We start from the raw sequence: 143764 nt of genomic DNA, 5'->3' as shown, positions 1-143764 counted from the left end.
CAAGGAGAGAAAAGCAAAACCTCCACCTCCTCTTCAAGGAGAGAAAGCAAAACTTCTCCAGCTGCTCTTTCTCTCAGTGTGGAGGCTGAGCCTGTTTTCACAGCAGCTGTTCCAGATGTTTGCACCTACTCCAGTAGCTGTGTCAGTCCTGGAGCAGGGAAAGGCAAGAACAGGACTCCTATGGGATACTTGTCCCATGAGTCAGGGTTCTGGGGAGCAAGGAGGAAAGGTGTTAGCTTCTTCTGGGAGTGCATGTGAGGGTGGACATGCCAGTGGCAACCTGGGATTGCTGCCCTGAGGTGCTTGGTGCTGGAAAGGTAGAATGAAACCTCAGGAAAAGGCAGGGGAATGGAGTGAAGTGTAGCAGTTGAAATGAGGGATGCAGGACTCTAGGCGGCTCTCTAAAATGCAATTTATTTTATCTAAGATGTTACAGCAGCCCAGGGTTGTGGGTGACAGAGCCTGTGCCTACAGCTGTCAGCTCCAGCTGCAGGCAGGCCTGGAGACCCTGAGTTTAGGTTACAATGCATTATAGACTTTTCTTTGCTGAGCATCTTAATACAGTAGAACCAATCTATACCTTAACTTTTGTCTATAGCCTATCATAACTACTGTAATTACCATATTCATGCTACTATTCTCCAATCACTAAAAGTTAGCACATTACAGTTTAAGCTGGAAGTTGTTTTTCAGTTTTCTTGCAGTGGAAAATTCTGAGACCTTTTTTCTACTTGCAACATTTGCTGACTTGTTTGCCTGTGCTCTCTTTCTGCTTGGTGAAAACATTTTCTTGTTTGAGGTGGGTTTATCCTTTGCTCTAAGCCATAAAACCTCCTTCTAACTAACACACCCTTTGCTTCTTTGGTTATCCAGTAAGACTGGCTCTGCAATTCTTTTTTTCTATATCAAAACTTGCTTCCATCTCTATTCTTTCATCAGACTCTACATTTAAAAATCTTTCTGCCAAGCAGACATATCTGTGAGACTTTCTTGTCAAACTTTCATCCATCCCAACAGTAAAGGAGATCAAAGTTACAAGCCCTTGACGAAGCCATCTTTGTCCAGAATTTGTTCCAGCAGCTGTTCCCAGCAGTGGTTTGGCTGCAAAGGGCCTTGTGTCAGCTGTCAACATTGCTGCACTGCTCTCTTTGCCTTCAGTGAGATCTGAGTGTGGCAGGCAGCTCAGGAAGGAGAGAAGAGCCTGTGGTTTATTTGTCCCACACTTGCCAGCCCCATGGCTGCAGCCCTCCCTGAGCAACAAGATGAGCAGTTTCAGCTCACTGAAATCACAAGCATCTGCTCTGACTAATGGCATAATGCTCTGGCCCTTCTGGCTGTGCTTTTGCTCGAGGCTGCAACACTTTCTGTATTCAGTCTGTCACCATTCCTATCATTTGCAGCATCTCTCAGAGGAAATGATGCTGAGACATTCCCCTCCCCAGCCTGTGGGCTGGAGCATGCTCAGCCTGCAGAGCCAGAGCCCTTGGGCACCTCTGGGCACCCAGGACTGGACTGACAAGCACAGCAGGGATGCAGAGAGAACTCTGACTCCTGCTGCTCCCCCTCCCTCACTGTGCTTTGCTTGCAGCTCAGCTCAGCTCTGCAGATTCCCACGTGCTGGGCTGGCATTTCACACTCAGATTCCCTCAGCAGCAGAGGTGCACCAGCAGCGTGCCCAGGATGGAGAGCTGGGTGTCTCTCCAGTTCTGCCATCCCATCCCACACCAGTTCTGCCATCCCATCCCACACCAGTTCTGCCATCTCATCCCATCCCATCCCATCCCATCCCATCCCATCCTATCCCATCCCATCCCATCCCATCCCAGTTCTGCTATCCCATCCCACACCAGTTCTGCCATCCCATCCTACACCAGTTCTGCCATCCCATCCCACACCATTTGTGTTATCCCATCCCACACCAGGTCTGTTATGCCATCCTACACCATTCCTGCCATCCCATCCTACAGCAGGTTTGCCATCCCATCCCACACCAGTTCTGCCATCCCATCCCACACCCGTTCTGCCATTCCATCCCACACTATTTGTGTTATCCCATCCCACACCAGTTCTGCCATTGCATCCCATCCTATCCCATCCCATACCATCCCATCCCATCCCACACTATTTGTGTTATCCCATCCCACACCAGTTCTGCCATTGCATCCCATCCTATCCCATCCCATCCCATCCCATCCCATCCCATCCCATCCCATCCCATCCCATCCCATCCCATCCCATCCCATCCCAGTTCTGCTATCCCATACCATTTCTGCCATCCACCCCACAACAGTTCTCCTATCCCATCCCACCCCAGTTCTGCCATCCCACCCCAGTTCTGCCATCCCATCCCACACCATTTGCTGTGGCAGTATGAGGAGCAGGCCAGGCATGGCACAGACTTTGTGTCCTGCCCTGGTGAGTGTACATGACAAAACCCAGTGTTGACTCAGCTCCCTTTAAATGCCTTTTATGTGAGGCACAATCTCCACCCAGTGTGGAGGCTTGGTTGCTGAGGAACCTTTCTGAAACCTTGCTGGGGAGCTGGATTCCTCAGCTGGACCACTTGGCAAAGACCAGATTAGTATTTCCCCATCTCCCCAAGAGGCAAGAAAAAAATAGAAACTGTGGGGCGTTCACATCTCTGTCTCCCAGTTGTGCCTCTTGAAAGGACTTAAAAAAAAGAGCTGCCTCTCTGAAAACACTGCCAAAGCCACAGAAGGAACTTGCCATAAGATAAGCCACCTCAGAGGCACCTTGAGCTAAGTACAGATGGCAGAAATTCACAGCAGGAAGGTGCTAATTCCAGGCCTAGCTGAGCTGGGCTCTGGTGAGCACATCCTGGCTCATGCATGCAGACAAAAGCTACCACTGTGTCAAACTGTGGGAAAGGAGGCACACTGCTGATGCACATGCCACCTCAAGGTTTTGGGAACATTTGTGACCACCTTGTGGATATCCTGAACTAAGGCTGTAAAAAGGGGGCACTTCCAGAAAGGCTCCAGGATCCCCATATCCCCATCCATCTTATCCTTTCTTTCTTTCTTTTCTTTCTTTCTTTCTTTCTTTCTTTCTTTCTTTCTTTCTTTCTTTCTTTCTTTCTTTCTTTCTTTCTTTCTTTCTTTCTTTCTTTCTTTCTTTCTTTCTTTCTTTCTTTCTTTCTTTCTTTCTTTCTTTCTTTCTTTTTCTTTTCCTTCCTTCCTTCCTTCCTTCCTTCCTTCCTTCCTTCCTTCCTTCCTTCCTTCCTTCCTTCCTTCCTTCCTTCCTTCCTTCCTTCCTTCCTTCCTTCCTTCCTTCCTTCCTTCCTTCCTTCCTTTTCTTTCTCTCTCTCTGTCTTTCTCTCTCTTTCTCTCTTTCTTTCTCTCCCTCTCTCTTTCTTTTCTTTCTTTTCTTTCTTGTCTTTCTTGTCTTTCTTTTCTTTTTCTTTCTTTCCTTTTCTCTCCCTCTCATTTTCCCTCTCTTTTCTACCTCTCTAGCTCACATTTAGTGCCAAATAAAATCCATGCAACTGAGTTTGGCCCATGGTCTGATTTACACCTGAATTTGGGCAGAGGCATCTTCCATGGATCCCAACAGCCTCACAGCTGGGCTGCTCTGCACCTGGCCACTGTTGTTCACCCAGTGCAGCATTACTTTGGAAAAAGAGGCCTCTTTCTCAGGTTGTTTGTGCAGATTAATCTTGCAGTAGCAAACACCAGGCCAAGCCAAGCCCACTTCCCCCTAGATTTACGTCTCAAATCAGATTTGTGCACTAGAAAACTTCAAGCGTTTTTTGCTGTAGCTGCACTATAAAGTGTCTCTCCTACTTGCCTCATTTCCCAAATGAATTTTTTATTTATTTACTTAGGATTTCAAGACTTGTACAGCCATCTCAGGCACTTTGCTCTGCATGGTTTCCCATTTGCACAAAGCTCAGGAGGAGCACAGTGACCTCAGAGATATCTGCTGCTCTGTTGCTTGGGCTGCAAGGTGGTGGGGAGTAGAGACTCACTTAAATCGTGGCAATCCAATAAAATATTCTTCTTTTATCAGGAAAGCAGGCTGAAAGGAGGTGTTATAAATTGGATCTTTTAGCCACCCAACTGAGATATCCTGAGGAAACCTGATTTATAAGAAAAGCTGAAAATCTGATGCCTGAAAATCAGAACCTTTAAAGCACATGAAAATTCAAAACCCCAAGACTGTTATGTGGATCATGAAACATTCTGGAAATTCTCAGCTGAGGACCTTCTTCATAGGACCTCCTGCAGGAGCTGGGGCAGCCCTTGGCATTCTGCAGAAGGCTGAGGAGCAAAGGATAATTTCAAACACAAGAGCCTGATGGATTTCTCTACTGGCAGCAGTGAGAAATACTTGTTAAACTAATAGCCCACCTAGTTTCTTGTCATGCAAGTTCAGTCTAACTTATTAATTGCGATTTTATTCGTTTGCTGCATGACTCTGGCTGGTCACTAGATGTCACTAATAAAGAATAAGAAAGAAGAACCTCGGGGGAACTTTTTGGGGAGGCAAAATTTAATGGGCAATAGTACCTGAGAGTGCCTCAGCCCAAACTTCTGTTAACAAAAGGGTGACACTCAAGCATCAGGATGGTTTGAGCAATTGCCACTGAAGGATTTGCAAAATGCCACACTTCTCACTTATCCTTTTTTTTTTTTTTTTCCAGTGCATGGAAACCTTCCTACCCTGTTTCCCACCACTGGAAGTAAAAGAGTGGACTTGAGCAGGCCAGTGTAAAATGCTGCCACATCAGCAGTCCTGCAGCTTATGGGGTCTCCTGAGGAGCAAGGAGCCATCACATCTGAGACTTTGGCATGGATTTACTCAGGCATGGCCAGCATTAGTAAACTTGTGATCTGGCTTGTTTAAGATATGTTAAAAAGTCTTTATTACACTCTATGGTGCATCTTCCGACACAGTTTTGCTTTTGGAAAGCAAAGCTGCTCCTCCCATTGCTTTTGGAGGAGCAACCAGCACACATCACACACTTCAAGGACTTTGAGGAGCTTGCTGTTTGTTAGCATAAGCCTGTGGCTCAGTGGGGATTTAATCCAATAAGGACAACTACCATCACACCATTAGTCTGATGAATAGACACAGCCAGAGCCTTAGATGTGTTCAGCTCAGGAGTGAATCCATCAGGGAGTGAAGGTCATCCAGCTCCCCTCATCCACAAGTTAATTGCATCCAGCTCTCCTGGATGTTCAAGGCACTTTCAAGTTACATTTCTTTTGGGTTGTGTCTTCACTGGGCATTTCTAAGAGAGTGGTGCCAGAAGGACAGACAACACAGGAATTAACTTTCTCTGGGAGGTAACTTGTCAAGAGCAGCCTTAGGTCAGACAGCCTTGGGTTATTTCCAGGACTCCATGAAGCACCTCAGGCCTGCTCAGTTCCAGCCTGGAGTCTCAGTCCTGCATGCCCAGTGAGTTTGGCTGTTTATGGGGACACAAGGATAGGCTGGACAAGCCTGTCCTTCACCTCGACCTGCTCAGCAGTGTGCAAGATGTTGGAGAGCCCTGGAGCAAGCGTGAAGGAGAGGACATTCTCCCAGTCTCTGTCTCTTGGGACAGCAAGAAGAACTCAAGCGATGCCATCAGCACAGGGAGGGACAAAAGAAATGGCAATGAGATGCTGAGAGAGAAGCTGGGACATTTAATTTGTAGAGCTGAGTACCTTTGTTTTCTGACATTCTACAGCAGCTCTGCTTCATCTGTTGACCTGCAAGGAAACCTCAGCAGCCCCCAGACAGGGCCATCAGCAACCACCATTTCTTTGCTCATTTTGTGCCTAATTTTGTCAGCTTCTTTGTTTCTTGGCAGAAATGTCTGCCAGATACCAGCAGTTTTAGGCAGTGATAAAATCCCAACATTTCAAAAGTAATTTTTGTTTTAAATCAAATTTCAAAATAAAATGCTCTTCCCTATCCCTCCTCCAGAAATGACTAATGAGAATAATCAAATTAAATGGTCTTGAAAACATAGACTATTTTGTTTCAACAATATCTAAATGTTCCATTTCCATAAGGTACACACATTGTTACTCTATAATAGCAAAACATTATACCAGCAAATATTAATAAAACAACTGAAATATAATATTAAAAATAGTGTTTGATATTATCCTAAAAGTTCAAGTGAAATCAAGGGAAATGAATGAATTGAAATAGGAATTTATTTACTTCACCAGGATGAGACCATTTGGTATCAACAGAAACTTACCAAGAGCTTCTTCCAGGGCTTTCCTTGTTCCATAACCTCCATTGAGGAGAATAATATTGAATTTCAGTAATTATGAAGTTATTGAAGAGAAAAAAACCCCATGAATCCAAAACATAAAAAGATACTCACTAGTCTTCTCAATAATCTGTGGGCCAGTGAGGGGCTGGCAAGCAATGCATCACTCTTCCTACCCAGAATGAATTGTTTCTGTCACCAGCAAAATAAATGCAATCAAGCTCTTGACTTGAATCATAAATCCTGTGTAAGTCACAGTTAGCAGTAAAGTGAACTGAAGCAGATGAAAGAGTCTGACAACAGGCTGGTGCAGCAAACAGTCTCCAATAAGGAAGGGGAATGTAAATATTTTATTTTGATATCTGGGATATTTTATTTTGATATCTTCTAGTTTTCAGAAGTTCATGTAGTAGGAATGTAGAGAGTTGTTGCATGTCAATATGATAGATCCTATCACCCTGGGCTTTTCCCATAAAAGCAGAGTGCCTGACCAGGTGATTATCAGGGTGTTTAGGTCCTGGGGGCCTGTTAGGCTCAATCTGCTGAGAAATTGGTTTACAGGGTTTTTTTTAGTGCTGAGTAGACAGAGGAAGCCAATGGATGTGAGTTTTTGGATTTCAGTAATGCTTTCCATACTGTCTCTCACAGGATCCTTCTGGACAAACTGTCCATCCCCCAGATGAATAAACACATCCTGTGATGGGTGTCAGAGGAGGTTTAGGCTGGATATCAGGAAAAGGATTTTCACCCAGAGGGTGCCTGGGCACTGAACAGGCTCCCCAGGGCAGTGCTCACAGCACCAAGCCATGAAGTGTTTGCACTCTCAGGTACATGGGGTGACCCTTGGGCATGGTCTTGTGCAGGGCCAGGATTTGGGGTCACTGTTCCTTGGGGCTCCCTTCTGTGGTTCTGTGACAAGGCCTTGCAAAAACCCCTCCACATGGGGAAACTCTGCAGAGTGAGGATCCTTCTGTGCAGGAAGCAGCTCACCCAACTTCATATAGCAGCTCACCTAACACTGATCTATTTGTCCCTTTTCCTGAGGACTGGGTCTGAGGAGATGTGACCAGGGACCTTGTCCTACAAGGCTGTGCAGAGGAGCTTCATTGTGCTAAAGGATCCCCTCCACAGCAGCAGCAGCAGCCAGCCTGCCATGCCATCCTCCAGCTGCAAGCTCTGTGTCTCTGTCAAATGGCATTGATGAAAATGGTGTTTGCAATGGGCCAAAAGGATGGGGAACCCTGGGTCACAGCACGAGGAGCTGGGAAAGAGAGACAGACAGAGAGACAGACACACATCCTCTGAAAAACTTGGGCAAGGTCTCCTCTGCTGGGGAGAGAGGCAGAAGGGTGGACCTTCCCCACTCTGCCTGCTATGGGTGTGTGTGCACTGACACTGAGCCTGCTCCTCAGGGCTTGGCAGGGGCAGCCCCGGTGCTTTGGTGCTGCAAAAATGGGCAGGGTAAGAAACAATTGTTATAAGAAATGACACAGCCATGGAGTATGGGCAGGCAAAACCTTCCCTGAAGGTTGATCACCCAGAGATCACCAGCACAAGAGCTGAGATGGCAAACACCAGGCAGATATGTTGGACAACACAACCTGAGCGTTGACCCAAAGGCTGCCATTTAACAAGGACTTTTTACATTAAACATCTTAGGCCCAGCCCTTGGAAGGAGGTGGCACAGCTGAGGCTTTCTGTGCTGATCATGTATTCAGATTTTATCACCAAGTACTGAAAGGCTCTTGATTCACTTGATTTGTGACAAGTTCAAACATTTTCTAGTCTAACTGCTCTCAGCAGAGACAATGATGAAATCATCCCTGTGTTTAGCTCTACCCAAGATCAGTTAAGGTTCCCATGTTTAGTGTTTTAAGATGTATTGAGACCAAACTCCTTCACAGACAGAGAGCAGAACTTCATCAGCAAACCAGACAGCATAATTAGAGGAAATACAAGCAATCTTCTTCACCTCAGCTTTACCAAACAACTCAAAATGAAAAACATTGCATTATTCCTCAAATGAGCTAGGGAGAGAGCTGATTAAAAAGTGTGGGACAGAACGTATTTCTCCTTGAAGAGAGTATTTCATCTTAATAGGCTAATTCTGAATGCAGTAATATAAAAGAAAGTTTCTTTTTTGAAATGAGGCTGCAAGAAAAAAAAAAGTTCAAATGTTCCTTTCTAAGCTTGTTATCTCTGAGATCTCCTGGGGCATGGCTGCAAGCCCACAGCACAGGAGATGGTGCTTTTTTATTTGAGAGGAAGGAGGTGGACATTCATAAACTCATCAGTCTAGTTGTGATGCCCAGAATGACACTGACATCCACTCATTTCTTTCCCAAGTCCTTAAGGAAGACTAATTAGAGGGTTAAAAGCAGTCGACTCACATTTATCACAGAACAATGGCAGTGCCAGTGATGGCATTTGTTTTCCTGGGTACCTGCCTGAAGGGGAAGGGGAAAGTGGTGGATATCAGTCAGTGTATCAGCCAACATGAGTGAGGTCTTCTGATGCTGCCTCCAGCAAAGCAAGTTAATACACAGCGTGGGTGAAGTCCCCAGGAGGTGCAAACAACACCTGATTCGAATAAATAGATTTATTAAATACAGAAATGTTTAACTGGCATGTCCCAGATAAAGTCTGAGAGGTTTGGGGTGACTCTGAGGGACAGGATTTGGTCAGACTAGCCTGGGTGAAGTAGGAAAATAGTCTGCAGCCTCTCAGGTGGCATTGGCTAAAGACACACAGGGCAGGAGAATCCAGCAGTCTGAGATGAGGGCATGGATTATGACACTGAGAAGAAGCAAGATGCAAAGGACAGACATTCTTGGGGATGCAGGATGCTCCAGCAAAAAGGCAGAGCTGCTTTGGAGCAGTGAAAATGGGAGTGCAGCTTGACAGACAGTGCTTTTGCTCTGGTGACCTCAGGGATGGGAGGGTCTTGCATCAAGTGTCCTGCCTGATGGTGAAGGTGTGGTCCAAGAACGATGCAGGGGCACTGCCAAAATGCCAGTGCAGAGAAAGGAGCAAGAGCAAGACAGAGGGGCCATCTGTAACACAGAGTCTGGGAGGAAAGAACTGGTTATCTGAGAAAATAAGAGACTGAGCAGAGACTTCCAATTATTTTTTAGTAGGTAAAAGGCAGTAGGGAAGAGATAAGAGGCTAATTGCTCTCTTTGTTGGGCCTAGGAGAGGTAAAATGGAAAAACCAGCAGGAGCTTCTAATTTTCACAAGAACTTCTTGTACTTTCTCTCATCTTAACCAGCTGACCTCAAAGAGGGGTGCTGATCCCAGCAGAGTGGGTTACCCTTATTGATCTGCAGCAATGGAGTTCTGGTTGCTGCCCAGCTCACATTCCTGTCGGGATGCTGTCAGAGCTGAGTGTGTTTCAGGGTGCCAGATCACCTGGAGGTGACAAGTGTGGCCTGTAAAGGTGGGCACCAGCCCTCTCCTGAGCCAGGGAGCTGCTGCCATGTCTGAGGGTGCCGAGGACACCTCAGAGGTTCTCAGTCTTTGTGGAACTCTGTGTTTGCTGTCGCAAGAAGTGGTGGAACAGCCTTGAAGAGGAGCTGCCTACACAGCTCCCAGAGTGGGCACTCTTCTCTCAATGCCAGAGGCAGATACATCTCACTGTACAACACTGTGGGGAGCCTTAATTTGAGCTGTGTAACTCTGGGGAACCCTAATTTGTCCTTGGTGCTTGAGAAAGGGAATGATCTGAACAGGCACCGTCTTTGGTTGGCATTTCTCGGTATAACACCAATTGGTTTTCAATTAGAGGATTTATTCCAACTTCCATGGCAGGCTTTGGTGGGAACAGGGCTTTGATTGTCACTTCCTAATGCATCCATGCTAACTCATCTGTGTGGAGCTCAGATCCACCATGATTCAGACAAGCTGACAATTCCCCACAGTCAAAGGCAAATTTTCCAAGATCCATAACTGTGAGAGGTATTTTTAACACGGAACATTGCATCAATTCCAGGTATTCAGAAGCATATCAGATTCTCTTGTCTGACACATTTCCCTTTGAGATGAGCATCTAATGAATTGTCCACAGCTTCAATCCTCCCTCAAATTGCCTGCTTTTTTTGAGAGGCATAATGAATACAAATTGCATTATAGCTCTGATGCCTCTAACCAGTCACTTAACTAACACATGGTGGCAGTCCAGGTAGAGCCTGCCAGTCCTTGTTCTGCAAGATGAAATAGAGAAATGATAAAGTGAGAAAAAAAACCCCAAAAGTGGGAAGAAGAGGACAATTCACTGTTGTTGGAAGGTTACTTTGAATTGCAGCAGGACCACTGGTGCACCAGGACAGCGGAAGAAAGGGAGAGTTTCTGGCTTCCAGCTGGAGTTCAACACCTGAGAGCTTTTTCCATTTCAAAAGATGCTTTTTGGGTGGGGAGACAAAAAGGGGACACCAAGAAATCCTGCTTCTGCTGCCTTCTCACAGAGCATGTGGCTGCACTGTGGAGCTCTGCGCCACTGTCAGTTGTGGGACGGAAAACATCAGGGCATTACAGAGAGAAAGTTCTCCTTTAGAAAGCTGTTAATTAGAAAGTTGACAATTTGAGCATTTGCCTTAAGATTGTAATCCATATTACAAGAAGGAAGGTTGGTGTGCTCACATTAGACACTGCTTCTTTTCAGCTAAAATTACTATTTCCCTTCAAGTTAAAACACTTTATTTTCTGCCAGACATAATGTGTGATGTACAGCCCTGTGAATTAATAAAGAACTGCCTCCCTTCAGCTTAGCTTTTCCTGCTGAGTCTGATAATGAAATTTAGTCTTCTTTTATATACTCAATTAAAGTAAGTTAAGAACTGAGAGTGTGACTTCATTTATTCTTTGGACAGCATGGATTTTCTTTGGGCTACATCAGTGGTGAAGTGCACAACCCTTTTTCACCCTGATCTTTTGAACCTCTCTTGTTTTCTGAGAATAGGGAAGAGAAATGGATCGGCACAAGCCAAAGCTTGCTGGAAACAGCAAGGACCTTCCCACAGGAGTCAACATGTTTAATTCCACTCTTTTCATAGCAGATTTTCTGCAAGAGCTGAGTTGCCCTGCAGGGGCCAGAGTTACAAAAGAGCTGAGCAGGTGGGACACCACCTGGGAAAGTCTGCTGGTAAACGTGGAGCAGAGGCAGCAGGAAGCAGAGGTCTCTGGAGGGGCCGAGAGGAGATTTTCCTGAGATTCCCTTTCAGGGATCCCACCTGTTTTCCTGCTGCCAGGTTGCAGTGGCCCCAAGAGATGCCCTGCAGACTTATTTTGGAGGAGGAGTCCAGCACAGATTTGTCTACCCTCAGCTCTGCCGAAAGAGCGCAGCTGCAATCGTACTTTATGAATTACCTCGTCTCAAAACAAGGTCTACATTTATCTTCTGGCTTTACTTATTGCTCATGCCTAGTCCAAAGTTCAGGGTAAAAGTCCAAAACTGTTGGATGTTGAGGGTGACTGACACAAAACTCCTTTTCTGTTCTTCACCACTGCAGTGATGATGTGGTCCTGACCTTCTCCAGGCTGATTTATGCCCAGCTCCAAGTAGGTGCAAGGCCCTGAGACACAGGAGTTATGGTGCACCTTCCTCCAGGGCAGGGTCAGTCCATCACCTGCGCATCCCAGAGCAATTACAACAGCCTGGTTCACTCCTCACCACGGCTGTACTGAGCAAGGCTGAAAAACTCATCAGCCTGAAGATTTGTTGCTAATTGCCTGCTTGGAGGATATGTATTTCATCGCTTGTCCAGGCTCCCCTCCAGGCTTTTTTTCCTCTGCCCTTCTCTAGGATCCTTTACTCCTATCCATTTCCACACCTCTCCCTGCTCTCTGGTTGCCCTTTTTCCCCCTTTCCCAGCCCCTTCTGAGGGCAGTGACCTGGTGGCACCTGACCTATGCCTGTGGTTTAGGATGTGACCTGTCTCATACAGGTCACCACTCCTTCTCTCCCAGCAGAAGGAAAAGCACATTTATCAGCACTGCCCTGCTTGCAGACACCAAGTTTGGACCCACCTGCTCCTGCTCTAGGTGCAGCAGCTCTTGGGACCAATTTGTGCAGACCTGCACATGGAAAGGGCTGCTTTCCCTGACTTTTGGGGGCTACTAACCACCCATCTCTGCAGGAGTCCAGCCCAACACTGTAATTATCAAAGTTATCAATAATTAGAGAGTATCCCAGAAGATAGGAAACCACACATACTGTTGCTGGGAAATTCACCTTCTGTGGAAAAAGCTGGAGTGTTTTGAGGAAGGAGGCAGTTATCTGTTTTTAATAATGGAATTCTTTGTCTGCAGCAGCATCTTGGATCTCTCCTGGCCCGTGAAAATTCCCAAACCAGTTAATTTAAGGAAAAAAAACCAAAAAAAACCAACCCAGGCTGAAAACCAACAAGGCTTATAATTGAATGGAAAGAATTAGCAATAGTACCAGTGCTGCTGCCAGTGACAGCAGAGTAGGGAAGGTTCAGCAGCTCAGGGCTTGCTCTAGTGCCCTTCACTGGTCTTTCCTGCTGGCTCATTAGGTAGAACTCTCACAAAACAGTCAAAAATGGTTTCCCCTTAGAAAATCCATTCAGCAGAATTATCCATCCACGAATAAATGTCAAGACAAATCTTTTCACCTTGCCCAGGTCGTTCTGATAATGTCAAGCCAGCGTGTTTCAGTCCTCCTGATGATTTGTTCCAGTGACAAAATATCCTGCTTCACAGCTTTCTCTGTTAAATTCCATTCTGGCTTTACACAAACACATTAACATTCATTCCATTTAAATGGACCTTGCAATTTGCAGCATTAATGTTTTGGCTTCAACATTTTTAGAGCCAAATGTGTGCTGCCTACTTTGCTGCGGGTTACTTTGGCATTGTTGGTTGCAAACAACCATCAGTATTATCAGCAAGTTTGTGAAATGTGTTTGTCCAGCACTGGGCTGTACTGAGAGTTTGTAAAAGAGGGATTTTGCAATAAAATCTCAGCCTTTTAGACTGCTTGTTCCATTTATGAATTAAAGAGAGCTTGGAAACAACAGAACCTGCAGTGTGATGGAAGATCCTTCTTTCATGCATGACAAATGGTTTGGCACTCAAAAGTCTTCAACAAATTAGCATACTGGTGCTAATTTAGCAAAGATTTTTAGCATGTCCCACTTCTGCTGTCCAAGTCTTCCTTTGCCTCCTTCTGATCCCCTCCTGAGCTCAGTGCTGAGGTGAGTACTGCTCCCATTAGAGCCATGTTTCATTCCTCAGCTCCTTCAGCCTGGTGAGGTCACCTCCTTTCTTCACAGCTCCCTGGACCCTGCCTTTCTTCATATCTGTCTCCTGCCCAGCTGGAAAGTGGCACGTGGGAGATACATGGCCCATTTTGCTCCATGACCAGGTATCCAGCTCAGTGAGTAATTTAGTGAAGAGCATTTTCCCTTTCTTCCTTTTCTGCCCTTTGCCAAGCCCTGAGCTGAGTCTCCAGCCCAACACTGTAAGAAAGGCCCTCACAACCACAGCATCAGATGCAAAACTCTTCTGAAACACCACCCAGGGAGGTGTCACACAGTGGCTACAGAAGGAAATCTGCAATCCCACCCTCGGCCTCTTTAAGTCTCCACACAGGAAAGCATCTCTGCTCCTTGTGGACTAGCTGGATGAGAGGATTTCATCCCATGTAGGCATTAGTTAAATGGAAAAATGGTCTTGGAAAAAGACCCCTATCTTCCCTTTCCAGCACTCCCATAAAATCCCCACTCTCAGATGGGGAGGGGGGGCACAAGTCTGAATGCCTACAAATAACACCACTGGAGGGGTATTCCTCCAAAAATGACATCTACAGAGGCACAGCCCTTCACACTAATAAAGGGCCCTTTCCTCCAAACCAATGCTCTGGGGAAGCAGAAGAAGTTAATGCCTGTGCTTCAGACAGGCTGAGACATCCATTTCTGGTAAATACATGAGGGAAATATTAGATATCAATGCAAATTCTGTCTAGAAAGCAGCCATGTGGTCTTAATTAGCAAGATTTAACTCTGTAAAAATGAAGAAATTTATCTTCCCTGCTCAGTGCTTACTGCACAGCTGGCTGTGATAAGTTGCCTGCATTTTAAGACCAGCAAATTAACTTTTTTATGCAAGCCCCTCTTGTAAAATGCCTGTGCTGATGGCAGTGAGACACTTATTTCTCATAAAAGCACCTGCTCTGCTCCTTCGAAGGGATGGGTGCAGAGATCCAAATAATTAAGTTATTTCTCCACTTTTCTGTGAAAAAAAAATGGTATTTTTGAACTTGAAGAGGTTCCCAGAAGGCAAAACCATCTTTTGCCAACCCAAACCCCAGAGGCAAGTGCTAAAAATGTAACCTGAACTATCTGTACTCTTGATCAGCCCATTGGACTGGATTTGCCTCCCTTCTGGCCAGAGCAGGGACCATTTCTTCTGCTTCTTGGCCAGCTGGCACAGTAATAGATGGAGCTGGAAATATTTTGGCCATCACCCAGGTGCAAGGTGTGGGGTGAGGAGGGGAGCCACGTGAATCACATCCTTCCAGGAGCAGCAAATTTCCTCCTGGCCCCTTAAAAAACAAGGGAAAGTAGGGATTTCATTTCTATCAAAACTTAACCCTGTGACTCGCAGCTCTGTGGGGAGAGCCTTGGAGGTGAGTCAATCCCTGATTTGCTCCAGGCTATGATGAAAATTGCTTTGCAAGCCCCAGGGCTTCCAGCTATTGCATGGTCCTCCCTGGAGAGGGCTGCTGGGTTTCTCTCTGGAGCACTCAGGGTTTGTCTTACACAAACCTTTCCTGCAGAGGTTAATGCAGAGTGGGGCTGACTTAGTAATGCTGCTGCTGATCTGATGCTTTGGTGAGGCTTTCCTGAAGGTAAAAGGTTAGGTTAGGGGATGTTTGAATATGTAAGGTTTTAATTGAGAAACAATTTTCTACTGCTTTCACATAAATAAATATGTTTTCCCACATGGGTTCCTATTCATGTACCAATGCAATTCCCCATGGGAAAAGCCAGTTTTGGCTTTATGAGACATGTCCTTTTGCTGAGCAAGCTAATTTTCCTCAATATTTAACTGGGTGGGCTTTTTAATGCAGATACCCACTTAGAGTTTTCAGCCTGTTCTGTATGTTTGTTTTAAGAAATCTCAAATGAACAAATTTGTTGTGACATTCCCTACGCTCACAACAAGCAGCACACCCACTGAACCAGAACTAAGTGAGCTGGCAGAGGAGCTTTTGTTTTGTTTTCCAAAAAAAAAAAAAAAGAAAAGTTTGAACAAAAATATGGAGCTTTGAGGGGATGAAAAATATCTGCTTATGAATTTACTTCAGCAGAAAATGTGGGAAAATATTTTAAGACATGAAATCACTTTCATTTCACAGTATCATTTCAGCTGTATCAAATGCTGATCATTTCTGAATTGCATTTGTAGTTTAGAATTGTCTTTGAGGATGGAAGAAAAAAGAACAGAGGAGAAATGAGCTGGGCTGAAAAGCTGTTAAGTAAGCCCCTCCATCTGAGATCAAGCAAAATAAATTCAAGATAAGCTTAATTATTTTGTGCATCTTTTGTTTCAGCCACTGAGCTGAATGTATCTTATTCATACAGGACAGCTTCTTTCTTCAATTATCCATAAGAAATAGGTCTGTACACAAGTTAGGGAATTTTTGCTTGCCTTTCATCTGGATGCTCCCTGCAGGTGTGTGTTGGAGTTGGACAGCAAGACCGAGACTCAAAGGTACAGGAATCCTAAAAGTCAGCTCTGGGCAAGGGGACAAGTGTCTCCTGTGGCCCTCAGGCAGGATGAGCTCTGTGCTGTGTCCAGCTGAGTACAGAGGGGCTTCAGGCCATCTGCTGATGCTGCCCTGCTCTATCTCTGCAGGCCTGGTGCAGCTGCTGGTGGAAGCACTGAGCCCTACATCCCAAATCCTCCCCAAACAATCCACGTGTGCCATCCTGCATGGGGCTGGCAGTGCCAGAAGCAGGAGGGCTGCAACAGTGTTGTATTGCACTAAATAGTTTATTTAGCTGTTGCTTTGCACTGGGTTTGGTATTTTGCACTGGGTTTGGTATTTTGCACTGAGTAGTACCTTTGTATCCTCATGGGATTCCTCTCCCTTATCACACAGTCTTCCCCTCTCCCCCAAAGCCCCGTGGTGGTGGTCTCTCCCCATTTTACTCCTCCCCTCAACCCTCCCCTCACTTGTATCCCATTGTCTATGAGGGGAAGGAATAACATGGGGAGAGCCCCCCTTCCCCTGGGCTTAAAATCTCCCGGGAGGAGACCGCCCAACCTCTTCTTTGGGAGGAGATCCCCAGCTTCTACTTCTCCTTTCCTCCTGCTCTCTTGGACCCCCTGGAGTGGTTTCACAGTCCCCGACATCTTCTTCTCCTTTCCTCCTGCTCTCTCAGACCGTCTGGAGTGGTTCCACAGTAAAGTGGGACAATCATCCCAAGGAGAAGGGCTTCTCCAGTCTTTTACTTTTGTCCTTGTAAGACTGAGAAAGAGGCCAGAGGTCCAGAGCTAGCTGGATCAGACCTCAAAGGCCCCAGAGATCAGTCTTACTACTGGCGCCCAATGTGGGGCTCAAACCCATTACCCAGGCATGAAGAGTCTCATGCTCTACCAGCTGAGCTAGGATGTGTTGGATGCACATTGAGGGATGGGACACAAAGGGCTCTGACTCCCTCGGGCCATCCCTGGAGCCATATCCCAGAAATGCTGAGAGGCTCAGGCAGGGGGAAAAAGCAGCAGGAAGAGGCCACACGGTGTGCCAAGCCTGCCCTGTGCATTATGGCTCTGGGGGCTTCTGCTGCTCCAGCTCTGGCAGCTCTTGGTGAGCTCAAGGACAGGGTAGATCCATGGGATGCAGAATGGCACCTCTCAGAAGGTTCTGGACATGCAGAGAGAGCTTAGGGCTGGACCCAGGAGGTGAAGGAAGGGTTTCCACAGAGCCAGGGCTGTCTTACTGCATGGGCATGGAGGTGAGGGAAGACTCACAGTGAAAATTACACAGAGGGATGCAGGGTACAGAGCTCTGTCAAGACCTGTCCATCTCCTTGTCTCCATATGTAACCCTGATTTTTTAAGTTTTTCTAAGCCTTCTGATGTTTACATTCTTGTAACCAACTTTCTCACACACTTTATGTAAATAACTTATTGTTTTGCATTCTTTTATAGAGGAAGAGAAATTTAATAGACTGTTGGTTTGTCCAGTGTCATTGGAGAGGTGGCACTGTCACCCTCCAATACACTGTCACTTTTAGAAATCTATAAATGCTAGAGTCAGAAATTCAAAATTCTCTTTCCACCTTAGAAGAGCTGCGTGTCCACATTGTGTTATTTCATGTCCTATAGTGACATCCATATTCACACCTTCCAGAAGAAAGCTTTTCCTGATGGATGCAACCCCATTTGGGAATAAACCCTTGGGTTTTCCAGTAAGGTTTCCTCAAGTGAGGCCCCCCTCAGAGCAGGGATTTTTCCCTGAGCAGGTGTGTCCCTCAGGTACAATACCTTTGATCCCACACCTTGTGGCCTCTGCTTTGTCTCTCTCTGATTATTGCTTCCCTCGTGTACCTATTCCATGTAAGACACATTGGGGGGACAGTGGCAGCAGGATACACAGGGATTTGAAGAATCCATTAACACTGATAACATTAATTACACTGCAAAACAAAGCATCCATGAAAACATATCCCACGGGATCTAAAGCAAAGATTCATTAGTTCAAGCCAAATAACTCTTCTCCAAGCTGCCTGCCAGGGAGAGCGCTCTGTGAATGGCAGCTGAAGAAAAATGAATTTATTCTGGCCATGAGGAGCTACTGCTCCTCTCAGAGTTTGTCACCAAAGAGGGACAGAGAGACTGGAACTGCTCAAGTCACCAGCAGCACTGAAAGAATTAAGAAAGGTCCTGGAAACAGAAATGATTTTTGGTATTGTATAAGGTACCTGCTTGATCAAATAAGGCCTTTAGCATAATGCCAAGTGATTAAGCAGCATGAGTCCCCAGGACACAGGTGATTGCAGCTGGAAATCAGTGCAGAGCATGAAATGCTAATGAAAGCAGAATTGCTAGACAGGATTGAATAACTGCTCATAACTGTTTTGCTACTGGGAAGGCATAAACCCCCCTAGGAAACAGCAATCTGTCCAAAACAAAATTATGTCCCAACTTTCACCAACAAGTAGATGCTGCAAGGCTGGGAGCTGTGGATTTCTAACCCTTACAAAGAGTTGTTATCTAAATTTTCTTTGCTGAAAGTCAGCACTTTCTCCTTAGCAATAAAAACAGCTAATGTGGGCTTCTCTCCTAATTACATTCTTGGCATTATTGGTATCTGCAAATGGCCAGTTTCAAAGGCTTTTGTGATGTGGAAGGGAGAGGGATAAGGATAAAATTTCTAGTTTTTGTAAATTTGGGGCTGTTCTGCTTTGTCTCAGATTGTCCAGTGAGCAAAAAGTTGAAAGTCTGGCTTGAGCTTTTATAAAAAGGTCTCCTAGAGCTCCAGAAAAGAACGGGCTCTGAACTCTCCTGGCATTGAGGAGGTGTCTGCAGAAATCTATCCCCAGACAGGAGAAGCATCTCTGGGCCATACCCCAGTAACACGTGGGTCACAATTCAGCTGCAGGGGGAGCATGCAGGTTCTCTCAGCGAAAACACCAGGCTGCAGCTGTTTTCCCTGAGAGAAAAGCAAAAATCTCTGTTGCAAAGTCCAGAGACGTCAAAGACAGGGATCAGCCAGGGGTTCGAGTGAACAATTCTGGACATCTTTCTCTACAGTGCTCAGGATTAGGTGTTTGGTTGCAGAAATTAGCTTCCTTTCCATGGCTCTGTGGGTGACAGAACCAATGCAGGAACTTTATTTTTCCAAGGAAAGGAAGAACTTTTTTCTTCCCAAAGAAGCTTGGCATTAGATAATGCAGATTTTCTTTGACCCAGATACAGAAGGGAGCAAAGCTGAAGGTGAAAAATGAAGTAAAGCTCGGGTGGTGTGGAGAGGGCAGGAAGAGCTCTTCCAAGGCTATTTTTACCCTTTTGGCACCCACCTTTTTCTTGCTGTGAGTGTGGTTCTCTGTTCTTCTTCCTTAGGGAAGGAAGCAGCATGAGGATGCTGGACATCATTCACAAAGGGCTTGGAACAGCATCTCATACCTAAAATATCCAAGAAGGGCCAGTTGGACAGCAGCCAGAGTGACAAATTCCTTGGAAAGTGAGGTAATGGGGAGGAAAATTGTTTGGTAATGCTATTTCTTTTTAAACAATTCCGTCTATTTTCCAGTCACCTGCTGGGATGGCTGGGGCTGAAGATCCTCAGATATGTGAAAAATAGAACAGAAAGAGAGGATAAGTGAGCAGGTGGATGGATAGGGGATGGGCAAAGCCATGCTAGTCTCAAACAAGTGCAGGTGTTTTATCCATGGAAACTTGTCCTCAGAGTGCCCAAAAGCACAGGGTGGGAGTGTTAATGCAAAGTGCATAAATAGACATGAGCCATGGAAAAAGGCATGGGCAGATTGGAAACATTTCTTCATCACAACTGAGTGGGTTTAGTGGAAAAGAAATAACTTTAATCTACAACCCCAAACAGCAGCAGCAAACCCAGGGTGTGCTGTACCTCTGGCTGGGTGAAGCAGGAGGTGGGAATTTCCTGTTCTAGCAGGGAGAGGGGTGCCAGGCTGAGGATGCAGAGGATCTGCCAACCCCTGGATTTCATCTTGCTGTTGAAACGGAGGGCAGCTGGCCATCTTCCATCTGGGTATCAGTCCAATTCCTTGCTCTTCCACTTGTGCAAAGCAGGCTCAGAGGTCACCAGGCAGCCTGGACGTGAAGGGTATAAACCCTGGGCATGAGATGGGCCATGATTAAGGGCTGAAGGGACCAGAAAACCTAAAATCCACCCAAGCCCTTGTGCTTCTCATTACCTTGTGGTGTCCTGCAAACAGCCAGGAGGAAGCAAAACACCTGGCATACTGATGGAAATTTGATAGCCTGAGTCTGGGCCATCCATAAGTGAAAGCTGCTTGTGCTACTCCTTGAAAGGATTTCTGAGAGGAGATTTGTAGGAAATTGGGAGCTTCTCTGGCACTTGGGGAAGATGTATAAATGCATGAGATTGCCAAAAATAGCCCAGAGGCTTTCCAAAACATAAACAAGCAGACTTCACTCAAGCTCACCAGGAAAGCAGAATGGATTTTTCTGCAGATGGGTTTGCAGTTTATGAACTCCTTGGGAAGACAATGACTGCTGGCCCATCCATCCAGGTTAGACCCCCTCAAAACAGCTGAAAACACAGGGAAACTGGCTTATTTCCAGAGGCATTCACAGGGAAAAGAGGGCCTGCCTTCTCTCAGACAAGAGTCAATTGCCTTCAGTTTGGGTCTTAAGACTTGTGGAAATTTGCCAAGATGCTGGGAACCATCCCATAGGAGAAGTGCTGATGGGATTGGCAGATGATCTGGGGAAACACTCAGCAAACTGAGCCTCAGTTTCCCTACTCTGAAGAGTTTCAAGCCTCACTGGAGGCAAAGTTGCATCCGTCCTTTGTGTCAGCAATTTAGCACGTCTGAATAAAGGTGCAGGGAAACTTGTCTGTGCAGGAAGCCCGAGCTGCTGTGACAACAACTCACACAAATCAAGTTCTCTGACACAATTCTGAACAAGCACTTGGGGTAGATTATTCCAGCTTCCCTTACTCTGCAACAATGACTAATGCAAGGTTTAGGTCATCTTTAAAACAAGGCTTTCATAGTGCTGTCCGTGGCACTGAAACCACTGAGATTGATTGCAGATGCAGCAAGCAGCCTTGACAAATGAATGTTCCAAGTATAAACATTTGGAAAGTCAACAAAGGTAATAAATCTGTGCAGCGTATGGGGAAAAAATAGCTGAATAAAGGTTTTTGGGGATGTTTGGCCTGGAGACTGCAGAGCTCTGACAGTTCTGGAAACAGCTATCATTATTATACATTGCTTTTGATTGCTTTATTTCATCACACAGACCCACAGGCAAAGCACGATGTGCTGCAGTGGGCATTTAACCAGGAGATGGAAAAAAAAATGTCTGGGACTTTTTTGCTCTTCTCCTGCCTGGTTTGCCTAGGAGAGCAAGATTTTTGAAAGGGGATATTCGTGTCCAAGTCCCATTTTTGAACTGATCTATGAACAAAGCTGAAAAGATTTTGTGAATACCTAAAGGTGCATCCTTAGGCTTTTGGGGAGCCCAGAAGGATCAGGTGAACCAATTGGTATCTAATCTATGGGTGCCTTTTGGATATCTCAAAAGCTTTCCTGCATCTTCCAGGATTCTTAATGATTCAAACTCCAGCTGACCAGAGCCTTAGCTAATTCCTGAAATAGAAGTTTGGCTATCTTCAGATCTGATGATAAAGCTGCTCTGCAAACCAGGATTTCTACACAAGATGCAGAGGTTCAAAAATGCATATTTTCAATTCCAGAGCCTTGCATCATTTCTCAGAAGGGCTCAGCCACAAAGATCTCCCCAGCAGAGCCAAGGAAAAGTGAAGTTGCACTTGGTAGCAGACTCCATCCCAGAAATTTAATAACATTTATTCTTATGGGCATGTCAGAAATTATAGGCTCCAATCTGGTGCTCCTGAAGTCACTGGAGAGAGGACAATTAGCACGGAGCTGTCTCTGCGAGTCCAGTATTGCATTATTAAAATCTTCTCTGCCTGTGGATTTAGGGACACTGCCTTGCAGCCATCCCAGTGATACAAAAATCTTCAATGACAAATGTCAACAAAGGGCACAGAATTAAGAATTACTTTGTTAGCGACTTGTTCTAGTTTTTATTTTGCTTCTCCCCGTTCCTCCCCTGCCGTCCCGCAGCCCCCACCCCCAGCAGGAGTTTCCATAGAAACAGGAGGAACGGGCTCCTCTGCATCCTCCACTGGGATTCAGGCAGCAGCACAGATCCTCAGAGCCATTGTTGCAAACAAAAAAGAACACCTTTGTCAAAATCAGCGTTTCACCTGAAGAAAAACACGAGCAAGCCGCCGCCCTGGCCGTGAAGGAGTTGGTGTTTTCTGCCCCGGCTCAAGAGGTGCTTTCTGCTGCAGAAGCTCAGCAGGGAATTACAGAAACACAGCTACTGACCCACAGCCCCACGCACCAGGATGCACAGAGCAGCGTGAAACTGCTGTGCCTGGCACTGAGCACAGCCATTCCCTGCAGAGGCCAGGAGCCAGGCTGGACAAGACAAACTCTGGCAGGGCTGTTCTGTGAAAACTCAGCAGAGCGGGAGATGGAGCGGCCCCGTTTCCCTGCAAATCCAGGCAGGGACACAACGGGCATTTCAGTGCCTCCAAGATTTCACCTCCCATCTCTTCATGCAGCTCTTAACTGGCACATCTCTGGGTATTTTGAGACAAAGCCACCACTTATATTTTTATTAAATCACAATAATCGCATTTGAGCCGGTGTCTTGACCGAGGAACTTGTATTAAGTTTTTGTGTAGCATTTAAAGAAATAATTTAGTTGTAAGACTTTTTTTATATATGGATGACTCTTGTCAAGAAACAAGCTTTACTTTTAATGTCCACATGGTCAAAGATTTGAGGTCAATGGCTACTCTTACAAAATCTTTGCTGCCACTTTTCAAAGCCAACAGGACCTACACAGTGATTTTTAAAAGGAGTCTTGACCAAGTTCAGTTAATTCTGCTGCTTTATGATAAGTATTCTAAGTAGCACACACTTCCACTTTTTCCACCTCCACTTCCACTTTATTTAAATGGAAGTTCCTTCCTTTTAAAAACATCAGTTAATTGCAGTGCACTATGACATCAGCCTCTGCAGACTGGAAGGCACCAGTTCATACACTGCAATACCTACAAAGCACAAAGGATTCCACTAAACAAAATTAATCATGACATTCTGCCAATTATAGTCCCTTCAAAGCTAAAAACTCCAGTTTTCTGAGCAATGCCAGGAACGCTTACAGGGATTGGACTCTTCACAACTTATTAGCTGCTACAATTTTCATATTTTTCAATGGGTGTAGAAATAAACCTTGTCTCTTTACAGAAGATTTACATACATGATAAATGGAAAGGAGGAAACAAATTAATTCTGATTTGTGACTGTACGTGGAGGTCATGAGCTTACCAAAGACATCTAACAGCATCACAAAAAATAACCAACTCTTAAAATGCAGTCTGCCCAGAGTCCTGACCCCACCTTTTGATTTTATTTTCTGAAATCCAATATATCCATTTGCTACTGTCAGTCATTCCCTCAGAGAATGACCCTGTTATTTCAGGGAAGCCCCATACATAGGAAATTCAAGCAGACAGAGCCAGGTTACCCACTAGAACTCTATGGTTTCCTTGCAGAAGGATGAATAGTTTTCTCCCAGAGCTGCATTTCCTACTCTCTCTCTCTCTGCTGGCATCTCCAGCTGCCTCCAGGTTTCTCCCCAGCACCCTCCCAGACTTAACAAAGCAACCCAGCTGTAAAAATCTCATGGCACACTGATGGAATGCTGCACCTGCCTTCAGCCATGGCTCCATGACAGCAGCAGCTCCCTCTCCTCTAAGGGTGGAAACCCAAACCCTCTGGATTACTCAGAATCCAGGCACGGCTGCTGCCCAGAGGTTTTATTTTCCATTTCCCCCCAGTTTTGTGTCTGGATGCAGACTGCTGCTCCTTCCCTAGACAGTCTGCTATGTGGAGATCTCAGTTCTGTCAACCACTTGTGCTGTGTTTGTAAACTGCAGGTAATTTCTGCTCCTCTCTCCAGGAAGGTTTTAATATTAAGATGTGACTGTGGTCACAAGGGTTTTCAGGATGAAGAAGAGACGAGAATGTTGACTCCATGATCAGAAGGCTTGATTTATTATTTTATGATATATGTTACATTAGACTATACTAAAAAGCAATAGAAAGGAAAGGTTTCTTCAGCAGCTAGCTAAGCTAAGAATAGAAAAGAATGAATAACAAAGATCTGTGTCTCAGACAGAGCAAGAGCCAGCTCTGCCATGAGTGGTCAAGAAATCCAAACACCCACAGGAGACCAATCACCTGTTGCATTCCACAGCAGCAGATAACCATTGTTTACTTTGGTTGCTGAAAACTGCAGCTTCTCACAAGGAAAAATCCTAAGAAAGGATTTTTCATGAAAGATGTCTGCGACATGTCACCTTTTTTTATTTAATTAAATTAAAAGGAAAAAGCGTTTGTAATTTTCTCTGCTGTACTCATGCTGAAGAAAAAGACAAACACTTGACAGGTTATCTGTTGCCAATCAAACTCCACTCAAGTGCTCCTGTGGAATGCACTGGGAATTTCTTCACCTGTAGAACATAAAATTCTATCATATTACTAAAACAATTCTATAATATAAGAAAATGCAAAAACAATGCAAAGAAAATTCAAGTCCAAGCAGCTGAGTTTCAGGAAAAGTCCATGGCTTGAAGATGTTCCTCTTTGCCATATCTGAAAGTTTCTTTTGGTCCTGAAACAGGCTTGCTACAGAAAAAGTCCATCAATAGTTATCAAAAGTCCATTGACAGTCTTCAAAGAATTTTGAGAAAATTTCTGAAATGTCTTGCCGCAGCCCTTTATTGAACAACTTGGGCTGAAGCCAATCCCTGGCTCCTCAATGCCTCTGCTCAATGCCTCTGATCTGCTGCCAGCTCTTTCACCCTTTTTTATTCAATTTTTTTTTTTTTTTTTTTTTTTTTTTTTTTTTTTTGTCGGAAAGAGCAGCAGCAGCAAAGGAGCCAGAGAGAGGCCCTTGGGGGCCCTGGCCCATGTGGAAGGATCAGGAACCCCAGACCTGGCCCACAGAAAGGTGGCCCAGGACCAGAAGGGGGAAGCAAAGCCCCCAAACCCAACAGGAGGCCGGGAGGTGGCCCTGGCCCAAGCAACCAAGCCAGACAGCCCAGGCCCAGCCCCCGAGGCAGGCTCTGCATTGGCACAGACCTGCACCCTGCTGCCAGTACAATGGCAGAAGGGGTGACCAAACGCTTCCTTTCCCCAAAATCACCGAGGCATGCCGGCAATGGGAAGACAGAAGCTGTCCCGAGAAACTTCGTCTCGGGTCTGGGGATGTCCTTTCCCCACAGCAGACAAGCGATGCTCGCTTCCTGCTGTGCCCTCTGCCTCTGCGATGCAAATGCACCAGATGTTCCTCCCATCTGCCTCACGGCACCACCGCCACTCCCTCTGGGCTGGGGACCAGGGGCAGAACTTTCGGGACCCACCTCCCCCTCGCCGCTGGGGCGCGCGAGGGGCGGCAGAGAGATCCGCATCCCCCAGGGGAAAACCCCGGACCAAACACCCCCCAACCCGCCAAGAATGCTGATCTTGAAAACAGGCAGCCGCGCTGCGCCCACAGCCAGCTGTCGGGCCATGCCTCCTCCATGGAAGGACAGGCTGACGCCCTCTTCCCCTGTCCCAGCTCCCGCTGTAGGGGCAGCCCCGGGACAACCCGAAAAACTCGGGGAGGAAGTCACGCTGGATGCAGGAGGCGCCGCTGCAGCTGCCGCCGGCTCCAGGGCAGCCTCTGACGCAGACACGGAGGACGGAGTCCCCACAGGCGGCAGAACTGCTGGGGCGGGCAGCGGGGCCGCCTGGGGAGGCGGCGGGGGCGGCGGGGGCGGCACGGGGTCGGCAGCATCTTCTGCGCCGGGCTCTGACATCGGCCGCGGAACCGCAGTCGCAGAAGGCGGCGGGACGGCCGGGGGGAGCGGTGGATCGCTGTTGCCCAGCAACATCAACGCAGCCGCGGGAAGCGGTGTCTCTGAGACCTCAGATGCAGACGGGAAAGCCGGCGGAACCGCGGCCGGAGTGCACATAGGCTCCCCGGCAGGGGCGGCCGCGGGACGGGCCGCGCGGGGAACTGCCCGCACCCGCGGGGCGGGTTGAGGCGGCGCTGGCGGCACTGGCCGGGGCGGTGCCCGTGGCGCTGGCCGGGGCGGCACCGCCCACTCCCATCCCCCCTGAGAGCAACGGGAGGGGGGAGGAACCGGCTCCGTCTGAGCATGCTCCGAAGACGCAGTAAAAAAAACTTCGGCTGCGGGCGAAACTTCGCCCCCCCACTGTGGTTCAGGGGGGCTGGAAAGCAGCAGAGCGTCCCCCTCCAAAGGGTCTTCCCCCGGAATCGGGGGGAACGGGGCTTTGCCCTTGCAGTTAGCAATCCAGGGAAAAACAGCTGCTCTCCGTTTCAAGACTAGAAAGAGCTTCAAAAAGGTTGGATAAATCGAGGGGCATCCGAACCCCCGGTATAAAAAGAAATGGAAAATGGAGCCCATACACTCCCAGACAAACACATCAAGGGCATATAGCACATTCGTAAAAAACCCAAAGAGCTTTGCCCATCGAAAGAACTCATAGAAATCTGTCTCCAACAGGAGAATTCCATCCTCTTCACCCCATTTTTGCCAGAGGGCAATAAGTTTCTCCTCTGAAGGGGAGAATGGAACCTCATCCTCTAGGGGAGAAGTCCTCCAGATGAGCAGCCACAAACTGCGAATGGCCTCATCTTCAGGAGGGCAAAAACCAACAGTACCTTGTGACAGTGTCCAGGACTCTCTGGCTATCTGCATGGTTCTGCTGAGCTTTCCGAACATCTTCCTGGAGGCTTTTCAGAAGGTTCTCTTTGTGGTCAGCCTTGCTGTGAACTCTGTCCAAATTCGGATCTTCAGTTCTTCAGCTCCTGGCTAGAATCCACTTCTGTGGTCACTTGTGAAGCAACCATCAATGCCACACATACAGGGTTTACCCAGTGCAGCAATGCTCCTCTGGCGGTCTCACCAAGTGATGATTGTCCTCCTCAGTCGGGGGTCACCAATTGTGACTGTGGTCACAAGGGTTTTCAGGATGAAGAAGAGACGAGAATGTTGACTCCATGATCAGAAGGCTTGATTTATTATTTTATGATATATGTTACATTAGACTATACTAAAAAGCAATAGAAAGGAAAGGTTTCTTCAGCAGCTAGCTAAGCTAAGAATAGAAAAGAATGAATAACAAAGATCTGTGTCTCAGACAGAGCAAGAGCCAGCTCTGCCATGAGTGGTCAAGAAATCCAAACACCCACAGGAGACCAATCACCTGTTGCATTCCACAGCAGCAGATAACCATTGTTTACTTTGGTTGCTGAAAACTGCAGCTTCTCACAAGGAAAAATCCTAAGAAAGGATTTTTCATGAAAGATGTCTGCGACATTAAGATGCCAAGATTTTGCTCTGGATTGACTGCTAAAAACCACTTTGGTCTGTTTTGCTAAAAAAACATCTGCAGATGAGAGATCTGTTCTACATTTCCATCTTCTGTGTGCCTGCCAGGTGACCTCCTTTGTTTGACAAATGGTTCATCATGGCTCCAAGACAAGCAGAAAATCCCTTTTGCTCACAGATCCCGTTCCCTCTGTGAACCTTCAGCCACTGTGCCTTGCTTTTCACGATTCTGTCACTTGTTAAGGTTTTATCTCTTGATTATCCAGCCTAATTTCAAATTTAACCTGCTGCAAATTTTCCAGGACAGCTCATCCCCTCATAATGATCTGGTAAAGCTGTGACAGGCATATTTATCCAGAAGGAGCATCTGATTCCCAGGAAAGTTAATGAGCACTTCCACTTTGCCACAACAGTGTAATGAAAAGTACACATCCCACTGTTAAATGAACTGAAATATCACCTTTCTGATAAGAGAACACTACAGTGGTGTTCAGCTTTCCTCAGTAATATCACAGCTAATGATCCAGTTCTTGATAAGGCTGCATTGATATGGGAACATCCAAGACATCACCATTTTTATTTACTGGAACCCGGACTCTCCTCCATCCTCTGCCAAGGGGTTTGCATTTCAGTGACAGCTCCAAGATCAAGCACATCCTTTATTCCCTAAAACTGCCCCTGGTGGCCAGTGAGTACCATGATTAAAGACCACCAATCCCGTGCTACAGTGCTTCATAGATGGAAAGCCATAAGCTTTTCTTTCACTGAGAAAACAGAATGCCAAACTTCTTTTCCCAACTCAGTTACCTACTCTCATTTCCTGTTCAAATGACAAAAACCAGCACAGCATTTGCAGAGCTCCCAGCTTTCCCCTTTCCTTCTCCATGCTGGAGGGACTGCTGTGATCTTCCCTGCTCATATCCAAGGCCATTTTCCCAAATGCCACCATCACCAGACTTCAGGCACATTTCCCCCTCTGCTCTCTGTGGCTGCCCCATTCCAGGTGCCTCAGATACCTGTGTGGTCCCAGCATGCTTTTAACGTGCCAGGTCATGATTTTGCACCTGTAATTGCACTTTTTGTTCCCATGCCATCTCTTCCACTGGATTTCCTTTAAGGGTGGTTGCTTTGCAAGGAAGTTCAGCATCATCATCCAGCCAGCATTTCCTCCCCATACAGAGATTGTTCCTTCAACTCACCAATAACAAATAAATTTTTTTTTCCTTTTATTTTTTTTAGTAAAATCTGTTTATATTGTGGGCAGATTCAGTTGGTTTTGGTTGGGGTTTTTCGGGTTTTTTTGTTTTTTTTTTTTAGTAAGTACTACTTTCTGCCCCAAATCAAGAACTTTGGGCAGGAAGCTGCTCCTTGCAGTCCTCTGGAGAATGGATGCCAGAATTTGGCTGTGTGTCTAGTGAAACAAAGACCTCCAGATGTATCTTGGCACCAAAAAATCCATATCAGTTTTCCCTCTTTAAGTAATGCCCAAGATTCAGTCTAAAATACATGGCTGGGTTACAGCTTGCAGAAGGCCTTTGGTTTGAAGCATCCTGTCACACTCACTCATCACTTTTAAAACACTCACCAAACTATTCTGCTTCCTGGGCTAGCACAACAGCTTGCTCACAGAACTTTGGGGTCTAATTTCAATCAAGATCCCTTGAAATTAATTCAGGAAAATTTCATTATTGATGCTGCTCTTCGGGTTGTCACTACTGATAGTTTATACTCTGTTCATGAGCAATAAAATATAACTTTCTAGCTCCAGCAGTTTAGGCAGTCCTCACTCCTATCTATTTACTCTATACCATTATTACCATTTCTTGTAATTTCATTAAAGTACAGGAGGTTTGTGGGGGTGCTTTATTTTCTGTTATGATGCTGTTAAAATCTATTCCAGAAGCACAGTATCAGAAAAGTGTTTGGGTTTTTTCCCCTGGTTATTTAGTGGATGGATTTTTTTTTTTGCTTGCTTGCTTGTTTTCTTTTTTTTTATCCCTCTATCTTTAATCTGTTATAGAAGTTCTCCCAGGTCCAGCTGAAATTTCTAAACTCTCTACCAGCACTGCTGCTGGCACACAATTAAATCTTCCTTAACCAATGTACTCCAGGGCTTTTAGAGGTCAGATGTAAAAAAGATCTTCTATCATTCTCTTCTGAACTGATTCCATTTCCTCTCTCAGATAACAGAAAACTTTTTTTTTTTTAAACAAAATCCCTATTTGCTTTCATTGCTTGCTGACAGCTTTCCTGGAACTGTAGTGTCTACTCTCAATTAATTTCTTGGAGAGCTGAAATCACAGAAGTTCACTCCTCTCCCTCACTACTCTATTGCACTCTTGGATTTTTGCTATGGCCTAACAGCCACAAAAGGCTTGTCTGGAGCCAGTGCTGAAATATCTTCCAGGAACCCCCATGTACAAGCAGACAACACCCAAAGATTTCATTATATTCCAAACTGCTGTAGTTTTACTGGGGCTCTGTCTCAGGCCCCCTTAAGCCTGGCTCCGAGCCCATCAATAGTTTCTGCATATTTACTTACCCTGAAAGGATTTCTCCTCCATCCATTCCCTTCTTGCCTTGAAAACCATACAAGCACATGGCTTTCACAGTATTCTGCACTGGAGCCTCACCACCCATGCTGGATGATGTTTATGTCCTGACAGTTTTTGCATCCACCTCCTTTTGGCTTCATGTGTTGCTTCTTTTGCAATTTGAAAATTAAGGGAAATTCAGGCAATCCCCACCCACATTTCCATGACCTGCCCATCATCTCTCACTCTCTCTGCCCTCTTCCCCAACCACCAAATCCCACACTCTGCTCCCAAACCTCCAGAGCCTGCAGTGTTATTGCTATTTCAGGTGAAAAAGTGGAGGAGCAAGCCCCTGGTGCACAGATAAACCCCCCTTCAATGGATGAGCCAGTGGAAAATGATTAGTGTGTGTCCTGTTTAACACAGGTGGGAGATGCCAAGGGTTGTGGGCAGTCCAAAAAGTAAGGTCAGATGTGAATCACAGTGGGTATGCCCAGTTATGGGGAGAAAGTCGTGCCTAGGGGCCAGGGAGAAGGATGAGGGAACACTGATGAGCAGAAAAAGGTCTGTGATGTGTGGGGCAGAGAAAGAGAAGGAACAAACAGCAGACAAAACAGCAAATGTGATGGAAAGCTAGAGAACTGGAGGAAATTCCTGGCGCCAGCACCACTGTCTCTCTTACAAAAGAACCTGAACAAAAGAGAAAAGGAACTTTTACCTTGGACTGACTTCCAGCATTTGTGGTGCTTAATGGACTGCAGATGGACTTGGTGTTTCAATTGTACCAAATACCTTCAAGTCACAGCCTGCCAACTCTCACAGCCATCAAGCTGTCCTCTTTAGGATGAATATAAGGACAGAGATTTCCACTCCTCTGGGAAAGAGCTATTAGATGCTCTTTATTGAGGAGAATTTGACAGCTGGAGTAAAACCATTTCAGTGATGACCTTTCCCACCTGACTCCTCCTGGGATTTTCTTTTTGAATTCCCACTCACATCAGTAACACACCAGGGTCTCATCCTGCTAAACTTGCCAGAACCTTCAGCAGGTCCCTGGCTTTCCATTCGTGGTCCCTCCTGCAGGTTTCCTCAGGACACAGAGGTAACCTCTCCATCCAAGCTGTGCACACCCAACTCTGCCAGGGAAGGTGGAGTGCTCTCCCTCTGTCCTGTCACCCTCTGCAGCACCACAGAGCCCAGGGGTGGGCAAGGAAGGATGGTGTGACCTGGAGACCTCCTCAGACTGCATTTATCTGCTGACAGGGAACCAGAGTGGTGGCATCATTCACATCTCTGCCATGGCTGTTTCTCATTCTGGGAAGCAGAGCAAACAAATTAATTGAATTTCACTGCATCACTGGCATGTAATAAACTCATCTGATTGTTAGTCTCTCTCATAAAGACCCCTAGAGTCAAGATAGGACAGAGCTAAGCCTTGGGAATTAGGCATGAAAAGGAGGTTCCTTGGATGCCACAAATCCAGAAAATACAGAAAAGACCTCACCTTTTCTAGATATTTATTTTTCAATTCATAACTGGTGAAACCAATATCTTAATCAATAACTTGTTAATAAATAGCCAGTATATAATAAATAAATTAATAATTTATAATAAATAAATTCATAATTTATAATAATAAATTAACCTCTTGAATCAAGACCACCTGAGTCAGGATGTCAGGAAACATCCCAGAAAGTACTGTGTGCTTCAACTCTGTCCTACTCATTATTCTCTCTCCCAAAAGACAGACTGATAAATGCATGCAGGGAGTTCCTCCTTCACATCTAGGACTGTAAAGATGGGCTGAGCCTGGAGCAGGAGTCAGGGATTTCCTCCCCAACATCAAAGGGAGCAGGGAAGGAAAAAAAAAACAAATCAGAAAGAAACCCCAAAATAGGAAACTGAATCCGATGTCTCATATTATTAGCATCACTATATTTGGGTGTTAAATAAAAGAGGGAATTGCTGCAAGTACACAATTTTATTGTTTCTAAGCATTCTTAAAGGAGAGCCAGAAGTAATAGAGGAGATGTGGTTCCATTTTCTACCAGGCCTTTCAAAAAACTAGCAGTTCTTAAAATAAAGATAATCACTCTCAGCATGGTTGATTTACATTGGTACAAGATGGGACAAAGTTTAGTTTTTAAAATCAAACTTGACAGCTGAAGTTGTAACCCCACTTCCGCAAAGGGAGGGGGTGAAGAGCAAGATCTGCTCACATCCAAAATCTAAATTTGGAAGCACATGAGAGTTCACATCAGGAACTGAATTGTCCCTGTGTTTGCTTATCCCCTGGCCTGCTGCAGGGGCTGGGCCAGAAAGTGAATCTATCTGTTTACTCAGGGGTATCAGCAGAGAAACTGGAATTATTTACCTGGCTTATGGAGGTCTGCAGAGATCAGTGCTGAACCTGAAATCGTCTGTCAGCCCATCTGTGCCTCACCAGCACAAAGACCCAGAGGGATCAGTACCAAACTCAGAATTATTTGTCTATTCACTCTTCAGCCTGTTTACTTTCCCAGCTCTGAGATGGGAAGCAGACCAGCAGAACCATGAAGTACATCTCAGCCTGGGTCAGCCTGCTCCTGAGTGGTGCAAAATGCTGCCAATTGTCACAGCTGTTGGAGCCTTCAAAATTTACAGTGAAATTGCTAAAATAGACTCATTTAATGATGTGCAGGACCACTACACATTTATCAAAAGGTACCCCATGGGCCCTTTTCCTCAACTGTTTAAAGGATTTGTGCATTTATACCCAGCCACTCACTCCACCTGATCCCATCAACATTTTCTCAAGTGCCTCCCTGCCCTGAGGGAGTGGGGAGGAAAGGCTGTGATGTCTGGTGGTGAGGTTTTTTATTGTGAATAAGAGATCCTCTTTGCCTATGGGATATTTATTAGTGGCTTGTTTCTTGGGCTCCTCAAATAAAACCACAGCACCTCATGCTTGGTTTTTTCTGGAAAGGGAGGCAGGAGTGTGGGGCCAAATCCCTGCAAGGGATGCAATGAACCACTGCAAGTCTGTGGTTTTCTTGTCACCTCTTGTGTGAGAGGGTGGCTACAGGTGCTCAGTGTCACAAAATGCCATTTTTGCCTGGTGCCTGACAATTGCAATTTGTCTGGCAGGTGAAAAGGATGGATCAGGAGGGTTTGTGAGCTGCTCACACAGGACATCCACCTCTGTCTGTCATTCTGTTCCCTCTGTTTCGCTGCATTTCTCTCGTGGTGGGACATCTCTCTTTGAGGAGAGCCAAGGCTTATTGCAGTCACCCTCTGTCAATCATGTCCAGAAAATAAAGTGATATTTTTCTTGCCAAGTACTTATCAATGCCCATTTTCAACGACCTCAAGGAAAAGATGCAATTCCTGCTCCTGTAAGTGTTAAAACAGCAGAACTGCCTGGCAGTAAGTAGGGAATTTGCTCTCCTGGCAAGGTTCCACAGGCACTGAGGGCTGTAAGCAGCTGGTGATGCTCTTTCATGCCACCCTAAGAGTTTTGGCTAGTCAATGCTGAAAACAAAAGCCATAATAATGTGTTTCTTTCCATGACAGCTCTATGTTATCTCTCAGATCTCTGTGACAACAGCCTTATCCTCTGGATCCAGTCACCAAAAATGTAGAATTGTGCACATGCAGGAATATCAGTGAGATTGGGGCCAGAAGGGAGTGCAGGGCTTTAAGACATGTTCCTGTGTGAAAAAACTCCAATTGTGAGAAATGATCAAGCATTGAGCAGCAGCTTCAGGGGAAATTCAAATGCTAGATAAGGAGAACAGAAATGGTTCAGAATGGTTCAGCTTTTGTAGGAGTCACACTGAATCACATCTTTGACAGCAGACAGCTGCAACATCTATTGATCAAAAAAAATTAAAATAGAAAGATAGAAAGCCATAGCTGTATCGATTGGCCATTTGTCATTTGAGATGTGTTTTAAAGCCAGTGGAAGAGGCAAGAAGAGCTTTAGCATTCCTGCATGAGAGATGGACTCTTGTTTCCCTGGAGAGCCCCAGGGCCTGCAGGCCAAACAACAGGAGCACAGCCAGATGTGCCAACAGCTGGGCAGAGCCCTTCCATCTGCATTTCTTGAATTTTGATTCTTCCTGCTGTCCCCAAACAGCTTCCAAAGAACTTCCCTGATCCAGGCACCCCTTCCCTGATCCAGGCACCCCTGCTCCCATCCCAGGTGTGTTGTATTTTCTGGGACCCCTGTCGAAGGGAGGAATGGTGAATCTGACTCCATGTTCTTAGTTTATTATTTTTATTATTATTTATTATTTTATGATAATAAAAATTTATGATAATATTTTATGATAATATTATATGATATTATATAAAAGAATCCTATACTAAAACTGTACTAAACTATACTAAAGAATACAGAAAGGATACAGACAGAAGGCTAAAAGATACCAAAGAGAAAACTCGTGACTCCTTCCAGAGCCCCAACACAGCCTGACCCTGATTGGTCAATAAATCAAAAACAATTCACATGAAACCAATGGAACAATCACATGTGGGTAAACAATCTCCAAACACATTCCAAAGCAGCAAAACACAGGAGAAGCAAATCAGAAAATTATTGTTTTCATTTTTCCCCGAGGCTTCTCAGCTTCCCAGGAGAAAAATCCTGGGCGAAGGGATTTTTTTCAGAAAATAGGAAGGTGTGCTGTGTGAAAAAACAGTGTGCTGCTCATCTCTGTGTGCTGCTCATCTCTGAGAGGAGATTCCCTCCTGTCCCTTTGGCACAGGGGAAAAGAGGCTGCAGCAGAGGACCTGCAACCACAGAAGGGGAAAGAGCAGCACAGGGCACCTTTCCAAGGAGAATCACTTCTGTTATTAACCAAAACATTGCAATTTTCAGCTGAATTCTTATCAGTATTCAGATCTGCACCCTTCATTTCCCTCTCTCTTGTTCCAGACTCCCAGGCAGGCCAACAGCAATGAAACATTTACGAATGAGGGCAAGAGGTGTGGAAAACCACAGGGGTGAGGGTGGAAAAGCAGTGCAATTATTTTTGTTTAATATTAATATACTACTGAAACCTGGCTAGTAGGCATGGGACAGACAAAATGTAAATGACTTTAATGTCATGAAGCAGCTCCCAGCAGGATGCAGAAGCCTTACCCTGGTGGAAGGGAATACATGCATATTCAAAGCCTTTTACCAAAGTGGTGAAGAAAAGACAAGCAATATTTTCTTTTGACTTGGAATTCCCACTTCTGTTCAGCTGGGAATAGAGGCATAATTAATCAAAGTATTTAAATAAGTATCTTTCTGCCTTACTCAGAGCTGTGCAAAATAAATTTTTTCCAGTTCAGTAGCTAAACCAAAATAATAATCGTATACATATTTTTAAGATTTCTGAAATGAAACTTCAGGCTCCCTCAAGTATTTTCAGTGAGCAGAGATACCTGGTTTAACTGAAACAAGGTGGTGACTCCTCACATTAAGTGCTCTTTATTTATTTTAAACACACAGAGCTAAATTTGTCCCTAGCAGGTTGCTCTGAATGAAAAAAAAAAAAGGGCAGGACTAACTCACAGTCCCCCCCAGGGGCTGATCACCCTCACCAAAACCCCACAGACCCAAAAACCATGGAGCAGCTCTGCATGCCAGAAAAAGTTCCAAGTGTGGCTGCCAGTTCTCCATCACCATGGGAATCCTGCCTGCTTTGTTTGGGTGGCACAAAGTCAATTTAAGCACAGTACATTTTATTAAAGCAATTGATGTATTCAGTGTGAAACAAGCTGATTTTCAGGCACACACACCTCCCTGTCTTTGGGTCTAGGTTATAAATGCAAGCTGCAGCACTAAGTACAAACTGAGAATAACTGCTCAATTTAATTTTAGGCTTTAATTTGATTCATTAACTTGGTGACACCTTGGGTGAGGAAAGGTATTTGGTACCCAGGAAGTGGAGGAGGAACATTTTTAGCATGAGGAGAAGTAAAAAAGTCATTTGGTCCTCTGGGAAAGAGGGAGAGAGAAAATGAGAGCAGCAGGTAATTTATTGCTGGTTTAACAAGAAGCTGTAAGCTGAGAGGAGGGGATAAGAATTATAAAGTGCTGTAAAAACAACATCTCTATCGAGGCCCTGATGCTCAGTGTCCAGAGTTATGAGTTGCACTTCCCTGGCTTGTTTCTTGCTGCTCCTATTTCAGACATGAAGAAGGACCTGGGAGCTCTAAAAGCTTGTCCCTTTTATTCACCTCTGCGAATTGCTCCCATAAAAAATATTACCTTTCCTGACAAGTCTTGCCTCCAGAACATCCTCAGAGCCTGGCTACTCCCAGCACAGCAGAGCGGAGCTCAGGGCTTGGTCCTGCAGGCACTGGAGCCTGCCACAGGTAGGATCAGGGAGGTGGTGGCCTGTGGGCTTTGCATATCTATATTTATTTATTTATTTAATTTATTTGCACACATATTTAGAAAGGAAGTGGCAAATCTCATGGAGATGCTGCTTTACACTGCACAAAAGTTCATTTTCCCCTGGAAGCTGCAACTTCCCATAGACCTTGTCTCATGGATCCACTAAAGGCAGCTGGGCATGGGGCAGGGATCCTGGAGATCCTGCCTCCTAAAAGTCACTGCCTCCTATTCCCTGAAAGAGCCTTGGGACTCCAGACACCCCCACTCCTCTTCCCAGTCACCCATTTGAAGTGTTCTGGGGCTCTGTTGTCCAACTTCAGATCTGACAAGAACAGCCCCACACATCCTGAAGAAAATGAAGGTGTTAGTGAATTAAATTCTTAGCTCTCACCAATGTCCTCTGATACCTTTGGGGACACAATGGTCCTGATTCTCATTCACCTGAGGGGCTGTTTATGCTGCTGCACTAAAAGGAATTGCTATCTAGGCTTTGCTGTAAATCTAAATTAGGCCCCTAATGCTGCTGCTGGGGAGAGGATTAAATTTATCACAAGCAATTGGTATGTAATATTTTGTATTCCCCAAGCAAATCCTTTCAGAGCAGAATGAAAGCCCATACATTGTGTATGTAATCCAAATGGAAGGACTCTTTTTCTTCATGTTAGACAAAATATTAAAAAAAAAATTGACTCCTTTACAACTTTCCTGTATTGATAGATATATTACAATTTATTTTCATGCCAAAAAGATGCCAAAAGAAAACAAATGAAAATGAGTAAAAATAATTTCCAAGGCTTCCCATGGATCCAGAGCCTGATTTATTCATTAGAGTGACAAATGACCCTGAAATTGCCTCAGCTGGTCAGAGCAGGGTGCTAATAATGCCAAGACTGTGGGTTCAATCCCATATGGGCCATTCACTTTAGAGCTGGACTCGAAGATCCTTCTGTGTCCCTTCCAATGTGCTCTTCACCAAGCCCTCAGCCCCTCTGTCCCTGTGCAGAGCTCACAGCCCAGCCTGGCTCCCTCCCTTTTCCCCTCCCTCCTTCTCTCCTTTCTTCTCTCCCTCCTCTTGCATGTAAGCAAGTCAAAATAACTTGTCAGCAGTACAATTGCATTGCACTGCTTCATATTTATTCATGCTGACTTCTGAACCAGACACAATAAATACTCCCACCTCAAGCTCTGAATCCCCCCTCCTAGGATGCACAGCACATGGTAATCAATACATATGCAGAACCTGCTGCTTCCAATGCCAGAGGCTTGGAAAATCCACGTTCACTTCCTCCCATTCCTACTTCAGTCCTACTTTGGTTCACTTCTGTTTTATCCCACCCTATTGGGAAGGAGGAATCCTAGAAGGATCTATTTCCAAAAAGATAGTCTAAATCTTCTTTATCTTGCCTCTGGGTTTGAGCCTGAACATACAAAAGTCAAAGCAAACACTGCCAGAGCTGGTTGAGAGCAGCTTTGAGGGTCAAGGGTGAAAACCACACTCCAGCACCAAGTCCATGCTGCACTTTTGGAAAGCCATTTTGAGGGCAGTAGTTCACAGAGTTCCTTAGCTATCTTAATAGAAAAAAAAATAAAATCAGAAAACAAAGCAAAACCCAAACAAACAGCAAACAAAACACACAGGCAGAAAAGGGAAAACCCACCAGAAGAATTTATTCCTTTCTTAAACTGACACTGCAATCGCAGAGGTGTTCCCAGCCATGCTGCTGGATTTATGCTCTGGAAGTACTGAGCAGTTTTTGGTTTCACCCCCAAGCTGAGGGAAAAATCAGACTCAAACCTAATACTGGGAGTCCCACAGCTAAAGGCACTGAGAGCAGCACTGCTATTTGTGCCTGAAGAATTGGGAGCTGAGAAATTCTCCATCTGTTTCAGGTAGGCTGCACCCAGCCTCTGTCTGAGCTTCAGCAGGTATCAGAGCCACACGCGTGTGCTAGAAATTAATTCATGTCATCAAACTAATTTATGTCATCAAGCTAATTTATATCATCAAACTAATTTATATCATCACTGTAAGAGGCACCAGTGCTTGGACAAGCACTTCATCTTCTGTCCTTGCACAAGCCAATTTTGGGATAAGGCAAAAGCATTTATGTTTAGTCCAAGGGGGTTTTAGGTTTAAAGCTCTGGTCACTGGAGGGAGCTAAAGATCTGTGGGGTTTCATTCTTTTGTAGTTGCTGTGGTTGCCTCTAAAAGCCAAGGAACAGAGCAAGCTCTGAGTGTGGGAGCTTTCAGAAATGTCAAAGGAGGTTCCATTTTCAGAAAGAATTACCTTTACAAATGCCTAGCAGAGAACAAAGCGAGCAAAATGAGAACCCTGCTTCAAACATGTGAATTACAGATCCCTTGATCATTTTTATCTGCCCATTCATCCATTCCCTCCCCAGGGAGTTTTGTACTGCAATATGAGCCCTCAGATGTGTCAGGAATACCAGGTGGCAGCATTGATATGCTCCCCTATCACCAAACCAGGTGCAGGAGCTTGGAGGGAGCAAAGTTTTCAGCCTTTCTGTGTGCAGAACAGTGCTCAGCCACAGAGAGTCAAACCTGAGGAATCCACAGGCAGACAATCCTGCTCCACACAGCTTCTTCAGCACAGAGCAGTCAGCCTATGCATAATTGTTAATGGTGCTGTTAAAATTGTTAACAATTGTTAATGGTGGTGTTTGCCAGATGGAGACAGCTCCTTCATCCCACTGCTCCCAGCTTCCACTGCCAACACTGCCGTGGGGCAATGCTGACAAGAAAATGAAGGGAAGGCACATCCCACCCCCAAAACCTCCCTGATCTCAGGTCTTTGCCAAAGCTGTTTGGGGCTTCCAAGTCAAGAGGTGATTACTGCAACAAACGTGGAGAGATTGTCTCAAATGCTGAAATAAAGGCTGTCTGCTGAGTCTCACCCTCTTTATGCTCCTGGCAGCCCCCAGCACTGTGCCAATAAGCAGGGGCCATGCCCAAAGGGTAAATGGCACTGCCCTGGCCCCACTCGGTTCTCTTTTCATCCCTCATGGTGCTGCTTGGGAACATGGGCCATGACAGGGGAAAGGGTTAACACTGATACCCAGGGTACAGAGCTTGGGCTTCCTTCCCAGCGTTACACTTTTAGATTTAACAGGTAACTCCACCCTTCAGGCTGGACTTCCCCTCCCAGCCAGAGGAGGGGAGCCAAGCCTCATGTCCATCCTCAAATTTCAGTCCTGTTACCTTGCTTCTGGCTCTGCTCCTGATAGAGGCAGTGTTAGCAAGGTACCAGGTGTGCCCCACACTTGCAGCCCATCTGGTGAGAAGGAACGTGGAAACCAGGCTGGCAGGAGGAAGGGGTAGACCTTCAGCTCTTCCTGCTCCTGTTTCTGTTCCTCCTCTTCCTCCTCCAGTCCTGTTCCCCAAACATCTCTTCTGCCACCGAAACCTTCACAGATGTTCAGAAACTTTGTGCACAAAATTCACATAACATTATAAAAACGTGATAAAATTATCTGTATAATTTTTGTATTAACTATACAAAATTTATTTAGAGATAATTTTATATAATATTTATATACTTAAAAAAAAAAAAAAAGTGGGAGGCAGGATGAAGAACTTGATGCTTTCTGTTTGCCCTCTACAGCTGGTCACTCTCATGCTCTCTCAAAATCTCTGCTGGTCAGAATGACTCTGATGTACAAGTCTCTTTCCCCAGCCCAGCAGCCAAAGGAGGAGGAGTCAGGATTCTTCTGTTCTGGTTCTCAAGGTTGTTTATTTGCTGTTGTCTATAACATTCTTTCTCCAACCTGCCAAGGTCTGTCTGGCAGGTTGGGTTGAGGCACACTGACTGCCTCAGAGGCAGTGTTGTCTTTTTATACTAAAAACTACATGGACATTATTTACAATCATTTCCTATCACCTATGTTAGACAATGAGCTTCTACCTCAAACCAATCCAAAAGTGCCACCTAGACAGCAGAAGATGGAGGCCAAGAAGAAGAAGAAAGACTGGACACGCCCAGATTCCTCCATCTTGCCTCCTGAACCCCCATTCTAAAACCTCCAAAAATCTATTTCTTACCCTGTGACAAACTAACTATTATTCACTTAAACTCTCTTGACTTGTAATTCTTCATATAAGGTTGGTAATTGTTTTTTCCATGGGTCAAAATCAAAGGCACAGGGGTCTTGGGCTCTGTGCCAAGGTCTCCGAGCCCCTTGGCAGGGTCTGGAGCCCTCCAGGATAAGGCAAGAGGAATGTCCTGGGTTCCAACAATGCTCCCCTGAGGAGCACCTGGAGGTTGAATTTCCTTACTCAGCTTCTTCCCTGTCTCCATGCAGCCTCTCTGCTAGGCACACTAATGGGAACCTGTGGAAATGGGCATCCAGCAGCTTGGGGACACAGACCTAAGGACACTTCTTCAACCCCAGGATGGCTTCAATAGAAAACCAAAGCAGTTTAGGAGCTTTGGTCCAAATTTACAGCATTAAAAAGTGGGGAAAGCTACCTCAGCAAGCCTTTGCCTTTCTTTATGGTTGGGATCCTAGAGCTCTGCTTTGCCATGAAGAGTTTTCTAATTCCCTGCCTCCACCCAGAGCAGGGTCTGTTCCATCCATACCTGCAGTGCTCCTTGCACCAAGAAGCCTTCATCTCATGTGGGGACTGAGCAATTAGTGGCTGCCTACAGAGCACCAAAACCTGGCCCCAGGAATGAAATGAAAGTGAAAATGGTAATTAAGCTTTCCTGACGAGAAAAAAGACAGACTCGAAGGAACTGAGCATAAAAAGAAAATAACAAAAGCTCTGTCAAAATGTACTACGCTATTTTTAGCTTTGCTTTATTTTCTGGGGACAATAACTTTGCATTACTGTAGTGTCTTCCATATATTGATCAATTAAGGGTTCCTCTACCAGCCAGAAATATTATTGTCATCCTAAATATGTGAAGAGTGCTGTCTTGGTCAGAGAATACCTCCTCAACCAGGGACAGAGCCCAGTTTTTGAAAATTCCACATCCTGAAGTTCCCTCACCACGGCATCCTTCTCTTTCTTCCATCCCTATTCAAAGAAATATTGAATTGCAACACAACAAACTCAAACAGCTTTAATGCAATAACCTCCCAGAATTATTACCAGGGGAAAGGAGAGACTAGGGACCTTCCTGGATGTCCATTATCATACAATAAACAGAATCATAGAATTGTTCAGGGTGGAAAAGACTCTTTGGCCTGCTCTGTGGGTGGGTGATGTGTTGCAGAAGGAGGATGAAGCAGGGATGTGGGGGGCATGGAGGGAGCAAATCCCTGCTGTCCAAGACCTGAAGATCCTGCTCTGGTGTCTGCAGCTCTGAGGGCCAAGGAGGTCTCACCTCCACTTCTTGTGTCCTCCAGCCCCACACTGAGAAATCACAGAACCACTGTAAAAAATGGTCTGGGCTGGAAGGGACCATAAAGAGCATCTGGTGTCACCCCCCTGCCATGCTCCCACCTATTTCATGATTTATTACTGATCCTGGAGGTCTGTCCTGGCTGCCAGCCCCATGTTACACCACCATCCAAGGCCCCAAATCTTGCTCCTCTAGGCCACGGTGGTCAATCCAAACTTCTCCAGGATGGCTCAATATGGACAATCCCCCAAATGGATTAAGGAGGGAGGGAAACAGTGCAAGGGAAGAGTTGTGGGGATTCACCTGCTGTGGCTCCAATGGCATTACTAAAAGTAGCTGGAATTGAGGTGATGAGGAAGGAGTACAACAGTCAGCTCTGTGGGCTGGTTTAAAACCCAACTGAGAAATTAAACCCACTCAAGGCTGCTCCCCTTTCCCCCCAACCTCTTCTGATAATGGAGGAACACTGGGAGAAATTGTAGGTCAGAACCCAAATTTGCTGAAAAATCCCAGTAACCACAAGAATATTCATAAAAGAGTGTGGAAAAGAGAGATTTAGATTTTTACCCACAAAAGGTGGGTATTCACCACCAAACAAATAAAAACACTTCCTGAAAAGTGTGTGGTATAGAATAGACAGGGCTAAAAGCTCCACCCCCTTGTCTCTGTACCCAGGACACTGTCAAAAAACCAGAAGGATAACACATTGCATTTAATAGTAGCTTTCCAATGGCTAGAAATGAATATTTTAAAGGAAGAGTGGGGATACTCACAGGGATGATTTCACTATTATTTTGAACAACACTAGAGCTTTCTGGTTTTGTCAGGGATTGTCTGTTATTTGCACAGTGCCTAAAGCTGCTTCTCTCCCCTGGCCTGAGCCATTATGGAAATAATGAGAAGAACAACAGCAGCCACCGTGCTCTGTATGCTAATGGCCCTGAGCCGAGGTGAGGGCGGGTTACAGAGAGCTGGCAAAGATGAAGAGAGAAAAACAAGGTTTGGATATGACAGGAACGTTTAATGATAACTGCATAAGCAGTGGGGAGCTGACAGGCCAAAACTTTGGTGGAGAAGCAAAATCCTGCTGCAGGGATACATTAGAAGAACAACAAATGCAGCACACAGTGGTGGAACCGCTGGAAAAAGAGAATGTCATAAGGAGAATTTGTATTTTTCCCCCTTTCTCTCTCTTTTTTTTCTTTAATTCTTAAGAATAAGGTGGAAAATAAATCATCCTTTTTCTGATAAAGGAAGAAGAGAGGTTTTTATTGGTGCCACAAGAAACAGGCTGTGAATGTGGAATTCTTCAGGGCAAAGATGATCAGCAGACTGTGGGGTTGTGTGAGCAGGCCATACTGATAAAACTGATGCATTCAGGACACACTGCATTGGAAATAAAAGATAAGCTGTAGGATCACAAGTAAATTAAGTTAAAATTAAAGCCAACCCGTAAGATGGGATGTTTAATTCTGCGCTGTTCAGGAGGTACTGTTACAGACATCTTTTTATGAAAATCCTTTCCTTAGGATTTTTTCCTCCTGAGAAGCTGAGAGGCCTCAGGAACAAAATGTAAACATTGATTATCTGCTGCTGTGGAATGCAACAGGTGCATCTGGGATTGGTCTCATGTGGTTGTTTCTAATTAATGGCCAATCACAGCCCAGCTGGCTCAGACTGAGAGTCTGGGACAGCTGCCTTTGTTATTCATTCTTTCTTAGCTAGGCTTCTGATGAGAACTTTTTCTTCTATTCTTTTAGTATAGTTTTAATGTAATATAGATAATAAAATAATAAATCAAGCCTTCTGAAACATGGAGTCAACATTCTCATCTCTTCCCTCATTCGAAAACCCCTGTGAACATTGTCACAAGGTACATACCAGAATCCCACATAAAAAGAAAGGCTTTGGTAAAAGGCAGGATGCTGCTTACCCTTGGTCTTTCCTTTGCCTTTTGAAGAACCTGTCCCATGGGGCACACAGGAAGAAAAAATGGGCAAATCTGAGCAATTTTAGCAGATGCAAAGATGTTCATAAAGGCAAGAGGGCAATAACTAAGCAGGGGCCATGCCCAGAGGGTAAATGGTACTGCCCTGGCCCCACTAAATTCTCTTTCCATCCCTCATGCTGTTGCTTGGGAATATTCAAAGCCATGATAAGGGGAAGTGTCTGGAATTTTGTGGTAAGGAGTCAAAACATTTTTGATATTATGAGGGATATTTGTAGAGGGACCTTGTTTACTATATTTCCAAATAAACATAGACAAAATAAAACTCCCTATTATCCAGAATCCTCCCAAGAGTGTTACTTTATGATGTTCTGCTGATTTTTCTCTTCCATATCCCACTTGCCCTTGTGTTTACTGCTTCCACCCCACAACACAGCAAACCTCTTTTGCCCCTTCCATTCCTCTGGGATGAGTCCAGTTTATGTCATCAGGCTTTTTCTGGCATATCTATTGCCTAAAGTATATATTAAAAAAAAAAAAAAAGTAAGTTGCCTCTTCATACTCAATTGAAACAGCTAATCTATTTGATTGCTAATCAAATAGAATATTAATAAAATTTGAATATTTATCTGTTTGACCCCTCTGTGAGGTGACTCTCATCATCCCCACCCACAGCTCTGCAGTCACAGCACCCTCTCCATGTCTCCTGTCAGTCAGCAGCTCTTGCTCCAGGCATCTACCTGGGGCAGATGCTGCTGGAGGCAATGCCAGACAGGTCCTGCAGCTAAGTACAAACCCTGCTGTCTTAGTGGAAAGCAAAATTCATTCTTTGGAGATGGTTTTATTCCAGATTTTTTTGTTGTCGTTGTGTGTGTGTGTGTGTGAATAGTTTTTCAAACCCCCTTAATACAAAAATCCAACAGTGTATGTCAAAAAAAAAAAAAAAACCAAACCAAAAACTGAGTGTGAAGGGAACAGCTTTATGAAGCTGATAGCTTTCCCTCATTTCTCCTCCAAGTCACTCCAGAGGGTCGGAGGACCAGGAGTTGGAAAAGAGCTGGAAGAACATTCCTAGGCTGGTACTGAGGCACCCAAGCCAAAGCCACCTTGGTGTACCTGGAAGATAATTCAGAGCAGGTTTTGGGCTGACAGCAGGGCCCAAAGAGCCACCTTGGGCTCTGTTCACTGGACCACCACACAGAGATGGACATGGCCAGGTCTCTAACGTGGCCCTGGGGAGCAGAAGGCAGCACCCAATCTTCCAGTCAGTACAACTCAGAGGTTTAAATGTTAATTCTTTTTATTCTGGGGTCCCTCTTACTTTAAAATTTCTTTTTTTTTTTTTTTTTTTTTTGCATTGGGTTAATCACCTCTCAGAAAAGTGCTGAAGACTCTGCTGTGCCTTGACCCTCAGCCACGAGATGGGGACCAAGAGGGCTGAAAGACTGAGCCCCCCCAAAGAGCAAAAGTTAGAAAGAACTGATTTGGAAATAAATTGACTGAAAAACCTTTATTGCTAAACACAGCATATGAAGTAAAAATAAAAGAGGAACACAAATGGGGTGGGAAAATTTTCGAGTTCTCAGAAAACGACTTTTCTGCCTACTGAAATGTTTCAGCAGATACATTTAACCCAGCCTTTCTTTGCATACTGAGACAACTCAGAAAATGCTTCCTGACATGGATAAGACTTCCCCTAATGCTCCTTATTTAGTATCTTCTTTATAACCAGATTTATAACAGCAGTCCCATGAAGATAACCCTTAATGTGATGATTAGGGCAGATTTATTATTCAAGCCTAGCCCATCTTCTCCCCTTTTGCCAGTAATTTGGTGGCATACAGAGCTGAGATTGATGGTCTGCTTAAGCATGCAGCTAGTACAAGTCTCAATTACTGAAATGAGCTATTGAGAAAAGTCTAAGAAGCCTCCCCATGCTCCTCATCACCTTCTAAACACTCAAAGCTCTCTCACCAAGAGAAAGAGTTGGCCCTTGCTCGTCTCCCCTTAGGCAGTGCCATCAGATTGCAGCTGCCCAGTCAGGGTCCCCTTAGAGATAACAGCCCATTCCAAATTTACCCTGTGCCAGGGAGCTTCCAGCTCCAGCATGGCCCAAATTAATAGCATCTCACATCAGGAGCAGGAAACAGAGCTGTTCTTTGGAGTTCTTCGTGCCAGCAATGACTAAAGGCAGATGGGCAGGGCAGGAGCAAAACTTCCACTGCCCACAGCAGCTCCAGGTTGCTCCATAGCTCTGATGGGACTGTGAAACCTCTAAGAAATGCACAGAGGGTTCTGTAGGCTGCTGCAGGGGCTGGGAAAGCTCTGCTGTTTCCTCCTTGCAGCTGTGCAAAGGGCTGAGGGCTGCCAACATCTCTGTCTGGCCAGGGCACTTCTCCTGGCAGAATTCTGGGAAGAACAAGCAGCTGTACCCCGAGGAGTGATTGACAAACTCTGTCATCCACTGCAGCTGAGATGCTGGCCCATGCTGCTGGCTGTAGTGGCTGGTCCTTCACCTTTTGAATGGACTGTGAAATAGGGCAATAAAAAATACAACAACAACAACAACAACAACAAATTTTAAAAGTGCAACAAAAATAAGAAAGAGTGCAATAAAAAGTACAACAAAAAATTGTTTCCCCCCAAAAAAAGAAGCTTTTCCCCGTCTCACACATCAAAGCTGCTGTTTTGCAGCTCTGCCATGTTTGCTGTGCCATCCTTTCTCTTTTCTGAGACTCCTCAGAGGCTTGTTCTGAAAATCTGGCAAGACAACAACTGATCTCACCAGGGCTGCACAGTTTGTCTCTCTCCTTCTGTGTTATTGTAGATAATTAGGAAAAACTTAAAACAATGAAGTTGTGTGGTATTGACAAGGGATCTTTGAAGGTTTTTTTCTCCACCTGGCCTTCTTTTTCCCCAACTGAACATCATTTTGAGTACAAACAGGCTTGAAACACTCCTCATCACATGTGAAGGATTATTTTAAAGATTCCTGCAACAGCAGGTCTCTGCAATGTCCTGAAATGCTTTTTCTCATCCAGTCCTGGTGGAGTGGAGTTCCTGCCCCTTGAGAAGCAAGTGAGCAGCAGCTCCCTGGGGTGGGGAAACACCCAAGGAGACATTGAGAGGCCATGAGCACAAGTATGGACACACACATCTGTCTGGACACACACATCTGTATGGACACACAGATGTCCCTTGCTCCAGCCAGCCTTGGGGGGAAGGAGGGCATCTGAGCAGCTGAGACTTGGTCACTGCTCACCACGGTGTCTCTGCTGGGGACAGGGACACTGCTGTCCCCCCGTGGGCCCTGGGGGTGCAGGGCAGAGCTGGCAGTGTGAGCCAAGCAGGGCTGCAGCTCCAGTTTTGAATGCAGGCTCTTGAGGTGTTACCCGCACACGAGGGGTTTGCAGGCAGCAAACAAACACGTCCAGTCTTACATAACTGGTCCTGGGGGTGCTGTCAGGCAAGCACAGCTTAAAATCAATCAGGCAGCAGCATAAAATAGTGCTTGGCTGAGTGCTTCCACTTGCCCCTGCTCAGCATCCATGCTGGGACAGACATGGACCTGTGGGAAGGGTGAGGGAGACAAAGGAACTGCTCTGGCACAGCCTCCCATGCTTGGCCAGGGCTGAACCAACTCCAGGGACCCTCAGGCTCAGCTTTCTGCTCACCTTCACCTTCACTGGGGACAAGTCTGCAGCTCTGACAACCTGCTGTGACTGTGGTTACAGTGCTCTAGCTGCTGCTTCTCCGAGGCCCTGCACTTCTTGCTGGGAGCTACAGCTCTCAGTGTCCAGTGGAAACCATCTCCCAGCCTGGAGCAGGTTGGTGCCAGCATCCTACAGTCTGCTCAGGGGCCAGATTCATTCCTGGAGTAAAGCCTTTACCTCTGGTGCCCATGGGCAGCATCTCAGCTGGACCTGAGGCTCCTCTGAAGCCTCTCCATATCAAGCCTGTGCTGTCACTGAGGTGATTTTTATTCTCCCTTGGGAGATACAATGCTCTGAAGAAATCTGCCCTAAAAGAAGAGAGATTCTGATTAGGTATAAGGAAGAAGTTTTTGATGGTGAAAGTGTTGAACAACTGGAACATGTTGCTCAGAGAGGTGATAAATGCCCTATCCATGAAAACTTTTGAGGTCAGGTTGGATGGGGCTCTGAGCAACCTGGTGTGATGGAAGATGCCTCTGCTTACTGCAGGGGGTTGGACTAGATGGCCTTTATGGGTCCCTTCAGAGACCAGCTATCCTGTGATTCTATGATTCTTTGAAATTCTGGCTTCAGCCAAGAGCTGGAAATGCTGAAACATGCAGTTAAAAATTACCTCACTTCCCTTGGTGAAGTTTGCTTTGAGACTGAAATGCCAGAGGACTGGGTTAGGCTGGAAATGAACCCAACAGTCTTCCCCAATGACTGCATTTGGAGCAAAACTATGCTCAAGGGTCCTTGTGGAGCAAAATGCAGACCCCCAAGTCCAAGGGGATTAGACAATTTTGTGATCCTTCAGTGGGAGAATTATTGTGTCCTACCAAGACAGGAGTGTTAGGAGTGATTTTAGGAGAATACTCCAGGTGATGCTTGAGACACTTGGAAAATCTGTGTTTGAAAAAGCCAAGGCACAACATTGTCTAGCAGCAAAGCAGTGGTGGGAGGAGAAAGACCAAGGCACACACTCCATCACAGCACCTCAGCAGACTTTAAATTTGCTCTGCAGTGAACATTTTCCTTGAAGGTTCAGATTTCAGGGATGAAAGACAACAATCTCCTCAGGATTTTCCCAAGATGCTTGAATACTTTCTCATCCCTCTTAAACACCTGTTTACCTGGCCCTAAAAATGAGACATTAGAGTTTCAGTGCATCCCAGAGAATTATTCCAATGAAACTCCTTAGCTTCATCCACAAAAATATGAAGCAGTGATAGTGATGAGAGAAGATGTGTTCAAACAGAGAAGAACAAATGGACCAAACATAAACCCTTACTAAACCACCTGAAATCACAGCCCCAGCAGCCTGCACCCAAGTCTTCTGGCATATGAAAAACTGAGATTATAGGCACACTTCTGTTTCTGTTAAGTGTAGATCCAACTGTTCGTGTGTTTTACACTTTTGAAAAAGCAGAGTTAGGACAAGGTCATGGGCCATAGGATCCTTAGGGTTTTACCTAATGAATTTCAGTCTAATCACATCAGCCATGCCAGTTCACCCCAGCTGAAGCTGGTTTGCACAAAAGGCAAACATCTCCTTCCTTGCCTTCTCTGTAGCCATGTTGTAGCTGGAAATTCCAATGGTTGGAGGTGACAAAGCTTTGACTGACCATCTCTGAGGTCAGAACTGTGCTGGACATGGCAATTCAGGTCCAGTAGCTCTGCCTTGTCAACTATCTTGAGCAGCCTGGACTGATTTCTGCATTTTATATGCTCAGCATCATTTGCTGTAATCATCTTGGTGATCAGTAGACAATTCCCCAATGGGACTTTGCTCTCCATCTCCCTGGAGAAAATGAAATTTTTGGACTGAAAAAAGGAGGGAAAAGCCACTTTTTCAATATTATGATCATACATTAATTATGAAGCGCAGTGGCTGTTGTAAATCCCAAGTCTTAGATTCTCTCTGCCTCCCTTGTGAGTGTTACACAGAAATGTAAGAAAGAGGAGAGTTCCTGCCCCAGTGATTCCAGTAATTTATAGAACAGGTAGATGGCAAGAGGTGGGTAAAGCTGGCAGACTAATTGCTTGCAGGTAAGAGGCATTTAAAAAGGAGACAAGTTGTTGTGAAAGAGAAAATCTGTACTAATCAAGCAAAGAAAAATTTCCAAGACACCCATAAAAACTGGTGTAACATAAGGATATTTTGTCAGTAGAAGAAGAAAAATATTGGCAATGGTCTAGCACCAAAAATACAGATATTTGGACTTCAAAAGTATGGGGTTATTCATCCAAAGTAGCTTTAATTGGATAGCCCACTGTGGAATGTGGAAAGAGCTGTGAAATATGGAGAGGTTCTTAATCAGAAGTTGTGATATTTCTTCCAAAAATATGCCCCAAAACACACCCTTAAACACTGCAGTTTTCTATAAATGAAAAAATGAGGACTTGCAACACCTAAACACTGTGGAGAAAAGTTAAATTTTCATTTTGGAAGCCGCCAAAGCTCCCAGTGAGAACAAAGACCTGCTGAAAAGAAAGAAAGAGAGAACAAAACCACAAAACCCCCCAAAAACCTCAAAGAATTTCTGCTGGAAAGCAATTTTAATGGAAGAATTCAGGGCCAGATGGTGCCTGTAAAACTCTGCCTTGACTAATGAAGAGTGCAAAACTCTATCCTAGAAATGAAAAAAAAAAAACAACAAAGAACGAAAAACCCCCCAAAAAACAACAAAGAAGTTAACCTGGAGGAGGTGGCTGTTGACCATGTACATATTTTGGGTAACCATACAATAAGATGGTGTATGTCTGGTACCTCTGGCATTTTGGGATGCCACAGGAGCTTAAGAATTTGGGTGACACTAAAGGAATGTCTCCAAGTGTGGCCAGGAAGGCAGGCAGAAAGCTAGAGGGATTGAAAGGGGAGGATAGGGTGATGAACTCTAAACCAGCTTTTTTCCTGCCCACATAATACAGCATTCCTGCCATAACAGATCTGTGAGTATTTCTGGTAGGTTTGAGTATAAAATGAATAGGATACAGGGTGTGCCAATTTGGAAGAAACCACCAGCATGTTATTAAATATTTAACCTTCCAAATTTAATTCATGAAATCCACTGGGAGCCGTTTCCAGATTGTTTGCAGTGTGCTCTGGGAGAGGTTCCAGGTGAGCAGTGACTTCAGCCCTGCTTGCTTACCCTCCCTCTGGGGCAGAAGGGACAACATGGAGTGATGAAGGGTTTGTGCTCTTTTCCAGCTCTCCCTTTGTAGGATAAATGGCTCTGTTTCCCAACTGGTTGTAAAACCAAGTCTCTGCAGTGTGGCTGCTCTGATTTACACCAGCTGAAGGCCTGGCCTCCAGTTTGGAGGAAATGGGCTGCCAGTTTAATTATTTCATCCCTGCTATGGTATTCATAATCTGGGAATAAATTTTATGATGCTAAGTAGCAGCAACACTGAAGATTTTGTCACATGCATGACAATTAATGTATGGTGCATGGTATTCCTGCTCCCCCTGCATTCCCTTTTAAATGATGCCCCTTGTGATTTGAATTTCAAAGAGTATTTCTCCCAGTATTACTCGTTATTGATGGTGGCTGCTCTCAGGAGCAGCTCAGTGCTGCTTTGTTGGCTCATCAGTTTTGATTCCATGCCCAGATGCTAAGGACAGAAGCGTGCAATTAATTTGGAAGCACAACCCTTGACTGATTTCAATTGGGAGATTTTTCTTGAACACCAGAGCCCTGACATGTCCCTGAGCACCTTTAGTATTGTCTCTACATGGAAAATGTCTTCCTTTTCCACTGCAGATCTCTTTCCTGAGCAGACATCTCAAAATCCTGCTATATATGCAAATATATATTGTAATATACAAAGAGACCAGCAGAGAATCACAGGGTGTAGGTGATCCCTTCATTGTAAGGAAAAAAAAAATCTGAATTTTTGGGACTGAGGAGTAAGGTGAAAAGGAAAAGGAGTTTGGGATCCAAACCTCTTCCCATGAAGGACAAGAGACAAAAAGCTGCCTTTTTTTCAAGATCATGCTTGAAAAAAAAAAAAAAAAAAATTCCCTGGAATGATAAGGGTCTTTGAGGCTCCAGACTTGCTGAGGAGCTTTCCTGTACTCATCCCAACCCATGCCCTGGTGCTCTGAGCCTGGAAGTTCTGCTAAGGTTAGGACAAGAGGAGCATGCCTGCCTCAAAACTCCCCATAGTCAGAGCAGGATGTCATCTTGGGAGCCAAGGCACTAGGAACACAAGCTCCTAGGCTTTCTGCATCACACAGGACATGCAGAGAATCTGCAGAGTACCTCTGGGGTGTTTGTTAGCACATCTGCTTTGGGAAAAACCTGTCCTCTCTCTTAAGAAGTTACTCCATGTGAAAAAAAAACCCCACTCATCAAATATAAAAGACAGGTAAGCACAGGGAAATTAATAAGAGAAATAAATTTATGTTCCCCTCTGCAATTCAATCAGTTAATTCAATGAGCATTCCTGGCAGCTAGGTATTTTTCAGCCAGATGGATTAATTCTTTTAGCAGACCTAGTGAAATGTTGTGAGGCCACTGAAGAGTATTGAAGCCATTTCTCCTTGGCTACACTCCTTAAAAGCCATGATGTCCTATTCTTCTGGCCTGTCTCCTCACCTTTGCCCTTCCACATATTTTCATATCAGGATCCTTCCCCTCCCCACCTGGGAAATCTGACTGGTTCTCATGGAGCTGTCTGGAACTTTCCTCAGCTTCTCGCTCTTGTTCTCTCTCAGGTTCAGGACCCTCTCTTGCTGTGCCCAGTGGTTTTCCATGGTCTGTCCAGGTAGACAACGCTGAGGCCAGGCCCTAAAACTGCCTCCATGCCTTAACAGGTCTGCAGGCTCTTGTCAGGCATCCTGAGGAGCAGGGGGAATGTGTCCTCATCCGGGGAGATGCAGGAGATTGGAAGTGGAAATCTGATTTCCCCAAAATTTCTGTTCTCCCAATCCTTCCCTCCTGGGATTCCATTCCCAAACACAAATCCCAAATCCCAAATCCCAGTCCCAATCCTGGACCCCAATTCCTGATCCCAATTTCAGTACCAGACTCCATCTTGTTGAGGATGGTGTGGGGGCAGTTCAGGAATGCCAAAATTCCCCAAGTTCCTGATTCCCAGGGATCCAACCCCTCCCTCCCAGATCCCTGATCCCAGATCCCAATTCCCAAATCCCAAATCCCAGACCCCAAATCCCGAATCTCTAATCCCAGATCCCAAATCCCAAATCCCAACCCCACTGGTACCAAACTTGATCTTGTTGAGGATGGTGTGGGGGCACTTCAGGAATGCCAAAATTTCCCAAATTCCTCACTCCCAGGGATCAAACCCCTCCCTCCCTGGATCCCTGATCCCATTCCCAATCCCTGATCCTGAATCCCAAATCCCTTTTCCCGACCCCGTGGGCACCAGATTGGATCCCATTGAGGATGGTGCAGGGGCACTTCAGGAACACCAAAATTCCTGATTTCTTCCAAAATTCCCGTTCTCCCAACCCCTCCCTCCCTGGATCCCTGATCCCAATCCCGATCCCAAATCCCAAATCCCTTGGGTACCAGACTCCTCTTTATTTTCACAGCCTGTTTGTGCAGAAAGAAAAAGAAATTTTCTTTTGGTTTTGCCAACACCAAAGCATTTTTCTAATGTTACAGGACAGGCACTGTCTAGTTTGAATCTGAAGGATGATGGAGAATTCGGAGCCCATCATGTCCTTTGTGCACAGCTGCTGCTCAGGTTTCTAAGCTGTGGGGCTTCACCCACACCGTGTAGGCTGCAGGCAGCCAGAAAAGAGCCTGGCATTCTCCTGAAATCATAATTGCCAAGGTGGGAATCACATGGGAAGACTCAGCTCAGCATCCTCCTGTTTCCAGCTGCTGTTCCAAGGTGTTGCATCTCCCACAGATGACTTGTGCTGAGTCCCTTGGCACTGCCTGGATGATCCAGGGCTTCTCCACATGCCCAATAATCTTTCTTTAAGGGGATGAACCAACTCAATGTGATGATCTGAAGTCTATTTAATTTAACTTTACCCATCAGCAATTAATTTAACCCATCAGCATGCCCAGATATAAACCCAGGTCTGAGATCTCCTACAGGACTGGATGCCTCCAACTCCTGTTTTTACTGTCCTGGCTACAAAATGTATCAGATTTTTGGGGAAAGTTCTGTCTCTTAATGTGTTTGTACACAGGTTCTTACACACTGGGTGCCTGAGCAATCCATAATGGGTCAAATTTCATGGCACTCAGCTCCAAAAAAGTGTCTGATTTCAACAAAGCAGTTTCACCGTGGATAAAAAGGCATTAAAGGTGAGATGCTAGATAACTCAGGAGATCCTTAATTGTGGCATTCACATTCTTTGAACGTGATTCCTTCACCCAGGGTTCTTCTCCTGGGAAGCTGAAAGGCAGCAAGAGGCCTCAGAAAAAATAAAAGCAATTCTTATCTCATTTGCTTCTCCTGTGTTGTGCTCATGTGGAATGTGTTTGGAGATTGTTTACCCACAGGTGATGCTTGATTAAACTCTAGTGTGAGTTGTTTTGATTCATTGGCAACTGGGGCCAAGCTGTGTCAGGACTCTGGAAGGAGTCATGAGTTTTCATTATTATCTTTTTAGCATTCAGTAAGTATCTTGTCTGTATTCTTTAGTATAGTATGGTATAATATAATAAATATGATATGATATGATATAATATTTAATTAGCCTTCTGATAAGATGGAGTCCTCCTCATCATTCTCTCCCCTCATTGGGGTTGCCTGAATTTACAATACTTAATCACATCCAAGAGGAACTTTATCATCTCAGATATTTGGTGGTTATTTGACTTGGTTCAATGTCTGCAGCACCTAAATATTTCACCAGTGGCTGGTTCCTTCTTTTATAAAAAAGTCACAAGGTGTGTAGCACATAAATATTTCACCAGTGGCTGGTTCCTTCCTTTATAAAAAAGTCACAAGGTGGCCTTGGCATGTTTCCTGTCTGACAGATGGCCACATCTCAATTAGCACTAAGCTGTGCCTTTCCTCTCTACCTCCAAAGGCCAGTGCAAGGCAGCACAAAAATGACACAGTTCCCTCTCCCTTGGAGGTGCCCATACTGGTCAAAGAGCCACCTTTTGGACAGGAAAGCATTGCTGCCAGAACTTGCTGTAAGGCTTCCTGGAAGAATCCCAAAAAGTTCAAAAACGAGGGCTGTATGCAGTGAGGCAAGGCACAGATGGCAAAAGAAAGGCAGTGCAGGTTTTTTTCCTGAGCCTCTGAGTCTCCCAGCTCCTGGACAAATGAGAAACTGGACTGCTTTGGCTGAATTCAAGCAACTTGTCTAAGGCAAAGGAGATACAGACAACCCTTCCTAGAGACTGGAATACATAAAAGGTTAGTGCTGTCCCACTTTTCCTAACAGGTCCCTCCAAATTAATTTAGCACCAGATGCAAAGACCTCCTTCATCCTCCTGGCAGATGATATCTAGCAGCCACTTCTGGTTTAATTAGGCAGACAGTGATTGTGTTTAGATTTTTCCTCTGTTGCAAGTAAGTATGCATATCCAGTTTATAAAGAAGAGTTCAAAGCAATGAAATATTTGATCTTGAGCTAAGCTACATCATTCACTCAGCCAAAAAATTGTATCTTTTGCTTGTCGATTTGCTGTGAATACAGAATAAGAAAAAAACGTGCTCAGCTTGGCTTAATCCAAACTCTCATTTTTATTCTGGTTTCAGAACTACCAGCAAACAAATCAACATGAACCTCAGCACCCACACAGCTCAGCCATTCCAGCTAACCAATTTTTCTTTCTCAGAAAGTTAAAAGCACTCCTGGCTACGCCTTTGGGGTTGGATCCAATTACATGGATTGGATTCTTTTTGCCTTTGGCAAGAAGAAATTACAGATTTTGGGCTACTTCCTGATTGCTCTGTTCCATCACTCTGAATTATAATCAAACTACATATGGTTGAGACCATAGCAATAATTCTGGTGCCAGGATTTTTGACTGACAGCATGAGACAAAAGCCCTGCACAACTTGGAGCACAGGGTCCTGGGGCCTAGTTGTGCCCTCTGAGTGAGGAGCAATTCTTTGGGTATTGTAGACCTGAAGGTCATTATTTTTATTCTGTAAATTCCAGCTCTCAGCCCTTCTCCAAAACCTTCACCTTTCCATCCCCTCCCTCTCCTTCTGCTAGCTGTGCACCACAGGAAGATTTAGCAGAAGGAGTGCAGTGAAAGATTTAAGCCGGGTTCTTCTGCTATGAAGAGGAAGTTTTTCTGTGGTGATCCCCAAAATCTGGGCTCCAGTCTCGTGCTGAGAACAGGCAGGGGGAGCAGCACCTGGTGTGTCCTCTCTCCTTGTCTCTCCGGTGATAGGTGGTGCTGCTGCTCTTCCTACAGACCACCAGCACACTTGCAAGGCTCTGCCTTTCCTCTGTCTCACTCGTGGTGTCCCAAGCATGCATCATATCATCCCAGACTCTGGCTTTGGGCAGCTGAGGAGCACAGTGAAACCTGACTCTCCCAAGAGCATTTCAGCACCTCAGTGGGTGCAGCAGTTAATGGTTCTCTGGAATCCAGGAATGCTGCCTACCACAAAGCTCTGTTCCTGCAGCACTGTGTGTGTGGCTCCCAGACCAGGACTCTCTCCTGCTCTCACTCTGTGCTGGTTCCCAACTGGTTTGGCCCTGGAGCTTTCAGAGCAGCTCCGTCTCCAAGGGCTCTCCCAGGCTGTGGTGCAGAGCTCCCAGGGCACCCAAGATCAGGGCTGAGTGCTGTTCCTCAGGGTGCCTCCACTGAAGGCAGTGGCCAATTGTTGGGTCAGCACTCCCCCTGTAACAGCCCTGCTCACAGTGACTCGAGGTGAAATGATTTCCCTGAAGCTGTAGTGACATATGCCTGCAAAGTCTCATCCCTTCTTTGCCTCCTACAAACCTCCATTTTGTAAGAAAAGCTGTTTGTACATCTCTGGTCATTTCTGCTTCCAGGTGGCATTTCTTTTTTGACATCCTGCCTTGATGGCTCCCAAATCCCTAGTTCCTCACAGGCAGACACTGAAGGACCATGGATGCTCACAAGCCATCATGGGCTGCCCTGCTCCAACAGCCATCAGAGCCAGGGAGGTGCACTTTCTTCCTCCCCACCTTTGCCCCTTTCAAATATCTCTTTGTGCTCCTCTTTGTGCTTCTGCCTGCACAGCAGCTTTCCTGCATCTCCATCAGCTGTGGAGGAAAGCACCTTTAGAAACAAAAAGAAAGGGTTAGTTACCACTGCTAGACACATGAACCCCCCAATTTCTTGCCATGAGAATCTGTGAACTGTGCTGGCACAATGCATTGAGGATGCACTGCACAACCTGGTATTGAGGAGGGCTCTCAGTGATGCTGCTGCACCTGAAGAGAAACCACCAACATCACAAACGAGCCTGCTGCAGTTCACCTGCCCCACCACAGGCCCCTTTCTGTTGCCATTTGAAGAACTTTCTTCAAAAGTCAGCAGGGTACCACTGAGCTGCAAATATAAAAATCAAATCAGGCACAGTCATCAGCTTTCCAGCAAAAGGAACAGGACAATTTATGGCAAATGTAGTGCCATAGGAAAGTGGCATAATTAAAACTAGTTTATTATGAGTTAATTAGTGTATTGGTAAATTCTTTGATGGTTTTGGGGAAGAGAAGAGGCCAACTAAAAGAAAGGGAGAAGTATGTCCTGGTCTGTAGCAGTGGTTGCAACCCCTGTCATTGTTGGATCGTGATTTTGCTCCTCTACTTAGATTTTCTTTGTTCTGCTGAAAAATTCAAGTAAACCAAATGAATCCAGGTTTCCTCATGGACACAAAGTGCCATGGTGTTCCCAGACTGAAGGAAGAATGTGCTCAGTTTGGTTCAGGGAGAAAGGCAAATGCAGAGGAAATTATTACTTCCCTGATGTCACTGAATCTCACTTTGATAACATTATGGAAAAAAAAAAACAACCTATTTTGGAAGTGTCAGAAGGAAACTAACTGCCTGGAAGCAAGAGGATTTGATTTGATGATCCAGAAATCCCTTCCCCCGTCCATTCTGCATAAATGAAGTTTTTTTCTTAAAAAAAAAATCCCAATAAATCTGTTTGGATTTCCCCCTATTTCACAAATACATTTGGTCCCTAAAAAATGAATTTCAGCAGGAATTCACCATCCATCCAAACCAGCTGGTATCTCCAATCAGTAGCAGTGATGGCTGATGAATTTGCACTGTAGGAGCAGAAATACCTTTGGCTGCAAGCCAACCCCTCCTTAAAGTTATGTCCCTGTACAAGCAGGATGGAAAGGCCTAAAAGTGTTACTTGGTAAAGGCATAATGATGGTGATTAAGAGACTTCTATTCACAAGAAAGTAAAGGTGAAAAACACTCTGGAGAATCAGCGTGATCATAATTTGGGGCTATTTCTTTCTGCTGATTATGTATGAATTGTCTCCCAGTGCCTATTACATTAAGGAAGAAACTGTTTTCTCTAAGACACAAAACCTCCCTGAACTCCAGATCAACTCAGGAATGAACAAGGGACCAGATATTTAGAAGGAGAGCAAAAATCTTCTGTGAATACCACTAGGATATACTGAACACAAAGAGAGTTTGGAATATCAATAACATTTTGTTGAAGAGCAGAAAACAGGGCTGGGGAAAACCCCTCAGATGGGATCGAGTGAGTTAAGGTATGCTTTGAATCTTGAACATTCTCCTTCAGCAAAGATTTGGCATGCCTGCTTTGGGGACTATGAATAACAAATGATAAGCAAGCAGTGAGAGGCAGAACCCATAACCCAGAGAGGTGGAGGCAACAAAAATGCACCAGGGCTTTCCATCCTCGTGTCTCTGTCCCTGTAGAGGCAAAGGGAAGCAGTGATCTAAACGGAGCATGTGATTTCCCAGCAGCGTTTTGAGCCGTGGATGTTGAAGCATCTAGAAAGAAGTGGTGACAGAGAAGCTTTTAGGCAAATGACTTGGCTGGCAGGGTTGTTGGGGATGGAAAGAGGAGTGGATGAGCACGGCTTACCCCTGTCACGCAGGATTGTTAGGAGAGCGGGGAACACCCCTCGATGCCGTGGGACGCAGCGCAGCGCGCTCGGCATTACGCTATAAAAATAAAACACAAACATTTAAAGTTCTCCAGAGCTGCTGGAGCTTCTCCATGGTCCTGGGGAGCAGTGCCGGGGTGCTGGCAGTGCCCTGGTGGCGGGGGGAGCAGTGCCGGAGTCCCTCGGCAGCCGGGCTGGGGCCAGAGGAGCGGTGCCCGCCAGGGTTCGCTGAGCCCGGCTGTGCGGGGAACAGAGGAGAATGGAAGGGAAAAAGGCCTGGAGAGGAGGAGGAGAGGGAGCAGAGGGGGGTCGGAGAGGGGAGGGCTTTGCCATACTCACCCGGGGCGGGGGTTACATACCGAGGGATGGGAGGCTGCTCCTGCTGCGCTGCAGAAGGAAAGTTGGCCGCGCTGCCGCGCAGGGCTCCTTCTCCTCCTGCCTCTCTCCCTCCGCCTGCCTCTCTCTCTCTCTCTCTCCCTCCCTCCTCCTTTTCCTCCTCCTCCTCCCGAGCCCACAGTGCCGCCGAGGCGGTGCAGGCGGCGCAGCCCCTTCTCCGCCGGCGCTGAGCATCCCCCGGGCCCGGTCCCCGCCGCCGCCCCCGCCGCGGGGATGCTGCCGGGCGGAGCGCCCGGGCGCTGAGCCGCCCCTCCGGGAGCACCGCGCCGCGGGTCACCTTGCAGGGAGGTGAGTGACCCCCCAGCCCAGCCTGTCCCATCCCCTCCGGGCAGCCATGCACCAAACGGCCGCTCCGCCGCATCCCCGGAGCATCCATCCCCCGGAGCATCCTCCGGAGCGCGGAGCGGAGGCGGGGGCACCGCGGCTCCCGCAGCCGCCGCGGCCGAGGGACTCCGGGGGAGCGCAGGGAAGCGCGGGGGCTGAGCGGGGCCGCCCGCAGAGGTGCTTCCCCGATGCCCTGCGGAAAGCCCAAATTACCATGCCCGGTCTTGCCCGGCGGGGTCTATGGAATGAGAAGAGGCTTTTCCAGTGCGCGGCGAGATTGGGAACATTGGAAGGGAAAGTGCGCGCGGGGTTCTCCTTTTCCCTTCCCTCCTCTTCCCCGAGAGGAATCCCATCTAGCGCACTGTGGCAGCTTTTCCTCCCGGCTCCCGTCCGCCCTGCCAGCCCAGGGAAGGGGGAGAGGGGTTGTGCAGGGGTCTGCGGGGGCAGAGCCCCAGCCGGGGGCAGGCAGAGCTCCGGAGGTGCTGAGCTCCTGGCGGCCGCAGCTGCCCGCTCCCCTCGCTATCCTGCTCCGGAGAGGCGCCGGACTGAATTTCTTTGCCTTCCCATGGTCTAGTTTGAGAGCAGTGAGAGCTAAGTTGGGGAAAGGGATGGTTGAAGCAAGGAGGCAGCAGTGGTCCCCGCTATCGGTGGCAGTGGGGTGACATTGGGGGAGTCCCCCGTGCCTGCCACGTCCTTCTGGGTGGGGTACCCGGGTACCACTAAAGCATCCCGCAGGGGGTCAGTTCTTCTGTGGGAAGAGGCTGGCAGCGCACTGAGACCTTTCTGGAACTGACACTCCAGGAGTAGGAGCCTTCCTGGAGCAGGATGGGCAGCACTCCCCAGCCAGGAGCGTGCTGCAGGGGGAGAGGTGCAAGGGTCTGTGTGGGACTGGCTGTGGTGGTGGGGCATAAACGCCCCCCAGCCTGGGCAGAACAGGGAGCAGGAGTGGCAGGAGTTGCTCCAGAGAGCAATCTGTTGAACTGTGCCTTTAAAATCACCGGAGGGAAGCTGTAGCCTCTGATAGAATAAATAAAAAAAAATCATCTAAACTTTGCAGATAGATTAAATATTCAAATTACAGTTAATTAGATATTAATCTGGTGTAAACAGAGCATTAGCAACAATTAAAAGATGCTTTGATGGTCTTAAGCTCAAGATGATGCATTAACTGGCAGATTGAGGGGGATATTTGTGTATCCTAAAAAGCAGTCAGAACAGAGAATACACTTTCCTACATTCATGTATTTAAACGACTTAGTTTTAATTATAGTTAATTAACTGTCATCTTTAAAGTAGCTGCAAGTTGATGGTCTGTATTAATTTCAAATTACCTTGCTCCTAAGACAAAGACTGATTTTACTGGACAAGGTGACATTTTATTGGCAGTTTTGGTAACTACAGATCGTGCCAGGGTAGGATAAACTCATTTGTAGGAATTAAATGAAGTCTCCTCTCATTAGCTGGGCAGGCAGATGTCTCACACCACTGGTGCCACACACTCTGGAATAAATCTCACACACAGAGGAGGGCTCTTCCTTATACAAATGCAGATGTAATGCAGTACTGGTGTACACAGGCACCACCACAACACATTTAACTTGAGGAAGGATGCTCTCAGGGTTTAAAATGCTTTTTCTTCTGAGAACAGTATTAGAGAAAATGTGCAATGTGTTTGGATAAGGTTTTTTATCTTTTTTTCTCTCTACAGCAAATTCATATCTGCAGACAGCTTTAAAATGCTTCTAGTAGAGTTATTTAATACTGTCCATGTGGCTGTTAAGATTGCAGATTACATATGTGGTTATTAAGAGCCCAAATTTTGTCATCTTCACTTTGGAGACTCAAATTTTTACAGGTTATGGTTTGTACAGTTCAATTGGGGAAAAAAAAAAAAAGAAAGGAAAAATAACTGCAGAGGTGCGCACAGGAGAAAAATACTCAGCGTGTTCATTGGCTTTGCTTTGACAAACATGAAGAGTGGCTGTGTGTAAGTGTCTGAATACACATCCTCCAGATATCATGTCAGTTGTTTCTGAGTGCCCTTTCTCTGGCAAAAAAAAAGCTGGAAACTACTTTGAATAATAGGGTCACAGCAAAATGTTCCTCTTCAGATGTAGATGCCTGTGACCCTGAGGATTCATGTGGGGCTGCTCTAACCTGTAGCACCTGAGAATCAAAAGATTTTGTAATTTCAATTTTGGTGCTGTAAAATCAGAAGAGTGACAAACTGGTTGTTTTCACTGCACAAGCAAAGACTGCATTTTGAAGCAGTGGTGCAGTGCATGAGTGGTGTGAGTCCATGCATGCCTTTAGCAGTGCCAGTTTTATACCTGGCATCCCTATGGATGTGTGTGTGCATGTGTGTCCCTATAAAACCTGAATTTGCAAAGTTCCCTCATTTATCAATAACTCTCCAAATCTGTGCTGCATTTCTGTCTTTATGCTTTGAGGCTTCACAGAGGCACGAGAAGAATGAGCTGACTGTTCCCACCAAGTTGGCATAATTCTGGCTGAATTTTGATGGGGTTTGTGTGCTTTGATTGACTGCTCAGACACCTTAAAAATCCCCAGGCAGAACAAAGAACTCTAAAATGGTATTTGCTAAAGGACAGAATCATGGAATGGTTTGGGTTGCAAGGGATACTAAGGTTAAGTAGTTCCAAACCCCCTGCCATGGACAGGGATGCATTCCACTAGCTCAGGCTGCTCAGGACCCATCCAACCAGAAAACTTCCAGGGATGGGACATAATCAAACAGTTCAGCTTCTAGAGAAAGGACCTAGGAAAGGCACCCAGCCTGGTGTCAGGTGCTGCAGGGCAGCTGTGCTCAGTGTGCTGCTTCAGGACATCTCCCACAGCAGCTGCCCCCCACATGCAATGACTTATCCAGTCCTCTCCCAGTGGGTGATGTCCCCATGTCACCCACCCAGCTTCCAGCTCCTATCCCTGTGCTCTTTGCAGGAAAGCAATCTCCTCTCTTCCTCAACATGTGAGCTGCATGTGGTTCACAAAATCATGGAGGCAAGGTTGGGATGTGGATATGCTGCCAGCCCAAAGCCTGTGCCTCCCATACACAAGTCCCTGAGGTCCTATATCCCTTCTCCTCCCAGAGAACAAAGAGGACAGGGCTTTTCTTCATGTTCAGACAATGCCCTGACTCCAATAGGCATCAGCATGACTCATTTCCATTTTTGTTTCTGCAGGGAGGGGTGAGTGTAGGGTTAATAAAGGTCTGTAAAGGTCAAACTATGCCCCACTGATGCTGCTGCTTCATTTTCCCCTGCCTGCCCTGTGTGCCTGCAGCTACCACTCTTGCCATGGCTAAATCACTTACTCTGTAAGGCTTTTGTCCCATGGTATAGTCCTGGCTCTGCAATTTTTCTGTCTTATGGAGCACAGCTGATTTTATGGCCCCAGAAGCATCTGTTTACTCTAATCATCCTTGCCCAGATGAACTGACTCCAGTAATTTTGCAGTGTTTTTCTAGCAAAGTGACTTACAGCCCTGGAGTGCTTTGCTTGGGGCAGGAGGGACAGAAACTTCCATTTTGCACCGAGTCTGCACCAGCACACTGTCTTCCTGTTGTGTCAGCTCTTTACTTCCCATCTGTGCTTCAGGAATACCTCAAGCCCAGCCTGGAGCACAGCACTGGGGGTTTTACATGCAGAGAGAGTGTGAGGCAGTGTCCTGCCCTGCTTTGCTCCCTGCCTGCAGGGTGGGAGAGCAAGCAGAGGCAGATGAGCAGGGTGTGTGCAAGAACTGGGCTCTGGGGGCTTGGCTGCCCATCAGGAATGAGGCTGGAGAGAGCTGGCAGGGCCAGTCCTGCATCCACATTTGGGTGCTCCTGTCTGTGTCACAAGTTAAACAGGGACTTTAGGTCCAAGGAGAGGCACAGGATTCAGCCAGCAGGCAAAGCAAGAGGGCCAGAGGATGCTGTGATGTTGGTATTCGTGGGAGAGACTTCCAACTTCTCTTTTGGAAGCTCTTAGAGTAAGAATTGCTCCTCATGGCTCAATCTCCCCAGTTTGAAATGGGGGGTTGGAATAGGATGCTCCTGCTCTGCAGTATTGGGGAGCCACTTGAAAACACAGCAGGAAAAACACAGCCAGACTTTCTGACTACTTTCACTCTGCAGAGTAATTGCCAGAAGTGGTGCAGGTGTCAAGGTGCTTTTACACCAGTGCCTGCCACCCAGGGTTATTAACACCAGAGCAAGATTCTCTTAGTCATTAGTTATTTATTATCTGGAAAGTGCTGTGAATGAAAAAAGTTGTGAGTTCAGACTGAACCCCACTAAGAACTAAGGCTGAAAAATTTGAGTCGTGAAGGAGAATTGCTGGAAAAGTCTGAATGTGTCTTTTTTTTTTTTAATTGGAGGCAACTTGAGGCATAGTGAATTAAGGGCCAGCTTGTTCAATTAAAAATAAATAAATGAAACATTGCATTTCATTTTAGCTCAGGCAAAATACTTCCATCTGCTCAAAAGGAAATACTTTGTTGCAGGAATAACATTATTATATATTAGGTCAACACAAGGTAATTCCTCCTTTCTTCCCCACTCCATTCTTTAGTTCAGATACTGAATTAAGCAATCAATTATTCAGGCAGATATGCAGATGGTAATTGTTTTAACATATATCTCTGCACAGGCAATCAAGAGACCTGGATTTTATTTCCAGCTCTGTCTTGACATGACCTTGGGCATTTCACCATTCTCCAAGTTCCTGGTTTTTAGGAGGACAGATCACATCTCACAGCAGATTTGCTGCATATTGGTAATACTAAAATAGCATGGAGGTCTTTTTAATTCCACTGTTAGCAATGAAACATTTAGCTATCACTAATGCATGCATTCCTAATTTTCCCAGTGTGAGTAAGTTGCACTGCCTTACGAAACTCCCTGTAGTTTACTTAATAGAGTAAAAGGAATTCCAGCTGCTGAAATACAGCATTCCCTTGAAACAAAACCTACTTTAATAAGCCCGGCTAAATCAAAGAAGGAAAATACAAGTGGGAAAGGGGTTTTTTCCTTCATTTTGTTAAATATTTCACTTTGTAATCAGCACTCCAGATCCATACATTGCCTGTGATTTCTCTCATGCATAAGGTCTGTATTTGTTGTTGCAGTTTCTAAATGTCTGGAATGCCTCAAACCGTTCTGAAGCTTATTGCACTGTGCTTTAGAAACTCCCTCTTACCTGAGAGCTCATTGCCAGGGAATCTGCAACTTATGAGGGCCTTGACTGCTCTTCAAGAGAGCTTTCTCCCCTCTGCTTTCTCTGCACTGGCAGAGGGGAAACCAGCTTCAAACCCAGGGGCATTTTGTTGAATCTGATAATCCTGGGGCTGAATCACCTTCTGCTGGTGGCACAAAGGGTCACTATTACCACTTCTTGCCATTCTGGTGATTGAGCATCACTGGGGGATTTGGGAGCAGTACTTTTGGGGAGCATGGGAGACAGGTAGGAACCTGTAAGGATCAGAGGGGTTCAAATCATGGGATGATCAAGTTGAAGGAATCTCAGGAGGTCTGCAGCTCTATTTCCTGCTCAGAGAGGTCAACTGGGATCACACCACAATCCTCACAGCTTCATTCAGTTGGGTCTTCAAAACCTGCAAGGATGGAGACTGTGAATCCTCATTGGGCAGCTTTTTCCCAATGTGCTTGACTGTCTTCATGGGGAAAAGGCTTCTGCCAATATCCAGCAGCCCCATGCAGAAGCACACGAGTTTTTGATGCTTTCTTCCTGGCTGATGACCTGCCAGATCTGCAGGGAATGGCAGAGGGTACAGCCTCAGGCTTTGACAGCAGATGGGGACTCTGCCTTCAGCCTCACTTGCCTTCACCTTCCAGTTTTCTTGCCAACAAACCAGTCTGCTGGGCTGGTGGTGCTTGGTCTGTGTGCATGAATGTCCTTCTGGTCTGCTCTGAGGAGGTGGCTGGGGCTGCTCAGCCACAGCCCAATGTTTCAACTCTATGGCTTGCTCAGAATTCAGGGGTTTGCATTCAGAGTTTCCCAACTGCTTATTCACACAGGACACTGGGTGCCTGGCGAGGGTCTCCAGAAGGCTGAAGAGCCCTTAAGCTGTGCAAAGCCCCATGGAGAGAGGAGGAAAGGAGCATCCTGCCAGGTCCCAGGAGAGCAAAGGAGTTTTGGGATGGTGGGCAGTAACAGAGCTGGCTTCTGCTCAAACCTGGGGCACAGCATTTAGCTGTTCTCTCCCTGCCCTCCTTACAGCTGGCATTTCTCTGTCTCACACCCTGTGCTTAATTAGTTTGTCAGGCACTGTCATCATAGCAGGAGGCTGCAGAACACCCAGCAGAGCGTGGCTCTCAGTGCAGCTCCTCACTGTAGCTGGGCTCTGCTGTAACACCAGTGATAGCTTAATAAACCACAGCATTGCAGGCTAGAGATCTTGGCACTGCTTGCAGCTTCTTATTAAAATAAGAAAGGAGGAGGGGGGAATCCAAGAAATTGGAAAGAGTGAAGGGTAAAGTAATTAATGGACTCACTTTTTATATTAGACTGGGGTAAAAATGTCTAACCCCAAGGTAAACATTAGATTGAAGGTTGATATATTGATTATATATATCTATCTGTTAATAACTTGAACTTGGCTTTTCCTTCTGGTTCCAGTCTCAAGTATAAAAATGCAGAATTATTTCTGGTTGGCCTCAGTGCCAGTGAGTGATTTGTGGGACAATTAAAACCATGCAAAAACTGAAGAAACCTGAATCCAACCAATTAAAATTAACTATGCATCTTGGAGCAGACTGAAAAGCTTTCTTATTTCAAGAGCTCTGATGAATTTCATTTTCCTGTCAACATCATTCTGAAACCTCACTGTGGCCATAGGTGATGAGAGCTTTTTTCTGCTTTGAATGTTGGCTTCCTGCACAGAAGGCACCCTCCCAGTTTCCTCAGGTGGTCTGTCAGAGGTCACCAGCTCTGGCACTGCCATCCAGGGATTCTGGGCTGCAGGGAACCTGGAAACTGGGGCAATCTTAATTTTAGGACAGGCTTGCAAGCCTGGCCCAGGCCATGTCCATGAGAGCCCCTGGTGAAAGTGGAGTGGCTGGATCCATGTGCAAGGGGTTCCTGCAGGCAGGACAAAGGCTCTGAGGCACTGGCACAGGTGCCTTTTGCCCCTAAGTGACCATGTGCCACTCTCTGTCACACCTCCATCTCAACTTGGGGGATCCCATTTCAGGAGAAATACTGATATAATTCTTTATTTCTCTTTTTCCCCCCTCTTAATGTATTATCCTGAAAAGGCACAAGTCTCATCAGCCTCTTCCCATTAGGCAATACTCTTGCAGGGCCAAGAACACTGGGTCAGGCTCTGGTAGGGCAGGCAGCCAGCTGCAGATTAAAAAGCACCTGGGGTTAAAGCATTTACCCAGATTGCATGCTGCCATCCACATCTCCCTGCTGACCTTCCCTGAGGCACACTGCCTGCCCTGCTATGTGGGACTCCAGGGAGGATGTCCTGAGCAATGGACTATCCCTGTTTTCAGAGGAGCTCTGTGAGGGAAGGATGCTCCCTGTCTTGTCCGAGCCTCATTTTTGATGTTTTTTCCCACTTTTTGTCCGTTACCAAGGGGAAAGTGTCACTCAGAATCTCCAATATTGGTTTACAAGACTGTTTGAAATGCACAGAAGGTAAGGACCTGCCATATAGATGTTTAGATCCATGGTAGGGCTGAGAAACAAAGCAGCTCCAAGGCATGCAATGAAACTGCCCTAAAATGGCATTTTCCTGAGTGCTGCTTAAGGCAGACTTTGCTGAAATGATGTGACCACAGGCAGGTGCAAGGCATGACCCAAGTTTTCCAGCCATTGATGCAGTGACAAAGTGTTGACCTCTTCATACATCTCTCTAGGAGGGCATTTATTTGTTTGGTTGGTGAGTCTTCTCCAATTTCTGCTACATCTGTGGCATGTTCCTCCTGACCACTTCACTTTGCTTGTCAGGTGGCAGGAATAAGAGTGTTTGCAAGAGGGTTTGCAGTTTTTTGGGTGAAGGATTGATGGTTGATGTTACACATCAGGGAGTGTAGCATCAACCATCATGTTGGGAGAAACTGAGCGAAGTCTGAGAATTTACTCTTTAGCTGATGAGTGTTTCTCACCTTCTGCCCATGGGGATGTACTTTCATGCAGTTTCTTTGGGAGGAGGAAGTGGAAGGTTTGTGCTCAAGCAGCTGGAGGCCCAGAAGGATGCTCCTGCTACCTGGATTGCACATGGAACTTCCATGGGATCCCACCATGGTGGATTTTCTCTTCTGTAGCTTTCCTGCTGGTTCACTTAAGAGAAGCACTTAACTACTTGACAACACAATAAAAATGGAGCCTCTGCATGTTAAACCAAGTGCTGTGAATGTAAGCATGTCAGCGCTCTGGGTCAAGCTCTCGTGTGTGTTAAACAAGTTTCTTGCTTAATTGGTAGCGTTAGAACAGCTCTTAGCAGTGGTTTAAATACCTCTTGCATCCAAAAGAGAGACTGAAGGTGTTTGGAGTCTGGAGTTAAGAGGAAAAAATACTGGGCTTTTGCTGGACATTGCTCTGTTAGAGGTTGTCTGACATAAAAGGGAAATAGAAAGCATTGAGTAAAAAAATTACATATGTTTATGTGTTTGTGTATTTCATTTTTGGTTTCCTCCAGACAGCACAATGGGGACAGGTAATCCTGCATTAATAACTTGGTCTTAGAGGATCTAATATGAAGAACTTTGAAGGCAGTAGCACGTCTGTAATTTTTATGCTCATGCCCAGAAACAAACCCCTGAATTTACAGTTCCTGTGGCCAATACATAAGTATTTAAAAAGGCATTTGCCTTTGGCTACACCTGAGAAAAACAAACAGCCTGGTGAGAAATTGTTCAGGCTGAAAATAATTGGTTTTCAAAGGATAGTAAAGCACTTGCCAAGGGCAAAGGGTGGCTGCAGACACTGACAGGTGAACACAGCACCTGCCCATCTTTTGCAGTTGCAGATTTCTGAGAACTGAAAATGGTTCTTTTAGGAGATTTTTGTTGTTGTTGTTTTGATCTTTTTTGGTTTTTTTCCCCATCTCTTATACAAAGTGTTTAGAGGAAAGGGATGTTGTTTCCAGGATGACAGCTGTGTACCTGTAGGAGGCTGGAGCAGGTGCCAAAGCCATTCTTTGATGGGGTCCATCACTACCAAGACATTTCCCCTCATCTGCTTCCCTTCATCCTATGGATGTGGGGAATTTGCCTCCCTGAGTGGGGCAATATTTGGGGAACTGAATGGCTATATTTGGAGAACTAAATCAGGGTGTGCGCATATATGGGGCTCTATTTTCTCTTGAGACTGTATAGAAGACAAGCTGACTTGAGTCCTTCAATTCATTGCCTTTGACCTCACTGTTGCCATCTTATTGCAGGGGTTCCCCACTGCTGTCTCCTTATCACAAAAGTTTCATATCTTCTTGGTGTTTCTTGTGGGCAGCTCCTCAGAGCTTGGACTCTTTCTTCTTCACAAAGCAGCCAAATGACTCCAGTGCCCTTCTCACCCAGCCACCCCACTCTTTTGTAGCACTTTTCTTCTCCTTTCTTGCAGCTCTGGCTTGGTAAAGTCAGGCCTGTTCCTAATCTTTGATAATTGGCCCAGCTGCAACTCCTTAGGGGTAAGATTACTTTCTACACTATCTTTATTTTCTTATATTCTGTCCCCCTAAACCTCACCTTTGTTTCTGTTCCCTTTCTCCATCAGGAAAATGGGAGCCACTCACCCGGCGTGAGCTCTAAGGCACGGCAAAAGAAAGGCCTCGGACACCTCCCAGTATGGATGGCTTGGTTGAGCAGAACAACGTGCTGATGCACAGTAAGATCACTGAGGCTGGGAAAAGGAATGGTTTAATCAACACGAGGAACTTGGTGGCCGAGAGCCGGGATGGCCTGGTCTCTGTGTACCCCACCCCTCAGTACCAGAGCCACCGAGCGGGCGGCCTGTCCTCCCCGAGGCGCCCGGAGAATGGCAGGAGTGACCCCGTGCAGCAGCTGCTGGACCCCAGCATGCTGCAGCAGACAGTGGAGTCCCACTACAGGCCCAACATCATCCTCTACTCCGAGAACGTGCTGCGCTCGTGGGGCGAGAGCCTGGGCCCGGAGTGCTGTGAGACCACCTTCATCGAGGAGCGCTCGCCCGCCAAGGACAGCCTGGAGTACCCCGACAGCAAATTCATCGACCTCTCTGCGGATGACATCAAGATCCACACCCTCTCCTATGAGGTGGAGGAAGAGGAGGATTTCCAGGAACTAGAGGTCAGATGTCACTTGGGATATGTGGGGAAGGTTGGGAGGAGGAGGGTGTGCTTGAAATTAAGTGTACAACCCCCCTAGAGCTGGACAGCAGGGGATCAGCTGCTTTTTGGGTCAGCTGTATCACTTTCTCCTCCAACTAGGACAATGAATTTGCTCATCTTTATTTGTTGGGTAAGGTCCCAGATCTGTGGATACTGATGGCAAAATTCCCACTGGCCCTAAAGGAGATCAGCATTTCCCTTCTGTCTCTGAAGGGGCTGGTCAGAAACAGAGGAAGACCCACGTGCTTAAGTGCTGTGTAATGTTGGGGCTGGGTGCATCTGTCTATCTGCATGGAGCCCATCTTACTCAGCAGGCCAACATCATCTCTTGCCTTCACCTGACTTGAGCAGAATGTTTTAAATTATTGGCTCAGACACAACATATTTCTGTCTTGGAATGAATGCAGAAACAGAAGTCTTTGGGTTTCAAGCTGCAGTGGATTCATATCTCTGAAATAAATGATATTTTTCTGATGGAGCTGAACACTTTTAGACTCAAATGCAATGTTTTCTTCAGGAGTCCCATGGCTCATTGATTGCTCACTGTAAAGTAACAGGGAAGACTATGGAAACAACTTTGTTCTTTCTAAAATGATGCGATTTTTTTATTTTTTTTATTTTTTTTATTTTAACCAGAGGCCCAAGTGTGACAGGAATTTGTGTTTGCCAGTTTTTGTGGGAATGGAGGGTGAACAATGCTGGTGATCTGAAAACTTCCTCCACCACTGGTGAGAGACTCCTAACCTAGCAAAGACCCTCTGTCTGTCATAGAGCAAAGCTATGCCTTCAAACATGAATGTCACAGCTGAGATAGGGACACTGGTCATGTTTCTCTGTTGCTGTGATGTTCGGTCAGGACTGAGATCCATCAAGCCCTAAAATTTCTATTTTCACCTCCTGTAATACCAGTGTCTCACCCTGTGATCAGCACAGGGGAAATCCAGCAAGAGCCTGACTTCCCTTTTATTCTCTTTTATTCTCTGTATTGATAAGGTGGGAAGAGGGAAGTGTTTTTCACAGTGCGTGCCATTAATGCAGTATTCAATGCCTCCACAGGGAGACAGAAAGCTTCTCTCTGAAGCATGTGAGACTATTAGCTCAAATCACACCCTTCCACAGAATTTCAGAATTGGCTGTGGGAAGTATAATTTCCTTAATCAAAACAAAATTCCTGGTTGCTTTCTTTTTGCCCCAGTTTCTCTCATGCAGTAGTGACACAAGTGACTGCAGCACACATGGTGTTATTGACACATCTGGCCTGATATTCAGGGAGCAAAAAAAAAAAACCTCACTCTCATCAATTCAAGTCAAGAAGACATTCTTGAGTCAACTTCTGGAGAATGAGATAAAAAAAGGCTGGGAAAAATGAGCAGCATAAGGAAAAAACCTCTTCAAAGTGGTACTAGAGGAACTTGATCAGCTTTTCACAGAGAGCATTTGTGTCTTAGAAACCAGCTGCAGAACTTCATCCTCCCCTGATCTTAAGAGGAGAAATGAGACAGTAAATTTTGGTAACATGCTCTGACACTGTGTGCATCCTTTTCCCTGGCTCCTTCTTCTTTCTGACCTGTTTCTCTGGAAACAGACCCCCTGAGACGAAACGTGGCAGTTCTTGAATGGATGTAGAGTATGTGGAACCACAGACTCCCTGTCTCATTTGGCCCTTTGGGGTGACACTGTGCTAACAAATACAGATGTATGCACAACCATCATGACCTGTGTGTACAAAGTGCTCAGAGTAAGACATTCACAAAGTACACACCACCCCATGGGCTGTCCTCTCCATCAAAATTTCTCCTCCACTAGGAACAGGGGATGAGAAATCCAGGCATGGTTTGGATAAGGACCTGGTTAGTTGGAAACACTTGTTTTGCTAGAAACCTCTGCTTTGAGACCAGGGTCTGTCTCCATTGCTGCACTGAGGTTTTCACACTCCTACATGAACTTTCCCCTGATCCCAAAGGACCAACCTGCTGAGCATCTGTTTGCAGCAGAAGTAGCTCAGCATGGCAAGTAGCTTCCATTCCAGGAAGGTCCAAATTCTGCAGATGCAGCTGGTCATGCAGGAGAGGAGAGAGGAATTTGACAGCACCAGACCAGAAAAAAAGGTGTCTGCTGTGTTGTGCTCCTCTGGTTCACAGAGGCTGGTGGACAGAGGCTGTGTCTGTGTGGCCAGATGCATGAGGGCCTCCTGGGCTTGGCCGGAGCACAGCCTCATTAGAGACCTAAATTCCTGTATGGAGACTCTGGGAATGGAAGAGAACTCCTTAAGGACAAACAGTCACTGTGTAAGGTGATGAACCATGCCAGATGGTTAACTACACAAAACCAGCACCTGAATCACACAGAAAAAGTGTGTCACACTAGGAAGAAGTTTTTTCCCTGCCAGTCACTGACAAGAAGCAAATGCTTTTTTAGGTTGCTAATAGCGGGGTTGGGAGAGAGCTGGGACTGGGAGCAGAAGTTAGGAGGAAGAGGGTGACACAACAGAGATGCAAATTTTGCTTCTCCTCTGTGAGAGTCTAAAGGGTTTGAGCCTGCACTGAGAGTGGCACAGGACATTGCTGTGTATTTTGTCATGTTGATTGTCAAGGCACAGATGATCAAGGCATGGAAGCTGCAGAGTGTCAGAGCAGACCAAGACTCATGCCTGCTTTGGCACTTCTTTCTGGGAGAAAACTCTATAAACTAGCCTCTTTTTGGAAACACTGGCAAAGAGGACAGCTTTGAGCAGAAGAGCTCTTTCCTCTTGAAAACTGAGGGCTACCTCCTGTTCTCCACCTGTCAGGGGAGTCCCAGCTTGAGCATCTCTGTAAAATGCCTACTGGAAGGCACACCAGCCATGGGCCTGTGAGTCATTGCTCTTTCTCCATGTCTCCCTGGCACTGCCTGCCTTATACCGGTATGCCTACCTAGGGTTTTTGAGGACGGATATTTAATTTCATAGAAATGTCAAAAAATCAATCTCCTCACTTTCTAGTGTCCCCCCCCCCCACCTCAATGCAAGACTCTCAGGAGGGACACATGCAGAAAATAATTTTATTGCAGATCAGACTGCTCTAACATGATTGCCTTTTTGAAAAGGGTTGGGCTCTTGATAAGCAGAAAGGTTGCTGTTCTCTGGCAGAAAACTTTGCAGTAGAGAAAGGTTCTGGAAAAAAAGCACAGCCATTTTGATAAATTCGGTTTTGGTTTGAAGAATTGACCAAGCCAAGCTGCAGGGTTTGCTTCTCTGTTAGCCACCAGCCTCCTCAGGATGGGTCTATCCAGCTCAACATGTCTTGGACAAGTTGCTGGGAAGGAGACACCTTCTTGTCTTCCCAAGCCCGGGGACTCTGAAGAACATGGGAGGTGCTACAGAAGAGCAGGAGACATCCTGATCATGGGCTGTACCCTGCAGCAACATTTCACAACTTATTTGTAGGGATTTTTTACTAGCAGTACTTCTCAGGTCCTGGTGGAGTGTTGTTCAGTCTGCCTAAGAAAATCATAATTGTCTGGAGGGAAAAACATCTCAGAAACAGCTCTCATTAGCATATAGAGCCCCGCTTTGCTCCAGCAATTTCCAGGCATGAAAACAGAAGGCTGCACATTCTGTCAGGGATTTAAACTTCTCTCTTCCATGCCCATCCCTGAAATCAAATGATTCCCTATTTAGGTATCTCTGTAAAATTTATAAATATCTTATGAGTTCTTTACGCCACAACTAATAGACAGACAACTTGTCAAATGCGGCGGCAGTGAAATATGAAATGAGTTACAAGATGAAATACCCTCCTGTTAGAGTTCATGTGCCATCTTTTATCCAAAAATAGCATTTGTCATATTATACTGCTGCTAGTTTCCCTCCTAGCCACTAGGTAGATTGCTTATTTAGAGAAACCCAAGCTATTCATGGCAGCAAATTAAATTATTCATTTACGTCGCATAAAAGAATACCTTGGAGCTGTCTCTTAAAACCCTCTTACTTTTTCCCAGCACCCAGCATTGTCTGAAACAATCTCTAAAAGCAAAATAAATAGAATGTTCTGGGAGTGAAAGAAGAAAAGCAATGTAGTGCTTTCAAGGTATACATTTCTTCTTTTTTTTTCCCACGAGAAGTTGCTGGATTCTGTGGTGAAAACTTATCCTTTGGACCTGAGCATGAAATTGTAGAGATAGAATTTGGATCCTGTTCCATCCAACCACTCTTCTCACCATTCCCAAGCACCTCCTGACATGTTTTTTTCTGCAACATGAAGAGAAGACCCTGAGGAAATTGATGCCCACCAAGCCCCATGAAATCACACATGCTTTCTGTCAATGCTTCCAGCCTGTGGTCCTGCACTGGGCTGTGTCCTCAGCCTCCCCTGGCTGTAGGCATCCAGAAGGCATATTTGAACACTCCTTGGGGGCTGTGCATGGCAGAGTTCCCTTTCCAGAGAGCTCTGCAACCCAAAGACCATGCAGCCTGGTTTTACTGATACTGAGTTCACTGGCTGTCACAGCTCTCCTCTGAATTGGGTGTACAGCATTTTTCCTGTTCTGCACCTGGGCAATGGAGGAAAACAGCACCATAAATACCTTGCCCAAGCTCATCTAGGGCTGTGTTGAGAATATGGGAATGTAATTTTCAGTGGTTTTGTCCCATGGCATATGCTCAGAAGAGCACAGGTGTGCTGTCAGAGGTGTGGTGCCCAGGCATGAGCTCCTAAGAGGAGTGGCACTCAGATATGCACTCACAGCACTGACTCATCCTACCCACAGGACATACTTTATATCTCTGAGCTCCTTCAAAGGCACATTGTTAACAGGTTACAAGAGTGATTACTCTTTGCATTTGACTTATTTTTCTCCTTTGAAGGAGAAGCCACTCAAGTCTGGAGATACTGAGCTCTGCCAAGGGATATTAACCTCCATTAACCAGCTCCAGATGAAGGGAGCACGGCTGGGAAGTCACCTTCAGCAGTGTCCAAGTGCCCTCCTATGAATCTTGTTAATGGTAGCAATTCCCTCTCTCATCATCACTTCCAGGAATGTCTCTGGGATGCAGCCTGGGATGTGAGTGGCAGGAGCCCTGCATGAGCTGCCTCCTGTCGTTTGTAGAGGGTGGATATTTGGCACACGTCTTTGAGGACTGCTGTGTCAGCTGAGAAGCAAAAAGGGGACAATCATGAAGGGTCACAGCACTTGCCCCAGCTTGTTTTAGTGCAGATTGTTCATTTCTGTCTGCAGTGATCCCCTTCCAGTGGCAATGTGCTGGATGCCAGTTCCTGAGGAGCAGCCTGGCTGTGGGGGTCCAGAAAACACCACAAGGGAGGTGATCAAAGTCCAGGGATCAAGGAGGAAGAATAGGCCTGGGCAACTGCATCCAGGGGATTTTGCCCATGGCATTTTGGTGCTGCCAAGTTACATGTGAAAAGTTTTCCAAGCAAGGAGAGACCTCTGTGAGCCCATTCTGCAAGGCTGGCTGCCTGACTGACAGGGCAATTTTTACACTGGGAGTTGGGGAAACAAGAGGAGCTGCAGCAGGTCAGGGTTAGGGGATTATGGCTCCTTTAAATGCCTTTAAAACTGAAAGGCAATCAAGTGCAAAACTCAAAGTTGTATAGAGAAAGAAATAAATAGACAGGCAAAATTAAATAAATAGCAGGCTTTAGAGACATCACCTCTTAAGAAGTTATCAGCAAGATAATTGCTCTGGTAAATAATAAATAAAGATAATAAATAATCATCCCCCTGCTGCTCAGGGATGAGTGAGTGTGTGGAGGCAGAGCAGTGATTAGATACAGCCTTTGGCAGAAGAGCCTCCATCCAGCTGCTGCCTTCAGCATCTGCTGCATGGAGGTGAGCTCAGAACACTTGCAGGAGAGCAGAAGGATGCAGAGTGCTGGCAGAACAGGTCATCCTGTTTAACCACATTACTGGAGCAGGCATTGTGTGGAGGGAAACAGACCACATATTAACTTGGAGCAGCGTTGTGTTGGTCTTTGTCAAACCAGAGCACTGGACCATCTGGATTGGAAGGCAGATCCCACAGGGCCCCATAAGGAATTAGTTTTGTATGCAGTGTGTGCATGTTGCTGAATTGGTTGCTTTGAAGGAAAAAAGTAAAAGGGCTGCTTCCTGAATATCCATCAGAGGTTGCTGGCAGCTGTAGTGCAGAGCAGACCCTGTTGTCTGACATCTCCAGTGTGCTTGGCAGGCTGTCTGCAGAGCAATTGTACTGTCTCAGTTGAGGTAAAGCTCATAGCTTTTAGGAGTAGCCAGCCTTGAGTTAAGAAAAGGTTTTTGGTTGTTTTTTTTTTTAATAGAAAATCCATTACAACTGCAGAAAAGAGTTCATCACCATCTCTGTTAAAAAAAATCTGCACCTTGTGTCTGCTTTCCTCTATTCTTCTTTCAGTCACTTCAGCTTTTCTACAGAATGAAAGAGCTGCCTCTGATCAGAAATTATCTGCTCAGGCACTTACAGGCTGTGATGAAACTGCATCTTAAATGCACATTACAAATGGAGTTGGATTCCCTTCTTTCTTCCTTCCTGTGTAGATGCTTTTTGTGGCATTCTGCCTTCCAATGCCTGATTCCTCCAACAAACTTGGGAAATGGTGCCAGGGAAGGGAAGGGAAGGGAAGGGAAGGGAAGGGAAGGGAAGGGAAGGGAAGGGAAGGGAAGGGAAGGGAAGGGAAGGGAAGGGAAGGGAAGGGAAGGGAAGGGAAAGGCACCCTAACTGACAAATATAATTCTGACTTCTCAACAAGACTAATATCCAGCTTCTTCAGTGTCAGGGTAAAGCTCTTGCAGATCCAGGAATAAGAGCAGACAGAGAGCTAGGTAGCCAAATTATCAATTATCCCAATGTCAAGGGGAGTTCTGAATGGAGAAGATTTCTTGGTAAGCTCAGGATGAGGTGTCCTGTTGTAAGAGAGAGTGTTGGGAAGGAAGGTTTGCTTGGGGAAAGGAGTGTTTAACTGGAAGAGTTGAGGTACCTTTTGCTGTTGGATTTCTTTCTGGGATTTCTTGAATTTTTTTTCACCCCTCTGGTTCACAGTTGGTCTGCATGGTCAGGACTGTATGATTAGAATTATTCTCTCACCCTTGGTAACTCACTGGTGGGTCAATTTGGCCTTTGGGAAGCAGCATAACTGATAATTTTGTGATTCAGCACAGGGCCAAAGTTACCTGAGAAATCTTTTCCCCATTTCATCTTTATGTGAAAGGAAAGGCAATTTGAAATTTCAGAAAGGTGGTCTCCATAGATACTATGCCAGCACACAAAAACCTGAAAAGCAAAAACCTGAAAAATCAAAAGCAGTTTTTGATTTTGTATCTCACCTGTTCAGGTGAGTGCACAATTTCAAGGGGTGGTTTCAGCAGTACTGTGGATTTTCTCCCTCTCCCTCTCCTCCTTTATTTTTGAAAGGAAATATTCACCCTGGTTCATGTGACTAGAGAGCCCCTTCCTTTAATGCGCTTCCTTTTCAGCTGCCTGCAGTGATATCTTTACATTTGTCTTTTCTTGCTTTCAAGCTCACGCAACAGTGATGGAATCTGTGACACAGTGGGTGAGGAAGAGGAGGAGAAATGGTCAAATGATCAGGGAATTGGCTGATGGCAGAGGAAGAGCAATAGTGTCATTAACCAGCACATCTATGTTTCTCTCTTTCGCCGCTCCAGAGCGATTACTCGAGTGACACCGAGAGTGAAGACAACTTCCTGATGATGCCACCAAGGGATCATCTTGGCCTCACTGTGTTCTCCATGCTCTGCTGCTTCTGGCCACTGGGAATTGCTGCCTTTTACCTGTCCCATGAGGTAAAGTTGAAACATCTCCTGCCTGACATTCTCCAGGGCAGTGGAAGGCAGTTCAAGGGGTGGCATCTTCCCCACCTGGATGTGTCTCTGTGGTAGTGGTGGCTGCCTTTTAAGATACTTTGCTGAGGGAGGTGTCTGCAAATTATTTTAGCTTTTAGTTGGCAATGGTCAGGTTCCATGTTAGGTTATATGTCCAGCTAAAAATCCTCTGTGGACATGGCTTTTGAATAGAAAACACCCTTGATAGCTCAAACACTTGGCTTTCCCATTGGGTAAACAGATCTACTTGTCCCAAGCTGATAAGCTAGAATGTCCTTCCAGGAGAATAAAAATAATTTCTGTTCTGCAGATGTGAATTTGCTTTCCAGAAACCATTTCCTTTCCCACAGAAAAAATTTGCTCAGTCAGTTCTTCTTTTCAAATTTTAATATGCAAATATCTTTTTTTTTTACCAAAGAAGTGACTGTGTTTTGGTTTGTTTTCTTCACGAGGCAGTCTTAACATTTCTTAACTCGCAATCACCTCGTGCCCATCATTTGTCTCGACAAGTATGTCTCCATAAGTGTCTGCAGTGTAATTACTGAGTTTCCCAGCAGGGCAGATAATGTGAGGTGACAGAGAAGGAGTCACACTGGCAGCCTCATCAGTGACTACGAGGAAACATTTGATTATATTTCTCTCTAGTGCCTATTGCAAACTACAGTCTCTGCTCCACAGCACCCTTCACATTCACCCTCTCAGCTGTCTTTCTAATCTGCCTGCACTAAACATCTACCAGCCCTGCTGATTTGTCAAACCAGAGAAGGCTCTTCAGATCTGAAGAATCCTACTCTTCAAAATAAAAAAAAAAAAAACCACCTCAAAAAGAGGTAGAGAACTACTTTTTTTTTTTTTTTTTTTTTTTTTTTTTTTACTTCAAATGAACAGGCTGTCTTTGCTCTGGGAAGCCTCTGAGACAATTAGTGTTTGTCCTGTGGAAAATAACAAGTTCTGACTGTTCAAGTTTCGATTGTTTGTGAGATAGTTTTATCTGAGCAAAGAAAGCACAGCATGATCCAATAAATACAAAACCCCCCAATCAATGTAATTAATACTAAAAAGCAATATGGCTGAGAAGCTAAATGTGCTGAGAACCAGTGTGCAAAGGCCAGGGCATCCAGCTGTGAATGGATCCCAGGAGCCAGCATGAGTCTGTAGGAACCTCTGTCTTCCATGGGAGAATACAAAAGGTAGGAAAAGCATGAATACAGGGAAAAATGTTGGTACTATGCTGAAGGATTTTGGCATTTGAAAACCAAAACTTGTGTGGTTTTTGGTTTAGTATAATGATGAAGAACAGCTGAATGTGGCTGCCTGAACTCAGTTTTCAAATCTCTTGTAGAAAGATGGTCCAGCTTGTTCCAGTCCAGCGAAATCACATCTCTCTGTCCTCTCCCCAAGCTCCCAGGGAGCAACTTTCTCTCTCTGCCTTCCCATTCAGCAGGTCCATCACAGCCCTGAGAAAACAGGTGGAAAAAGTGATTCTTCTGTAAAATCCCACATCCAAGAAACTGGCATTTTCCAGGGGAAAAATGCAACCAAGTTAAGCCTAAACCTCCTGTGGCTGAGAACTTGCTGAGATAGTTGGTACAAACCACCAAAACACTGCACCTTGCTAAGCTGATATTGACAGTGATGTCAACTCATACTTGGACACATAAACTATACATGTGATTTCTGTTTATATAGATCATTCAACTTAAACTCCTTCATAAGATTTGAGATCACTTGTTAATTCAAAAGAATAGTCCAGCTTTCCCCCTTCTTTATCAAAAGCCAGAGGTATAGCTAAAGATCAACTCTTGCTACTCATGATCAAACCTTTTTTTACAGTTGCTTGAGCTCTTGAAAATTTTGTGTTTTCCAAAGTTTCCTGAGCAGTTGTAGCAAAAAGGCCACCAGGGAATAAATCATAATCATCAATAGGAAACTCAGAGATGGGGGACGGGTTCTTTGATGCAGTATACAGCACTGGCAGTGAATTTTGTTTTAAAAATCTGGTCATTTGAAGATGCAGCCTCTGTTTGCAGCAGGTGTATCTGCAGTACAGCTCATTCCACAGGCATGGGTGCCCTGTTCATCCCTGCATCACCTGCCAGCGCATTTATGGCGCGTACGCCCGTGTCATGCTGCAAAACAATGACACAAGGTTGGATGCTGTAAGACAGCAGAGGTGCTTCTTACCAGCAGAATGATTGAATTCTGGGGGGTTTGTGCTCCATGAAAGCCGAGTTTCTCCTGCAGGGGATGTTTCTGCTCTGTGTGGGACTTGCTGTCTCCACCAAGGCTCTTGCTAACGTGCTGCTGACCTGGGGCTTCTTGCAGAGCCTCTGTATTGAGGGGTGCAGCTGTGCAGGGTCTGCCTCTGTGGTGGCACTGAAGATGTGCATCCACAGGTGAGCCAGCAGGGAGGAGCAGTGGATCCAGAAGTGCTCTTTAAGAGAGCTCAACATGTTTTTTTTCCTGTTGGGATATCCACTTTTCCAAGCAGGATGTCACCTGGTGATCTGATCCCAAGCAAAGCTGAGACTTGCCGGTTTTCATCTTCCCTCAGAAAAACACAGAGCTTTGAGGCCATCACTGGGCTGCCCACTTGTTCAGTTATTTCCTTCTGGGGTTTTGTTTGTGTTTTCCTTCCCACAAGAGTCTTGTCCCCACCTCCTGTAGCTGCCCAGTCCTGTGCTCCTCTCAGCTCCACTCTCAGGATGGGGCCCTGTGTCCTGTCTTCTCTCACATTTGCTTCTCCAGAATGAGGCATGTGAGTTTTTAGGCTTGCCATTGTTTGGATTGTCTCATTAGCCAACCATTGAAGAGCTCAATCAAAGGAGTTTTTGTGCATTTTGCAAGAAAACTTTTGGAAAGAGGAAAGTAAATTATGTCTTTCACCAAAACCTCTTCCCCACAAGCAGTGTATGATCAAAAACCCACCTCATTATGTTTATTTTTTCATAAATCTCCACCCTCTGGAGTCTTGAGGGTTCCTCAGTTTTTATTTCCAAAGATATTTTTAGCATTGTAGATGGTAGGCAAGTGTGAAGCCTCATGAATCAAAGAAAGAACTTTAAAAATGTATCTTTTTTGTCTTGTCAAGTTTACCATTGAACTTGTCAGATGATTTCTCAGGGGCTGTCAGGCTTTCTGCTTGGGCTGGGGGGGTGGTGGTAACAATCTTGAAAGGTCTTTTTGCATGAATCCTCTTTTTCTCCCTGCTTTTATTTTTAGGAACGAGAGCAATACCATGTCACACATTTCCCTCCCTACTGTAAACAGAGATTCATTATGGGAGAGCTGAGCCTTTGATGCTATGAATGAGCTTCACTTTGTGCCTGCTCCCTTGCAGGCAGGAACAGGAGCGTGCACAACACCTGCACCCACCTCTGACCTGGACACACACCTGGAAAAAACCCCTCTGCACACTTCTCCACGTGCTTAAGGTTCTCAAATGGCCTCCCCAGCCTCCCTCCCTCCTCCCTGGCAGCAGCTGGGACCTGCCAGGCAGCAGAGTGCCCTGGGAGCACAGGGCAGCAATCCCTGCCCGTCTGCTGCTCTGGCTCCCTGCTGTAATTGCCTCCCTGGCAGGGGCATGCAAGGATGCAAAGCTTTGTAATTATTTGCTCACATTGTCTCACTGGGTAAAGGATTTTCTACAGTTTTCCCACAGAAACAAGGCCTATGTGAGCAGAAAAAAAAGAGTAGCTTGTCTTTATTCGTGATAACTTCTGAAATATTTGGTTACTTTTCATCCAGTTTTCAGAGACAGGGCCTTTAGGAAAATATCTGTATTCTGACATATTTCAGTAGTCGCTGGGGAGAAGGAAAGAATGTTCATGTTTCCACTGGAAGGTAGAAAATAACATGAATTCTAGCTTTTTTCAGAGTTTCAGTGCTCAGCATACATTTATGGATTTCAGTGTCCTTGCTTTTCTGGCATAAGGTTTTGACATCCAACCTCAAAAGAAGAGGACAGAGAAATAACAGCCAGGTGCTATCTGCTGTTTGTTCCTTAGAAAGGTGGCTCATAGTCCCTGTATCAACAGGGAAAACAATGAGACAGAACAGCAGAATGATGTGCCACACTCCACCAGCCTGGCTGGTGATGCCCTGCTCTTATCCATCCACCCTGCTTTGTTTCTTATCTGTCCCACTTTACTCCATAGAAAGAATGAATATGGTCTGTTATAAAGAGCTTGACACACAGCCAGGAGCGTGTGTTTGCACAGGGGATACAGCAACCTCCTATATCAAAGAAGAAAAGGCAAAAGAAGAACAAAAAATGTGGTATTTTTCTTTCCTTGGCAGTGACAGGCCAAGATCTATACTTGCAGGATATGCTGGTCAGCATTGCTGAAGCAATGCTAGCAAAGCAGACAGGAGGCTTTTGCATTTTCAAGAGATTTTTCCACACTGCATTATTTCTTGGTCCAAGTAATGCTTGGACAAAAGAGCTGTCTAAAGATGATGAGATTTAATGGAAACAAAAGGCCTTTGTTTTGCTGTCTTGGACCAGATACCAAGTCTCACAATTCTTTTGCTTAAGCAAGGCTGTTTCTTTGAGCACAGAGATTGGGTAAAGGGCACTGTGTGTACTCTGGGGCTGCCCAGCCCAGTCTCTGCTGGCTGGCACACAAAGGTTTGAGCTCTCTGTGCTGCTCACTCAGAAAACAAATCCCTGAGTTCTCTCTCCAGCTCTCTGCGTGTGAGTACAGGCACACCCAGGTGCCCTCTTACCCTTCTGAACCGTTGCAGTTTTTCTGCTGCAAAAGGTGATGTGTAAAACAATTAAACCCAGTTGTGCTAGGAATGAGTGAAAATAGTTTAAAATCAGTTCCTCCTCACAAGGAACTGCAAAAACCTTTTGTGGCAGGAGTTTTCCTGGAGGAGCCCAGTGCTGCTGTCTTGCTGCGATGGCACAGTGCTGACGGTGTGGCCACTGCACTCACATGAGAGCCCCGGTCCTGGGAGGCCACCAGGCCATGGGCTCCTTGCAGAGGGTCACAGCTGGCTGCTGGCCCACACTCCTCCCCTTACTGCCATCAGGCAGGGGACAGATCTGCCAGGCAGAGGGGAATCAAGTGGCAAGGCTTCTCTTCCCAGCCACGACACTCCTGAAGGAGCCGGGTACACATGTCACCATCAGAGAGCGCTGGCTTCCCTGTGCTTGGAAAAGCAGCTCAGAAATAGATGACCCTGGCCCCTGGTGACGTGGGGCATTTGGGTGACATCCTTTGCCTCTGCCAAAAGCTTGTGGTGTGGTTTAATGCATTCAAAAAGTTTGCAACTTCTTGGTTCTTTGGGAGGAGAGAGGAAAGCTTCACCCCGGATTGGGTAGAAGAGGATCCCTTCCCCTCTTCCTTCCCCCAGGCAGTTCTGCAGACAAAGATAGCTGCTCTGAAGTGGGGCTGATGAATTCCCAGCATCTCCAGTTCTCATCTGTCCAAGTGGGAGCTGGCTGCCAGCCAGTGCTTTGCGTGTGCACGGACGTTGCTCCTGCCAACTTTTCCCTTTGGGAAGATGTCTCCAGAGAAGTGTTTGTCTGCACAAGAAAATGGCCATTTAGAGTGTGTTGTGTACCAGCAGAGACTGTGCATCCTGGCTGAGGTCATGGGCCAGGGAACTTTGTAAGTGTCTTGTATAATTTCCTCTTCATTCCTCTTTGTCCTTTTGATCTTGTAGCTTCATTTCCAAGTCACGAAGTATGGCTACAAAAAGGAATTAAATTAATGAATGACCTGATTGCTTTAGCCCTTAAGCTAATTTTAAATAATTGAAAAAGTAGCTGGCAAATAACATTCCCTGGAGAGTTTAATTCATTATGCAGGTGTTTAATTACAAGGAAGTTTTGAGATAGGAGAGAGACCAACTTGAAGCATTTGAGGAGATGAGGGATCTTTTTTTTTATTTTCAAGAGCATCCTGCATGATAGCAAGTATTGTACATGAGTTTTTCTTTGCCAGTTGTTTATGCCTCACACATTTTGCTAAGCCAGATACAGCCCCAGAGACTTGTCAATATAGTCATACTTCAAGGGTATAAAATATCCTGATGCCAGGAGGGCACCCTCTTTATCCTGCTCTTACTTTTTGTTGCTTTGCAATTGACTTGGTATGTCACAGTTTTATGAGAATGTGAGGATTGTTTCAGTCCACAGCTGCCACTAAGCTGGAAGTGCCTGTAGTATTCACAAATTCACTCAGAGGCCTCTCTGGTGGAGTCATCAGAAGAGTAGGGCAATAAATATTCCACAGGCGTTGATCAGGGGTTCAGTCTCCCTGACTTCTAGGCAATTCTGACTAAGTTTTAGGAACTTTTTAGTCTTAGGGAGTGGGGTTTTAGTGTTTTGCAATTTTTTTTAAATGTAGAGAGCAGGGATGCTGTTAGCAGGACTATGGAAATGGATTTGAGGCTTTTGTTAGTAATCCTCACTTATCTCAGCTAAATACTTCCATTTTTTTTCCATCTGCAAAGGTAGGTTTTCCAGGAAGAATTATATTTCAGGAGAGGAAGCAGAAGGAGCATGTTCACAGTCTGAGGGCAGAGACAGGATGCATTCTTTTGCACCTCCCAATGTCTGCCCTGCTGAAAGAGGCTTGAGAAAAAAAAAGAAGAGACCTTTTTGCATTCCTGGGAATGGAACATGGTCCCTTCCTTCTGGCCATCCCAATGTGTGTTTCCATTGTCAAGGAAGGCCAAAATGCTTTGTGATGTGCTGAAGGCCTTCACATGCAAGGGGGTGAATGATCTGCTTTGAAGTCTGCTGTGGCAAGGAGAGCAGCACCTTCATCCAGAGCAGCTCCTTGGGTGCTGTTTATAGCATAGACCTTTCTTTCATCTCATGATGTGGCAGCACCCTTTAAAAAACAAGACCAGTGAAAGGAAGCCCCTCTCACTTCAGAGGTTCAGTGTAGGCAGCAGTAAATGGATGAGGGTGTCTTGGAGGCTTGAGGTTAATATTTTATCAGTCTGCAACATACACAGAGTTTTTTAATATTCTTATCAAAGATTAACATCATGTACCAGAGACTCAGGGCTATATTCTAATCTTGAATATACAGCTTGCTATCTCTCAGCATCTCTTTTGGTGAGGGCTTCTGAATTACTACTTTGTTTGAATGCACAGCAGAGGAAACTGATCACTTCTGATTTCAATCTACACATATCTTTCAAACAGGCTGCAGAGTATCTCTCTGAAGATTTGAATCTAGTGAGCTAGGCACCCAAAGATGCCTCCCAGACAATGGTAATTCTTCATTGAATTGACTGACTTCCCAGCAGTAGGAAAGAGATCAAGTTTTTTATATATTTATTTGGGGACAACATACAAGAACCAGCTAAAAAGAAATGGACCAGGATCTACCTGCATCTGTGCAATTTGCATCTAAGAGATTCAAATATACCTATCAAGACATTTTTGTCATGTTGGCAATAAAACTGTTACTCTTGGTATTAAAACCAATCTGCAATTTTATCTGCTTGGGGTGAAAAAAACTCAGCTTTTTCATGTTGGGAAAACCTTCCCCCGTGCCAATTTGGTATTAAATAGACGTATTATGAACAAGAAGTTATCAATGACATTTCCACATGTTGCATTATTGCCATTTCTTGCATTACTTCTGAGTAGTGTGGAAGAGTCAGGGGTGCTCCTGCCAGCCCACATGTGTTTGCAGGAGGACTCAGCTTCCTCCAAGAGGATGGGCAAGACCAGGGGCAAAAGAAGAGGTCTTACAGCACCCTCTGGGAAAGATGGGCTTGGCAGTCTCTGCTTGACCCCATTCTTCATCCTGCTACCATCATGAAATCCAGGAGAAAGGGTGCAATTCCAACCAGACATTACCTGGAATTCCCATTCCCAATGGATGTTTCTGTCTGTCCCAGAATTATGAGGTGTATCACCATGAGGGACTTTTACTTACAAGTCCTGTCTCTACCAGGAGGGGTAGAAACGTGGTGGTGGGAGCATGAAAGGCAATTTTTCTTCCCAGTTCAGTTCAGAGAGCTTTTGTCTGGCTTGCATTTGGACTTTTTGTGGCTCATTCATTTGATGAGGAATCTGTAGAAGGAGTTGTGGAGAACTCCTTTCCCACAGATCCAAACCAAGTAGCTTCTCCCAGCATTTCCCTTTGCTCTGACAAGGATGTGCTGCAGAAGCTGGCGGTGGTCCTTGGGCTGATAATGGCAGTGAGCACACTCCAAATCCTCCCAGGTGTGAGAACCCTGGAAGTGGGATTTGCTCCAGAGACACGTGGGACTTTGTACTAATTTAAATAGTAACTGTCCCAGCCTGACATTTCTGAATTTAATTCAAGACACCACACTCAGTCATTGTTCCAAAAGTGTCCTCATTCCTTGACCTTGTTGCACAGATGGCATTGTTCTGAGCAGGTTTCTACAGGCTGTAACTAATTAAGCAATTAATTAGGAGCCCAGGTTTACACAGAAGCCATTGTAAAGCAGGAACCTCTGTGACCTCATGGGATCTTGTCAAAGTGCTGGTCCCAAGACTGTCCAAATTATCTGTGCTAAAGATTCAGGTGTTCACCCAGTCTCAGTTTGACTGACCTGAGCATCACCTGGGCCTTTCCTGATGTGTCCTCAGTATGTCACACATATTTGAAAGATTCACTTTGTCAAATGTGGTGCAGACCACATTGTCCTGTGACATTCAGTGGCTGTCTCTAGTGTGCTCTCTAGCTGAGAGCACAAATTTCTTGTTTCCCAGCACATTCAGTACCCCCCAGAGTCAAAATCCATATTTAAATCTCAAGGGCTTTTTCTCTTATTTTTACCATGTCTGACTTTGTTCTGTTGAAACTTGAGCAAATTTTCCTCAAACAACCTTGTTCCAAAGCTTCAGATATTGTGATTCTAATTGTGTCAAGTAAGATCATTCTTCCTAGCAAGTTACAACCTGAGTATCAATGGTAAAATGTAGAAATGCCACCATTTGTAAACTCTGGCAAGGTGACTTTCTATTTATTCTTTTCACCACATGCATAGCAGAATCATGGGGTCTGTTTTGGGAGAAAAGAGAGGAGAAAAATCAAAAGTGGAGGAAGGAGAGACTTGCAGGGAGAGGGCATGAACCTTGTCCATGTAACCCTCCCAGATCATAGGGAGTCCTTTAATCAGCTCAAGGTCCCTTTGGTGAATCCTGTAACACTGTGTCACTGTGAGTTTGGATGTCTCAAGGAAAATCCTGACTTTAAAACCAGCCAGACACAGCAGTGCCCTGAAAGGCATAAGCAGCTGTGCCCAGGGAATCTCATCAGGGCATTTCAGCCAGCCCAGATGGAAAGGATGCTCAGTTAAGCAGCCAGAACAAGAACTGCTGCTAAAGGCTGCAGTTAAGTATTTTAGTTGGTGTTTGGATGTAGCTGTGGGTGATTTGTTTTTGATGATGGAAGTTCTATAGGTGGTTCAAGGACCACATTGTTCTGCTTTGCATATGCAGGACAAAGCCTCTCACTTTTCTCTGGTGAATTGATTTAAGAGAGAGGGGGCACGTATTTATTGGAAAGCAAATTAAAGGGTTTTTTTGTTAATGATAAATGGCTGAGGTTAATTTAATTTACTACTAATTCCAAAGAGAGCAAAGAGAGCCATGATGTCATGTCTTTTTAGCTCCATTCAAATGTTTCATTACCTCTTTTTCTGATTGAAATGACTCATGAAATCATAGACACTGCACATGGCAAGGACTTTTAAGTTCATCTTGTCCATCTGTCTGTCACCACCGTGTTCTTATTCAGAATGGTAAACCGAGAAACTACGTTAGAGACAGACACAGTGTCCTCTTAAAGAATGGGGAATACTAAAAGATTCTTTACTCCTTTTTGTACATCACCTGGGTGCAAAAGCAGAGCCCATGAAGTGCATGTGAATTAATTCAAAGCCACGTAGCACCAAGTAAGGCTTACATCACTTCTCACAACTGCTTTGTCATGTGTTGTTTTGCTGATTTCCTTCTACATTTAGTGGGCTACTTTTCAGAGCTAATGGCTTTTATGAGTCACTGTGAACAATAAAGCCCTAGATCATCCCTGATGGGTGACATCTGTGACTGGGGACATCGGGTTGGAGGGTAAAAAATACAGTTGCTGGAAATAGAAGTGATCTGCTGGAAATTCAGGGCATGAAAGGCAGGCCTTAGAACAAAAGCTGGTGGAAGAGAAAGGGTCTGTTATCACATGCTTTTACAGAACCTGGCATCCTCTGACCCTGAAACCACTAAGAAAAGGCTGAGGGGCACACACCAGTGACGTCTCAGGAGCTGCAGTCACACACAAGCCAGCCACCCTCTCTGCCTCCCTTGCACATTCATTACTGCTGTAGTGAGGTCTCTGCTGACTGGAAACCTTGTGTGCTCTGTCAGAGCTGGCACTGCAGCTCTGCATGAGCAAACACCATCACCTATGCTGCTGGACAGCTCCTTTTTCAACTTGTTTTATGGCACCTGTGTTCTCTAACATGGTGAGAACCCACAGGAAATCATTGTCCCCAGGGCAGCACATGAAAATCCAATCCATCTCCCATGGCATCTGCCTGCTCAGCTCCCAGGAATGCTCTCACCGTGGCCTCAGCAGCTTGTGGGCATGGGCTAATCCTTCCCTCTGGAGCAGAAGGGGCTGGGACAGCTGCTCCCCCTCCACATGGATGCCCTGCTCTGGGGTTGCTGTTGGTAATTGCTGCCCTGAGATGCGCAGGGTGTCTCTGCTTCGGCCAGCACAACTGAAGGGCGACTCTGGACTCTTCGCTTTTCGCTCTTGAGGATGTTTATTAATTCTTATCTATAAAATTTTCTTTCTGCCCAGCCGAGATCTGCTCAGCAGGGCAGCCACAGGCACTCTGACCGCCCCTGAGGCAGTGTTGTCATTTTGTACTACAAACTATGTATAACATATTTACACTTAATTCCCAATACCTATCACCTGTGGTAGACAGTGCACTTCTACTCTAAACCAATGTCAAAGTGCCAGCATTACTGCAGAAAATGGAGAACAAGAAGAAGAAAAAGAAAGGCTAGACATGCCCAAATTCCTCCATCTTGTCCCCATAATCCCCATACCAAAAATCCTAAAATCTACATTTTTCACTCTGTGATCATTTTGTTATTACACTATTCAAACCTGTGTCTTTCATGTCCTCATACAAAGTTGGCAGCTTGCTCCAGGGGTCAAGATCAAATCCCCAGGTGTTCTGGGCAGCGTGCCAGGGTCTCTGAGCCCCCCAGCAGGGTCCTTGGCAACTCTGGACACCCGGAGGGATGTGCTGAGTTCCGACACCCCGACTTCCCTGATGAGCTGTCTGTGGCAGGGATCTCTGGGAGAGCCGGCTGCCTCTGAGCCCCAGCAAGGAAGGATCAGCAGCCTGCAGCCTGTCTGCCTGTGGAAAATATCCCCATACCTACCAAAGGATAACCACATCGACACTCAGTTGGACTCCCTTAATATGGCTGTCAGGAGGCAAATGTCTCTTGACATGAAATTATGTGCCACTGATCATTTCAGCTGCCAGGGCTGCTCATTAGCTCACAAAACAGGGGTTGTTTTTCTTTTTTTTCCCCCCTAGAGAAACATCTTCCAACATCATCTTTCACAGCCATTGCATCTGCTTCCTTGAGTGTCAGGATGTATGTGGAAGGGGCATTTTGGTACAGTTAGGAGCAGGGATCTCATTTCTGGGGCAAAATCCCAGCTAGGGATAAAGGTCTTGAGGTCTTAAACCCATTTTGTCATGGCCTCATAAAATTTCTTGAGTAAGTCTACTTATATTTGGTATATATTTGGGTCTTGTATTGGGAATCCCCTGTACCCTTGGCCCCTTCCACTAGCTGTGCCCCCTCTTCATTCTTCTCTTATCTCTGCAAGCAGAGACATGCCACCAACAGCAATAATGGGCCCTCTTGGCTTTGACAGGGCTGAGGGTGCTGGATAACCACGAGGGAATATTAGACGGCTTTATAGTTGTGATTTATACAGACTGCACTGTATGGGTTTACAGCCTATCTGTGCACTCGCTGCTCTGCTGGGAGCTGTAAAGAAGAAAATCATATAATAAAAACCCTTCTGGTCCTGATGTAAAATTCAGCACAATGCATCTCTGCCTGTGCCAACTCTTCCTTCTTTCTTTTGCCTGCGCTTCTATTGTGTGGCACAGTTACCAGGATCATTAAATTCAATGTCTGAAGGGCAGCTAAGGCTCCTCAATGCTGCAGAGCAGAGCAGGGAGGAAAAAGGCTGGAGAAGAGATGAACAGGGAGAAAAATCAGGAATGCTCTCCAAGCATGGGAAAGGCAGGAAGTATTTATATTCTTCTCCACACACTCTTCAGGATGACTAAAACACTCAGTCCAGTGAGATGGGTTTGATCTCAGAAAAAGCTTTCTGGAGGTAAAGAGGGTGAAATGGAGTATCATTTCACCTGGGCAGAGATGGGCAAAAGGTTTAGATGAGCAGCCAGGAATGGCTTTGCAGCTTTTATAGACACAGATGAAGATCTCTACAAGCTTTTAATTACTTTTCCTTATGCCTGTTTGCTATGCACCAGAACTGATTTATTAACATGCCTCTCCTCTGTGACTAATTTCAGTGGGAAAAAAAAAGCATAGTAATTTTTAATTTCACACAGCAGCAATCAATCTCCTTCTTAAATTAGTTTACTGGCTACTTTGATATCTGGTGCATTTGCAGTCTTTTCCCAATGATCTTATTTACAGACCTTGGGGTTGGTGAGTACTGTCTTGTCTGTGTCTCCAAGCCAACTTCATTAGGAAAGGAAAATTCTTTCAAGGCATAGAGGCAGGTGAGCAGGCCTGACTAAGAGCTGCTTTGAAAGGTAGCTCATTTCTTCAAAGAGCAGAAAAGTGTTGGCAGCAAAGAGCAGAAAAGTGTTGGCAGCAAATACCTGGAGCCTCTTTTTTACCACCATTCATTTCTTCTTTAACAGGAGGAAAAAAAACCCCGAAAACCACAAAAAGCCCACTAATTTTTCAACCTAAGAAGTCTTTCCAGACTTCAAAAATCTTCCTTAGGATCAAATTCCAGTTCTGACATTTCTAAGCTTTTTATGAAGAAATGGGAGGGAGGTGGGACTGATGATTAGAAATCACTTTGCAGCTCTGGAAAACCTGCATTATGAGATAAGAGGTCTCCATTTCCCATAAATGGGTGCATTTAAGGCTCTAGGATTTAATTTTCTACTTAAGGTCTATACTTTGTTTCTGAGTAATGGGACAGATCAGGACTACAGGCTGTTTCCTTCTGAATTATTCTTTATATCCATGAAACATTGTATGCTTCCTTTGCTTTCAGGTATAATGTCCCTTTTGTACAATTTCTCACTTTTTCATGCAACTTTTGTGTCCTTCAGCTGGTGAAGTCACATGAGATCCCCGTCACAGCAATTTGTGTTCTGTTTGTGTTCACTTGGTCTGAGGTCATGTTTATAATATTTTGGTGAGTTTCCTAGATGGTGACCCCTCTGCTTTTTAGGATTGCAGAGATCAAGTCTGCATATTTTTAGACTAAAATTGAGTTATTTTCTGCTTTATTTTGTTAACTCCCCTACACTCTGAAAATAGTCAGTAGCCTCCTCCTGCAGGAAGACTTTCAGGAGTTTTTTAATATGCAGTAAACCTAAAGTGAATCTCTAAGAATAGTCACATTTTTTTTTTATAGTTACATTTATCTAAGAATAGTTACAAATTCAGTCTAGGAGGCTGTGCTGATACATTTCTGGCCATCAAAAAGGGGTTGACAGCTGGTCCAAAAGCAGAATGTTTCCTTTTATTTCCCTTCCCTGCTGAAAAAAAAAAAAAAAAAAAGAACTTAAACCCAACACACAGAATTGCTACCCTGGTTTTCATTTGTGTTCTTTAGTGGTGGTAGGAGTCCCTGCAGGAATGTCCTGGAGCTTTCTGGGCATGGAGCATCCTGGTGGAGCTGGAATTGGAACCAAAATATTTCCCTTTTCTCTGAACAGTTTTACATTTCCCCAAGAAAATTTTCACAGGGAGCTGCCCCATTCTGTCTAATGTCATAATACAGGCAAACAAACATAAAGCACATGGAGAAAAAATTCCCAGCCAGGCCCTGCTGGTTGTTTCTGTAAACCTCAGGTTCTGCCTTGCAGGTTTTTTACTGGTGAGGAAAGTAAAAATTCCCCCTGGGTTCAGTATTCCTGGGATGCTGGGGCTCAATGTCTGAGTCAGCTGACAGCTATTTCCTCCATTGAAACTTACCCACTTAGAACAGGAGCACTTTTAGTCCGTGCTCTGCCAGCACTCACAGCTATTTTAATCAGCCTCTTTTGCCAATTCTGGAGCCTGCACATCGTTCTGACATCCTCTTCAACCAGACCATGCAAGCAAGCAGCTGCTTTCAGAGCACCCCTCTCTGGAAGGCTGCTCCAAGCTGCAGAAGGCAGATCTGTTTGTTAATATTTAAGATCTGTCACTGGCTGTGTCAGCCTGCTGGTTCTGCTGGGATCTTCACTGCACAAAGGAATGAACAAAGTAACAAAACAAACAAAAGGGATCTGAGATCTCTAACTTGTTCTTTTTCCATGGCAACCTCCCTTGAAGACTAGAAGGCTGTTTAGGGGAAGTAGCTGAGTGTACTTTCCCAGCCTTTTTACACTTCCCAGGGTAAGTTTCCCACTGATGAAAGCTTACTGTCCCTTCAAGTGTCCATTCTTTGATGTTCTGCAAGCTCAGCTGCATTTGTGCAGCCTCAGACTTGCTGAGGAACAGCAGTCCTGCTAATGGAGCAAGAAGTGATCTCCAGCCTTTTTGGATCCCAAAGAGTGGTCTCTCCTCCAAGCCTGGCAGCACCAGAGATGAGATTTCCAAGGATTCATAGCAACACATCTGTCATGAGAATACTCTAGGCAGTCCTTCAGTACCAACAAAGTAGCATGAGCACTGGATTTTGTTTCATGAAACAGAACCACAGAAACAAACTTGTCTGGAGCCGTTGGACACCCCAGGTCTGTCCCACTGAGGTCTGGAACATCTGCTACCAATGCAAAGTCTGCCTTTCCAACCTCTTCCTCTTGCTATTTCTTTTTGTTATCCCACAAGGATATCTCACTTCTGCTGTCTCTCAGAAGGGTCTGCAATGGGGAATTCCATGGGGTTTTTGAGACACAATTATCAAGACCTCTTCAAGGAGATGGTGCACATTGGTCCTGTCTGTCCCTTTGTCTGCTGTGGGAGGATGTCCTCACCTCTGTGTTCATGGGAGGAATTTTAGAAACTCTCTCCATGCCACTGCACACCAAGGACATGGACAAATCCCAGTGCAGGTTAGGCTGGTGCTTTCCCACATCAGTATCCTCTCCCAGCTGCAGTTGTGCCTCATCACCAAGTGTCCTTGCTCTGAAGAACTTCCTTTGCACCCATTTATGGTGGAATACCAACCACAGGAGGAGCAGGTCACCCAGGCTCAACTCTGGGGCTGGGGGCACCCAAAGCTGTCCTTGGCCCTGCTGTGTGACCTGAGATCTTGCTTTGCCCCTGAGATGGTGAATGCCAAGGGCTGACCATGTTCTTTGAAGCAAGACCCCTGACAAGGCATGGAAGTGTTCTTGAGTGGAAGGTGGGCAGGAGAGGTGGTGCAGGCACTGAGAGATGCCTCAGATCTGGCTGCTGTTGCTACCTGTGTGTCTTTCTAGCAGGAAAATGTTGCTAAGTTCCCCGTGCAGCCCTGGGAGCGTGTCATTCCCTGCGTGGGTGGGTGTAAAAAAGCTGTTGCAGAAAGTTTCAAAAGCAGCTTAGCAGTGAGAAGAGCTGCAGCTCGGGCCCGTTTGCAAAACACGAACGCCACCTCCGCTCCGCACGGGGATCAGCTGACACTGGCAGGAACAGTGCCACTTCTTCTACTGCTCTGGCAATTTTTTCAGCTCTGCACAGAAATTATTTGGTTCCAAATATAGGTCAGTTAACCAGTATCAAGGCAAGGGCAGGACAACACATCTACCACTGGCCCGTGGTGCTGCAGAGAAAGGCTCAGGCCTGGCATTCTCATGGGTTTGGGAAGGTTGCTGTAGAACGGGGTACAAGTCAGGTCTGACCAAGTTTTCAATGTTTTTCTGAATCAAAGCACCCTTGCCAGCCCACTCTGTGCTGTGAAGACCTTCATGTCCTGTTGAATTTGCCAAGAGGAGATTTTTGAGTAAAACATACAAATGACAATAAATTTCAAATTCCACAGAAATTAAAGGCCACTAAAGATTGCTGCTTGAGTTCTCCAGCTCTTTATTCTTCACTCTTCATTGCAGCAGGGTCTCTTACCTTTCTCCTTATCATCCCCTTTCCCCTTCCCAGTGCTCTTTGGCATGTTGCCTAACACTGAGCTGGAGAAGGAAGTTTCAACCTGCACTCCTGCCCAGGAGGGGAGATGGCACAGAGGAGAGATGAAGCACCACCTCCAGCCCACTCTGGAGTCCCACACAGAAATTCAGCGCACACCATTCCAATCTGCCCTGCTGCCCAGTGCTGCCAAAATCACCAGCAGCTGTGGCTGTTCCACACCACCTCCCTGGGGTGTCAGGAAACCTTCTGGCTTCAAAACTTCCCCTTTCCTGGAACTCCCCTGCCTCCCCATCATCCCAGATGGGGAAGGACATTTGAAGGCCCTCTTTCTGGCTGCTGCTCTCCTGTGGGATGTATTTGCTGACATGCCCTGAAAGGGTATCCTCAAGTGGATACTTTTATTCAGCCCCCAGCAGGCAGACACCAGAGAGCACATCTTAAATCTGTCTCAGCAGCAGGTTGGAAATGTCACTGAGACATTTGCTGAGGGGGTCAAGGACTGAGTCCTGCAGTTCCACTGCCATCAGGAGTGGAGGAGCTGTGCCCTGGGACAGTGATTTCCTGTCTCTGCATGTTGTACTTATGATGCTGCTGTTGGCACAATAAACCAAGGAATCACTCTGAATGAGCAGGAATAACTACTTTTGTGACAAGGAAATATCTCCTCCAGCAGCAGACAGCTTTTCTGTAGAGGGAGATAGAAATGTAATTACAAGTGCAATATATCTTTGCCTTTGAGTGTTTCTGGGGTTGGCATCCTTGCCACTGTGAGAACCTCCTCTCTGAACTGAAGGGCAACAAAGGGCCACACTGTAATAACATTTGTGTCCTGTTCCAAGAAATGTTGGGGCCTTCTGCTGTTTTCCAGTGGAAGAGAGAAGTGTGGACAGTTGTCTTCGTGTCACTAAGATGCTCTTGATTACATCTGTGTCTCTTTTACTGCCACCAGCCCTTGTCCAGGAAAAGGCTCCCTATTTTCCTAGGAGTTCTACAAATCAAAGACTTTGGAAATATTAAGAAAAATGCTTCAGCCCATCCCTGAGGACTTACAGTTTAAAAAAAGTAAGACACAGAAAGGGAGAAGAGGATGACAATGGGAAAGTGCTGGTCACCAAAGCAGACAGTTGTTTTAGGCCTCTGGCAGAGTGGCTGCCATGAAGTCATTAAGCACTGAGCAAATAATTAAAACTGTTGTTCATTAATATTTCAGTGGAATATTTTCAGAGAGGATGTATTTCAGTCATGAAACATGTATTAGCCCAGTGAGGTGGAGACATGACAGAGGAAGACAGAGGGAAGGGGAAGGAGAAGCAAACAAGCAAACTCTGAAATAATTAATCATCAAATCCTTTTCCACTTGCATGACTTCCTGCTAAAATCCTCTGATGGACAAATGCAACAGTTACATCAGACCAGGACAGGTTTTGGGCCTCACTGAGTAGCTCTCCTTTGTATCTCCACATCTGCACTGTGGAAGGTCAAGCACCCACACTGTTGATATCTTTGCATCCAGACTCTCACCTTGCTTGACTTGCTGCCACCTGTGGATGGGGCCCACCATATTCCATAGCCTTTTGTGTAAAACTGCAGCTGAGTGAATCAGACAGGTCTGTTTATCTCCACAAGAGGTAAGAATTACTCTGAACAACTGCTGCTCACAGAGGCAGAGCAGATCTTCCTTCAGTACTCTGCTCTTACTTAGGAACCCACACAGGAGGTGGATTTTAAAAGCAGCTTGGCACTGACTGCCCCTTCTGTCTGTTCCCAGCTGGAGGAGGTCTTGGGAAAACCCTGGCACAAGCAAATCCAAGGTATGGATCCTGTGAGCTGTCAGATCCTGAGGCACAGTGGTCCCTAGCCTTCCCCAGGCTGAGGTGAAGCCCCTGACTCGTGCACTTTCAGTGTCTCAGCTGACAGATGGACGTTTCTGCTGGGGCACTGTGGCATGTGATCCCTGCCAGGAAAAGTGACATCCAGTATTTAACAAGGAAGGAGAGTCTTCAGCTGGGCTTTGCAGGAAAAGCAAACTTGAAGGACTCCTCTTCCTGCCTGTATGTGGTGGAGTGATCTTGGACATGAGACAGCCCAAGTAAAGGGACTTCCATGTGGAAGGATATTTCCTTCCCAGATGCTGCCATCCTGCCAGATGCCCAGGGTAGTACACCCTGCTCCCCACACCTTAACAGAAAGGGATGGGATAACAAGAAGCAAAATCCTTCCACCATGAGGATGGGGCCTGCACTGATTGCTGAGCTTTGCATCTGCCAGGCTGAGTCCTCTGCTCAGCCAGGGTGCCCTGCCGAGGCTTTTATCCCTCCTCACACAGTGCACCATATGGATGGGCTGCTCCTGCAGGGAATGTGTTTGTGCATTCCTGCCTCTCCCCAGCCATCCCCTCCATGCAGGGACTCAGACAAACAGCCCTGCACACAGGGAGCTGCAGCAGCTGCTGCTCAGGCTTGACCCACCTGCTGCTAGACAAGCCAACAGGCTGGAGAGCAGAGCTCTCGAGTCCTGTGACTCATTTCTTTTGGCATAAACAGCCAGGCCAATTAAATCACAGATGAGGAGACACTTCCTATATGTATGCAAAAGAATGAGAGGGAAAGAGAAAATAAGCAGACTTCATGGTTTTGTTTGTATACACTGGAATATTTTTACATTAAAAAACTTGAACAGGTTGTTGATGACTACTGAGAGGCACGAAGAAAGATCCTTTTTAGCAATCTCTGCCCTCCCTGTTGGGCAATGAGGACTTATGTTTGTGTGCTAATGGGTTTCCACCGAGGAAAAACCCTGCTGCTGTGGAGCAGTTTGTTAAAGGGAGAAGAGACCCCGGGGTGGACTCTTTCTTCCACCAGCAATGATCAAAGCAGCAAATATTCTGACTTGGGGCCCTGGAAAACAAAAAATGAAGTGGTCCCAGAGTTCCAGCATAGGAAGTGCTGCAGCACTACTTCATCCTACTGCTTTCTCTAAGTACAGCAACAGGAGACTCAGGGAGCAAGGCTGCATGGAGAAAACAATACCATGGGGTGGTCACAGCAGGCATTGCTGAGGTGCTGGACAAAAAGAGCACCAGAGTCAGAGAATCCTTGGAGATCCATGCCTCAAGGCAGTTTGCTTTCTTCCTGAGGTCAGGAATAGAAGCTGACTCGGGCACGATGGAGGCAGAGTAAGCCTAGGTTAAGGTCATTAGAAAGATGTTCATGAAATCATGGAACTTAAACCAGCAGCTCTGTGCTACAAGACCTGCAGGGTTCCCTCATTTACTCTTTTTCTTATTGCCCTGCAGTTGAGGGGGGGGTCTCTCTGCTCTCCCTGTGATGCAGGCAGACAAACTGTGGGGAGAAGTTCTTTGCACTCGGGCAGGTGACTCACTCTTCAGCAGCCTTGTTTCTGGAGAGCTGCCCTGATTTATCACCAGCTTCCTGCCCTGCTCGCTGTGCAGTGCAAGGATGAGCAAAACCCTCCTGGCTGGCTCTTGGTGCTACTGGGCTCCTTGCAGCTGCTCACCTGACTGTCTTCTGCACACCTACAGCTCAGCTCTTCTGTGGGGGAAGAGAGAAATCTCCTTGAATGACGCCCACACTCGTGCAAACCCTGCCCATTGAAACCCAGCAGAGCCTCTGAGTGCTGCAGTTGTAGGAGGGAGGGCTTTTGTTTACAAGAGATGAGGGGCTGGTATCTGCTGGCATGACAGCTCTGGGATGTGCTTCTGCTGGGGGAACATGGAGTTCTTGTCTTGCAGTTGCTGAGTCACAGAAAAGGCAGAGCAGTAATTTCAGGGTGCTGGCAGCTTCACACAAGGTTAGACCTCCCATTCCCATGCCAACGGCAGTGGTGACACATGGCAGTGAATTGCTCCAGGTCAGCTGCTGAAGTTTTCCCATTGTGAGAAAGAGGATCTTGTTGAGTCTTCCTGTGCTGAGCACAGAGTTGAACCCAGAGATTCCAGAACACGTGCTCCAGTTTGTGCAGCCAGTGCTGCTGGCACTGGCAGGTGCTTCTCGGGGTCTCTCGCTGCTCAGAGTGACCCCAGGATACATTAGAAAGTCTCTTTTCCCAGCCCAGTGGTCGGAGAAGGAGTCAGAGTTCTTCATTTCTCAGTCTCAAGGTTGTTTATTGTTTCTTATCTATAAAATTCTTTCTCCCGTCCTGCTGAGGTCTGCTCAGCAGGACAATCAGAGGCACTCTGCCTGCTCTCAAGGTGGTGTTATCTTTTTATACTAAAACTACATGGACGATATTTACAATTGCTTCCCAGTACCTATCACCTATGTTAGACAGTGAGCTTCTACTCTAAACCAATCCAAAAGTGCCAACATCACAGCAAAAGATGGAGGCCAAGAAGAAGAAGAAGAAGGAGAAAGGCTGGACACGCCCAGATTCCTCCATCTTGCCCCCTGAACCCCCATTCTAAAAACCCCAAAAAATCTATTTTTCACCCTGTGATAAATTCACTATCACTCTACTTAGACTTTTGTGGCTTGTAATTCTTCATATAAAGGTTGGTAATAGTTTTTTCCAAGGGCTAAATCAAAGGCACAGGGGTCTTGGGCTCTGTGCCAAGGTCTCTGAGGCCCCTGGGCAGGGTTTGGAGCCCTCCAGGGCAGCCACAGGAATTTCCTGGGTTCCAAAAGGTGCTGATGGGTGTCTGGGTATGGTGCCTCTCTTACAGAACATTTTTTTCTCCTAATTCTTTCCTCATCCAAGGATGGTTTTGGAGATTAGGCAGGAAGGATGCCAGATATTTTCTTTGTGCTGCAGTGATCACACTAAGTAATGCAATTACCAGGTCTCCCCCACAGAATGAGCATCCTGGACAGGACTAATTTCCTTAGTGTCTCCCTTCTCAGCTCTGTGCTTTCCAAAGTACACCCTCAAGTCTGCAGTCAGCAGCAGAGACAAAATTTCCCCTAGGTGCAGAACATCTCTTCCCAGGAGTTTATTCACTTAAACCTCCCTGCCTTAACAAGAGGAGTTGATTCCTCAGTAGGATCACATTTATGCAAAAGAAAAATGTGTTGACTACTGAAAAGCAATTAAAAATGGAATGCTTAAACAGCCAAATAGGAATTTATGCACCAAATTCTTGTTGATTTGTTAAGGCTTTGTGTGCATAAATACATATATTTATGAATATATATACAGCATTGCAGAAAAGAGTCTCTTTGAGAAATTTATTGCATCAGAAGGTGTCCTAAAATATTTCAGAAATACTTTATCATACCCTATCAATACATATTCAAGCAGAACAAAAGGAATGCTATTTTTCAATTGGAAAGAAACTTTTCATCTGCAAGGTTTAGTTAATGTGTATCTATATATATAAATGCACAAAAAAGCTCAGCAGCAGCAAGAAATAGTTCAAAATTATGTCTAGAAACTCCTAAAATTCATTTCCATAATTAAAAAAGAATTCTGATGGCATACATTTGTGTTCAACACATTTTTTCAGTGTTTTCTACTCTTAGTCAGAAAGGAATGAAAATTTTCATCTCAGCTCCTTGCCTTTATCTCTGATTAATCTTCAATAGAGTTAGACTTTAAAAAAAAATTATTAAAAGATGTCCCTCTTTTTCTCCTCTAGAACTTTTAAAACTTTCCTTCCGGGTTTTTAATCTTATGGAATGTCACAGTTGTATTTTTAATGCACTTAAATTAATTGACTAAGTCCAGACTAAGTCCATATATATTTTGCTATATATGGGAAGGAAATGTTAATCATTTTAATCAGACAAGAAAGGTAACGCATTAAATTTTTGAAATAAAAAACCCCCAACCACCTAAGTGTCTGCAAGAAAGAGACAGATTTGTCCAGGGTCGTTTCTGTCGCTGCTCAGGAGGAATCCCAGAGCTTGGAGACACCTGAAACCCGGATTTCCAGACACTCAGCTGTGTTTGCTGCTGTTGTCTGGCTGGGAGCCAAAGCCAGGAGGCAGGAAAATGCTGACTCTGGGAGCAGGCAGGTGCTGCTCCTGTTAGGGGATATCCTTCTGTGGATATGAACAGAAGGAACTGATGCTCCTGGGATCCTGCTTTTCTGTGGACTGGGCTTTGTGGCGCCAAGCTTGGCACTTCCTACTTGCCCTGGGGACTTGAGACCACCAGGAGTTTTCTGAAGTTGAATTTAGGGCTTCCTGCTGTTTATCTGTCTCCTCTCTCTCATCATCTATCTTCAGTGTTTCCTGCTATGTCAAATGCATCCTTCCAACACCAGATCCAGATTAACTGAGTCACTTTCTTCTTGACACACATTAGTAAAGCTCCTTGCATCTTTTCAAAACCAAAGCCTTCCTCTGAAAGGGAAAAGAGCCTTGTTCATACCCTGCAAAGTGATGTATTGCAGAGCTGGCTGATACAAAGAGCTCAGTGCAAACTGATTTGCATCTTAAAGCAATACAATTAAACCAGCAAATATTCTGTGTAGACACTTTCTGTATCCTGGTGACCCTGTGATTTAGTTAGATTTCTCTCTAATTGGTGTTAAAATAGAAGTTTAGTGGAATCCACATACATTGCAGAAGCCTCCACCTTTCCTTGCAGGATTTTCCAGTGAGAAGTGTGTAAAAGACACAGATCTATCTCTAGAGGATCTTGCAAGCTCAGAAACAATGAGATTTTGAGCCCTATTTTGTAGCCACTTTGAAAAAAACATTAATTCTTCTATTTCATCCAAAGGAGAATTTGGTCTCGGACCTTTGGAGAAAGTTTCCAGCTTTTCCAAGTGTTGTGATCCAGTGGGTGACAGATGCCCCTGTTCAAGTTAATGTGCAGATAACTCGAGTTAATGTGCAGATAACATCACAGGCCAAAGTCAATAATACAGACTTTAATTAATAGTAAATATGAGGTAGAGAGATGGAAAGAAACAGAAAAGATGAGGGGGTGAGAGAGATCAAGCAAAAGGTAATCACCACCTGTGGATCCAGAAGCTTCCTGTTGGTCCTTCTTCACCTTCTTGGCAGTGAGGAAGGCCCCAGAGAGTTGTTTTTCTGGGAATTCCACCTTTGTGCAGTCCAAATTCTGTGTATCCATGGAGTACAGATGCCATTCCCATCCTTTGGGGTGATGTGTGCACCAGCAGTTTCTTCCTTGCTGACACCATGCCACAAGTGGTGGAAGGAAGTTTTGTCCTAACCAGACACACCCTCAGGCCTGGAATTAGCACCTTTCTGTGACAAATTTCTGCCACCTGTGCCTATTTCAAGTTGCCACTGTGGTGACCTTATCTTAGGGCAAGTTCCTTCTGTGGCCTTGACAGTGTTGGGAGAAGGGAATCGTGTCCTGTCCTTACACCTGGCCACAGGGAGGTTGGAGGCAGCCTGCTGATGTTAATTCAGACAGGAGCCTAAGTGGGATGTATCCCTGCTGAAGCTGTTTGCCTGGCAAGAGTGCTGCAGGATCATCAGGCTCTTAATTAGCTGGTGCTCTCTCCAGTTATAAAGCAAATTGACTAAACATTCTGGCCTAGTGAAGAGATGGTTAAAACACTCACAGCCTGTGGCTCTCCTTGCCCTTAGAATTTCTTTCCGATGAACTAACAGAACCCAAGAACGACTTTTTCCTCAGTATTTTTTTGTCAGGCATTTTTTCTCATATCCCACTCAACACAATCCATGGAGTATGGTTATTGTTCCCTGTTAATCACCCCTCTGGTCATAAAGCTCCTTGTGCCTGCCTGCTAAAGCCAGTTGCATCACTTGTGCTGTGTCTCCAGGACAGAGGGAGAAAAGAGGATTAAGTTTTAAAGAAAACAAAAATGTAATGCAAGGACAAAAAAAAGATTCAGGTATTTTTTCCCCATTGTTGAGGTTTTTTGTGGACTTTGAGAAAGTAGAGGAATGGAAAGGGGAAAAAAGCTTTCCTATGAAAGAGATGATCCTCATCATTCAATCTTTGGCAACTCTTTTGAAAAGCTGAGTTCACACAAGGTAAACAGAAGGGAAGATGAACAAGTTGCCTCACATTCACTGTCAGGTGCTGCAGAGTCCACAGTGCTTGGTAACTTCTTACCCTTTTAGTTAACATATTGAATTACAAAATGTTTCCCAGGAAATAGCTCAGGGTGGATGTCCTTCCCAGAAGAATGAACTCACATTGGTGAGGATCACAGGAACTGCAGACTTTGCAGGCTGCTCTGGCAGGAACTCCCAGGATCTGCCCTCTGTCGGGATCTCTGGCTGGTCAGAGTGACTCTGAGAAAAGTTCCAAAGTCTCTTTTCCCAGCCCGGTGCTTGAAGAAGGAGTCAGGGCTCTTCTTTTCTCAGTCTCAAGGTTGTTTATTGTGTCTCATCTATAAAAAATCTTCTCCTGCCCTGCCGAGGTCAGCTCAGCAAGACAGTCCAGGCACTCTGCCTGCCCCCAGGGTGGTGTTATATCTTTATACTAAAAACTACGAGTACAATGTTTACAATTACTTTCCAGTACCTATCACCTATGTTAGACAGTGAGCTTCTACTCTAAACCAATCCAAAAGTGCCAACATCACAGCAGGAGGTGGAGGCCAAGAAGAAGAAGGAGAAAGGCTGGACACATCCAGTTCCCTCCATCTTGCCTCCTGAACCCCCATACCAAAACCCTAAAATCTGCTTTTCCACCCCATGATAACTTCGCTTATATTCTACTTAAACTGTTGTGGCTTGCTGATCTTCATACATGGTTGGTAACTTTCTCCATGGGTCATAATCAAACCCACAGGCATTTTGGGCTCTGTGCCAGGATCTCTCAGATCTCAAGACCCTGGCAGGGGTCTTGGCTTCTCAGGACAGCCAGAGGGATGCCCTGGGTGCTGACAGCCCTCCAGGGACAATCCCATATAACTGGTGTGGTACTCACCACTTGTGCTGGCAAAAAACAAACTTTCCTAAGGAAGCCAGGTTTTGCCAATAACAGTTCAGAAAGTGCTGCTCTGAAAGCCCTCAACACATGAAATTGGGAGTAGATAAACAGTGTGACACAGAATACACACAGGGAAACCATGGGTGGTTGTAATACCAAAAAAAGTAGCTGGGAAAGGTACTGTGATCAACAAATGAGTGAACCTTACCTCCAGAGTTCTTAGTCTTATCTCAAAAATCATTAATATGCTAGGGGACTTTATAATTCCCAGAGATTTAGTTTCAGCTCTGGAGGGACACCTGTGGGTGAGGAAATTGATGAACTAATTCTCTGATCAAATCTCTTCATGTCAGGAGGAGAAACCACCCCAGAGACAGTTTTAAAACTGTGCCTGCTGTCTTTCCCTTGTTCTCCCCCAAAACGTGGCTCAGGGTGCCCAAGGCAGAAACTCCCATCATTCTTGCCTGTTCCAAGGGTGGGAGGTGAGGATTGAGGACTGAGATCTTCTCTGGCAGCACTGAGCAGCATCCTCCACCCCTTCCCATGCTGTGTGACTCATGCTGGAGGGAAGAGATATTGTTATGAATGTAAAGCACACACTGGCATCACAAATGAGGAAGAGGACCAGAGACAGATAGAAGGAACCACAGGAAAAAAAACCAAAACCAAAACAAAACAAAACCCAAAAAACACCACAAAACAAACAAACAAACAAAACCAAAAATCCCAAACAAACAAACAAAAAAACCCCCAAAAAAACCACCAAACCAAACAAGCAAACAAAAAACCAAAAAAAACCAAAAAACCAGACCCACAGGGCAGGTTCCCTCTCCTTTAGCACTGTGGACATACTACAGGGAGGAGCAGCAGGTTTGGATCAGGACAAAGAGAATCTGCTCTCTACACCAACCTTATATAACAAGTTAAAGGTACAAAGAGATGAATGCAGCTTTCCCCTGAACCTCCCTCTAGCAGGGCCCTCAGCAGGGCCCTAACAAAATCATCACAGGGTTCTAAAAGCCCTGCTTTTCCTTGTGACATGGAGAGGAGACTTTCTCCAGGCAGATTTGTGTATAAGCACTTTGTGAATAACACCTTGCAAAACTTTGTACAACAGCAAGGACTTGTAAGTCTCTGAATTTTTATGTGTAAACTGGGCTTCCCACCTGTCATCTTTTGCAAATTTTCTTCTCTTTCATCACAAAACATCTGCTTGAGGGCTAGAAGGAAAGCGGAAGGACAAAATCATCTTCTTTAGCATAAACATCTAAATTCCCATATATGCCAGGAAAAAGAGAACTGCCTTTGTGTCTCAGGCTGAGGTCTCATTCTCTCCAGTGCAAGCAAATGAACAGCTGTTGCTGTGGAGCTTGTCTAAAAACATCTCTCTGCATTCTGCTCATTCAGGTCTTTTATTCCTGCTGTTCCCAACATTTGTAGTTTTATCTCTACTCAGAGACACAATCAAATGCCACAGGCAACACCAGCCGGGGGCTGAATCATGTCTTTGCCTATGCCATGTTTTCAAATTCCAGCAGAATTCTCTGATACCAAAATGGTGCAATGGCTGAAACACAGATTTTATGAAAGTTGAACATGAAAAAGAGACAGACTCATGCTGGTCTTCATTTACACCCTCATCCCCTCATTCACACTCCATTCTCTTGAACCTTTCATGGATTTCCAGAGATAAATAGTGCTCCCAGTGTGTCTCCTTCTACCAACTCAGCATCATTTAATTTGGTGGCAGTAGCAGTGCCATTTCTCAGGCCACTGCTTTCCACCTGCCACATCACTCTTCAGGAGCTTGGCAGGAAAATGTAAAGGCTGGAAGTTAACATGGTATTGCAGGGAAAAGAAGGAGGTGCTCACATTGCAGGAAATGCCACTTGAAAGGTTGAATGAAGAAAGGTCAGATTAAACTACAGAGGGACTGGAACTGTTTGGATCTGTTTGGAAGTACCTGCATTTCAGGTGACACCTGCTCCCCATTGTTTCCTTAGTAATTTCCAGAAGGAGAAGGTCTGTGACCGTGTTCACAGGGGTCTCAGGATGAGGGCAGAGACCAGGATCTGACTCCATGTTTCAGAAGGCTGATTTATTATTTTATGATATATATTCTATTAAAACTATACAAAAAGAATAGAAGAAAGCATTTCATCAGAAGGCTAGCTAAGACTAGGAAGGAATGATAACAAAGGTTGGTGGCTCGGACAGAGAGTCCGAGCCAGCTGGGCTGTGATTGGCCATTAATTACAAACATCCAACATGGGCCAATCACAGATCCACCTGTTCCATTCCACAGCAGCAGATAATCAATGTTTACATTTTGTTCCTGAGGCCTCTCAGCTTTTCAGGAGGAAAAATCCTAAGGAAAGGATTTTTCAGAAAAGATGTCTACGACAACCATCTGTTTGAGACTCATGTCCATTCCCTGGGCCATCCTTCCAGCTGAAGTTACAGAAACTTCTGGAAGAGCTCTTTGCCCCCACAGGCTGAACTTTCCATTATACCGTGGGCATAATGGAATTTCCAAATACCTGGCAAAGCAAAGAACAATTTGTCCTTTGTTTACTTCATAATTTCTGCCTGTGGAGCTGTTTGGTTGGACTGCACAGACCCTTTGATGCTCTCTTCAGGACTGAAACCCATCCTACCATGTCCCAGTCCCTGTGCTGAGTGTCTGTCAGTCCCATGCTTTCCCCAGCTGACTGGCACCTCCCTGCTGGCATTGTCAAGGCCCAGAGCCAGATCCTGACTTCACTCTTTACCCATCCATGTCTTTAGCAAAGACACTGGAGTCTTTTTCTCACCATCAGTGGAAGTAAGTGGTGTAAGCCTGAAGGTGGAATTACTGCCCAAAAATTGGAGATCAGCAAAAGTACAAGTTTAGGCAAGTTAAAAAGAGGATAAAGAAAGAGTGTTTGACTAGAAGAAAGATAGAAGATACAGGAGCAGAAGCATCATCTGTATGAGCTACTCCTCATTCTGTGCCTTTTTTTTTTTTTGCATGTCACTTGAAGAAGTAAAACTCAGAATCTGGCTAGTGGCTGCATGGAGCCTGTGCATCCCTGGCCTTTCTGGCTCTTTGTTCCCATGAAGTGAAAAGAAATCCTTTCACCATCTGGCCAAAGGGGTCATGATAATCTCTTCTCCTCCTGCATGGAGCCAATCCTGCTCTCCAGCCTCGGGGAGAAGAGGCAGGATTAATGATTGTGATCAGTGTGTTTCTTGTTTGCAGATACTGCGTACCAGGAGGTATTTTGAGAGTATGATATATGAGTCACTGTGGGATGCAGCAGAATGTTTTAGCCTTGCAGCTTGGAGGTACATTATTCATCTTGTCTGGGCCTGTAAACCCTGCAGCCCAGAGACACCCTGAATCTGGTCTGCAGAAGCTCAACTTGAACCTCCAGGGAAGTTCCTTGAAAGTGTTTCTTAAAAAGACATTCATTATTTTAGTTTTAAAAAAAAAGAAGACAATACCTCCAGATCTCCTTACTCCTTCTTCCCCCACCCCTCCTCACTTTTCTGGCTTACTTTCAAAGCCTCTAAAGAGAAGATTGATTGGTGGCTGGTATTTGCAAAAATCCCTTTTTTCAACCTTGTAGCAACCAACCTTCATCACAGCCTGTGCCCCCTGCTCCTATCCAAAACCTGCTTTAAATTATTATATCCATCATCTGTCTGCCAGCCACAGCCTTGCCAGGGAAGGGAAGAAGTGAGTGGACAGAAGTACTGTAAAACTCCACAGATAACACAGCTTTGTTCAGGAAGAACACTAATTTTTGCAGCAACTTTCAAGTGCATTAGAAAAAGTTGAGACACCTGGAGTAGCTTGATGAGTCTGTAGTGAATTAAACTCTTGTTGGTAGAGCATTTGAGTCTTCATTCTTGCACCAGTCCTGGCTACACTGTTCTCTGAAGCAGATGTTGCTGAAAAAGCTATGGAAAAAGCTGGGTGTGATTTGGCTGTCTGGTCTCACAAGACATTTCTTGACCTGGTGGATTTTGCCAAAGAACAGACATCTCTCATGGAAAACTCAGCAGGATGTAATTTCTTTGTGTCAGGTATGAAAAGGGATTGTTGGATTTGTCCTAAGGGACTTTCTCAAAGTGATCAAAACCACCAAAGAGCTGATCCCTGTTAAAAAAAAAAAAAGGAAAATCAAGAAAAACTGTTCATTATTGGCTAGACACTAAACTATTGTTTTTGGCCTTAGCTGCACTTTGTTTGGTAAGTATTTTCAGATCCTTTTAGCTTAAACCTGCAGAAATGCTGTCATTTTCACATAATGACATTGAGTAATAATGTGAGGGTTTTGCCAATTAGGAAATGCATCAAAGAATTTTCTTACTACTAAGCAAATTCCTTCAGATTACTCTTTCACAGAAAAAAGCTGGTTTCTGTGTGGTTGGTTTCTCCATCTCAATGTAAATCTTTTTTACCAGAATAAAGGAGAACTATAAGATTTGTTCTTTCCATACGCCCTTACAAATGGAGTCTACAGTTAAAATTCCATATAGGAGGGAATTTAATTCTCCTAAATTACAAAGTATGCACTCAGTTAAGAGGAAAAAATGCACTCAGATTAGGTAATTTTTTGGAAACTAGAATTTCTGTGAAGGCGCGGGTGTGCTCCCCAAGAAAAATCACTTTTGATCATGTTGTCTGGAGCTGCATAATTCAAAAACTTCATGGCAGCACATGACTAATACAAGATATCTGGTTTTGGCTGGGTGAACATAATTGGTTTTTCACCATAGATCCAATCCTTTCACAAAGGTCAGGGCTGTCCTCAAAGAGTTCATCAAGGGAATAAACCCTGTTGTTTTTGAGCAGGGTTGTTGCTACACTGAAGATCCTATCAGAAAAAAGGCTACTAGTTTTGAAAAATCAGCCTTCTGAATCCTTTTGGGTCTTTAACTCATTATTTTTGGTAAATCCAACCTCTTCTATTGAAGCAATCAAGATATACTGTCAAGTTTTCAGATTATTTGACATTTTGACTAATGGCTTCTTTTCCCTTTGACTTCCAACCTATTTTTAGGTGAAGAAATGCAGGTTTAAAACTTCACAAAGTTTCATTTAAAAGAGGTCAACCCAAATGTTGCAGATTTTTCCGTTACACAAAGTGACATTTAAGAAATGCCAATTTCAAAATGTTCTATCATTTTAAAACTTTCCCTTCATGCTGGGGGGGTCGAACCTTGGTTTATCCAAAAGTTCTGTTATGTTCATTGCTGGGCATTTACCTCAACTTCAGTAAACAGGAACTTTCCAGACTGGTCTGTGGTGGGCAGCAGGTGCATGAGGGAAGTCTCTGAGGGGAGCTGAAGGCCCAGCTCTTTCTAAAGCTTTCTCTGCTTTCCTTGCTCACACTTTTAAGAGTTGATGATGACTAACATGATCCCAAAAGGTCCTGGCATTTTTTTTAAAAAGAAATCTTCTTTTGAGTCTTTGGTGGTTCCAGACAAGAAGACCATGAAATCTTTGGTTACCTACCCTGCTGAGAGGCTTTGCAGAGTGAGTAGGATGCTTTCCCCACCTAAACCAAAGGGCATGACAGCAGGTGTGTAAACCTGTGTTATTTCTATCTTGCTGCTTGGAAACAGCTCCCTCCAGCCCGCAGCCTCGCCTGTATTGTTTGATATTGTTTCTGCCTGAAATATTCATAAAGCATTATGTTTAAAAAATTAGGTTGATGAATGAGAAGAGACAGTTCTCCTAATAAAGTCATTGACAGAATGGCCCAAGAGTTTTTTTGGGGCCTTTTTAATGTGTGGAAGCTTGTCATTTGGCTGCTGCAGATTGGTCTGAGGAGCAAAAACATAAAATAAAAAACCCAAACAAACAAAAAAAACGCAAACAAAAAAACCAACCAAACAAAAAAAACGACAAAAAAATAGAGTAGTAGATGGCTCTGAAGAAGAAAGTGTCCCAGCACATCGATCATTTGTGGAGACACAATTAAAATGTTGAGGTTTCCTCACTCATTGTAATGAGGGAACAAAAAATGTCTCAGAACTTAAGGAGCTCATTTGCTTATACAAGATTTGTAGCTGACAGATCTCTTACTGGTGTCCCTGCTTGATACCACACCATGCTCTATAAAAATGATTGTTCCATCACCATCTCAATTGTGCAATTGACCTCATTTGACTAAAAAATGTCTGGTTGCCCACCAGTTTAACCTGTCAGATCCCAGGATCCTGTTTCAGCTAAGAAATTAGAGTCACACCTTTATTTCACCAGGTAAAACAAATGAATATCTGTTGTTGTTGTCTCTCCTGCAGACAAACAAAGCAGTGGCCAAGGGGGATTTCCACCACGCAAGCTCCAGCTCCCGGCGAGCTCTCTTCCTGGCTGTCCTGTCCATCACAATTGGAACTGGCATCTACGTCGGGGTAGCTGTGGCTCTTATTGCCTACCTGTCAAAAAACAACCATCTATGAGCCTCAGGAAAGGGGGGAAGAACCAGCCAAGCCAGCTCCTGCACTGCAGGAGTCCCCAGCACATCAGACTGAGCGGTTTTCCAAAAAACAGACAAACACTTTTGGGGGCAGGTACAGGATGAGATGGGCTTGTGCATTGTTGTAGGGAGGGGCTGGGGGGAGTTTCACCATTTGTGATGCACAAGTCTTGCTTATCTTCATCAACCCCTGTACAACAAAGAGAAAGAAAGAGCAAAAGAGAGACAAAGAATGAAAAAAATAAAAAAATAAAAGGAAGGAAGACGGGGGAAGTGTGGAGAAGGGTGTTTTGCCTTTGCCTTCTTTTCAATATGGTGTTTACAAGCATTTGGCAAACTGAGCTGTTCTCTTATTACCTTCTTGGTCACCTGAACTTTGCAGCCAGCATGAGCTTGTGCTTAATTTGCTTGTTAAGCACGGCACTGAGATCTGGGAAAGCACGGACAGCGACTGGTTCTCTGAAAGAGCAGTATAAAAACAACAGGAAGACCATGGCTTGTTTTGTCTTTTGAATGCAGGACTCATTTGCCTAAGAGGGAATCAGACACCTCAGTGTAGAGTGGTATTGCCTACTCTTCTTGTTGGGGGTAGGTTTCCATGGAAGGAGAAAAGGGAATTAAAAACATTTTTACTTCCTTTCCTTGTTTTTTGGATCAAGGTGTGCCCCACAGGCCCACTCAGTGAGGAACAGCTGAGGTTACAACTGCATGACTCGGCTCTGCAGACAGAGTACAATTTTGAAGTAACGTGAGACCCGTTGTAAAATTAATTCCTCCATCCAGTCACATTGTGATAACAGCACTTTACTGTGGCATTATTGCTCATCTGGGCTGCTCCACCTTGCTGTGGAGACCTGCACAGCAGTCAGTGCAAGAAACCTGGGGAAAAACGCAACCTGAAATACTAATAAGTTTTTAATTGAAAAAAAAAAAAATCACGGTAAAGCATGGGAATTAACCAGAGAAAGGAATGCTTCATACATTTCTGGGGTCCTGCTCATACACAGACCAGTGAATACCACTCAGATCAGAAGCTCACAGCTCAGCTGTGCATCAGGGACACGGCATAGCCATGGAGAGACAAGTCTGTTCCCCAAAAAGCAGAGCAGTGGTGAATTGTAGGGGAATTGAACCTTGTCTTTCCTTCACTGACTGAAATGATACATTTATTTTCTTCTTTACTTGCTCCCCACACTCCAATGATTTTTTGTCTTACAGATTTCCCTGCATTCAACTAATTTTTTTTGTCTAACCATTTTGTCCCACCCTAGGGTGTAAGAGCATAGACATATATATGTAGCTACATATATATTTACACAGAGAGGGGAAAACCAATCAAATCAGTGACCATTTTATTATTCAACTGCCTCGTGTTTTACAAACATGGTTTCTTTGAATAAGGATGTCATCAAAGATGTTTTCCTCCAGCTCTGTATCGTGTGTCATCTTTGCTCTGGGACAGTTTTTTTCCCTTGTTTTAGGTTTCCATTATTTTGATTTGAATTCGACTTCTTTTGTTTTTGGGGGGGGGAGAACAAACACATGCAATCCTATTTTTCTGGTAGCTATACGGTTTATTAAAACACATGGTATACAGCTACTGGTGCTTCGTGTGACACTTTTTTTTGGGGTGGATGTGAAGTTTAGACTGAGTGAAACTTGGCCCAGGATGCCCAGTCCAGCTATCTTGAGAGGTGCTTGTATGCACCATCTCATGCTGTCCCTAGACCCAAAAGCCTGTTGGAGTCACTGACAAGGTTTTTGGCATTGAATTCACAGAACCATAGAATGATTTCAGCGGGATGGGAGCTTAAAAATAATTTAGATCTAACCCCCCTGCCATGGACAGGGATGTCATCCACATAAGATGGCAAATTGTTGGGCTGCAAGCTAAGCCTGGAGACTGGCAATGTACTCCATGTCCCTTCTGCATATGTATTATGCGTGATTTGAGGGAAATCAGTCAGTTTTTCTCATAAAGCCTGAGCTTTGGAGTACATGGTATTGAATAAAAACCCATTGATTATTCCCTTAAAGGGAAAGGAACTAATATTTCCTAGCCTTGATTTGAAGTATACCTGGAGTTCAAAAAAATTAGAAAGCAAATACAGGTACTGGAAGGTCATTAAGCAAGCCTAACAACAATAATAATAATAATAATACAATTTTAAAACCATTCTTATGGTTGATGACTCTGCCTTATGATCTTTGGTGATTGTCCTGGCTGAATACTAACCTGAGAGGCAAAAGCCAGCTCTGGAGCTAGGAAAAACATTCCCATAAGGGCAGCCTTAAAAATACCACAGGGACCCTTGCACCCAGATTTAAAAATAGCATTCCAAACACAGGGAGCTCATCTTTCCATGTGCCCAGGACCCCTCAGTGAGCAGCAAACAGGAACAGCAGCACTGTGTGAAAGACCTGCACAGCAGGAGCACTCCTGGGAACATCACCTGGCTGAAAGTTGATGTTCTTGTGCTCCACACCCTGAAGCAACCCACGGTGTGACATGGAGCTGGCACTTGGAATGGCAGTCCAGGGTGATGAGTAAGGAAGCTAAAGGGGGTTTGCATGCTGGGGAGGAGGACCTGGGCCTCACTGCAGATGGGAGTGGGGATAGAGCTCCCAGTGGTCGCTTTTGTGCCTTAGTAGGGGTCCAGTTTGCTGATTGAGCTCTGGGTCACGAGGAGCTGAACAGGCACCTGTGTGCTCCTAAGAAAAGTGATGTTGTCATGGCCTGCTGCAACTTCTCTGGCTGGCAGAGCAGATACAATCATCTAAACATCTAAAATCCTCCAAGTCTACGGCATGAAGGCCAGAAAGTGCCACCAACACCCGCTCTCTCTGAGACAGCACCAGTTTACCCCACATGGTTGTTCTCTCATCCTTAGGGAACAGCAGCAATGGTCCATATGCAGTGAGCTCCTATGTTTGGATACAGGGACATCTTCTTTAGTTTACAATAGATCTTTTCCACCCCAGAGAGGGAGGAGAGAAGCCTTTCTGAAGTGAGAGCTTTTTGCCATATTGGCTCAATGAGGAGGTGTTAAAGAAATGGCACGGGTGTCTTTAACCAGATGATAAAGATCAGCTGCAAGGAAAAATCCCAAACTGTTAAGTCCAGGGTCAGAAAGCTCCAACTTAATTGTATAATGTAGGATGTCATTGTGGATTAACCTCAAAAGATACATGAGGAGTGCTGGAGGTTCACTGAGAGGGAAGAAAAAAAATCTTTCTTTCTAAAAGTCTCACAGTTCAAGGGAACAGAAACTCAGCAAATAATTTGCTGGGTCAGAGACTAATATTGCATCTGTCATCTGACAGGATTTCATAACTCCCTGCTACCTCCATTGATTTTTTTTTTTTGCCTTCATTTGGGAATCTCCTAGCCTTGAGCATTTTTATAGCTCAGTCTGAAATTAATTCCTCCCATCATCCAGGCAATTCCCACCACAGAGCCAGCTTGCAAGAGCTCCCTGCTGAGGAAACAAGAGGGCATAGCTTGGGAACATCACTGTACACCAAGGGGAGAACAGCAGAGGAAGTGACAGCCACCTTCTCTGGGCTGGCTGCCACACATCTTTCACAATTTGGGAAATGCCACCTGCTGACTTGCAAAGGAAATTCAAAGGCAGCCAAAAATGTAATGCAGTTAAGTGCCTATGAACTTCACTGTAAGGAGGATATGAGAAAGGGCACAAAGAGAGAGTGGCCTGTGTTTTAGACATCAGAGAACACTGCTGAAAGCCCCAGCCAGTGCTGGAACCTCAGTCAGAGGGCACAATAAGCCATGTCTGTGGAGAAAGTGGCTCCAATCTCAGAGATCATTACACTTGTCTGAGTAAGGCAAGACCACAGGATGAGAATCTGCAGAAGGGCTGCACCTGAGAGATTTCTTCAGGGCAAGATGCAATCTAAATACCTATCCTTGGCTTAGAGAGTTTCAAATCCAAGAAAGGAGGCAGGGGTGGAGATGGGTGACAAGAACAGTGTCAGTTTTTTCAATTGTCACCCTGCACCAGCATCTCTCAGTGTCAGCCAGCACAAAGGATGCTCCCTGCTGGCTTCCTGCCCTTGCTCACATATGCTGCTGTAGTGACACCCTCAACAAAGCATGGTCAGGCAGTCAGGTCACCAGAGCACACGGTCCTGCTCCCCTTGTGCACAAAAGAGCATTGGGCTTTGCTCCAGACACGGTGGCATGACTCAGTGCTGCAGACATCAGGATCACAGCAGTGCCAAAGGAAGGAGAACAGGAGCTGCCAGCACTGTTACAAGCTTAAGGCTGTGTGGTGAGCACAACATATGTCTGCTGTTTACTAATCATGAGGCAGCTCTGGGGAAACGTGCTCCAAGCAGCTGTCAGAAGGTGGGTGGTGCTCCCTTGTGCCACCACATTTCCCTCCTTGGACATGTCCAAGTGTACTTATGACCAGGTGGGCTGCACTGCAGGATCTGCAGGAGGAAGCAAAGGGGAGGAAAAGGCTCTGTGAGTGAGATGCTGTGAGGTGGGAGGTAGGAGAGAATCTGTAATTCGCTACATCCAATTTCTGACTGCACACAGCCAGAGTGCCATGTGGCTGGGAAGAAAGACACCTTCTCTTGGCTGATAGCTCAGTGCTGCTTTGGTCAAATCCTCCCTCTGAAGAATTTCCTTGCAAGCAACAGACTGAGCTTGAGCAGAGGAAAAGCATCTGAAGTGATGAACCAGATGGATTACAACAGCCCTGCCTCCCCAAAACAAGGTCAGGCGTTTGCATACACATTCAGTTTGTCCTTCCAGAGCACTCAGTGGTGTTCCAGACTCCTCTTTCAGACTCCTGCTTTCTTAGTGCTCTACAGGTGCAGATACACATCCATACATTTATATACCTATATACAGGTACCTCTACACATACATATCCATACTCACATACAGGCACATGAGAAATGCTGAGAAAGGGAAATCAATTTTGTTCTCAATCAAGGAGCAGGCTGCAACTTCAGCAATAAAAATAACAGCAATTCTGCTCAATAATCACCTGCAGAGGGGACAGCAGGCTGTCAGAGCTGGACTTTCCCTGCTGTATTTTTGAGTCTGCTGTTTGCTGCTTTTTTTCTCCTTTCCACCTTTGCCCAGTGCACGTTTTGCTGCCACTTAGTGGGGTCAAACTGGTGGCTGTGCATGGGAGTGGTAGCAGCACATCCTCAGCAGCATCCCCTCATTGTTTTGTGTGACCGTGTTCACAGGGGTTCTTGGATGAGGGAAGATTCAAGGATCTGACTCCATGTTTCAGAAGGCTTGATTTATTATTTTATGATATATATTACATTAAAACTATACTAAAAGAATAGAGGAAAGGATTTCATCAGAAGGCTGGCTAAGAATAGAATAGGAAGGAATGATTACAAAGGTTTGTGGCTCAGCTCTCTGTCCGAGCCAGCTGGGCTGTGATTGGCCATTGATTAGAAACATCCAAGATGGGCCAATCACAGATGCACCTGTTGCATTCCACAGCAGCAGATAATCAATGTTTACATTTTGCTCCTGAGGCCTCTCAGCTTCTCAGGAGGAAAAAATCCTAAGGAAAGGATTTTTCACAAAAGATATCTGCGACAGTTTTGCAGTGGAAAGGACACAGCTCTAGAAGGGCAGGCCTTGATCCAGCTTGGCCATGGATTGATCTCTGCCTTTTGCTAAGCCTTCAGAGCTAATCTAAGTCATCTACCACCTCTCTGGAGTCATCCTGCCGTCTAGAATCTCCAGGATTAAAGATTGTGTTCTGTGTATAGGACCTTAGAGTACCTGGGGCTACATTTCATTGTTCCATCCAAGAACAGATTATCCATCATGTTTTTAGAAGATTTGCCATTGTGCTGGTGTATTCATTATTTTCTACTCATTTGAGACATACTCAAGAAGCAAGAGTGATCACAACAAATAAATAAATGCTCAAAGGAGCCAATATAGGCTAGCTAGGATAGATTTTCTTTCAAAAACAGTTTAATGAACCAACAGATTGTATTATTACTAAATTGTTGGTAACCAGTGGCAACCCACAAAACTGAATCACGAGTAAGCAACCCAAAACATCTCACTGAAGGCTGAACATGCAAGAGGAAGACTTTTAAGATAACACCTAACAGTGGCACTTCTGAAAACAGTGTGAAATGTGAACTCCCACCAGTAACTTTCAAGCAGACAGTGGCTTGTTGAAGCATCAAATTGAAAAAAAATAAATAAAAGCCCAAGCAACCACTTGTTGAGTCAAGCACACAGAAACTTGGGATAAAATAAACCTTCTTGGTGGCACTCAGAGCTCTGAGGGATTGGGTGCAGATGGATCTTATTTCCATTTATTACCAATTCAGCACTATGAGTTTGGCCCTGTTCAACAAGAACTTTCATGATGACAGATTCATGAATAGTGTGATTTACTGATACCATAGGTCTGGCTGAATTCAGTAAGAACATCCAGCACCCAGATTCACAAATAGTGTGGTTTATTGAAGCAAAGGGAAAGCAGTCCGAGGTTGCTGGTGATAAATACACAAACTACAGAGTGTGTCTGGACAGAAGGTATAGTAACAGAGATTTATTAGATATATACATTAAAATATGTCTGGGTCTGTTCCAATGTAGTTGGAGGCAAAAACCTCACCTAAAAGTGAGAGAAAGAGAGAAAAAGTCCATCAATCAATCCTGAGCAAGCAGAGGTGTTTTTCTCCTGTTTTATTCTTCCTTTTGTCTCTTCCTTTTTTTTTTCCTGTGAATGTCCTTTTTTATACAAAAATTTTTAGTCCTTCCCAAAGAGAATGACAGCTGTATGTCATAGGCTGGGTGTTGGTGACAGAGGTCACACATGTAAGGAATATCATCTTTTCATGTGCATTCTAAGGGGTATGAGAGCGCAAATAACACTTAATGAGGGTCTTGGTTACTTTTGGTCAGCATTTATGGTTGGTACAAAAGGTTAAACAATCACTTTGGTTCACCCCAGACATCATTTTGTTGTTAGTCCTTGCTCAATAGAGGTGCAGGGTCAGCAGGAAGCCCTGTTCAGGCTTTTCTTGATCATTAATTCATCACTGACTTCAACCAACTCTGTAGCAAGTGTGACAATTTGCCTGCTGCCCTCAAAGAGAGGAACCTGTTGGCATTAACCTGGCACACAGCAGCAATTGTTTTGTGTTTGCTAAGAACATTTTTCATCACAAAATAACATTTAAACACAGAGAAGTTTGGCTGCAGGAAAATGTTCATTTCAAGGACATTTTACTATTGAGAAAATAAAAAGCAAACCCCTTTCACAATCACAGAGTATTTCACACTGATGTTTTGGAGATGCAATGCCAGGTACTTTCTTTAGAAATTATTTGTCTGAAATATTTGGTACTGGTCCGAGTGCAGTTCGGCTGGCAAGAGCACATCTTGAATTTTCTAAGTGATTTGTTTGACAGATCCAAACTGAAATTGTTTTAAACACTTTGTTTGTTTACTTTTTAATTTTTTTAGAGAACAGGGAAAGCACAATATTTTTCTGGTTTGAGCCAAGAAAAACTGTTCAGATTGCAGTGTTAACCTCTCAGCTAGGAAGTCCCATTCACAGATCTTCGTAGTTCATTTTTCTGTACAGAAATTCTCCATGGCCCTGTGTTATCTCTCCTAAGCCCCCTTGCAGCTGCTTGGCGATAGTGGGAGCAGCTCAGTGGGAACCCATTCCTAAACTCTCCCAGGCCAGAGTGCCACAGGCATTTTGAGGAAGACTCTGATGTGCCATCATCCCTTGAGCTGTCAGCTGGGGGGGCAGCTGAGGAATGTCCTGTTGGCTGAAGGTGCCCTGTGCCTGCTTCTGGACTGGTCCTTCTCTCACTCCAGCACCAAAACACCATTGAAGGCATTTGGGAGGGACTCGGGGCAGGCTGTGAGAGGTCAGAGTGGAATGTCTCCTAGCAGCTGAGCTGCAGGCTCATGGCCATGGCCCAGAGCATCTTTAAAGGCTGCATTCCTGTTTGGTTTGGCAGGGGAGCTCTCTTGAAAATGGATTTCCTGTTATTTTCACTTCCTCCCTTATCCATCAACACAAATTACCTTTTCTTCCTTCTTTCTTGGCTCTCCTCACCACAGACACTGCTGGTCAGCTCATTCATCTGGAATCTGGCATTTGCTAACTGATCTGATTAGAGCTAATTACTAATTATTTGTATTACTACAACCCTGATGTTATACGCACCATGGGAATATAATTTAATTACGGAATAATATCAATCAGATGCATAAATTAAAATGTTCACCTATTAATATGAACCAATTTTCTACTTTCAGCTGTATGATCTGCCAGTCTTGGAGGAGAAAAAAAGCTCTTTTTTTCTCTTCTTTCTTGGAGGAGGAAAAAAGTTCTTCTCCAAATGGGGAATTCTCCAAAATCGGGGAGAGGGGCACACAGTTGAATGATTGGGATAATTCCTAGGTGTGTAAGAAGAATTCTTTCTGGAAGGATTTTTAACAAGAAAAGCTGTGACTGAACACCATTTTAAGCTCTACAGCTCTCTCCATGAGGATGATTCTGGGCAGGATTAGGTGCAGGATTTACTCCCACTTCCCAGCCTTGCACAGATAGCTGGCACAAAGCTGCCTGTCCCCTCAGTGATATTTGGGGCAGACGTGGGCCTGGCTGCTGGGTCAGGGGTGAGATAATTGCAAGGAGATGTTTCTCCTGGAAAAACACCCTGCAGAAACTCAGAGCAGATGCTCCCAGGCTCTCCTGGCCTGGCTACTCCTGCTGCTCCTGTCTTGGGAAAAGCCAAATGTGCCTCCAAGGGTTTGTCCGCCTCAGTCCCATCACCAGCCCACCAGGAGTCACCCTGTGTGACCTTCTGCCATGCAGTCAAAGTGGAGCTGTGGCCACACAGCACCCTTAAAACACCTGAAAACAGCCACCCTACAAATCATGCACACAGCTTCCAACCAAAACCAGCCAGGGGCAGAGGTCTTCTCCCAGAGCTCCTCCCCTGTGACTCAGGAGCTCACTGCCTTGGTGCTCACACAGAGGACATCTCTTTGCAAAAGTATTTTATTATCAAACTCCAGGCAGGCACTGTTCTTTATAAGCTCTATATCTTCCCTGGCAATCATTTCTCTTTGAGGTCCCACACCTGAGTTCTCCCAAGGTTTAGGTGTCCTTTCCCATGGTAATCCAGGTGTGTGCAGCCATCACCACAGGTGGATGGGACAGTTCAGTGCCTCCCTTTTAGCCACATTTTTTGGGCAATGCAACAGCTACAACATATTTCCAGCTTCTCCTGGAGAGTGGAAGAGCCTTTGCCACACCCTGGCCCCATCTGCACCCAGTCTGCTGAGACATGGTGAAACTCACCCTTTCCAAAGGACTTCCAGCAAATAATGAGGGACTTATCAACTCTACATAGCCCTATGGATGCCAATTTACTGTTATTGTACAATGTCCATTGATGAAAGCAGCTGTGGAACAATACCAGGTAATGAATATATTGGAGGGAGCAGAAGACACATCTTGAATGTGTAACTAGATCCTGCTTTGACTCCAGTTACTCTGCTTAATCGTGGGTGTGCTGTATGCATTCACCACACACAATAGAGCTAAACCCAGGAACTGTTTGCAACACTTGTTACCTCTGGAGAATTCAAAAATTGAGTGAAAGGAAATGTACTTCTGTTTTCTGGAATGTCAGCTGAGTGCTCATGAATTTCAAACGCTCAGCTACAGGCAGGAACTGAAATACCAGCATCTCCTGCTCCTTTCTACACTTCTTTCTGCAGAATTCATTTTTTTTCCTTTCTTCTTCTGTTCCTTTGATTTTCTCCACTGTTGCTGATGTGGCTTGCATCAACAAAAAAAGCCTTGAATGCCACCAGCATAAGAAAGCCTTGAATGCCACCAGCATAAGAAAGCTTTGAATACACCAGCCTGGAGCTTGGAGGGACAAACACTCAGACCAAGAAACCAGGATACAAGGACCTGGTAGGAAAAGTTTGAACCATGACACCTTTTGTATTTGGTGTCACCATGACATTTTCTGAAAAATCCCTTTGCCAGGATTTTTTCTCCCGAGAAGCTGAGAAGCCTCAGAAAAGAATGAAAACAATAATTATCTGATTGCTTTGGAATGTGGGTTGGAGATTGTTTACCAACAGGTGAATGTTCGATTGGTTCCATGTGAATTGTGTTGACTTAATGACCAACCACAGTCCAGCTGTGTTGGACTCTGAGTCAGTCACGAGTTTTTATTATTCATTCTTGTTAAGCCTTCTGTCTGTATCTTTCTTTAGTATAGTTTTAGTGTAGCATTCATTAATATAATATAATATAATATAATATAATATAATATAATATAATATAATATAATATAATATAATATAATATATCAGCCTTCTGAGAACATGGAGTCAAATTCGCATCTCTTCCCTCGTCCTGGGGGCCCTCACAAACACCACACTTTGGTTTTCACTTTTTCTGTGTGTTTGGGTTGTTGTGGGAGCCCAGGGCACAGGGAACATTCCTCTGTCTGCTCTGAGGGGTTCTGACCCCCAGAGAAACACTGCCTTTAACCTTTGCCAATGGAGAGGACTTCCAAGACTTTGAGATTCACTGGAATCTACCAAAGTGTGAAACAGGTAATAGGGAGTAGTGCAGTATGTCACTCGGGTGAGAAATTTAGTTTTTGGGATTTTTAGTATGGTGTAGATAGGAAGCAAGATGGAGGAATTTGGGTGTAGTCCCTGTCTTCTTCTTCTTCATCTTCTTCATCATCTACTCCATTTTCTGCAGTATTGGTGGCACAGGGTCAAGGAAAGCACAGTGCAGAGGTTACATGGACAGTCAAGGGATGAGTTATTGGTAGATAAGTAGAAATAACGTATGTGTTAAGAGTTAATTGGATGGGACAGCTTTAAAAGACCTTGAAACTCTACATCTTGTGGCCATTTTGCGGTGATTTTCCAGCGCGCTGAGCCTGGTGTGAACAGCATGCAAAACTTTAGATAATATAACAATAAACAAGAAGCTGAAGACCGAAAAAGTCCCGTGTGTCTCCTTTTTCCTGGCACAGAACTGCTACAGGAGGGTTTCTCCCATCCAGGGAGCCCCCAGAAGGGCCCAATGTAAAACAAACATCAATAGATTGGGGTTTTTTAATAAGGTTTTACTCCTTTTGAAAAACAAAAAAAAAATTGGTCCCTCTGCTATGAAAATAGAATATTCCATGAGCAGTTCCCACTTAGACACTGAGCAGTGTCTGTCCTGCTCATCCAGAGAGCAGATTTTAGGTTTTTCCTGCTGTCCTTGGGTTCCATGAGCCACTCGGCCACAGCAGAACAGAAAAGGACCCACTGCCAGTGGCTCTCATTGACCTTTGGGCAGAGGACAAGCAGGCTCTGCTTGCTGAGCCCTCCCTCCTGTGGCAAAGACGTGGGGAGAAGCTGATTTGTGTGAGCAACACTCACCAGTCTGAGAGAAACAAGAAACATCAATTGGTCTGTGGGCTTGGATCTCCTCAGCCATCAGTTCTGTGTGGAAAGCTGCAGGGAGTTGCTGAGCATCCTTTTATGCTGTGAATTCCAAAATTAAAACGTTTCTCACTTGCAGACAACTTTGAAATATTTATTTCCATCTACTTGTGCAAACTGTTCTTACTCTTTAAGACAGTGGCTAGTTATCCCAACATTATTTTGTAAAAATCTATTCACAGGAGTCAATCTTTTTATCTCCAAGACACATAAGTTGAATTGGAATATAAGGCTACAGAGAAATTAACTTATCTTCTTCAAGTAGTCACACTTTCTATGTATCTGTGTACATATATATGCATGTATTTTTAGCAAATGAAGCAATAAGTATAATTTAAAACTTCAGCTAACAGAATTATATGGTTTTATAGAGAATCAGAGTTTTACAGCTCCTGCTAATTAGTACATGATGGAGCAGCTGAAAAGCTAGACCAAAAGAGTTGCATTTAATTTTCTGACTTAATTTCAAACTATAAATTGTGCTTCCTTGGTTAGTTTTTAATTTTATGTTTAAATGCTAAAGGAATATTAAGGACTTATGATTTCCAAAATTTGTGGCTGCAAAAGTTACTGAGACAAGGAGGTTTGGTTTCATCTTGACTCTGTCATGCTTTGCTTCTCAAAGGTAAAAAAAAAAAAGAAGAAAAGACACAGGGAAATGAAGCTTTTGAGGATAAAGCTTGAAGTGAAGATGAATGGACAGCAGATGCCAAATAAAATAAGCAGAAAATGACAAAGGAGTGGTGAAGTTACCTTCTACAGACCATTTAAATTTGAAAAAAAAGAGAAGGTGTTTCGTCCTTATCTAATTCTTCTCACACCACACACAATTACACCTCTGTCACAATTCCTGTGATGAAGAACAACCAGCTCTGATTGCTGTGGGGATTTACTGCTGCAGTTCCCTTCCCAGCAGGTTTTTTTTAGCAGTGAGTGTCATAAGAAGTCTTTCAAGAGCCTACTTGGATGAGGTGCTTAGTTGGGCTGCAAACCTTCTTGCAGGCACTTCCAGAAGTTTGTAATGACACCCTCTGACACTTAGACATGCTGAGGTTGCACTCTTCAGTCTGAGAAACCTGGAAAATGCAGACTCCAGAGCCACTCAGGCTGTGCTGTGAAACCTTTCAATGTTTTCCTCCTCTGCTTTACTACTCCTATGCAACACATAAGCAAACATGCCGTGATAATTTCCAGTCAAACACATTCCACTGTAAAAAAACCTACAATAAAATATATTTAGCAGCAGAGCCTCTCCATCCACCACCTTCCCTCCTCTGTAGCTTGGCTGGATCTCAGCACCCAGGTCTGACCCAGCCCACTCAATCAAGCCACACGTGAACTTGAACAGCAAAAGCATTTCAGCCCTGCCTGGACAGCAGCCCCAGCCTCCAGCACAGCACTGCTGCAAGGCATTCCCTTTAATGTCCCTTCTACTCTGAGCCTTTCTCCCTCCCTAGGCTGTGGAAATTCTGGTAGCCCACCTGTGGGAACTCAGGGCACAGAGAATATTTCTCTGTCTGCTCTGAGGGGAGCACTGACTTTGACCCTCATTCATGCAGAAAGCTTCTAAAACTTTAAGATAGACTAGAATCCACAAAATTGTGAAATAGATTATAAAGAGCAGTGTAGGTGTATCACTTGGGTGAGGAATTTAGATTTTGGGATTTTTAGTATGTTATGGATGGAAGCAAGACGGAGGGCACAGAGTGTCATCCTGAGTTTCTTCTTCATGCTTCTTCTTTCTTCATGCGTTTGGGTGATGTTTTGTAATTGGACAGAAAAGTGCACATTGTGGGCTTCCAGGGATCAGTTATTGGGTTAAAAGGGAAAATAATCTAGTGTCATTTCATAATTGGATAGTTTAGTCTTAAAAGTCCTTGTAACAAGAGATTTTTAGCCATTTTTGCAGTGCTTTTCCAGCACGCTGAGCCTGGTGTGGACAACGTGCAAAACTTTTGATAAGATGATAATAAACAACTGAAGATCTAAAAAGTCCTGTGTGTCTCCTTTTCCTGACACAGAACCACTCTAAGAGGGTTTCCCCCCAACAGGGGAACCCCCAGGGAGGGGCCCAGCTTGAGGCCCAGAAATCAAGAAATCGATAACTGGTGCCCCGTGTCAAAAAGAGTGGTTTTAGCTCAAAGAGAAGGGGGAGATCCACCAGCAAAGAGAAAGGGTTATAACACATAAGATCATTCTGTTAATTAAGTTGGGTAAAAACTGACTTCTTTTTTGGGAGGAAAAAAAAGCAAACTGAAGTGACATGGGGTATGAAGTTGTATTTAAAGCCTTGGTTCCCATCAATGTGAGCGCCTTCACCTGGATTTTTCTGGCTTGCCCAGTCTAGGAGACTGAGGACAGCTATAAACTCTCCCTGATTAAGGGATGAAGAGAAAGAGCATTCCCTGCTCTGCTTCCTGATTCCTAGAGTCTTGGCTGGAGGTGTTCTGTGGGTCATCAACATCAAGATGGCTCGTTCTTGCACCTGGAGGACGCTGTCCTTCAAGACCCATCAGCTTTACCTAAGCCACTTTGCCCTTCAAACTGCTTTCCATGGGATCCCCTGCTCTGAGGCACAGCTGGGACTCTGGTTTCCAAGAAATTCCTGCTTCTGTCTTCCCAGAGCTGTAGAGCCCAGCCCAGCACAGTGTGGCACAGGCCAACAACAATTTGACAAAACTGTAAAACCGTAGGCAGAGTGAAAGGGATAAATGACATCAATCCAGGACAACGCTGTAGAAATCTCCCTACAGGATCTATTCTCTGAGGAATTAAAGGGAATACAAGGCAAATCAATTGGTTTTCATGGAAAATAGGCCTTGTCAAGCAAACCCGATTTCACTCTGTGATGAGATTACAAATTTTGTTGATAAAGGGAACTGTCCAGATGTAATAGGCTTAGATCGTCAGAGCGCTTTTGACTCAGTATGAAATGATATTTGGGTTTAAAATGTTGTGCTATGTAGCATCAATAAAGCATGAAATAAACAGGTTAAGAACTGCCTACCTGACAAATATCAAGAGTAAACCAGTCAGGGGAAGCCAGAGCAGCCCTGGTGAGGTGACATGAAGAGCAGGACTACACCCAGAACTCTTTGCTGCCATGCTCTGGGAGATGATGCAGATAAAATTGGAAAATGAAGCAAAATCCAGCAAGTCTGCAGAGACTGATAAGATGAGGCTGTGATACCAAAATATCTGGGTCACTGAGGATGGGGGGGGGTCAGAACTGGCTTGAGTATACACAGTTATGTGTCTAGAAAGGAGAAACTTCTAGAAGAGGGGCTGCAACCCAAAACAGGAGTTGCAATGGCTGTAGGGCTGAATGTGGCCTCACAGAACAAGGATTGGCAGAAAGACAAAAAATCTTTGTCTACCAATCAATGGCATGTGGCTGACTTTTCACGCTGTGATGAGGACGTCAGTTCTGGGATAAAATGAAATCTGCTGCAACCTGGAGATCAAGAAATCATGGAAATGTCAAAGACAGAGAGGAAAAACACTACATAAACTATTCAGACCAGACCCAGCCTGTCACACCCAGCTCCCTGCTGCAGGTAGGGGAGATGGGAAAGGATAATCAAGCCTTAGCAGTGCACTCTGACACACAAATAGGCATGGGAATAATGGGCTGTGCTACTTCTAATTTACAGCTTCCTAGCCACTGTAATTTGCAATTTTTCCCAAATGAGACATTTGAATGTTAATTGTCTGCTACCAATTGCAAGATGGGCAGTACATGCCCTGAAAAATAGCACCAGCTCCTTTTGGGAACATTGAAAAACAGCATTGCAATCTCACCTGGGCATTTTAGGGGCTTAATCAACCAAAAATTGCAGTTCTTCTTTTTTTCTTTTCTTTTCTTTTTTTTTTTTTTTCTTTTTTAAGAACAGCAGCAAGAAGCTGCCAAAAGTGTCTTTTAACCATGTGGAGCTTGCCAAGGTGAGTTCAGCAGTGCTATCTTGAGACAGCTAAACAGCATTATTTTGGAGATTTTGTTGTTTCCTTGCTTTTTGTTTTGTTTTGGTTTTTTAAGGAAAAGGGGGAAAAAAAAGGGAAAAAGAAGAAATACAGTAAGGAAAGAGAAGGATAATGGCAACCTGTAACCTTTCACTAGGAGAGCTGGATCTCCAAGATAAAAAATGCAGGCAGGATCTTTCTGGAGGATACAAGACAGCTCATTGCAGACAAGCCCTAGAATCCATGCCATTCCTCCAGGCCAGCTGGCTCCCCAAGGATGTGCAGACCACTATGGCAATAGCACTGCAGTTCTTCTTTCAGCAATAAATGCAACACAGGTGCAGCAAACAGAGCTGAGTGAGCTCTCCAGCAGCAGGAGCAACTACTGCTGCCCACTGCCCCCAGCTCTCCAGATGACTTGGAGCAGCCCAGAAGAGGCTGGGATAAAACCAGTGCAGATGGAAGGAAAAATGGGCACTGTATAGACAAGCAGCTTCTTCTTCAAGTGTTTGAGAATTAACCTTCTTGGCATAGAGCTGGACAAGAGAAATGGTGAAAGAGCAGAAGGAATTTAGTACTGAGAGGACCATGCCTGGTTTGTGTCAGCTCATTTGGCACCACAACCAGGGCCAAGGGAGATTTCTTGTTTGGCCTTTTCTCATGGACTGCCTGTTTCAAGCATCAGGCTGTCTCCTGTCAAGCTTTGTCTCATTTCCCTCTCCAGCGCTACTTTATGCAGGCCATGTTTTCCAGCAGACACCAACAGGAATTTCTACCTCAGGGAAGTCTAAATTGCAGTGGGATGTGCAGAAATAAACGGGTTTCCTGCCCCACAGTCAGTATCAGGCATCACCTCTTCATTACAATCATTTCTGGTGAACAACAATACCTCACCACCACTGAGGGCACGTGGAGGAAAGCTCTCTCTGTTATGTGGGAGATTAAGTAAGAGGCTTTTTATTAAAAAATGTTGAAAGGGCCCTAAAGGTCTTACACCAGTAATATGTCTCGCAGACTGGCATGCAACTCTTTTGTCTTCCCAAAGACAGCAAAACCTGTCCCTCAACCCAAGGGCTGGAAGATTCAGGAGAGAATTTCATCAGGGCTGGGAAGGTAACAGGGCTGCTCATCAGGTGGGTGGGATATACCAGAAAATGAATCCTAAATCACATGGTGGGGAAAAGCTGTCCAGGATGTTTTTCCTGTATAGGGGCTAGCAGGGTTGAAATGGCAGCTGAAACTTCTAGAAGAGGGGCTGCAACCCAAAACAGGAGTTGCAATGGCTGTAGGGCTGAATGTGGCCTCACAGAACAAGCCTTCAGAAAGACAAAAAATCTTTGTCTACCAATCAATGGCATGTGGCTGACTTCACGCTGTGATGAGGACGTCAGTTCTGGGATAAAATGAAATCTGCTGCAACCTGGAGATCAAGAAAGTGGGATTTCACTCAAGATCAAGATATTGGGATTTCACAAGCTAGATCTGCATGCTTTTAACCTGAAGCATCCCTGGGCTGAAAGCTTATTTTTCTGTCCACACACTTGCCATGAGAACAAAGAGCTGCCCTACAGCCAACCCCTTGCAGCTCTAAAACACGTGGCACACACCTTCCCTCTGAAACCTAAAATGTACTGTTCACAACACTAAAGCTAGATGTTGTCCTCTGCTCTCAAAATGCTGACTAAAAATTCATCACAATGTTTACAGTAGAAATTTTGAGCATAATTATCTCTGTAATCCAGGTCTCTTCTTATTTTAATAATTTCTTGCTCAGTTTAAATACCTAAATGGTTTGCTATACTTAAAAGGTAGCAACAATAGACTCTCATGCAGGCTGGGATCATTTTTCAGCTTTCAGAAAAAGAAAAGCCAAACCTAAAAACATGATAAATACCTCTGAATTCCAACAGCTTTTAAATGTAAACTTCTCTTGCAAGCAGACTGCATTTATGAAACATGAAAAAATGCACACATCAAAAAAAAAATGCACCCTTCAGTTATAGAGACTGAGCTTGATGACTTGTGGAAAGACCCCTCAAATCTTCCCTGGGTGTTTGTCACTCTGCTGGCCTGTGAGCCAGCCCATGGTTTCAGTTTGAAATTGGTTTATAGGATTCTCATAGAAACTTGAAGAAAGTAGAGTGCTAATTAAGTGTTTTCATCCCTCTGAACATCAGGTAGGACTGAAAGCAGCTGCACTGCAGCGTTTTCCCTGCAATGGCCCACTTACACCTCCTGAAGGCTCCAGACTGAGCCAGGATGGAAAATATATTTCTGCCTTTTGTGTTCTTAGCTGGCTGAGGGGGCAGAGGCTGTGCAGAACTGTGGAGTGCATAAAACTGACTGATGCTCAGACCTGCAAGCACAAAGAGCTGCAATTGCTGCTAGGCCACCGCAGACAGATTTCCCCTGCCAGAAAAAAGCAGGATCCCCATAGGTCAGAGCTGTTATTAATAATGTGGAGAAGTCTCATTGCACACCATAAGTGCTCATTTGACCATGATAAAGACAGTGATGAGAGGAAGCACAGAGGCTTCTCAGCTCAGTGTGAATGCTGCACCTTAAATCACAGAACAAATTAAATTCTAAGAGAAAAATGCTATGAGGCACTTGGCCAGGGTGCCCGAGCTGGAGAGTTATTTACAGTTTCTTTCTTTCAACAGCAAGTTTTCTGAGTGAAGCTAAAGCAAATATTCACTGGGGAATCTAATTTGTAATAGACATTGAATGCTAAAAAAATTTGAAGGCAGAGGAGAGGAGATCAGACATGCTGGAAAGAGATAGCTTCACTCACATTTAAATTATTGACCCACAGACTTTTAAATAAACTCTCAAGAAAAATATATAACAGTTCAAAGTAAGAAATTTGGACATGCAGGATGCATTCCCCCTTGTAATATTCTATCCCCAGCCAACACATTGCATTAGTGCACAAGAACTGAAGATTAAATCCTTCAAAACTGTTATCTCCCTGTTAAAACTTAGGATAAAAAAAACTAGGATAAACCCAGAAGAATTTGAATTTTACCATCAAAGCAAAATTGAGTCAAAATGCCATTTTAAAATGGCATAAATTACTCTCCACAAACAGGACTGCAATCTCACAACCAAATCTGTACTTACCAGGTTTTTATCTTTTCAAGTCCTTTGTTTTGAAGTGCACTAACTCCAAGATAACAATTTTCTGAACCTCTAGGTAAGCACCTCACTTCCATTGTGAACATGAAATATGAATAGTTTGACCTGGAGGATTAAAAAAAAATAAAATTAGAAATGCAAACTTTCATGTATGGAAACTGTTTAAGCTGAGGGGAAATGTGGGCCTGATGCTGAATGGGGTGGGGGGCCTGGTGACACAGGGCACAGGAAAAAGTGAGGTGTTGAATGAATACCTTCTTAACTTCAGCTTTTATTAGAAAGATCAATTTCAAAAATGTGATAATTTTTAATTTTTTGAAAATTCAATTTGGAAACTTTTGAAAACTTGAAATTTTGAATTTTTTTTTTTTTTTTTCTCCAGACCCCGGAGACCAACAGGAAAGTCTGGAGCAAGATGGAAGAGAATCAGGTCAGAAAATGCCAAAACAAACTGGACACACATAAGACCATGGTGGGATGCACTGAACAGTGCAAAAGAGAGGTGGATGATACATCCCATCCCTGCATCCCAACTCTGTTCCAGTGTTGGAGACAGCTTTGGTTCAGGGCACAGAGCACTGAGCACCTTGGCAGTTTTATGAGCTGGCAGCAAGGCCCTGCTATGTATTTTACCTGTTTGTTTGTTCAATTGATCCTTATTGGTTTGCTTTGGCACTTGGACAAAAAGAAATTAAAATTCTTAAAAATGTCGATGCGGTTGCTTAAGTGAATCCAGCAAATACAAGTGCCGGTCTCAGAAAGAAAACAAACAAGCATGTTAAAATAGCAACACAGCATCAGATGAGTCATATTCATTGAATTTTAGAACAATTTTTATTGCAGTGGACCTCCAGAGGTCAGTTAGCCCATCCATCTGCTCAAAACATGTCTAATCAGATCAAGGGATGCTTGTCAGCTCCTCATGCATTACACTCTCTGTTTTTTAAAGCCTTTTTCACCCCTCTCAGTGCATTACCAAGGAGAAGACAGCTACTACTCCTATTATTTACAGGAAGGAGCTGGAAGAAACAGTTTGTCTGATCAGAGCTGTAAATGAAACACGAACTCTCCCCATGGCTTTTTGAATCATTTTAATGTCAGCCTGTTCTGGATCAGCCTTCCAGAGGGAACACAGGCTGGAGCTCAGCATGGGGCAGGTACAGTGGCACTGGAGATGCTCTCCAGCCCTACATCCCCTTGCTCACCATCAGGGCACAACACAGGCCCCAGCACAAGGCAGAGACTCCTGGTGGCTAGGGAAGATAATCTCTGAAAGGAAACCCAGACCTTTATCTGATCAGAGCATCTCTCTTAGGTGCTGTTCTCCGCTAAGTGGGATCCCAGGACATAAAGGAATGAAGAACTAACGCTGGGATCACACACAGCCATTCAATCTCCATCTGCTCCAGGAGAACCCAGGGCCATTATCCTGTGCTGTCAAAGCTGTAAATGAGATATTTGGCTTCACTGGTAACATGCCAGCCTGCCTCAAAGACAGACAGCAAAATGAATGGATCAGGACAGGGGAAACAATGACCCAGATGTCTAACAGGGTCTTGCAAACCATGACAAAAAAAGATAGAGAAGAGCAAAGAGCTCATAAAGAATATTTCTGATTCACAGAACTCAGCAAAAGATTTGTCTGCCCTCATTTGAATTTTTGACTGCAGAAGAGAAGAAATGTGGCATTCACATTTTCTGAAAAATCCTTTCACCCAGGAATTTTCTCCTGGGAAGCTGAGAAGCCTCAGAAAAAAAGGAAAACAATTTAATCTCATTGGCTTCTCCTGTGTTTTGCTCACGTGGAATGTGTTTGGAGATTGTTTACCCACAGGTGATTGTTCCATTGGATTCTGCTGTGAGCTGTTTTCACTCATTGGCCAATCAGGGCCAAGCTGTGTCAAGGCTCTGGAAAGAGTCACGAGTTTTCATTATTATCCTTTTAGCATTCTCTAAGTATCCTCTCTATATTCTTTAGTGTAGTTTAGTATAGTATTCTTTAATATAATATAGTATCATAAAATAATAAATTAGCCTTCTGAGGACACAGAGTCAGATTCATCATTACTCCCTGCCACGAGGGTCCCTGCAAATACAATAAAGAAATAAATTCAAATTTAAAAAAAATTTAAAAATCCTGTTCTTGACCATGACATAGGGACCACCAGATAGGAACAAAGCAGTGCTTTTAGACTTCTATGTTTCAAGACAGAGAAGAAAGAGGGGTTCTGAAAAGAGAGAAAAATCTTTCAGAGTTCTGGAACAGATGTCTTATAGTGTAAAATGTATTCCAGAGCTCGTCCCTTATTTAATCATATCAATGTAGGTTATCAAATTTACTGAGAAGTGTGAATTCTTCCATCTCAAAAAAAAAAAAAAAAAAAGCAAAATACTTTCAGTTCAGCACTGAAATCTGAACATTTCTAAAAGGAATACAAATATACAAATCAATCACTCAGGAACTTCCCTCAGGACGCAGCAGGATCACTGTCACTGTCAGTCTGCAGCAAGCTGGGTAAAGGACCCATCCTAACTAAATCAGGAGCTGGGAGCCAGAGAGAGAAACCACTGGGTAAAGTTTCAAGGCTTGAATTTATCATAGGAGGGGATGATACAGAGCCATAAGGAGCTGATCCAGCTTTAAGATCTATGAAGGATGGAGTCCTGCTCTCGTTTTGGCAGCAGACAATCTCTTGGATGCAAGTCCCCAGAACTCCACTGCATACACTCTATCTGAGCTGAGTAAGTGGGAACACCAGCTGAGGATGCAGCTTATGGGATGGAAATTTACAGAAATGAAACTAATTAGCAGCTTCCCGAGCTCAGCAGTATTCATCTGACTCTGCTGCACTGAGTATGCTGAGAAGGCTTTGGCTGTAATTATGCTGCCCTGCTCATTGCTCCACTGCCCAGACCAAGGTTTATAGAGTGACAGGAAATTTTGGGTTGTTAACCCTGGCTGTTAGTTACTGCTTTTACTTCATCTTTTCCCAGTCACGAGTGATGTTTATGTTTCCTACATGCTTTATGAGGGTTTCACAGTAGCTTTTTAGGCACGGTTTCCATCTGGCAGCATTGCAAGAGAGCCATTGTCCTTCTTGCTTGGTAGGATTCTTCATCTCAAAGGCAGATTCAGAACTGCAAGCTGGGGAGGTCAGCTCAGATTTCCCCCTCCTCACACCAGCCTTGCTGGGCAAGCCAAGGCACTTCAGTTTCTTCCACATATTCCAGTGTGACTGACACTTCTCTTGGATCCGGGCACCTTTTTCCTTTCACCCAGCAGTTTTACAAGGTGATCTTCAAGGCACCCAGGACTGCTTCATCATTGCTTTGTAAAAGGACACTTATTATCATGTGCTGATTGTATTGCAAACAGGCATTACCCTCACATTATCAGCTGCCTCTGATTTATCACCAGATTTATTATAGTTCCATAATGGGGTCAGATTTATGCTTTCATTTACTTTTATGTCTTAAAGAGACCAGCACATGTTACATTTATCTCCTTTTCCTGATATTTTACTGAAAGCCACTTCTTTGCTGCTTTCTAACCAGAGTTCTCTTTCAAACAATCAAAATATTCTTGCCACACAGAGAGAAACATGGCAACTGACACTTTCAAACAGAATTTTGACTTCACTCACTACAGCATATGCCACAGAAACAGTGTTTTCTACACTAAGCAAGTACATTTGCCAAGAGACAAAAAGAGAAAAAAGAGTGAAATAAGGAAATCTTCCAGTCACCACCACCCTACAGCCTTCTTAATTAACCAGACTCTTAATAACATGAATACCTCTAAATCAGCAGCTATTTTTTTTCACACAGAAATCCTTACACCTCTAAATGTGACAAGTGGAACCTGGCATTGATCCAGGTCGGGTTTTCACAGGACATCTTAATTTGTCATCTCTGGTAGCTCCTGGGCATGAAGTGCACCAGGAACCTCTGCCTACTCTGCTATCCACAGAGTATCAGCTGGAGCCTGTTACAAGCCAGGAATGAGAATGGAAGTACAAAGCAGCAGAGACACAAGCCCCTTCCTGGATGAAGCAGAGCTCTGTCAGAAAAGAATATCTGAGTGCTGTATCTAAGAACTCTGTGCAATATCAGGTCAGGTATAGGCAGCAGAGTTATCCATCTCACTGCCCTTGGTAACATAGGCTATGGCAAGTAGACTCATTTTCATTAAAATATTGGAAATTTGTCCCCATTGCACTTCCAAAATGGTGAATGCCTTGATTTAAGCTTTTCTCTGGCTACAAACATTTCAGAATATATTTTCAAGTAGTTTTCTCCCCATTTCCCTAGAGACTTCTCACTTGAGAAACATTAAATGCCTCCTCATTCTGCTTCCCATATCATCCATATCATCTGGATGATGATATAATGATATGATATAATCTTTTTTATATTACCATGGTTTCAAACTGAGAGGATAGAATTAGAGTAGGTATGAGAAAGTTTTATACAATGATGGTGGTGAAGTTCTGGAACATCAGTGAAGTGAACATCGTTCATTTGCAGTGAAGTGTAAATGCCCAGAGATCACTGGAAATATTCATGGTCATGTTGGACAGGGCTCTGAGAGACCTGGTCTACCTGGAGATGTCCTTGCTCACTGCCAAGCAGTTGGATTGATGACATTTAAAAGGTTCAGTCCCCCTCAAACTGCTCTAGAATTCTGTGATCCAACATTTCTCCCATTTGCTAGATGGGTTCAGAGCCAAAAGGAGTCAAAAGGCTCAGAGCCTGCTAGAGAATGGAGCACATTTGAGTTTTTTGAGAAGCACCAGGCCAGGAGCACTGGGGCCCTGATTTATCCCAGGATCCTGCTTGTCCTGGCTGCTGTACACACTGCCCACCTGCACGTTATGGTCCAATGATAAGAGATGACTGTTATTGTATGTGTTCTCCTTAGATGAAGGAAGGAATGAATGATGAATCTGACTCCATGTTCTCAGAAGGTTAATTTATTATTTTATGATACTATATTGTATTAAAGAATGCTATACTGAACTATACTAAAGAATACAGAAAGGATACTCATAGAAAGTTGAAAAGATAATAATGAAAACTTGTGACTCTCTCCAGAGTCCTGACACAGCTTGGCCCTGATTGGCCAAAGAGTGAAAACAACTCACAGCAGAATCCAGTGAAACAATCACCTGTGGGTAAACAATCTCCAAACACATTCCACATGAGCACAACACATGAGAAGCAAATCATATAATTATTGTTTCCCTTTACTCCTCAGCTTCCCAGGAGAAAAATCCTAGGCGAAGGGATTGTTCAGAGAATGTGAATGCCACACCTCTGCCCAAATTAAGGTGCAAAAGAGGCCACATGCCAAAGTCAATACTATGGATTTCGTTTAACAGTAAATGTGAGGTGGAGAGGTAGAAAGATCTAGGAGGAAGGGGGTGGGGAGGGAAGAGAAAGAGAGAGACAGAGAAAGATTAAGTAGAAAGATATCACCATCACGTGGATGCCTGCAGAGTCCTGCTGGTCCTTCTTCACCCTGGTCTTTGCCAGTGGGGGCTCCTGAGTCATTCCTTTGGGGGTATCACTTTTATCCAGTCCAAGTCCTGGCTTTCCACAGAGCATAGATGCCATTCCCACAACTTGGGCTGGCATTTGTGTCTCTTCCCACAGCTTGCCACCGTGTGAATGTTAGGCCTGGAATTAACGCCTTCCTGTTTTGCCATCTGTGCTTACCTCAAGTTCCTGTGGTGGTGGCTTATCTTATGGGAACTTCCTTCTTTAGCAGTGCTCTGAGTGTGCAACTGCATCCTTCAAATCCTCACACTGCACTGACAGATGGGGACACTGGACAGCTCCCCTGAGCTCCCCCGTCCGTGCAGATTTGTGTGCACCCACGGAGAGAAGACAGCAACAGGTTTGCCTCAGTCCTGGGCACCAGAAGAATGCAGCAACAAGAGATGACTTGATTCATGCCAGGCAATGCCTGAACACAAAAATTGCTTTGAGGACAGAAAGCACCTTAGAATTCAGTGCTGGTTTTGCTTGGCAGTGCTCCAGGCCCCAGGATCACTGTGATGAAATCCAGCATCCTCTGGCACAACAAGGCTCACATCTGCTGCAGGCTCACTGCTGACACCCAGGCCTGAGAGGGAGTTTGGAAAACCCATTTACACAGGCTTAAGACTGACCACGAACCTCACCTCAGTGGCAGGGCAGTTTTTTAGCAGAATAGACATGTTTTGAACACACAAAAGCTCCTTGCCACTGAGGAGGCTTCTTGCTAGACCACTGTCACAGTGTGGTTCATGCCACCCACCACCACACAGCTGGGACAATCCACCCCAGGTGAACACTCCAGCCAGAGCAACCAGGACAACCTTTCTGGAGCAGCTGGCAGTGGCCCAGGCCATTTGCAACACCATGGCAAAACTCTTCTACGTTTCACATTTCAGTCAGCCTAGAGACACTTCAGATATTTTTACAAAATCTTTTCTCACCTTGTTTTATTTCCTCCTGCTAAACGGAGCTTGGATTACTTAAAATCAATATCGCAAAAAAAAAGTAAATATTACACCTTTCACCAGCTGGACTGAACAATTCTTTGCCCTATTTCAAGGTGAGAGGGAATCCCAAATTTGCCTCTCTGAAGTGCTCACACTGCCCAACAGTGTTTACCTAACTTGGTTTTTTATAAATTTTTGCACAGAATACTGCAACAGACATGGAGAAGCTGTGCTTTATCAGGAAAGGGTGAAGCAGGCAGTGTTCTTTCAGCTCTCTTTTTAAGCTCTCTGCTGCACAAAGCACAGTGTGGAGGCATAGCACGCTCACTATCTTCACTCAGAGCAGCTCTGGACTTGGTCCACTGATCTCTTCTAGTGTCAATTTATGGTCTAATGACAATCTCTGTGCAATATCCCGCTCTACAGCCTAGGAAATTCAATCTGTCTCTCAACACTCCTGTATTTTCAATCTTCTCTTTCCCACAGAGATGTGCACGTCCACGTCTGAGTGTATAAGCTGTCACCTCTCACTTGCCTTTCTTCTTGAGAAACCAGCAGCTCAGTTCCTCCTCATTTCTGTTTTGGGCTTGCTGGCAGGGGATTTTTGCTCCATTTTTTTCTTCCTTTCTGTGTTTCATTTGTTTTTTTTTTTTGTTGCAATGTTTTTTGCCTGAGCAAGCCCAGGTTAAGCATTGTGAGAAGTCATGGCACAGCTGGAAAAGAACTGCCCATGGGAGAGGAAAAACTCTCAGAAATATAGATATTACAGTGACTGCTGGTGCTGGTGAGCACAGTTTGGGAAAGCAGAATGATTCCCTGGCTTCTTCAGAACAAATTTGGAGGTGCTGAGTTTGCTAACACAGGTTAATAGGAAGAGGGGTTTAGATGAGACAACATCTTTCCATGAAATAAAAGAAGGGGATGATACAATACAACCCTGCTGACAGAAACCAGGCAAAACCCAGAGCAAGGCAGAAGCCAAGAAGCAGAAAACCATTGCTGCCAAGAATAAAACCAGTCCTGCACTTCTCAGTGTGCAGGAGCTCAGTGCTTTTGGTAGTCCAGGAATGGGAAGGGACCAGGACATGGCAGCTTCCCAGCACCCCCACTAAATCAGACTGCTCCTCAGAACCTGCAGCTGCAGGAGTGAGCACAAATGAGCAAGGCAGACACAGGATTGTGTGGGGCTTTACAGCTCTTTTGCCTTTCACTGACAGTCCTGTCTCTCTCCCAGACCTGCAACCTCCCTCCAGAAGTCCCTCAGAAGAGTTGTCCAGAGCCTCAGGGGCTCAGAGGATTTTCCATCTCAGTTTTCTATGCTGGTGTTCCTAATGGCTTTGAAAATCCTAATGTTTTGGGAAGTTCCAGAACTACCTCATCTGCCCTCCTTTGATTTACCCCTTAATTTGTAGCTCTTGGTTTACATCAACACAAAAGCAAGTCTTTGTGAATAACAGTCACAGTAAATATACTGCTATTAGCAGTATATTTATATAAACTAATACAAATAGCTAAAAGCTATTTGTATTAGTTTATATAAATAAACTAATAAATAGTTCATTTATTAGTTTAAATAAATACTTAATTTTTTATTATTTTAGAAATATAAAATAATATATTTTGTTATTTTGTTATATAATATAAAATAAATAATATTTTATATTATTATTTTTATTTTATTATTTGAGAATAATGGTCACGATACATATAAACTATTTATATTAGTTTATATAAATAAACTAATAAATAGTTCATTTATTAGTTTAAATAAATAATTATTTTTTATTATTTTAGAAATATTAAATAATATAATTTTATATTATTATTATTTTTTTATTTTATTATTTGAGAATAATAGTCACGATACATATAAACTATTTATATTAGTTCATATAAATAAACTAATAAATAGTTTATTTGTTTAAATAAATGCTTAATTTTTTATTATTTTAAAAATATAAAATAATATAATATTTTTTAATTTTGTTTTATAACATAAAACAAAATACTACTACTACTACTACTACTACTACTACTAATAATAATAATAATAATGATGATGATGATGATGATGCCAGCATTTCCTGCAGGGTCAGCCATGCCTGCCCCAGTCTCCTGCTGCACACACTACAGCCAACAGACTCAGCACCCAAAGGCTGAGGAAAGACACCAAGACAGATTTCATCCCAGGGATGGGGAAAAAAGATGGATCGCAATCAGATTTGGAAGACTGGGGTGCATGGCTGGGCAGTTTTTGCTAAAACACTCAGTCAAGCACTTGGGCAGCAGGAAAATGTCAATGCCAGAGACTTTGACTGGCTAATTCCCTGCCACCAGCCAGAAGAGAATTAAAATTCAAGAGCAGAGCTCAGCTCTGCCTTTCTTTGTTGTCTGGATGAACAGACAGTGGCAGAGGCTGAGAAAGCCTCACTTGGTGGTCCAAGGGGCAGCATGGAGGCAACAGGAGGAAATCAAAGGAAGAAAACAACAACAAAAAAAAGGCAAATGGTGATCAAGGAGAGCAGGAGCTGGAGAGGAACTGTCCTGAGCATCATCTTGCCTGACATCCAGAGTGTGCTGTGTCAAACACAGAGGGGTGAGACTCAGTGAGGAAAGGGAGTCTGAAGCCCAGACTGACAGAGAGGTGTGGAACACTGATCTCCAGCTCACCCCAGGCCTGACAGAGCACCCTGCTTTCCTGAAACCACTCCTATGAGGAGCCCTCGCCTCTGAATGCCTTAGAAACTCCAGGAGCTACAATAGGGAGGAGAATGGTACAAAATCCAAGGCAGTGCAGGATTATCAATGAAGCACAGCTGATGGGAAAGAGCAGGAGAGCCCAGCAGGCCAAAGGGAAACACTGCTGGCCTTTGGAGAGGGCTGGAAGTGAATTAGCCCCCACCTGGAAGAAGGTGAAGGACTTCCATCTTCCCTTTCCTACCTGCAAAATCTTGCCCTGGGTAATGGCTGATTAAACACTGCAAACTGCATTATTTAAGACACTGTTGCTGTGATACAAAGAGAACTTCTTTCAGAGCCAATACCTGACAAAAACAAGCACCCAGAGATACTCAGAGCTCCTGGAGAAGGAATTTAAATTGGTCAGGAAGAGCCTCTGAAAACCAATGACAATGTCCATTTCAAGAAGCAGCCCCATGGAGAACTATGTTATTCCTCACATGACCAGCTCTATTGACCCAAACCACACTGAATTATGTTTTGTTTTTAGTAAGGAAAGCTAAGTCAGCAAAGGCCCTTTGCTTGTTATTTGTGCTTTCTGTAACTATCTTGAAATATTGGAGGATACCCAAAAGGGGAAGATACATACATATATATATATATATATATAAAGATAAATAAATAAATAAATAAATAATTTATTGTTTATGATGTCTGCTTCAGACAGCACTGTGCCAGTAGTTTGTGAAAAAATGACATACTAATCTTTTATGTAGCAGATGCTTCAAGGTGAACCAACTAAAGAAGATGCAAAGATTGCTGAAGGATTTATGATCCAAAATCCTTGTGGCCATTGCCAGGTCTGAGGAACAAATTCTTCCTTGATGTTAGGACAGGTTTATTTAGTTCTTTGTGACCAGCTCTCCTTTCCTTCACCACAAGTTAAGAAAACACACAAGACTATTTAAACCACAATTTTTCTTTGGGTACTGACTGTCCCATCTTGAGTGTGCACAATACTTCTGACCCAGCTGCTGAATGCCTGCTTTGATTTGGGTCCAGTAGAGAGGGTTTGGGGGGAAAAAAGGAATATTGAGGGCACAGTCACAACAAATTACCTAGGCCAGACTCTGAGAAGGGCTTGTAGCTCTCTCTCCATGGGTAATCTCTCTAACCAGAGCTCTCTCCCCTGTCTCTTCTCTCTTTAGCAGTTTTAGTTTTTTGAGCTACAAGGTATTTTTTTTCCTGCTGAGTACTGGGTTAACAAAAGCAGGAAGCATATATTAGCAGAATTCTTTGGAGACCACCTACAGCAGTGAGATGAACAATGGGCCCTGAACCATGACTAATTTGTAGCCCAGAAATACGTTGTATTTTTTAAATGTAAAACTGTTACTCACACTTAATAGTTTATTTGAACCAAAACCATATTATTATCCCCTCATTATTTTACCTGGTATATTTTAGACAACTTATCTCAGGGTTGCCATAGCTACCTGCTGAGTGCCTTTGACTGGAGTGTTTGCAGTAATCAAAATTAAAGGCTTCTTACAAAAAGAAGTATGCTCTGACTAAAGAGGAACCTGGGCAAAATTGCCCATAATTGTATTCTTTTGCTCAGTGCTGCTGCTGTCGGGTGAGCTTGTGTGGTTGTTTGAAGCACAGCTGGAAAATTAAACCCACTCAAGCTGCTCCCTTTCCCCTGCCTCTTCCAATAATGGGGGAACACTAGAAGATTGAGAGTTGGAATAACAATTTACTGAAAATGGCAATAGCCACAATAATATGAATAACAGTGCACAAAAGAGAGAAAGGGTTTTACCTACAGAAGGGTGCTCACCACCGAACAAACAAAACCAAACACACTTCAGTGGTAACTACAATCCTTAGTCTCAAAAATCACATGGAAATAAAAGTTTGGAAAGGACTCTGGAAGTTTGTAGTCCAACCTGCAGCCTGTAGTGGGTGTAGCCAGGATCAGGACCTTGTCCAGACAGATGTCAGAGATATCCAAGGACAGAGGGGACAGAGGACAGTGCCTGGCACTCCTCAGTGGCATCCAGTGTAGGGACAAGAGGCAATGGTGACAAAGTGAAACACAGGAAATTGTGTTTGAGCACAGCAAGCACTTAGGAGTGACCAAGCCCTGGCAGAGGCTGTGGAGTCTCCAGCCTTGGCAGCTGTGCAACCAAGGAGTTCTCCACTCATCCCCTCCTAAGGACGAGAAGAAGGTGGCCCTGCCTGAGCAAGGGGGTGGCATGGCTCCAGAGGTCCCATCTAACCCCAGCCACTGTGAAAATCACCATCAGGGATGCAATCCCACAAACCCTTGAAAGACAGGCGGGACAGACACAGTGAGACCTTCAGTTTAAAGGACAAATGCCACCAAAGGCAGGGGGAGTCCCCACTGACCTTCTTATCAGCATCTCCTCCAACAGCTCTCTCCAAAACTGAATGCCTCCAACACGCCTAAGCTGGCCTAAGCCACAATGCCAAACCCTCAGGAAGTGCAGGATGCATCCAGGCTCTGCCACTGCACCTCTGGGTGACACCCTTAGCTCCTGGCCCTTCCCTGTTCCTCTATTCCCCCTTTGGGTAGCAGACTGGACACGTCCCTGAGCTCTGATCACGTGGCAAGGACTTGTGGGGACAGGGAGAACTGCCCCAAGGACTTGTGGGGACAGGGAGAACTGCCCCAAGTCCCCCAAAGCAGGAACACCTGAAATAGCTCAGCTCTCCACAGCAATGTTTCAGGATACCTCAGGATGCCTCTAAATATTTTACTTTTGCAAAGAAGCGAGAGCAAGTAACTTAATACTTTTGTAATGAAAGCATTTTCAATGAAATGGTTTTAATTTAGGGCATTTCATGCCCTGCTGGAACCATCCAAAGGAACTGCAAGCAGTTAGACAATTAAAATGAAGGTCACTGCAAGTCCATACTAAACAGCCATCCTGACAGAGTACTGAAGTACAGAGGAGCTGGACAGTGCCATTAAAACAGTTTGCACAAACACAGCTCTGCTGGGTTAGGGACAGACTTTTGGAAACAAATCAACAAGGCAACAGGTTGCATTCAAGGAACATTTTGGTTTTCCACTGTGGCTAAAAGCAGCTCTAGGACGGAGTGGATCTGAATGTTATCAGCTTGTCCCCCCCTCTGCAGCACCTGTTGGCAAGCATCCCTGTCTAGGGCTTGCCTTAGAGACTTGTGGCCTCTACAGAGGAGAGAGCAGGCTCCAGAAACCTACTGTAATCCAGAGCAGGAGATGTGAAAACTTTCCTTTATTTTACCAGATAAAACATCCCTGCAAACAGCAGCAGCAGCCAGCTAGCAATGTAGGCACACAGGGAAAAGTGAGTGGGGAGCTTCAAATGCTGAACAGGTCCCTTGGCAGGGAACTGGACCCAGGAGTACACAGCCTCCCCCTGCCTCTTGATGGAAGGTGTGTGGAAATGAGCCATTTGTCCTTTACCTCCATTCATTCAGCTTTCTGGAAATGAAAAACAAGCAAACAATTTTAAAAAAATTACAAACCCAAACCTCTGCTGATTGTGCTGTTATGGGGCCTGACACATTAATAAGGCAGGAAAACAATTTCTGCTCTAAAAATATGGAGTTGATTTGCCTCACACCCACATAACAACCCATGTGCCTGAATCAAACCAGCTTCAAAAAGTCATTCCCCCTGTGCAGTGTTTAGCACCCTGAGTCACCTCTCCAGAACTGCAATCCCCTAATGCCCTGGTCTCCAGACTGCCTGAATTTCCACTCTCCTCAGGCTTCTTTGATTACTTACTCTAAAATTAATCTGAAGTAAATTACTCCTTGAAATGAACTTTTTTGGGAAAGTTAAATGTCAGCCTTTCCTAGTGCCCACTTCAGCACAGATTTCAGGAGGAATTATTGGCTCCCAGTGCTGGTGTAAAAAGCCAATAATGCTCATTAGGTTATCCACTGCCACAGCTGAGGGATTGTCCCAGTGAGGAAACCCTGGCACGTTGCCCAGGTGTTGTAGAGGTCTGTGTCCAAGGTACATTTTGATCCTAATGGCTGGACAAAAGCCACCCCCCTGGCTCCCATACAAGCACAAACCAAGTGTGAAACCCAAGGCAGTGCCCTCACACTCTCCTTGGGCTGGGGGACCAATGTACAAGACTCAACCCTGAACACTCACAGCTTTACTAAGGGGACCCACAGACCTGTTTCATTATTTTGCAGCTTTTTTTTGCAAAAAGATGGTTTTCTGCTTGCACAGAGAATAAGAGGAATCATTGGTGGCTCTTTTTGCTCTCTATTTGCTCAAAAAGCCCATTCATACATGAATTTGTGCTCTGCAGAGGCATGTCTAGAATTACAAACCAGCTCTACTTTATCTGTGACACACCAAGTTCACTGGTGGCCAGCTCAACAGAAATCTCATGATTTAAGACACAGGAACCTGCACTTTTACCCTCTGACCAAGCCCTACCCTCTCCCTGACCCCACTGAATGGGGGACAGATAGAAACTCCCACTGAGCTTCCCAACACTGCTGCCATGTACCATCCCTCTCTGGATCAGTGATTCCATGCTCAGCAAAGAAACCTGGGAAGAGCACAGCCCACTTGCCTGGCATGACAGGATTGTGTCCAAAGGCTGACAAAGCTGCAGGAGATGGGCTTGCAGCACAAGCTCAGAGACACAATTTGTCCTGTCATGACAAGAAGCTGCCCTGCCACAGCTCTCACCCCCACCACTGACGCCAGGGAAAATCCCATTTTTTCCCTGGGCAGGGAGCTGACTGCAACAGGCACTTAGAGGGATTCATCCTGAGAAGGGGATGGGTGGAGAAGTCCTGAGAACTCATCTGGCAGCTGAAAGGTGCCAACATGAGGGAGAGAGGCTGGACTGCCTTGCTTAGCCCTGTGTTCCAGGTTAATGGTTCATTCAGCTGCTGAACCAAAGTTCACTCCATGCAGGAGCTGCAGTGGCTCCCAACAGCTGTAGGGTACAGGACAGACTGGGGAGATGGGTAGAAGACAATCCCATTTCTATCCCATGCCTACACCTCCCTAGACTACTGGAGCCACTGCTGAGGAAAACAACATCTCACAGGCACTGCTGTCTGTCACTGGTAGGAAGAATGCAATTCCACAGTTCCCACCAACTCCTGCACGCTGTGCTGGACTTGTCCAAATGGCCAGAAAAAATTAGGGTGTTAATCTTCCCCATCACACGAATATATGGTAAAGGAGATAACTCTCAGACCCAAAAGCAATAGAGGTAACCAGTGCAACAAGTCCTGAGGGAGAAGAGGGAGCAATGCTAGATGATTGCTGAAGGAGCAGGGTTAGCAAAGTACTGAAGGTCCTAAAGCTAGAGGCTTGAAAGGGAGAACAGCTTAGCACAACCCCTGTGAGCCACCCTTGGCAGCAATAGGCTGATGGGGAGTGATTTTGGGAGGTTTTGCCCGTGGTTTTTTCTGGAACCAATCTCCCTGATGGTGACATCTTTGCTTTAAGGGCTGCAGTTCTGCCCTTTCACCCTCGTGTATATCCCACTCCCAGCTCAGCCTCTAGGAGATGGGCTGCTCATCTTTGCTTGTTGTGTCTCACATTTACAGCTGCTGCCCTCTCCAGCATCTCTTCATACACCAAACCTCCACATTCTGCTCCAGAGCCACAAATGTGTCTGAACAGACAAATTCAGCACTGGCAGCCTGTTCTCCAGCACCTCTATGCTGCTCTGCACCTCTCCTTGAAAGGATTTTTTTACTGCACAAGTGAAGCTTGAAGAAAGGAGCTTTCCTAACAGAACCTTTTCATGCAAGTTTTCTCAGTGAAACACGAAGCATAGCTCGTGTTCCTGTGTGTGAGCATGAAAACTGCTGCAGTAGGTTTTAAGTCTTTTCATCAAAGCAGTTTTTCCAGCATGGTCTGTATAATGAACATTAGTATAAAAGCAGGTCTATTGAAAAGTTGTCTTCAATGTCACTGTGTAAAAAAAAATCTGCAATTTTTCTACCTTTCCCATCCCATGTTGAGCTTCAGGCACCTTCTAAATTTGCTTTTTTTTTTTTTTTTTTGCATAGTCTTCTTTCAGGCCTGTGGTCACTGGGAGAAAGGACAGTGTAAGGAGATTTTCTTACAGCTTTCATAACAGCTCAAATACTGAGCTACAGAAGAGAATAACAGACTAAAAATCAATGCATTAATTGAGCCTCAGGTAAAATTCAGTCATACAGTGTTCTGTACAGGAGCACTTCATAAAAGTAAATGAACAGGACTCATTGGGAAAAAACAGGTTGGTTCATCTCACAAAAATATACACCTTAGGTTCACAAAGAAAAGTTCTCTTCACAGTTCAGAAATCTCCCCGGTTAGCCCTGAGCATTGAGAGCACAAATCAAGTTCTCTCTGCTCCGAGGGCACACACTTTTGAAACAATTCTATCTAGAGGTTAACACACAAAGCAATCTTGCACATTTTTCTTAGGGCACCATCACAAGTATGGAAAAAAATGCTTTGGAGTGAAACAGACTGCAACTAAAATAAGGAAAAGACCAACTTTGGTAAGCTGCCAAGTGACATCCCTGTCACAGTGATCTAGAGTACATTTGTTTTCCAGCAATACCACAACTGTAACCCCATCATCTGTCATTCCAACCCTTGGCTTTCAAGGACAGCCACACATCAGAGCAACCAACAGACACCGTGGTGGAGGAAGAAATATTGAGCTACGAAGAGATGGTAGACAAGCACATTTTCCTGGGATATTTTTCTGGGAGCTGAGGCTGCTCAGCTCAATGCAATTTGACCCAGTAAGACCATGATCTGCAGTTCATAAAGCACGTAAATGAGTTTCACAACCTTGCTCATCACCCATTCCAAATCTGCCCCTTGTGCCACAGGGGCTCCTGGTCTGTCCTTGTCCCTCTGACCTCTCACAAACAAAGCTCTGTGTCAGGCACCATGGAAATGGGCCCCTTCTTACCCCCAGCTCAGCAAAGCAGCCCCTCCCTGGGCTCCATGGGCAGCCAAAGCTTCAGGCTCTTTATTGTAAATAAACTATTCTGTACCTGTCACAGGTGAAAAGGAGAACAGAGGTTCA

General features: G+C 44.9%; 2 protein-coding genes across 2 annotated transcripts; one reads left to right on the top strand and one right to left on the bottom strand.

Moving 5' to 3' along the window:
- Positions 1 to 55012: 55012 nt before the first annotated feature.
- On the bottom strand, positions 55013 to 62448 carry LOC139600217 (uncharacterized). The gene is made up of 6 exons (XM_071448262.1): positions 62428 to 62448; positions 58733 to 59286; positions 58352 to 58431; positions 58148 to 58257; positions 56670 to 56824; positions 55013 to 56551 (listed from the first exon to the last, which is right to left on the bottom strand). Exons 1-6 carry the CDS (start codon positions 62446 to 62448, stop codon positions 56386 to 56388), a joined length of 1086 nt encoding a protein of 361 aa, XP_071304363.1. The 3' UTR covers positions 55013 to 56385.
- SYNDIG1 (synapse differentiation inducing 1) lies at positions 58919 to 110484 on the top strand. The gene is made up of 4 exons (XM_071422536.1): positions 58919 to 59057; positions 68834 to 69384; positions 77082 to 77219; positions 108709 to 110484. The coding sequence occupies exons 2-4, from the start codon at positions 68905 to 68907 to the stop codon at positions 108865 to 108867; spliced, it is 777 nt and encodes a 258-aa protein (XP_071278637.1). The 5' UTR covers positions 58919 to 59057; positions 68834 to 68904; the 3' UTR covers positions 108868 to 110484.
- The last annotated feature ends 33280 nt before the right edge of the window (positions 110485 to 143764 follow it).

This window comes from Agelaius tricolor, unplaced genomic scaffold (genome assembly GCF_023055355.1).
Source record: "Agelaius tricolor isolate 1412-34295 unplaced genomic scaffold, bAgeTri1.0.p SCAF_1, whole genome shotgun sequence".
Lineage (NCBI taxonomy): Eukaryota > Metazoa > Chordata > Aves > Passeriformes > Icteridae > Agelaius > Agelaius tricolor.
Note: the sequence above shows the minus strand (reverse complement) of the source record. Positions and strands in the feature narration are given on the sequence as shown.

What these genes read in the sequence shown, in the direction of transcription:
- LOC139600217 (XM_071448262.1), bottom strand. Translation starts at nt 62,448, where the DNA reads ATGGGACAAAAGCCTTACAGA. An exon ending in AACAATCCTGCGTGACAGGG is followed by an intron (nt 58,258 to 58,351) that starts GTAAGCCGTGCT and finishes ACTTCTTTCTAG; the next exon opens with ATGCTTCAACATCCACGGCT. An exon ending in AGAGCCCTCCTCAATACCAG is followed by an intron (nt 56,552 to 56,669) that starts GTTGTGCAGTGC and finishes TTGTTTCTAAAG; the next exon opens with GTGCTTTCCTCCACAGCTGA.
- SYNDIG1 (XM_071422536.1), top strand. Translation starts at nt 68,905, where the DNA reads ATGGATGGCTTGGTTGAGCAGAACAACGTGCTGATGCACAGTAAGATC. An exon ending in AGGATTTCCAGGAACTAGAG is followed by an intron (nt 69,385 to 77,081) that starts GTCAGATGTCAC and finishes TCGCCGCTCCAG; the next exon opens with AGCGATTACTCGAGTGACAC. An exon ending in CCTTTTACCTGTCCCATGAG is followed by an intron (nt 77,220 to 108,708) that starts GTAAAGTTGAAA and finishes TCTCTCCTGCAG; the next exon opens with ACAAACAAAGCAGTGGCCAA.